The sequence below is a fragment of the Teleopsis dalmanni genome, chromosome X (genome assembly GCF_002237135.1).
Source record: "Teleopsis dalmanni isolate 2A chromosome X, ASM223713v2, whole genome shotgun sequence".
Classification (NCBI taxonomy): Eukaryota; Metazoa; Arthropoda; class Insecta; order Diptera; family Diopsidae; genus Teleopsis; species Teleopsis dalmanni.
In genome coordinates, this window is record NC_051848.1 from 2,844,176 (window position 1) to 2,966,071 (window position 121,896).

Genomic DNA, 121,896 nt, shown 5'->3' on the forward strand with positions numbered 1-121,896 from the left:
AAAAATTATGACTAATAATACTCATAATAGTCAAGTGAGAAATACACCAAATCACAGCATAAAGTGCAGTCTCCTTTTAAGCTCATTGACAATAGTTTATTAAAATGAAGAAGAAGAAAATTGAATGCTTCAAGGCTCATGCTAAGTAGCTGTTAGTATTAGCAGAACTTAAGTACAAGCGTAAAAAACACTTGAAAAGTAACACAATAACAAGAATAACAACAATTCTAACTAACTAACTACCACTACACTACTACAACCACTAACACCAACGACAATAGCTGTACTTTAATATGAAATGCTTAGAAATAAAGCCAAGAAACAAACCAAATGAGCAACACACTTGACGTTATTGCCGTCAATGGTAGTTGTAGTAGTAGTGGCAAGAAATAAACACAAGAACACCACCAACATTAACAACAACTGTTATAAAAATAATGCTAATACCAACAACAACAACACCGACAACTACAAAAACTATAAAGCAATATATTGCAAAAGGTTTTTAACAGCGCGAATACAAGGATTTTAGAACAACAACAGTATATACAGCAGTATGGTAAGTGTGTGTGTATGTGAGTGCCTAATATAATGTGCCAAATGATGCTAACATTCTGTTGTGGGCACTTTACTTAAAACCTCACAAATACTCTTAACACTTAGGAGTGCATACTACACATGGGGTTTGCACACTAATACAAACTCAATTTTATGCTTAAATATTAATGCAAAATACTCATATAAGTGAAATAAGCCAAGTGAAAAGAGACAAAAAAACACAATTAAGCTGCTTTGAATTGACTTGCTGTGGGGGATTGCAGTCTGGTGAGATTAGAATTTAGTTGGTAAATATTTAGGTTAAGAATGTTTCAATTTTGTGTCTTAAATTCACGCAAATACAAGTAAAAAATAATTTATTTCTAAAATGTATATATATTATTTTTTATTTTTGTTAAAAGTAAACCTATAATTATTTCTCTGATGTTAAAACAAGAATTTACTCCTGTATATTAGTGATTTATTTCTATAAATAATGTTTTTTTTTATATTTGTTTTTTTATTAATTATTTATATACGTAGATATTCTCAAATAATAAGGTTGCAAATTATTTTTTTTTTTTTTTGCAAGTAATATTTGAACTTTTTATCTTAAAAGATTAAACAAACCATATATAGTTTATCCACAAAACCTCAAAATAGATTACCTTTTCTCTGATTACTTCTACATATAAACAATTTTATTCACAATTTTTTAAATAATATTTTCAAAATTTACTCATTTTAGTCCTTAAAAGGTTCAGCGAACAATACACAATTGCTCGAAACCTTCCAAATATATTATTTTAATTTTTTAAAGGGTTAGACAAACCATGTGCATACAGTGTATCCAAAGCTTTGTAAGGGAAATGTTATGGAGACAGTCATGGACATATGAGAATCAGATGGAAATGTCAGAATTTGCTCCAATTAGTTGTAAAGATATATATATATTTTATATGGATATCCACTCAAAAATACATATCTCCTAAGTTCAGGCATAAGAAAACGTACCGAAATAGCGGTAAAACTAAAAAATTGACAATTGTGCAACGATTAACAAAGGTATAAAATTGCCGTGACTATCAATCATAGATATTGATTTATAAGTTGGCTTCAACAGGTCTCATCTTTTGTTATTAGTTCTTTATTTAAATCAATATCTTATACTGTCTGTATAAGTTGGCTTCAACAGGTTTCATCTTTTGTTATTAGTTCTTTATTTAAATCAATATCTGTGCAATTGTATGATAGATAAAGTATAAATTGTCGGAAGCTTGATTTGGATAATGCGATAGATAGACACATCTAAAACTTTAATTATTTTAATGGAATTAAGTGAAAATAAAAAATAAAATAAAAATAAAATAAAAAATAAAATAAAAAATAAAATAAAAAATAAAATAAAAAATAAAATAAAAAAAAAATAAAAAAAAAAAAATAAAAAAAAAATAATAAAAAAAAAAATAATAAAATTAAAAAAAAATAAAATAAAAAAAATAATAAAAAATAAAATAAAAAAAATAATAAAAAAAATAAATAAAAAAAATAAAAAAAAAAAATAAAATAAAAAAATTAAATAAAAAAAAATAAAATAAAAATAAATAATAAAAAAAAAAAAAAATAAAATAAAAATAAAATAAAAACAAAAATAAAATAAAAATAAAAAAAAATTCAATAAAATAAAATACAAACAAAAAAAAATACAACTTCTACTTCACACCATCCAAATTTTTAAATAATAACTATCAAGAGAAGTTAATGCTTAATTGCCTTAGAATCGATAAAGATGATCCACTCTTTTAAAAGACTAGAATATGTTATAATATTATATGAATATGACAATTTTGTATTATTTGATTGAACATTTTTATAAATCAATTGAAGTAAACTTAATGAGAATTATAAATCGATTATTCACGTAATTATATATTCTAAGTTTCTTATACTGACATTTAATTGCACTTATAAATATTGAAACCCAATTAATCTCTTGCACAGGACTATTATTCTACTAAATTATATTATTCACTTCATTTTATATTATTTTGTTTTTATTTTATTGTATCATATAGTATTTTATTTTATATCACTTAATTAACTTTAATTAAATTTTTTTTATTTCAGTTTACTTTAAAGAAACTGATATTTATATACGGTTACTATTATTATTAAATAATTTTTATTAAATTCTCATATAAATTTTAAGTAGAAATCTCAACAGTTTTTTCTTATTTCGCTTTTCTTTTATTGTTCAATTGAATCCTTCGTGAAAAGCGGCAAAATCGTGAAAAGCCTGAAAATTGCATAAAAGACAATTCAAAGTTTTAAGAAATTTTAACTGCATTGACTGCGCATTATCATACGTGATTGAATGCATGCATGAGATGTGATGTTGATGCGTTTGTAGCAAACTTAATGCTTCTCAATGCTTCTGCCTGCTTATGTGAATGTTATTGTATGTGACGTTTGCTTTACTGAAATTGTTATTGCGGTGCTATTATACGCTTTTCCCCAGTAACAATTATGTTTTCTTTTTCTTCTTCATTTTCATGCTTCCACTTGTCAGTTGTTGTTGACAATGCATGTATTTGTTTTTGCTATTACGTTGTTGTTGGTGCTTTTGTTGTTTCTCTGACACCTACTTTAGTGCAATGCCTTTGAGCATTTATGTTATTCTTATTTCAGAAGACAATGATTCTAGTAGACTTTGACTATTGGCTGTTTGGCTGTTGTTGTTGTTATTGTTGTTGGTGGTGTTAGTGTTAATGTTTTGCCTCGTCATGTTGATGTCTCGTTTGCTAATGTTGGTGTCATTTATTGTTTTTGCATATGTGTAAAATGTTTCTTATTATTTTGCTTTTTTGCGCTGTAAGAAGCATTCACATACATTGACAAGTTTGCTTGATAAAGAAAGAGATAAATTGCACTTTTCATTTAACGTTTAACTGTTTAACGTTTATATATGCGTGCTCATGCATTAACAAACATACACAGAGGAATGTTAAGCAAAATGTGCTAATGTGTTTGCGTCTGTGTTTATGCCACATTTAAACTATAAGGATTTTCATTTTGAACTTTATTATTTTATGCAGGCTTTTGTGCTTGAGTGCATGTTTTTTATATGAATGAGTGAGTGAAACAGTAGTGTATGTGTGTATGCGTTTGAATGTGAATACGACTATGAAAAGGTGACATTAGACTTAATTTTTATATTTAATTTATTTTTTTTACTTGTCAATCGTATTAGGTGCAGTAAAAATATAAAATGAGTTACAGATAAATACAACAAAAAAAAATATTTATATATATATAATATAAATGATTTATTACTAAATATAAAAACAAATAAATTGAAAAAATATAAAAATAACAAAATAAAAAAAATGACATGAAATAATAAAATAAAATAAAATAAATGCATTAAAACAAACAAGTAAATAAATAAATAAATAAAAAATTTCTTATTATATAAAAGTAGCACATAAAGCTTTTGTCGCTATATATAAAAAAATTATTTTCTTAAATTGTATTTATTTTATTTTAGTTTAATTCAGTTTAGATTAAATTATTTTACTCTATTTTATTTTATCATATTTTATTATATTTTATTTTATTCTATTTAACTTTATTTTATATTGTTTTATTTTATATTATTTTATTTTATATTATTTTGTTTTATCTTATCATATATCATATTATTCTATTCTATTTTATTTTATTTTATTTTATTTTATTTTATTTTATTTTATTTTATATTATTTTATTTTATTTTTATTTTATTTTATTTCATGTTATGTTATTTTATTTTATATTTTTTTCTATTTTTACGGTTCTGTTCAGTTTTCAGTTCCTTACTTTTATCCTTAATCGTTTAAGTTCTTCTTGCACTTATCATTCACTCATTTCGACACTCGTCACTCGTCATTCGTTGGTGGTAAGCACCGACGGTGATTATGTGCCATTCAAGCATTTTCGAGTGCAATTGTACAATTTGTAATCATTTTACTACTTCATTTGTAAGTAATAAAGCTTTTTTTCCATTTTCCCTCTTTTGCATTCTTAATGCTGTTCTACTTCTTTACTACTTTGAGTGCGCGTATGTGCGTGTGTGTATGTGTGTGTATATGCTAACAACACCAACAACAAACACGCTAATGTGCATCACTTGAGTGCAATGCATACTTAAGCTTCGATCGAGCAGTTAAGCGAACACTGATTTCACTTGTGCTTCTTCTTTCTATTAATGTTCATTTCACATTTAAGACGACATTATAATTTCCATACTCCTCACTCTGCTTCAATTTTTTTTCGGCTATTTTTTCTGGTTTCCTATTTAGTATTTTTCTCTTTTTTTTTTTGTAAGTGTGTTTTTGTCTGCAATTGCGCTATAAGTATTTCGCTGCTGCTGCTGCTGTTCAGTCTGCTGTCCAACCACTGTCTTATTTTCTTTCATTCCGCTGCCAATGCTCCTTATTCTCCTTTGTTACCGCAGCGTCTTCGAAGTTCTGCTTGCAAGTACAATCAGCTTAACTTACTGTGTCGCTGCTGCCACCCCTTTGAGGGTGGTGGCTTCACTTGACTTTTTGCGCTTATATGTATTTGGCCGTAGGGTTTCAATACTTACTTACCATGCTGTCTCCTACCACATACCATGGACATTTTAACAGTGAATATTTTACCTGCGTGCTTCTTACCATAAATATTGTATCTGCAGTTTACGTTTTTTCTTTCCCCTGCCTTTTTTCACCCACACTGACATGATGAAAAGCTGTCATTATTGCGATTTATTTCACAGATTTCTGTGGTAATTTATTTTTATTCTCTACGCTATTTTATTGTACATACAGTGAGATATATCACTATATATATACACATTTATCTAGGTTTAAGTGTTTTTACGTTTTTTTTTAACATAAAAAACTCTTCGTTACGATATTTTTTATCCTTGAGGTGCATTTTTCGGATTTGCTGAGGATTTTTAAAGCTCAGCGCTTGTCAGTTGAGATTTAATTCAATTTATTTTCCTGTTAACCGAAAATTGATTTATGACTTATTTTAATGCAAAGGCAAATGGGCTCACCAACGCCGGCTTACTTAACGGATAGGTAGCTCCATGGGTTAGTGATAAAAAGTAAAGTGATACATGGCAAATATATTATTTCAAATTTTTATATTGTTTAAACTATTAAAAGTATGACAGTATAAAACAAGAATAAAATCCCTTAACACGTACACAGATGTGGGATCCATTGTGAGACCATTACTTACATCTTACCTTTTAAATTGTCTTTTGTAAATCATCTGGTTAAAACTATGGACATATTAAATTTTATTAAAGCTAATGTTACAGTTTTTCCAATTCTATAATATTAATGTCTCTATAAAAACTCATCAGAGACACAGAAAACTCTCTAATTGTTCCCTCTTTATCTTCATTTCTTTAAATTATTAATAGGGACCCTACGTCGAAGTAATATCAACGTAGTCCGGAGGTAGAGCAAGATCTTTAAGTATGAGTGAAAGGGTTTCAATCCGTATTAGTGATTCTTTCTGGGCCAGTAACCCTTCCCCTTCTTTTCGCAGCACCAGAAAAAAAGTACATTCATTCTGACAATTTGTCTTCTGAGAAGAAAGCTAGCTCGAGAATTAAGTAATAAACTTGCGATTGTTTTTTCCATAACATTATTCTAAGACATGATAACTATTCGATCATTTTTCTTACAATCTTATTCTCATATCTTTTTCCCAAGAAAAATTTATACTTAGACATAATCATTTTTCAACTGTTTCTTTGATTCCTTCTTGACTTTTTCTATTTGTTGTATTCTACAATTACGCCATCACACCTTTATTTAAGGTATGAGTTAGATACTAACCTAATAATTCTTCAACTCCTCGTTTTGTTTTCTGTAGCTTATTTCCTCTTTTCTTTTAAGAAAAAAATAAAACCCTGGCATAATAACTGTTCAATTGCTCCCTCCATACGTCCAGAATTCTGACAATTCTAAGGATAGAGCCTAACGGACAATATTATGTATAACATCAGAAACCGCAGAAATTGCGGTGTAAGAGAAGAATCAGATCGTGATATAATAACTGTACAATCGTTTTGTTAAATAAACCCATCCACACTCAATCTTTTAAAGATAGTTTTTTTTATTAAAAAAGTTTGAAGAAGATATAGTAGTACTATATTAATTTGTACCTTTGCTAGGTTATTGATTTCTCAATGTCTTTTTATAAAATTTTTTGATCTCTTACTTGGGTTTCACAACATTACTTCTTTTACTTGATGATCTATTTTTTCTATTAAAATTCTTTTAAGAAAAAGTTTTATTATTTGGAAGCTACCTTCTGTTTTAACCACTTTTTTGTATTCAGTCGCATTAACATTCTATCTAAACTGAAAGGTGTCTTGTGCTGGGCTCGTCATATACAGACTTTAATTTCTAGTAAATAATTAAACTTAATGGAAATATTTCTTGAGCACTGAAGTTCATTAATTATGAGCACAATTTGCACAAAGACTAATTACACTGCTAACTGATAATTTAAATTATAGTTCAGAGATTTCCTGTGTCAGGATTTCTAAGATTAATTATTGCAAATAATGTAAAAAAAACTACCTGGTAGAAAAATAAAAATTTACAGTAAAAACTTTTCCGACGGGCACCACTCTTGAGTGGACAATTTCTCTAAAATCAACTTTTTTCTTCTTCTTACTCGTATTTTTTGAAACAATCTTTTCCCTTAAGGACGAGTATTCATCCTGAATGAACAAAAGTTGGCTGACTAAGAGTGTTCGCTTGTAAGTGCTTTCACTGGATTACGTTTAGCTCTGCTTATTTCAGTCTGGAAAGACTTTTGACTTAAAGATGTGCATTTGCCTTAATAGTATCCTTTTTCTTTGAAATATTTCTTGTTTTTTTTTGTTTTTTGATTATTGTAAGAAAAAATAATACTTAAAGTAGTATTTTTGTGATGTTTTCGCAATACTATGGACTTAGGATTACTATGACATCCAAATATAATTTACATACTGAATTAAAAATACTGTGAAATTGTTAAATAATACAGAAAGGAATCATTAAAAAATTAAAATTTATTTCGTTCCCTACTTTAAATTAGATGCTATCCAGTGTATTACAACTAGGTATACCACTTCTAGACTCAATCCTTCACACACATTCCGCTGGCTACTTGTAGGTATGGCTTTCAATTCTTTCCGCTCATTTTTTTTTTTGATGACCTCTAAGTCTTACCTAATGTATTAATTTTATCTTCTGGTGTATAAACAAAATCATATCATATGAAGTAGGACGCCAATGGATGGCTGTTCACATTCTTGGATTTTTTTTTTATCAGAGATTATTGCACTCCCACACAAGCCGAGATATTTTTTTTGTGTCAGCAAACAAGTCCACTAATCCTGTTTAGACCCATGTCACAATATATACTACTGGTAGTTATGCACGCGTTAGCTGATTTGTGGTTTGTTTATCTAGCAATCAGCGTGAGCACCTAGGGATGTCAGTCTAGAGATTCAACGAAAACTTACTTTAACCAACAGATGATACATCAGAACAGTTAGACAATTGAGTAATAAAGCCCTCTCACAGCAAACGAAAATTACGCACTTTTGATCTATTATCAAGCTTGTCTTTCTGTATGTTGACATTAGAAGCATTTAAGAGAAACATTCTTCGCAAGATCTGTGGGGATCATAGATAAAAAAAAAGGTTAAAAATTGAAACAAAAAATGAATAAAATGAAAAAAAAATGTTGAAAAAAATAATAAAAACAAAATTATTAACATAATTATTAAAAAAAAAAGTTAAGAAATATTAAAAATTTAATAAAAAATAAATAAAATAAAATCAAAATCAAAAAAATAAAACAGATAAGCATAAAAAAATGTGTAAATAACTAAAATAAATGTGAAAAATATTATCAATAATTGAAAAAATTAAAAAAATTTTAAAAATGATATGAAAAATAAATAAGAAAAAGCCTTTTAAAAAATAAATAACAAAAAAAATAAAAAAACAAATAAAAAATAAATAAAATAAAAAACAAGAAATAAAAAATTAAGAAAATTGTTTAAAAAAAATATTAAAATATTAGATAAAAAATAAAACAAAATTAAAATCAAAAAAAAAAAAATAAAAAAGTAAAATAAGAATAGAAAAAATGTGTAAAAGAATATAATAAAAATTAAAAAAAAAATTACAAAAAAAAGAAAATAAGCCGAAATAAATATGACAATTTACATAAAACTTAAGTAACTAAAGGACAATGCTGATGACAGTCTCAGCCTCAGCCTCAGAACGGCAACAATAATATTAATAAAATAGAAAGCAGCAACGACAATAGATTTGTAGACACAATGCAAAAAAAAAAATTCCGGCAACAACAACAGTAAAAAAAGCGACCACAACAAGAATAACAATAACAACAATTGTATGCATTAAAGAAAATGGCAACAATACTCGTAAAACCAATGTGCTGAGCAAAAACAATGCCGCGACATAAAAAATGATTTCGGACAAAGTACACAAAAGCAGAAGTAAGATAAAAACAAAAATCAAAAAAAAAAAAAAACAAAAAAAAAGAAGGCAACACACTCATTAAATGCTAATATGAGAGCCTTGAAGCATGTAAATAGGCTTAAAGAAGCAGAAAGCAGAAGAAGGACATGGTGCGCTCCAGTAAAGCGCCATGTTATGGCCGTGTTCTTATTGTTTCTGACAAATTACAAAGTCGATAGTGGGCTCACGCTGCTGTTGGCAACACTGCTGCTAATGATGATACCATTTGCTGGTGATGGCATACTACATACAGTCGCGGTAATAGTACTAGCAAGGATAATGATGTTGCTGGCAATGATGCAAAATATGTCAAGAAGCAGAATTGCTACAAAAAAAAAACATAATAATAATAATAAATATACACTATATTTAATATATAAAAAAAAATATGAAGATAAATAACAAGGCTACTACGTCAACAGCTTTTGTAGACTAATAGCATTAGTGATAATAATACGTAAAAACACTAAATTTAAGGGTATTAGAAAATTTTCTAAAATCTAAAATTTGCAAAATAAAATTAATAAAAATACAATCTTACAAACTTTAAATCAGACCTGAATGAAATCTATTCTTAAGTTAAGTGGCGAATACTTACCTAAAACAACTTTGTGGGAACAAATTGAAGTAAAGATCAAGGAAAGAATATTATAATGCTTAGCTCAAACACTTCATGTAATGCCTCCAATATTGTGAAAATATCACTCAAATACAACCTTCTAAAATCTCACACACCTGGCCTCTCCCGCTCAATATAATTTTCAGATCTCCCGCACTACTATAAGAGATCTGTGCAGTGGCATCATAACTGTTAAGGCCGCTTTTTCATAACCTCAACCTTATTTGCTGCAAAATCTATTTTTAAAAAAAAGAATCATTATAATTGTAGGAGCCGCTCTTTCAGTATTTCAACCTTACAACTTCTTCAGCTAAGAATCCGGAACTGACATAACAACTAATTGATAATTTTATTTATACAAATCTCATAACTTCTATGGATATTTGTATTGAGAATACCAAGTCTTATCGCGTACATTCTACCCATCATACAATCACCTAACTAACCTTACCTTAATGACAGAAATCATTAGATTTGAACTGCTTCTAGTTAAGATTAGTAGAGGGTTTTCGCTTTTGTGACATATTTTCCATCTAGTTGCCTTGTTGCAGGTTTACTCTAACTAGTTTTTTTTTCCACTGGATTTATTTTGTAATTAGTAAAATGCTATTATTCTGTTATCGTATGGACTATTATGAAGGACCACTATACCAGTGTGATTTGGAACTTAAATTAAAAAACCTTAACACAACGGGCCACTATTTGAGCTCAAGTGGGTGTTTGAGCTCAAGTGGGTGTTGAACCATGAAGTCACTACTCCAACCTTACCATCAAAAAATCTTTAGATATTGACTTAAGATATTTAAGCTTAAGATATTGACTGTTTGCGAAAATACAAGCACCACTTTGTCGTATTATATCTTCACAATTTTGAAAATACTAGAATGGTGCGGAATCTGAAGCATATTGAACTGAATCATATTGACAGCTTTCGAGATTATATCACCCTACATATATTTCTAGGGTTTCAATCAACTTTTTCTGTCTTTAATTAATTTAATTGTTTTAAATAATTGTGTTTTATTAGAATTAGAATTAAAATGATTTTTTCTTATTTTGAAGTGAAAATTTTTTACAATTTTATTAGAAATAAACCGCACATCCATTATGAAATTCAACACCAACGAAACAAACTCACAGCACTTGACATTCTTCAAATTTACTCCTTATTTTCCTTAAATTATAATTAATTTTCATTAAATGTCGCACGTGTACTCTGCATTTTGTATGCATTTGACATTTCTTTAATGAAAACTCAGTGTTTCATGTGTCAAGTAAAATATTTTAATGTTAAATTTTTCAACCTTTCACATCAACGAAAAAACGCACATAATATTACTACATATACTTGCCACCCGACACTGACTGTATTACTCCTACCAACAAATACAACAGATTACATAATTTAACGTCTTATTGAACAGTTGGCAACACTGTTGAAAACGACAGAATGCCCCCAAAAACTGTGAAATGCATTCGTTATGTCAGAAATATCACACTCAACGTGTGAAGATAATATTTAACTTACAACAACAACATAATTAAGCACTTGATTACATTTTCATAACACTGTGGCAACACTGTCTCGCACAGTACGTGTTATGCATACACGTATATGTCAATGTCCATGACTACCACTGCCTCAATCACAGGAAGCATTTTTATTTGTTGTTGGTTGACATTTGTAGGAAATATTTATAGGTGGCACTAGGAAACAATGATCGTAAATAGATTTTCAATAAATTTTCAATAAATTTTCCAACTGATAAATTTGGTTATTTGCTATAGGAGAAACGTAAAGCAAAGTGATTTTAATTTAAAAATATTCACCCAATATTTCTAAAATTGATTTGCAAAAGAAAAAAAAAGTACTGAAATGTCAGCAACAGTAACTACTGCCACAGTATCTGCTTTTCCTGTGACATATCATACGATCAGCATTTGCATTTTACGATGTGAACTAAGCAATATTTCTGTCTGGTATAAACACCAATTTTACACACATCCTTGTGAACCGTTCGATGATTGTCAGTTTCCGTCTCTCACACACAGTTCCTTATATTGCTTTTCGCATACTCTGCCCCTACTTCACACAGCAAAGCACTTCATAAGTCAATCAATCAATAGGTCAAACGCTTTGTCATTGAGTTCGTACATGTCAAACGACTTGCATATGCTGTGTATAGCAATTTGTAGGTGTTGCTACTTTTGTAGTTAGTAGTCATCCATGTTTTTATTTTTTTTTTTTCTGCTTCTCTCGTTGTGTTATAGAATTTAAAAAACATTTGCATTCGTTGTTCTCTGGTTAGAAGAGAAGAGAAGAAATATGTGAGGTGTGCACTGTCAACAGCAGACATGTCATACATAGTCAACGTAACATATAATGTAGTCTTGCTTTATAGTGTAACTAGAGCCTAACCACAAGTGGGCAACCCATGTTGCCACCCTACATTCATTTAAATCCCCACATACACTTGATATTGATGCTATTGCCGTGCGATTTGATGCTACTGCTACTGCACTTAATGGCTATACTTTTGTCGTTGTTTGTTTGTTGTACTATTGATGTTGATGTGATGAGTTTGTTGGTGATAAAACCGCACACACGCTCACATAAAGAGAAAGACTAGTTGTAGTTGCAGTTGAAGTAGTATGGGGTAGTGTTGTCAGTTTATGCATCAATGCACTTACAGTTATTTTTGTCAGTGTACACGTTCGCTTGTAAATGTCGAATTCCATCCGTTGCACATGTTTGACACTGATTCCATTTGAGTACCACAATGTGTAGAATTCATATACTCTATATCCTTTCTTTGTAACAATTTTCCTTTATGCTATCTTTTTCCAAGCATCTCTATCTCTTTTTCACTCTTTCTCTATCTCTACCCTTCCTATATTTGTGTGTTAATTGCTATGGATTTTTTTTTATTGACTTTACTGAGTTTACTTCGTTTATTGGAGGTTTATATTTCGTTTTTAGTTGCAGTTTATTGATCTATTAGTGACTTGTTTTAATTAAATTCTTTGCTTTCTGCTACTCTTAGTTTGCACTATTGATTAAATTTTTATCTCTACTCTTTTCACAAAAATGAAACTTTTCACCAAATGAGGTTAGGTTTAGTTGGAGTAGAGTGGAGCGTTGGGCCCAAAGCTCACTTGAGCTTAAATAATGGCCCGTTGTGTTACCACGACTGATTAGTGATATAGTGTTGGAGTGGTTAAGCTAAGCTGATTAACTGTACGTCACACCAGAGCTATTGTTTCTAAACAATTATAAACGAAACTAGACTAGAGTATGTGAATTTGTGGTAATCATTATATATGAACTAAGTGTTTTTAGCATATTTTTGTAGAATTTAATATTGTTTTCCTAAGACTTCCTCCAGATTCCCACGTATGGCCGCTTTTTCAACTTAAACCCCATAAATTTATAGATATTAACCTATTACCCTATCATGAGAGAGTGTACTAGTAATTATAGTGAATTAGTTTATTAAATTGTTGTTTCTTTATTTTAATTCAACTATATATTAAGTTGATTTGTTGCACTGACAGCTTATCAGACATCTCCGTTTTGCTACCACATTCCCCGCAAGAACCCCTAAGATAGAACAATATAGACTAAATCCATCCTATCGAATTAAGATATTTTATAGACTATATCCATACTATCGAATTAAGATAATTTGCTACCACATTATTGCAAGAATCCCTAAGATAGAAGAATATAGACTAAATCCATACTATCGAATTAAGATAATTTGCTACCATATTCCTCGCAAAAACTGTTATGATAGAAGAATATAGATTAAATCCATCCTTTCGAGTTAAGATAATTTGCTACCACATTCCTCGCAAAAACTGTTATGATAGAAGAATATTGATTAAATCCATCCTTTCGAGTTAAGACAATTTGCTACCACATTCCTTGCAAAAATCGCTAGGATAATAGAATATCGACTACATCCATTCTATCCAATTAGGATAATTTGCTACCACATTCCTGGAAAGAACCCCTAAGATAGTAGAATATAGACTACATCCATTCTATCGAATTAAGATAATTTAATAGGTCTTTCGTCCTCCTTACCAATGAACAGTCTGACAAGTTATTAAAGAAATACCTTCCCGAAAATATATTTATTCTGGACGCCAAAGCTTATTAAATGTATTTAATATTTTTAATTATAATAATTTTAATATGCATTACTGTAATTAATGCGCAATCATAAATTCTTACTTCGCTTGCATTATTGACGTGTTCCACTGCTACTGCTTCTTCTCTTGACTAGTTGCCCCACCAACGCTGCTCTTACTCTTGTGAATTATACGCCTAATTTTGTGATTTTGACCTCGAGCAACTCAAATTACAAACCAATTTGTCAAGTTTCAGCAAGGATGAGCATTAAAATTAGCTCAACTGCAGACAAATAAACAAACAAATGGTATAAGCACACACACACACACCCACACCATCATGCATCATGCATACAATGTGTGTGTGCGTGTGTAAATCTCATGTATTTAGACAAATGAGTGAGTGTATTTGATTATGCATGTGGGTAGGCGTACAAAAACAAGCTTGTTTACATAAACATTAATGAAGGCAATATGCAGCAAATAAATTGCAAGAAGAATAGTTGGAGAATAGGAAAAAACGATTTCTACACACTCTGCTCTTCTACACACTCATTAATATGTATTTATGCATATGTGTGTGTGTAGGAGTATAGCGCTAAACATACACAATATGTTTAGCTGTGTGTGTGTGTGTGTATGGTTCAATGTTTACGCATTTCGATACAAATCAAACCAACTGTTATCAACAACAACAAAAGGCTAAAAAGAAAAGAAAAAGATGAGTGAAAAAAAAAATCAGAGCGACATGATTTATTACAGCCAAATAACAAAAAAAAAAAATGTAGCATCAACAAAACAAGGAGGTATATTTGGTATAGAAAAGAGATGAAAATTATATGGCAAGCCATCCTTGTTGTAGCATTAACGTAGGTAATTGACTATAGCAAAATCAACAACAGCAACAGCAATAACAAGAACGGTAACATATCAGCAGTAACATCAACTGGCAGAAAAGCCATTAAAACCATTTTTACTACACCAAAATGCCAAATATCAACAACATCGTCTTATCAAGATGCTGTTCTATGTATAATTGCCGAAAAACCACAATGGATTCAAAGGATACTCCAATGCACTGTTTAACAACAGTACAAGAACAACAACAACAACAACAACAGTAACAACGAAATTATTAACAACAACCGGTAAAAGAATAGCTATTCTATTCTAATAACAACAACACCAACAAAAAGGAGTAGGGAAAAACAACAACAAATGTAGGAAAAGTATAAACACTAAAGTACAATGTCAAAAGTAGGCTAACAATATAAAACCAAGCCATGCCATGCCAAGCCAAGCCACACCGATGTATGCCACGGCATGCCAAGTGAAGTCAAGGCAAAATAAACAAAATAAAAAAAAACACCAAAAGTACAACAAATACAAACGTGTGTAATTCAAACGTAAATATCACAACAACAACAACAACGAAATATAATAATACTAATAAGAAGAAGCATTGTTTATGTTGTTTGTGTGAAATGAAACCACAACGAAAAAAGACGATTAAATATGCAGCCAACAAAATTACCTTGAGATTAACCGCACTCACTACCCTCAACCCCTTTAATTTTCTTACTTTCTTGCTTTCTTCCTTTGTATTTTGTTATATTATTTATTTATTTTTTTTTGAGCTTTTTTTCTGTTGTCGTTGTTGTTGTTGTTTGAATTACTTTTACTTTGATGGTATATATTAGCGTGTCTTTTGTGGCTTTAAGTTTATGCGCTTTTATCTTATTGTTCATACTGTTGTGTTGTTATTGTTGTTGTTGTTTTTGTTTTTGTTGTTGCAGTCATCAAAGCAGCTGAGCCCACCACTATGTTATACCTCTATGTATAGATTTATATTATATTATGTTCTTCTTCTTTATTTTTTTTTTTTTGACTTAAATATTCACGAGTCAAAAACTTGTAAGTGCTATAGTCGGTGCTGTACGGCTGTGAGATTTTTGTTCAGCACTTGTTTTTAAAATTTTTTAATAGTTTTTAATACTTCACTTTAATACTATAACACTGAGTAAAGAATATCTCATATTAAAAATAATTGAATCATTATAAATTGTTAATAATAACGTATCACTTCATAATAATTGATTGTGACTTAGCAAGTATAACATAAGAAACTAAACTAGAAATCAAAGAAACTAGAATTACATTATAAGATATTTATTTATTTATTTGGAATCAAATACAGCACAGAAGTTAAGGTAAAGTAAAATATTAGGGTTTTTGCTTTTAATTTTTTTTTATCAGTCAATGATTTGTTTAATATCTTTACTTCCATTTATCAAGCCAACCAGGTGTTGGCTTGAAATTATCATCACCAAACCATTTAGCAAACATATCTCCTTTAATATTCCTCTCGACATAGAAATATTTTGATCGACATTTTTAAATATTAATTTCCTTACTCTTTTCCTGCATCCAGAAAAAGTACCAGACTCCAATAAAGCGGTAACTAATTCTTTATATTTTAAAACCGTTGAAATTGTAATCTCCAGGATGTTATATTTTTGAGTTATAAAAGTTCGAGTTATGGCATCAGAATTGTATGTAATTTGCTCTCTAAACCCTTGTTCAACTTTTTTCAGTTCGAGTTATAGAAAATTCAAGTTATAGAAATTCGAGTCGTGGAAGTTTGTATATTAATTACTTTTTTTTAAATTTTATATATTCTCGAGTTTCAAAACAAACTAAAAAAGAGTTCATGAAAAAAGTATAGAGTATTTTATATTATTTAAACTTATTTTTATTAATTGTTACGTACTTATTTATTATATACTATTGGTGCAAAATAGATCAAACTGGTCGAAGTGCATAGGGGCCTTAGCCAAACCCGAAACTCCCAAACACCATTACATTACATTACATTATATTCAATTTTTCAATTTTTGTATTTATTTTTAGTGTCTAATTTTAAAATAATTTTTAACAATATTTCAAAAAAAGTATATAGTATAACATAATTTTGGAATAATATATAAAGTATTATATATATACCTATATATATATATTTTCTTTTTAATTGATATTTTTTGTATATATGTTTTTTTTTGTGATTTTATACATAATTATTTCTATAATATGCACACAACTTTACATTACTCAGTGCGTAGCGCACATATCAATTCTTCTAACTTTAACCTATGTGAATATGGTACATTAATACATGTGTGTGTATATGCAGTTTAGCATTTTATGCTATTATTTCATTTTGAACTTTTTCCAGTGTATAAAGGAATTTTTTTTCTTTCCTATTTAATATATTAAAGCTACAACTATTAGGCTAAACACCCCATAAAAATGTGCTCAAGCATATCTTGAATTCATGTTAAATTCATCCTTGGCAGGAACATCAATTATGGTAACGCAATTCCCTCACCGCTGGTATTAAACCCCCATCAACAGCAGTGCGAAGCGAGCTTTGGCAATAATTCTTTTTTTTTTGTGTTTGATGCTCTACCAAACCCACGTATACATATCAACGTATGCTTCACAAAAACGTTTTTATGTGTTCATGTGTAAGTATGTGTGTGTGTATTACACATCGTAAATTCAAGTCGACTTCTTATAACAGCAAATAGAATTAAAAGAAAAGCGTACAAAAGCCAAAAATCTAAGGTGCAGTAAAATACGCCCACCAATAATAGAAACTAAAATTTACTTAACCTTTTTTGCTTTCATTTAAAAACCGGGTTTGTGCTTTTGTTTTCCGTTATGCACACACATACACAAGCAAAAAGATTCACAATCGCACTCGCACTCACACTCACACTTGATATTATGCGTTTTATATTTTGGTTTGCAGTTTTCTTTTGTGTTTTATGCAAAATGTACGTACGCCATTGTGTTTAAACACACACGCACACACATACACATATATGTTACCTCTAAGTGCAGCTGCTACTTTAATATTTAGTTTCTGTTGGAAATTAAATCAAAGGCAACTTTTCACAAACATTTTCTTTGTTTTTGTTTTTGTTTCATTTTTAGTTTTTTGTTGTTGCTTTGAAATGTTCAATTTAACATTACTAAGTTAACATATGCATTTTATACTGCGAGTATAGCACAAAAGACTCAATAATCAGCATTACACTAATTTTTTTTTATTTTAGTTGTACTTAAAGTTATTTAAATTATTATTATTATTATTTTAAACGAAAATAAAATTTAAATTATTTTAAATAAATATATTTTCTTTAGAAAAGTAGAGAAATAATAAACAATAATAATAATTATAATTGTATATTATTTGATTTTTTATTATTTTTTTAATTATTTTTTTTTTTATTTTTATATATTTTATTTTTAAAATTTTTTTTTTTTCTTTCATCTCTTCTTTAACATATATAATCTAATACTTACTTTTATGTACATCACTTATAATAATTGAAATTGATTTACCTCTTATAAAACGTCATTACTTCTACCCTGTCATATATATACATATATATTTTTTTTGTTATTATATACTATATATATGTCCGCATTTTTATTTTTATTTCGATTTCTATCTTCAACTCCTTTTGTTTTTATTTTAAAAATTTTGGTTTAAAGCAAAAACTTTCATTTCCGCTTCACGGAAGTGATTTTAATTTTCTTGTTCTGGTGCCCATAGTTCCATGGCATTCTTCCGCTCTTATTTCATTGTTTCATAAATCTTTTTATTTTTCTTTTTTCATTTATTGTAAAAATTTTTTATTGTAATTATTATTGCTGTTGTTGTTCTTCTTCTTCTTGTTGTTGTTATTGTTTAATATTTAAGCTTTGTAATGTTTTTACTTTTTAATGCGAAAATATATAAAATTGTACTTTAATTGTGAAATGAACGTCGTCCTTTTAAATGAGATTTTCAGTTTATTACAAAAGGATATTGCCTTTTTTTTTAGTATTAAAAGCCACTAAATAAAATTTCTTTTGTAAAGTTTTTATTGAAAGCATTGTTTTATTATTTTCTTAAATTTACAACACTTTAATATTACATTTTAAAGTTTGAAATACTATAATAATTAAGTAACTCATTAAAAATGTCACACTGTAAAGACATATCAATTAGTAAGTGAACCTCTTCTTCTTCAGTCTTTGTTCAATTTATCCAATATGATATGTTTAATAAATTGAATATCTATTATGAAGGGAACTTCTTTCCTGTATGTATGAATGCAGTCCATACTTAACTACATAAGGTCATATAATGAAATAGACAATAAACAGTGATATCTAACAGCACTAAAAACGCACAAAATACGAAGAAAAATAAAAAAAAGTTAATGAAAATTTACAAATAAATGTGCCATTATGCTTAAATTTTCTTTAAAAAAAAACCTTGTTTTGTTTTGTATGTTAATAATTACCAATTATATTAAATTTTATGCACATTTTTCATTTTTATAATAATAATGTCTTGTCCTGAGTAATGCATTTTTAATATCTTAATTCAAATTGAATAAAAATTAATTAATACTCTTATTTTTCTCATTGCAGATTAAATGTTTAATTATTTTTCGCTAATACTAGTGAAAAAGGTGAGTAAAATATTATTTTTGTATGCTAAATTTAAAATTAAATATATTTTTAAGAATAATATTAATGTTAAAAAATATTAAAACTTGGGCAGTAACTTTTTATTGATTTTTGGATATGGACGCAGAGTTGACACCAGTAAAAAAATTAAAGCAGTTTGAAATCGGTCGCAGTTGAATTGGCCACTACTGCGACCTTCCAATTATGTTTTAATAGATTTTTGCACCATTTTTAAATATTTATTTATCAGAATAAATTTTAATAATTTTTTTGTCAACGTTTTTAAGTATTTTTATAATGAACACTACTACATAGTTTTAGTAGTTTGTTATCATAGTTTCTTTTTTAATACTTATTATGAATTTTTCAAAGATATATAAGAGAAATGTTTTATCTAATTAAGTTTCCGTCGCACAAAAATCTTAATCCTGACATTATTTAATCTATAACTGGAAGCTTTCAAATAATTAATGGATATACACAACAATATATATTAGTAGAAATGTGGCATTAATCTTGTATAATGTATATAATATAAAGTATAATGTTTATATATAACTAGATTAATTAATTATTTTATTAATAAATTATGAAATACTAAAAAATTTTTACTTTAAGTTTCGTCTTAATTTTTTAAAAATGTATGTCCTTAATTCCGTTTTTCTCAATTTTTTGTTCTCAAATTTTTTTTTAAATGTTTTATTTTTATTTTTTGGTCTACATTTTTTTATTTTAATTTTTTCTTTATTTCTTTTTCTCAATTCACTTTTCTTTAATTGTTTTTTCTTTATTTTTTTTACATTTTAATTTTTATCAATTATTTATTTTGTTTCTTTTTAATTTATTTCCTAATTTTTTTCTTAATTGTATTTTTTCTTAATTTTTTTCTTAATTATCTTAATTTTTTGTATCCTATTTTTTCAATTTCTTTCTTGATTTTTTTACCTATTTTTTTATCTGAATTCTTTTTTTCTTAATTTTTTTACATAAAGAGGTTTTCGAACAGAAGTGAAACAACAACAAAAATTTATTTTTTAAATTATTTTAATTAATTGAATTTTTGGCTGACCATACAGCTGTTTCGAGTATTGCCAAATACCCTTCATCAGTGGTCTTGGAAATAATTCTTGTATTTAATTATTCGTAAATAATTATTTTTGAGACTGCAAGTACCAGGAATCGAACTCGGGTCCTGCCAAATGTGGATTACTTTTACCTTATTTTGCTTTTCTTAATTTTTATTCTAAATATTTTTTCCTTATTTTTATATTCTTAATTTATTTTTTTTATATCGTTTTTCTTAATTTTTATTTTAAATATTTTTTATAATTTTTATCATGATTTGTTTCCAATTCTTTTATTTCTTAATTTTTTTGTTATATATTTTTCTTAATTTTTTTTCGTATGTATTTTTGTTAATTTTTTATTATATATTTTTCTTAATATTTTTGTTTTATTTTTTTCTATATTATTTTATCTTGAGTGTATTTTTCAATTAATTTTCTTATTGCCAAAAATCTGCTTATCTCAGCATCAAATAGTATTCGAAAATCCACATAAATACAAAATTATATGCTCCTACATGCAAAATTTAATTAATATTTAATACACACAATAACCATACACAAATCTCTTTTGCGGATCTGTATGTGTGTGCTTGTGTTTCTGTATGCGAGCATAATGTTTATTTGTGTAACTAAACCACTAAATTAACACAAAAGTATGAATATGTGTTTTAGTGCGTCGGTTACTTTTAAGTTTGCATTTCGGAAGGGGGAAATATGCAAATATTCTTAAAGTATTTGCAGAAGATTTGTTAAGCATCCGCACACACATTTACACATACACAAGTGCATACATAACAACAGACTACAGACCTTTGTAGTTAGCAGAACATACAAATGTAATAGTTAACATACTGTACATATCTTATGTTACAAACGATGTTGACGCACACAACTATGGTTAACTATAAACTCATGCAAAACTTTTAATCTAATATCAAAAAATTTAAAACCCCAAAAACTTAAGTACACTTTTTGCTTTTATATATCTATACCTATATATATATGCATATATGTATGTGTGCGTGTGTGTATCTTAATGATCTATGCAACATTTTGAAAACTTTGTGGTCTTTTAAATATTTTAGAAATTTTTTATTTTTTTTTTATTGAAAATCTTATTGAGTTAACATTCCAGCAACCGAAGCCAGTGCACATATGTAAATGTAAACATTTTCTTGTAAGCACAAATACACACACGCACATACTCATATAATGTTTTGTTGAGTGCTTTAGGGGTACAGGCAGCGATCGAAGCTGTATTGTTGTTTTGCTTGAGAGTGTATGGGTGAGTGTTTGTTCAGTACAAAAGGTCATAATAGCGACTGTGGCACTATTTAAAATTTGTGTGTAATGCTTTGCGCCATTTATCTTTGGTTTCTCTCCTCTGTTGGTTGGAAGTGCAAGTACAATACATTTGTTGTTGTATGTTGTTGTACATTTTTATATTGAAAAGTATAAAATTATTTTGTGTAAATAAATTTTCAAAAATTCTTTTATTTTTAAAATTTCATAAATTTATTTAAAATAATATTTCAAATAATTTTAATAAGAGCTCTTGATAAGAATATAAAAATATTTACTTAAAAATCTCGGAATTTAATTTCTCGGAGTTTTAATGGGGCGGTTATTGGCACAATATACCGATTCCTGTATTAAGTGCAACCTAGTGTTGCGCCTTCATGACAGATTATTACATAAAATAATTCTGGACTTTTGTCTCTGTCCACTATCTGCGTATGTCCGATTCCATTATTTGGAACAAATAGCGATTTGCTCTTTCAATCTATGCTTTTTTACTTAAAAATTAATGTATAAATAATTTTTTTTGTTTTAAAGTTTATTTTTTAAAATTAATTTTGTGTGATTTATTTTTTAAAATTCATTTTTTAAAAGTTATTTTTTAAAATTCATTTCTTAAAATTCATCAGTTCTTAAACTTTACTTTTTAAAATTCAGTTTTCAAAATTTAGTTTTTCAGTTTTTTAAATTTATATTTAAAAAGTTATTTTTTAAAATTTTTTTATTAAAATTTATTTTTTAAAACTATTGTTTAAAATTTATTTTTTAGAATTAAGTTTTTAAAATTTAGTTTTTTAAATTTATTTTTTAAAATTTATTTCTTAAAAGTTATATTTTAAAATTTTTTTATTAAAATTCAGTTTTTAAAGTTTCCTTTTTTTAATTTATTTAGTAAAAGTAATTTTTACTTTTTATTAAAATTTATTTATTAAAATATATTTTTAACACTTTTTTTTAAATATATATTGAGTTAAATAAACTCAATTTTTAAGATTCAGTTTTTAAAATTTAGTTTTTAAATTTTCTTTTAATTAATTTTTTAAAATTTTTTTTTTAAAGTTATTTTTTTTAAATTTAGTTTTTTTAATTTTATTTTTAAATTTCTTTTTTGAATTAATTTTTTTTTAATTTAAATTTTAAATTTTTTTTAAATTTAATTTTTAAATTTTTTTTTAATTTAATTTTTCTCTTCTCTTCCACTTCTTTTAAGTTTCAGTACCTAATCCTTTTAAAACTTTATTCTCATAATTTTCTCACACATGTGGTTTTTTACTAACATTAAAACACATATTTTAATATACTACATTGTTATGCGTTAACATATTCACACAGCACTAATACATATTTAGCAGCTTTGAAAGAAAGAAACCCCATTAAAAATTTTACACATATTTTAACAAATTCCGCAATCAAGCATTCTCATTTGTTAATTTTAATGCTTTAACTAGAACGATATGTAGTCGTTGTTGTTGTTGTTGTTGTTGCTTCCATTGCTGTTGCCGCTATTGTTGTTCCTAATGTTTTCACTTTACTGAAATACGGAAATGTTTACTCATTCATGCATCTCTTTACGTACGCCACCCCCCTCCCCACATTCCACTTTTTAACTGATTTCGCTTAAATTACTACAATAAAAACAAATAACAACAACACTTAGAGCATAAACATGCCCGAAACTGTCATTAGTTAAAATCACACGTCATCATCACACGTAAAAGCGGCGTACACAGAGCACAACAAAACAAACAGAATGTCAAGAGTATGTGTTTGTGTGTGCATGTGTGTGTATAGCTCACATTTGAAACCTGTCGCACTCATATCGTTAGATCCTTATATAGCCCTAGGTGCTGTCCTTATATTACGTTAAGTGCTGCTTTATTTTTGTATAAATATGTACTTTAAATGTTTATGTGTGAATGTGAGTGCGTGTGCATGTGTACACATGATAAATATATTTTTTTGTATTAATTTATATGTGTGTGTGTCTGTTGATGTTTTTTTGTTTATTTGTTAGTGCATTGTGTTTCATTTCGTTTGCGTTATCTCTGTCTGTATTCTGTTTGTTTTTAACACTTATTTGAATAGTGTTTGCTTGCCCTGCAGTCAAATAAATTGACAAAAAATGATTTTTGCAAGCATTTAGCTGACAGTATATAAAAATCACTGTTGCTTTAAGTGAAAAAAAAATTTTTGTTTAAAAAAAGTGAAGTCTGTAATTCAATTATATATTCAAAATTTAAATTCTGTCAGAGCAAGTCAATTGGAACTTAATGAAATTTTCATGAAACCTATTTATATATGCATACACATGTTATATGTAGAATAAAATAACGTATACGCACTGGTGTCCAAACTTTATGAAAATTACAGTGAATACTAGATAAACTAATTTCAACTGATATAAAGAGAAATGGTATATATATTTATTTCTTATATTTATAATAAGTATATGTATAATATATAAATATATATATACAGGCTGATTTATTTTATAGCTAGAAACTCTTAACAATCCGACGTACGGCTCATCTGAATGCACCAGTTTTGAGTCCATCAAACATCTATTAAATAAATAACTATAGTTTTCCTCAGCCACTATGGCAATACAAAATTAAAACACATTTCAAAGTACCAGTACTTCCCAGGCCGTTTTTTATGGCTCGTACACTTCCCTCAGCGGGAAATTGGTTAGAACGTTTCCCTTTTTACGGTAAGGCATATCTATTTTATAGGCGACTAAAACCCCGTAGGCACCACCCGATATTGTTTATGGTATAAATGGTAGTAAATGAGGAATACACTTGTATTCCTGTAGCATTTTTAATAAAGAGAAATAAATTTTCCACATGTGCTTTGTTATTGTATAAAGTAAACGGATTGATGATTAATTATACCATGAACTCATTTTTTAGAGAATTTATTCTAATTGATTTTTTAAATAATTCTAGCCAATTTCAATACTTTTTTAGGGTTAAAATAAAATTTTGTTATTTTAGAAAATCCAAACTAACCTAAAGGCAATAAAGACATTTCTTTAGATTTTGGTGAAGGATCAAAATATTTTAATAACCCTTCAATATCGGACAATGCACCGATAGTTATAAATATATACTTAGTATTGTCAAAAAAAACAAATTCTAATCAGCGTAAATCATTACTTATGATCTGCAATGATTCCTAAATCTCACGAACTGGGTTTATCCGATAATTAAACTGTTAACTTTGGGCTTATGGCAATAAGGTGGTTCAGAAGCGCCAACTAGACTTATAGATAAGATCACCACTTATACCAACTAATATGAAAAGTTTTCGTATATTTAAAGAATTTTTCAATTATATTAGTTTTCTAAATTACTTGTGTACAAATTTAATTATATATAAACAATTTTTAAGTCATCAAATTATTTATATTAACTTATTTAATGAAAATGCTTTATATTCAATATTTAAATAAAAAATATTTGACTTGATAAAAATATATATTTTAAAAGTAAATAATATTTTTTACTAACGAAATTTCTATAATGCATGAAATTCCTTCATGAAGCCATGAAACCATAAAGTGTGATGCAAAAGTAAATTCTCAACTTGCAATAAATCTCCAAACACCCGCCCCTTAATTCCGTGTCAATACTGAACTTCGTTAGGTTAAGTAAACAGACAGAAAAGTTGCGGTCAGTGGTGCATATCTGAAGCAAACATGTGCTGTACAGTAGCACTACGAACACCAATTTTTGAATATTGAATAGTAAAATACTGAATATAGAGCAACAGAGGAAAAGGTGGACTGCTCATGTATGTGAAAAACTTAATTGAAATTCAGTAAAAAGTTGAAAAATAAATTGAAAATATATTGACTGATTGGCATGTGGCAGCGAACACCACAAAAATGCTTTATTTAACAGAAAATAAATTAAAATTTTTTTTTTTATTTTTTCAATTTATGCACAATTATTAATTACTTTTATTTTAATACTACATATTTTAATTATGTTTTCATAATTTTTTTAATATTATTATTTTTTTTGTCATATTTTTTATTATTCTATTTTCATTTAATTTTATTACTATTATTTGTTTTTTTTTTATATTGTTTTTTCCATATAATTTTTTTTGACATTATTTTTTTTCTATTAATTTTATATTAATATATTTGTTTTATTTTTTTTATTTTTTTTTATTTTATTTGTATAACATATTAATGTGCTTTAATTATTATGTTAGTATGCCTGCAACTGACATAATTAAAGAAGTGTGGCCTGCACAACAAAAATAACAACAAAAGTTGCACACAATTACCTTTACAATAATGAAAATAAATTGAAAATCCTCTGTAAAAACACACTCACACACACACATACTTGCACAAGCAAGTATGTATTTTAATGCAAGCATAAGCATTTAATGCCTTTTCGCGCGCGCTTATGCAAGTGCAGAGCATTATTATTCATTAAGCTTCCTTAAAACCGCAACAGCAATAAACGTACAAACAAATATAAATGCAAAGACACACACACGCACAACCAACTACACTAACTTGTGTGTCGGCACTCTAATACATGCAATCACGTAACTCAGCTAAATTGCATACATTGTAAAAGTCAACTTTTATTGAGCACCACTCACTCAATCGCTTAAGGACAAACAGTCAGGTGAGTGTCGACTAGTGAAGTATGTGTATGTGTACGTATGCATATATGTATGTATATGTACCTTTGCTTTGATTTCTTATAGGAATGATATTGTGCTTGTAATTGTTGTTGTTGTTGCTTTCTTTTTAATTTTTCATGTCTGCATTTGTTGTGATTTTTGTTTTGCTCTTGTTTTTGTTGTTGTTTTAATCATCCTTCATACCACGTGGTGGAAAAATTAAATGCTTGCAGATAAATACCAGTAACCTACAACAAAAAAAAATGCACAAACACACATACATAAGCATACATATACACTTTAGTGGCAAATGTACAATTTTCAAACAACAGTTCGACATTCCCGTCGAAAGTGACTTTACCGTCGATCATATCGGTCATCACATTAAGCATATCGCCAAGCATCCGTCGCAATTTTTTTTATCTTCATAAATGTTTTTTCTTTTTTTTTTTAATTTTTAGTTCCTTTTATTTCCGTTTTTATTTGTGTTTTGTTTTCTATTTTGTTTTCTATTTTTTTTTTAATTCTTTCGTCTTCTAGACAACACTTAGCGGCTTAACAGGTGTTACTGCTGTATGTTAAAAAACTAAATTAATATAAACAATAACATTTATATATATTAGATTAGATTTAAAAACGGGTTGGAAACTCATCATCACGTCACTGCATCCTTTAAGGATTATTGTGACATACCCACTTTAGTTCTATAGACGAGGCACAGTTAAAAACGCCATTATGTTCTCTGAAGAGATGTTGCCTAATTTCGTTATAAGTGCATAGACAGCTATTAAGTACCGAAGTCTGAATCTAGTGAGACTATCACAGTAACACAGATGTTGCACTGCTGTTTCCTCTTCTTCGCAAGTCTGCAGCAATCGTCTCTTGTAATACCTAGCTGCAATAGTTGATTTTTTATTCCGCAATGTCCAGTGAGAAAGTCGTATACCATTTCAGTCAAGCCTTAGGAGCTTCCTAGTTCTGGCTTTTGATCGATACGACATGGATTCTTTAGCTTGTCTGTAGGCTATTACATTATCGTAATCTGTCTGAGCTGCTTCCCCTCCAGCCATTTGTTAATTTTAAGTTTGAATAGGCTCCATTAAGATATGAGGCCTTCTATTTTCTGGCTAGTTCATCTGCTTTCTCATTTTCCTCAAATTCGCTGTGTCTTGGGACTCATATAGAAGTGAACCCTGTTCCTTTTAGCAAGGTTTTTGAGAAATTGAAGGCATTTCCACACTAATTTTGAGGTCACTCGAAGTGAACGCAGTGCTAGGAATGCTGATTTGCTGTTAGAAAAAATATATATATCTTTTCCCTTGATGGATTTCCCTTTGTATTCACTTAGACATAGTTTAATTGCGTGTACTTCGGAGTAAAAAACTGAGTTTTCTTGACTCATTCTCGCAAATATTTCCTCTTTTAGTGTATATATATATATATGTACTATATTTGCATATATCCATAAATTAATTAAATTTTTCTATTTTACCTAAACTCCTTCCATAGTCTAAGAAAATAATTTGAATATTTAAGCTTTTAATCATCTGCACAAATTAAGTTACCTTTTCCTTTCAATCATCGTGGCTACTGTGCAAAAAAAAAAAAAATAAAAGGTTTTTAATGAATTTTTCATCATTAAAATGAAAGTGGAATAAAAATTATGAACATCCACAAAAAAAAAAAAAAAATTAATAAAAATTTGCATATTTTCTTCATCTTCTAAATGAATCTTTTCAAGGCAACAACCCTTTTCCGGTTGTGTGTTGTCAATCCTCAATCTCTAAAATATAAATAAAACCAAAAGAATGTGCTTTTCTTCTAATTAATAAATAATTAAAATTATAAAGAATAAAAAAAGAAGTGGAGAATAAACAAAAGCCTTTCACTTGCTGTCAATACATATTAATTAAGGACCGAAATTCCTACTTAACTTACCATTTTGCACTTTCCAGATAAATAGAATTTCAGCCCACAATTTGTAAGAAATAATTTTAACAATTTTGTAATCTCTTTTAGATACTTTTAGACAAGAACTTAATAAAATATTTTGTGCAAATTAACCCAACAAATTGCAGTAGATCCCGCCAGTCAACCGTACACTTACCTCTCACTCAACTGCACGGTACCGCGAGCTAAGCGCCAAGGCGAATTTCGCGCCTCTGAAGGTGCAAATGCCAGCCATCGTCTAACGCATTGCCATTTTAAGGACCAAAAAAAAAAAGCTACAGAAATGAAAAGAAAGACGAGTGGAAATATACCAGAATTTGCCCAAAAGCAGCAAATAAAATCAAGAGCCAAAATATTTTAAGTTAGCTAACATCGTATAAGTTGTTCCGCATACTTCAGCTCGTATTCATCCTCTTCATCCTCCTCCTCCAGGCGTTATAACGTTTATATGTTCATTTTTGTAGCTGCTGGTGTCTGTCTGTGATTGTGTTCAAGTAGCGACCACTTCTTCTTTTTACTGCTTATTTGCTACTTAAAAGGGTCAACAAGTTTAGTTGATCAACGCTGAAGCTTTCTTGTCTGCTCAACATACCAAAGTCTTGAATTGGAGCTCAAATCCAAAAACCAATTTCACGCCAAAATCCAAACTTGCGTTCTCGTAGTAATCCTACTTCTACTCACATTCCAATTCCAGAAGTAAGAGTTTTCCACATTGAATTAATCAACTCCGGCATATTTACCCTACCATTTGTGTTACTGACTTACCGTTTTGTTCTGGTGGTCCTTCGCTAGAGACTTGACTTGGCCTCGGTGCAATGCTAGTAAATTGAAAATGTTTCTCATTTAATTTTTTATTTGCTGCACTGCGTTACCTTACTTTTCCACACAAATCAGAAATAAAAAACAAAACATCCCAAGTTATAAAAAAAAAAACGAAAGCAAAAAAATTAGCACTTCAATGACAACTGCTCGCTACGTTGTGCTGGTATTCCTAAAGGGCGCTTAGGTTTTCGTTGCTGGCTGAGTACGATGCCATATTTTGGTATTGGTGTGGTGTTTTTAGGCAAAATCGTTGCCCTTTGGTGGCACTGCGATGCTTCAGCACTTTGGAGCTTTTAACAATTACTATTTTTGTTTCCACTGCACAATTAAAAAATTTTTATTAAAACTACGAAAGAAAAGACTTAGTAACTGTGCAAAAAATGTATAGCCTAAGATTATAAAACAAAACTTATTTAGTCAGAATACAACATAAAATCATGTACAAATCATGTACACAACTACAATCTTCATAACTTGTCTTTCTCTGGCTTAAAACCAGATTATTAAATTAAAATAATTTTGAAAACTCAAATCAAAGTGCAATTTAAAGTTCAGCAACCGCTTTAAGTTAATACTTCAATTTCACATCGTTATCGGGATTCTGGACGAGAAATTCTTAAAATCGAATTGAAAATTGTCTACAATACTCTAAAAACTTAAAAACTCTGGGTACAATATAAGATTTAGCAATAGCCTTAATCTACTACTGAACCTTAACCAATAAACTTAAATACTGCGTTTAAACCTTTTAATTTGAAGAAATCAAGTAATTTACGGACATTATGCTAGAAGCTATCAATCGGGCTTTCGGAAAGGACATCATGATTTATTTCAGATTTTTTTTATAATTTCGTCTCAGATCAAAGTTTTGAGAAGAACCAAAAATTCTGACTGGGAATAAAAAGGAGAAAGTGTGTATGGTTTGGACATATGTTTAATACAGTCTTTAATTTAGTCCCAGGGTTACTTATGATTCAAGGTGTGTAGAGTGCAAAATTTTTAAAACTACTTGGCGGATATCCGTAAACAATTCTACGTAGGCTGGAGGTAACTAAAATTTTTCATTTGCCTATATAAGATCAAATAAAATAAAATTTTATTATATAATTAATATAAAATATATCATTTAAAAATAAAAAATTGTAGATGTATAGCTATTTTGTAGGTATATCCCAGTTTTCGATGTGACTATATACAATAAAATTTAATGGTGAAAATGGAATAAAATGAATCTTTATTTAGTAATATTTACAAAATATATAAATTTTTTTTTATTTTTTTTTTTTTGTGGTATTAACATTTATTGTATAATTCTAGAAATTTTTCTATATTTTTTTTTGTTTGTTTACTCGCATATTTTTTTTTTTTGTTGTTTGTCAAATTTTATGTTTGTTATATTTCTTTTTTTTTCCTTTTTGTTCATTTATTTATCCTTAAGGTTTTTTTTTTCAACTTTTACGATTTGGCATTTTATATTTTATATTTAAGACATAACAAATGAAAATGTTTTTTAGCAAATTTACAATCGTAAAATCAGTTGACATTTCCTTATTTATGTGCCAATTTTTTTACGACCACTATTTCTTCTTCCTTTCGCATTCCAAAGGACGAAGGTAGGACTTAACTGGCAACTTGAGATTCCTTTAAAGTTTTACCTTTAATATTTTATGTTCTAGAGAAATTTGTTTCTATTTTTTATTTGTCTATTTTTTCTTTCTACTTTTGCTTGTCTCTCTCGACTGAACTAAGTGTTGCCAGATAAGGATTTGATTCTTGATGTTGAAAAATTGCTTTTTTGTAGGGAATCCTTTTTCCTCGTAGGACACAATATTTTAACATGAAATGCAGCAAAAAGTTTTCTGTTTTAAATTACATAAAACACTGCAATTTGTTGCAATTGATGTGCACAAACAAATCTTATGCAATGTAAGGATTGTAAAGTATTACCAACCCAATAAGATTCCAAATTCGTAATTATGTGATACGTTTACATAATGATTATTGTGCAAGTTTTTCATTGTTCTTCATTATAAGCAATTATATATTCGTTAATATATACATACATATATATATGTATTATATATATATATATAAAAGTTTTGTTATATCTAACACATTGGTCTTTAAAGGGTTAATTACCTTAGCAAAAATATATTGAGTATACCGTATATATCTTTGTTAAGTTTTAGTTAAAATAAATAATTTATCTTAATTTTTATACTGCAAAGGTGATATCACATAACAATTCACACATTTCTTTATACGTTTAAATAAAGTGTAACCTATACATAAAAAAACAACATAGCCACCCTTTGTATAGTACAGAAAAAATTTCCTGGGTAAACCGTGCATCGTTGGAAATCATCAAAAGAGACCGCGTGAACACTGCAGTTCTTTCTAGTCATTTGTGTTTAAGAACTTACGCGGAGAAACAGCCCATTCCTTATATTCATCACTATAAAAGTTGTGGAAATCCGCAGGAATAAGTAACCATAACATATTTTCTCTGTGAATACCAGGCTTTGATATCCAGCAGAAATAGGTTTTTAGGTAGATAATTCTTTAACAGTTTATCAAACTGTTCATCGGTCAAGATTGAAGACCTATTAAATTATCTTAATTCGACGGGATGAATTTATTCTCTACTCTTCTATACTAGGGGTTCTTGCAAGGCGTGCGAAAAATCGCTAATTCAGGTACATGAAAGTTATCTAATGGCCTGCTACTGCAACGAACCAACCAACCAAACTGTGCATCAATAATTTTATTGAATTAACATTAACGACTTATAAAATTCCTTAAACCGCATCAACTAAGTAACTAACCAGACAAAATGGATACAATCTTTCATTTTATCTATGTTTATACTGCTCTTTGAAAATATACGAAAAGTTACCACGGTAAAGCGTGCTTTATTTATCTCGCTGGACGGGGTTTACATTACTGACCTACAAAAATTTTTAAACCCCATGCTTAACCCATTTACTTATAAGCAAATAAACAGTTGGCTACTAGGATATGGCATCACAACTGTACGTAAGCGCTAATCAATCTTTAAAAGTACTACGGTAAATGATCTTGAGGCACTAACATTAACGATTTACAAAGATACTTAAGCCACACGGTTTAAATTTAAGCCGTTTACACATAGCTCATTGCACTCACGAACTGAGTTACCACTTAAACCAAACAAACTGCCCATAAAAAAGTGCCATTTTAAAGCATTTTTCTTCTCCCGCAATTAAGTATTTACTTCATTATTTAACTATAAACATTTAAAAACAATTAATTATCATAAAATTGAGTCTAAAATTACTTAATTTTTTAATTTATTAATTCTTTTTCCTTTTTGACTATCGTTTTTATTAGAATTTTTTTTCTTGTTCATTCTTTTTTTTCTATTTATATAAAATGATTTATTAACTTAAACATGAAGATGCTGAAGAGAACTTGTTAACAAGAAGAAGAAGATGAATTTTATAAAACATTAAAATAAAACAAAAAATTATAATGAAAAGAAAAAAGATAAAAGAAAATGGTTACAAAAAACCTAAAGAAAAACTTCAAAGCAAAATAAAAACAATAACAGTGTAACGGCGAACATATTGTCAGCGAACATTACTAACCGTTGGCGACTAACGCCGTCCATGCATATTTGTCTAATTTCACTTAAAGTCTGGAGACAAACTGTGGACACGTAAATTATTTCACTGTTGCTTATGCTGCCTGCTCGCACGGTTAGTGCTACTGTCAGTGTTGTTGCTGCCGCTGCCGCCGCCACTGCCGCTGTCGCTGCTACAATTTATTAAACAACAAAATGAGCAATTGCACAGCAGGATATTCGCTGTTGCTTTTTTTCTCTGCCAGCTACAGTCATTACAATTTTTATATTATTTTTCTTTAAGCTAATGTTTCTGTCAGTTTGTGTTATGCTCTTCATTTGTTTGTGTATGTATGCATGTGTGTGTATGTTTAGTTCTGTCAGTTCATGTAATGCTATTTATTTTTCGTGTATGTATGTATGTGTGTGCATATTTGTACATTCCTGCAGTATTATCTAAAACCAAAAAAAAAAATTTTTTATATTTATTTTATCTGATACTTCTTGGATTATTATTGCTTAAGTTTTTTATATATTTTTTTCTTCTTCTTCTTCTTATTAACTTAAGTGTTGAATTTAATTAAATAACGACTGCTGTTATAACTACTACCGTATATTGCTGTTATTTTTATATTTTTATATATTTTTTTTTGTTTTTTTTTGTGTGAATACAAATTTACCTTTGTTCAGCTTATGTTCTTACAATAGAAATTTAAGTTTAATACCATTAAATCGCCTCAGACTCTTGTTTAGCAGCGCAACGAATGTACAACAACAATAACAACAACTACGAACAAACAAATGCGTTATGCTGTCGGTGGTGGCTACTGCTGCTGCTACCACCACCTACAACTTGTTGCTGCTACTATTACTAACTGTTGTTGTTACGGCTTTCGGCCATAATAAATGCTGGCGTGCGCTATTTCGCCATGGCTGTGGACAGTGGCAGGCAGCAGCACAATTGAATTTTCTTATCATTTTACGATTGTTGCCTTGTGCGTTAAAGTTTTTTTTTTGTCCTTAATAATGTTGTTGTTGTTTTTGCATTGTATTTGATATTTCTTTATTGTTTCTAAGTTATTTTATTTTTATTTATTTTGTTTTTATTCTTTCTTTAGTATTAAAAGCATTTCATAAATATTTAATTTATCCGTCAACTTTGTCTTAAGCATTTAAACACAAATACGTGCACATATTAAATCAGCAGCAGCAGTGTTAGCAGCGCGGCAGCAGCAAAATGGAGTAGCTTACATTTAAGTGTGGTAGTGTGTAGTAGTAAGCTGCGATTTTAATATTATGACGGAATTGGGCTTCATTTGCAAAAAGTGTTTTTGCTTTTTTTTCGCTTCTTTTTTTTTGCTGTATTAGCACTTTTCATGACAGCACATCATGCAGCTTCTGCTGACGCTGCTTTCATGGCTGCCGCGGCCTAGGCTTTTTGGATTAATTTGTATTCTTACTTATCTTTGCTTTAGTCTTATATGTGTAAATATATGTTAGCATGTACTTGTATGTATATACATCATGTATTTATTTGTATTTAATACACTTTCAATGTTGTGTTGTTGCCTTTTATTTTGTTTCTGTTTTTATGCTTATTGTTGCTATTGTTGTTTTTATTGTTGTTGTTGTTATAGTTGTTTCTTTCCTTTGTTTTTGGAGGTATTACATTTTTTGCTGAGAATTGCAACAGATGTGCTCGCAGCACACAATAAACTCCTCGTATTTGGTCAACTCCTACTCGCTTTGCTTTACTTTACCACCCAACACCACCCTTACCCCTTGCTAAGTGTGGTAGTGAGGTAGTGAGGTAGTGAGGCATGGCTTGAATTAAATATTATTGCGATTGTGTTGGTATTACAATAGACATGAAATTATTACTTGTAAGTTTATATCCTTTGATTTGTTGCTCTTGCTTTGCTACTTTTGTTATTGTTGTTGTTTTTGTTATTGTTTTTATTGTTTGCTTTTGTAAAGTGTATTTATTTGCTGTTGTGCTATTGTGTTTGGCTTTTTGTTTTCTGTTTTTTTTTTGTTTTTATTCACGCATACAACCAACTCAAGTTAATAGAAAAAGTTTTTTATCAACTTTTTTATTAGAAAGATTTATTAAATACTCATTTTTTGCTGATTTAGGCTCCTATATTTTGATGGCACACAATGTGCTAAATATGTGCAGAGCAGCTATTTTCAACTTTGTCTATAAAAATTATATGGGAAAAGATGCTTTCATTCAATATGGAAAAGAAAAAAATAAAGAGAAGAAAACAGAAAAAAAAGAAGTAAAAAAAAATTAAGAAAAAAAGACAGAAATAATTCCACACATAAAATATACTTATTCATAAAAAAGATATTATTTAGTGTTAATAATGTTCGTTGTTTTTTTTTTTTTAATATAACTCTATTTTATTTCAAACAATTTGGCACATTTATTTTCCTTCCTTTATTATAATGAAATTTTATTGCATAAACGTATATGTGCACATAATAACCCATTTAATAACCCATTACCGGGTTTCGACCTCACACAGCACTTTTCTCCAGGCGGGTGCATGCACCCAGTCTCAAGTCTCGTACATCGAGTGCGATTAGTGCTTCCTCAACTTGACACTCCTGCAGATACACAGTGTAAATATTGTGATTGCTGTTTTATTTTCTTTCCCGGCACTTTAACTGTTGTTTATTTGTTAATTGTACATCTTAGAATATTTAGCTAGCATTTTGGTTATTACTGTTTTAAATTTTATTTAATTTATGTATTGAAAAACATTTTTCAAGCGAATGAAAACCACTTCGTAATGAACACATTTTCAATTTCTAATAAAATGGCTTTAATAAATAATATTTAAAATCTTCTTTTTTACAACTTTCTAAATTTTTTCAAGAAGCCAAGTCAAAAATACCAGATTTCATTATCACTCATTTTGAGATTCATCAAAGACAGATTAACACATTTCACGACTAATCTAGTAACTTAATACCGCAAATCGACTTAATTATAAAGTTCAAAGTATATTTTTATCGATGATTAATTCGTTGTAGAGTGATCCTTCCTTAATTATGCGTATCTCATCAATAATTGCAAATCCGTAAAAAGAAAATTCCATTACATTTTGTACACAAAACTTTTCCTTTCCCAAAACAAAGGCGGAACGTGAAAAGTTTTCAACTTAAATGAGCTCATTTAGGCGAATTTATACGTCAACAGTGAAAAGCCCCGCAAGGAAACGTCTTAACCGTTTTTAATTTCCACGACGAAACTGCGTGCAGTTTGTGGTAACTCTAGCGGCTTTACACTGTCAAAAACTTTTGCAGAAGTTTTTTGATTTCAAAATGGTATGAGATGGTGTGAGAGAAACTTTTACCCAAAATACGAAAATCATGAAAACCAAAGGCAAAATTTATGTAAATGCAATTAAATCATTTTGTATACAATAAACATATTCATAAATATATATATATATACTATATACTTATATATTTATAATAAAGTAGATTTAAAGTAAATTAACATTGATGAGATGAGAAATTTATTCTAGCAAATTAAGGTTCTCATACAAGTTTGCTATGAAATTAATATATGTATATTTTTTTTTTTGTTTTGCTAATAAAAGTATATGAAATCGTAATTCTCATTAGAATTTTTGGGATCTTTTGAAATTTTTCCTTTCATTTCTCTCTCCTTTTTTTTGCTTATCATTTCTACTTTATCTAGGCTTTGGTTTCAGTGTGAAACTAACCCAAAAACAATTTGAATAGTTCATCTATTAAGTAAAATTGACAAGATAAAACTGTTTTGCGTATTGAGTCAGCCAACATACTTTGGGTCTTTAACTCTTAGCTTTGTCATTCCATAGGAATTAATGAAGACACAATTTAATACATTTACACAACACTCGCACAACAGAACACACATTGCAACACAAACACTGCTTCATACACGATATGAAAGTGTCTAAATTGTTGTGTGTGGCGTGTATTTGAAGGATTTTAACAGCAGAAACTCTTACAATAAATCGATATTTCAATTTGGTGAAGTTGTTCCGGAAGACATTAACATGACACTCACTTACGAGGGGTATTCGAAAATATTTGCAACTGTTAACTTCAACAAGTTCTCTGATTTTTGTCCGATTGTCATTTCTCGATGTTTTCAGAAATATTGGTTAGGTGATATAAACAGATTTCCAATCAGCCATTCCCGTTTTTAGTAATATTTATGATAGCACTTATGATTAATTTTGTTTAAGTTATTTTTATTATTTTATTATAATTTGTTCTGTTTCCTGTTATTTTATTTGCAGTGGTATGTGGTGTTTTCAGCCAATTAAAAAAGTTTATAAAAATAATTTAAAAAATATAAAAAAGAATGATAATAAAAAATCATAGAAAATAATTTTCAAAAATAATTTTTTTATTAAAATTTGCTGAATAATTTAAAAATTACAGCACATTTGAAAAAATTAACATAATATCAACAAAGAAAAAACATTTTCATTGTACAGCGTATAGTCGAGCGCAAAATTTAGCAAACACCCTACGTACATGTATCGGTTAAAAAAAGGAAACTCTTCCTACAAAATACAAAAGCTACGAAATATGCTGTACCATACGCTCTGCAAGTCACAAAGCACAAGGCACATAGCACAGTGCTTCACATCACAAACGAAAACACACAGGAAAGACAAAGCAAAGTAATTTTTACCGCAGAGCCGAGACAGCGAAACAGCTGTCATATCATTCAGGATCTAAGTGAATGCTTCTTGTTATTTGCTATGTTCTCCACTAAAGGAAACTTTACTTGTAAATATTGTTGCTTGTAGTCCCACAGCCACTGCTACGACTACTGCTGCTGCTGCTACTGTTATTGCCGTTGTGCTCTGGCAACTACTATCACTTGAGCTGTCATTGTTATTGTTGCTTTTTATCGTACTTGTACTTATTCGTCATTTTATTCTTTTTTTATTATGTTTCTTATTGTTTTTTTTTATTTTTTTTTTCATAGTTCTATTGTTGGTAGTTAGTTCCTTGTTTTGTTGTTGTGTTATTGTTGTTGTTATGTTATTGCTTTTGTAAGTGAAGGCTGACAAAAGTACTTTAAATGTGCCACTTGTGCCAGTGAAAGATGAGTGCCGCCGCAACGTTTAAGCATTTCTAATCCCATATATAGATATATATATGTTTGGGTGTGTGTGTGTGTGTGTGTGTATGTGTGAGTGTCAGTGGCTGTGTACCTGCATATGCTGATGCTGATGCTGAATAACGTATACTTGACGTTTGACTGCGTAAGTAGCTTTGAATGTGAACATTTTGACTATCTCCATTAGGATTTTAAGCCGGCTAAGCTTATTAAGTTATTTGGAATGTTTTAAAAGTGGAAAAATGAAATTTTATTAATATATTTATTTTATAATGAAGTTTTTCGAACAGTAGTGAACTATAACAACAAAAATTCATTTTATATTATTTTAATTAATTGAATTTTCGACTGATCATATAGCTATTTCAAGTATTGCTAAATACCTATTATCAGTGTCTTGGAAATAATACTTGTGTATAATTATACGTGAATAATTTTCTTGAGAATGCAAGTACCAGATATTGATTGCGTGCCCTGTCAAATTTGAAGCCAACTGACTAATAAAAAATTTAGAACCAAAAAAATTTATAAAAATAACTATATCCAATATTCTACATATTATTTGTTGATTATCTTTATTCGATATAACAAGTGTCCTATTGAAACGAATGAACGCATCACTAGTTAAATATGTACTTCCACTGTAGTTCACAATTTCGAGCAACCACTGTATTATATTCTACACTTCTAAAGTCTATTCCTCATACAATAAAATTTGAAAAATATCATTAAGCGAAGTCCATCATCCTATTTCTAACAAATTCTCTTTTTATGATTTTCTATTACTGCAAAACCGCTGATGACTTTTAATCCATTTATGCAGTGAAATGTGGTTGCTGCAAACCAAAATGCAATTATACACATAAATCCAAAAAAAAAGTTGACTTTGATTTTGACGTTTACCTGTCATTATCAAATGTTGCTGCTCTGCATACATCAACGTCACCAGACATTGCATGCGCTAAACTGAATCTGCACTGCTTTGTGCTGTGCTGTGCTATCAATCGGCCACCATTTATGCTTTGCTTTCATTTCACATACACAAATATACTTATATATATATGTATATTGTTCTTTTGTTTGTTTGTTTGTTTGGTTACTTGCTTACTTTATACGTTATTACGTTATCTATGCTATGCACTATTGCATATATGAAGCCAAACACACCTTCTCCACTGTTAGCAGCAACGAAAAACGAAGTCTTACGACAGCCAACGAATTGTTTTGCAATAAGGCGGCAGGGAATGACATTAATGATGCCTGCGACGACGACAACAGCAACAACAACAACAATTCAATTAACCTCGACCTTCACTTAGTCGATGGCAGCGACGATCGACGATGGCATGACGTCAGTTTAGCGAGCGCATAATTTTTCTGCTACTATGTCTGCTTTTATTGTGTTGTCTTTAATAAGTATAATAACGAAAAGAAAAAAAAAAGAAGCACAAATAAAAGAAAAAAATAATTTCTATAAAATTCTAATGGTTAAGACAAAAAAGTATTTGAAAGAATAGCAAAGCAAAAGAATAAAAAAAAATTTGCTATGTAATTTTCAAGGTTTTTCCATTTTATTTTTAATTTATATTTTATTAATAGTTTTATTTATATTGTATTTAAATTATATTTCATGTTTGTGTTTATTGTGTGCGCTGCTTTGAACTGTCACAAGTGTTGACATTGTTTAACAATTTTTTATTTATTTATTTATTTATTTATTTGCCAATAAATTAAATATTAATAGGAAAAAAAAATTTTTTTTTTTCTTAAACATGCTGTTAAAAAAAATCTTAAAAATTAAATATATAAATACACACTTACAACATGAGGCAAAACAAACAAAAATTAAAAAGATTAAATTAAAATTCATAATACAAAATACAAAAACATTGACAATTTGGTCAACTTGCTGACCGTCAACAATCCAAAACGCATTCATGCAGCAAATACGGTAATAAAAATTCATAATTTGTACCATCATAAATTCTATAAACGCACAAATGTTCATAACAACAACAACAACAGCGAAAACACAACACACTTTAATATTATTAAAACAAAAAAAAAATGTGTAAAAAAAATTAAGTAAAAAAAACATCAAAAACAAAATATGAAAAACGCCTTCAAATCATAAATTCAATTTAATTGTTGATTTAAATAGAGCTAATATATAATATAAAAATGCAGCCCAAAAAACAAAATCAAAAACAAAAAAATTTTAACTGTAGCACGTAGTGTAGGAAAAGCAACAAAAACATACAAAGTAAAAAATTCACACGCGCATGCGTAACCATTGCCAAGAGCAAAACCAATACAACCAACAACAACAACAGTCAAGAGCAAAAAAAAAAAAAAAAGAAGCTTGAATGAAAATGAGAATATTACACCATACACAGTATTACTCGCACTTTAAACAGCAACAACAACAACAACGACGACGACGACGATAACGATAACGAAACCGAAAACGCCACATGCGACCATGTGACCAACTAACTATTCAAAGCCAAAGCCAAAATAATAGCGTGTAAATAAAAATACAAAAAAAATCAAAGTTACAATTGGCAGCCTTCTTGTTGTTGTTATTGTTCTTGTTACTTTACCACTAACAAGCATTAAAAACCTGTCTTGCCTTAAAAGCAACAAGAACGACAATGCAAAAAAAAATGTATAAAAAGAATAAAGAAAAAAAATGAAATTTGCAAAAAGCGCAAAAAATAAAAACAAAAAAATACTAAATGTAATCATACACAACAGCCAGCCGTAATTGCTGCAAGTCTGGCTTCAAATGAATGCATTACGCGATTATTGTGCAGTTGTGGTAGCACTGTTAACATTATTGTTATTATTATTTATGTTGTTGTTGTTATTGTTGTTGTTGCTGTTGTTGCTGCTGTCATTTCAAGAACTAGGTCAAGGTTAAGCCGTGTGCACACAATTCCTTGGACCAAAGTCGTTCAAACGTTGCCGTCATCGCGTCATCAGTAGCCAATGACGTCGCGTCGCTGTTACCGCAATTACAATATTTTCTTATTGTTGTTGTTGTTTTTGTTGTTGTTTTTCATTTTCTCTGTTTGGTATTTTGGTATTTGAAGTTTGTTCGAATGTATTTAAGTTGCTTTTTTATGTTTAAGCCATGTTTGAGTTGCAAGCAAACATGTTCTGTTCACTGTTACCTTGCCTTGTGTGTGTGTGTGTCTGTGACACTTGCACTCAAATGTTGCTAACATTTACAAAAAGAAAAAAAATTAAACTAGTTTGTTATGGTTTCAGTCGAGTTTATAAGAGAGTTGCGTTTTAATGCAAAGAGTGGCTTACAAGAGTTTGGTAATACGTTGATTTTCCAACATAAAATTTAAGAGTTTGAAAAGTTTTCATACAAAATAGCGTTGTGTTAATCTAGTGTATCTTAGGGAAATTATTTAATGTGAGTGATATTTCATATATAAAATAATAAATTTACAAGTATCGAAAAATTAAATTCACAATTAAAAATAGTAAGAAAAAATAATTACTCAATAATGTGAATAATTAAAAAAATAATTTTTCATCCCAATTAATATGATTAAAAATTTCTAATCTGTTTAAATATTTTGTTGATCCAATACTAAGGAACTAATTTTTTGTACAGAATTTATTTTCTTTGCTTTGAAAATTAGTTCAAGATTTAATAATGTGCAATAAAATGCATAAAACATCGTAAAACCGTCATTTTATGCATGTGTGTAAAGTGAACATCTTATCAGAATAGTCGCCTAGACAATCAACGGACGAACAATCCTATTCGTCTAAGGAAACTGTGGTGGTAGGTGGATAGCATCTGTAAGCAAAAAGTGAGGCTTTAATTTACCAAAATCATCTATTATTAGAACTGAATAGAGAAGACTACCACCCGGCATGGTACAGGGAGAAGAGGGACTGCTGATTTTTTTTGGATTTTTTTTTTGGTGTTGAATGAAAAATATCGACGAATGAATAAAAAAATATTTCCATTACTGCAGTGTGGAAAACTGTATTCAAGCAATTAGAAAGGAGAGTTGAGAGTCGAAGTTTATCTGAACCAAAAGGCATTGACGTGGTAAAGTGTGAAAGTGAATAAGTTGTCGAGAACAAAATATACTTTTTATGAAAAATGATAAGTTAGCACATATAGAGCTATTGTTACTTAAAACAAGCTGTTAGTAAAATATATATACAAACATTAGGATTGATTGCATGGCATACTAAAGAGAATTATCCATTATTAAGAACATCCATTAAACAAAAAATTTCTTCAATATACTTATATTATACAAATCTACAACTTTCTGACACGTTCCAGTTAGAAAAATTTTCATAAACGCCTTGTTCTTATAACTAAGCTTAATAAAGAAATTTAATAGAAATAATAATAAATATAATAACATTAATATTGTATAAATTTATTCAATTTGTTAAAATTTGTGCTCGAATATACAACTTCCTCATTCTATCTAATTAATGAAATTAATACTTTCATTAATTAACAATTAACAGTTTAAACCTGCTCTACTCAGATATATCTACTTTCATTATTAAAAATGTTTTTATTATTTTTTTTTTATGTAAAATATATGCTCTGTTGTAATTTGGAATTACCTCTTAACAACTGTAAAATATATATATTTTAAAAGGGGGGAAAATCCCCCATAATTAATTGTTTTTTCACTTAATTTTCACGCTTTTTACTTGATTGAAATGCATTAAAAATAAATAAACCAGAGTTTACCACAACCCAAAGCCACGCCTCATTATTAACGCCCACTCTACACAATCACTTCAGACTTAACGCTTAACGCTAAGCCAACTTATGTAACTGTGTGTGTGTGTGTGTATGTATGTATGTGTGCGTGTGTGTGTGTATGTATGTGGTTACGTTAATATGCAACGCCACTTTGCAACTGAGCCTCTCGCGCTCAGCGACTTAACCCATCTTGGCCACTGTTTTAAACCGCTTACCGCTTACTTTACTTAAGGCTATAACCACATACACACAAATTCATATATTGATATATTCATATATATAAATATATATATATATATATATATATATATATATATATATATATAAATATATATATATAAATATGTTTATAACATTTTCCCGCTCTCAACAGAAAAGTGCACTTGAAACATTAGCAACGCTCATACGCATAAGTGCACATCTCAGTTTATATTTTTTTGTTTATATAGTTTTCCTCCAATTCATACTGTACTCATACTGTACAGAGCACAGCACACTGGGCTTATATATAACATATGTTGGGTGTGTTTGCGTGTGTGTGTGTTTGTATTATGCCTGCATGCCAAATTGTTGCCGTTTTATGTTGGCTGGCACTCGCTGGCAAGCTTGCCTTGCACTTGAGCTTAATTCTGTATTCAGGCAAAAAAAAAAAAAAATAAAAAAGACAAAAAAAAAATAAATAAAATTTAAATAAGGTAAATAATAGTTTATATGCAAAAGCATTAAAAAATATATGTATGTAAAAAATATTTTTTTTGCATGCATATGAAGGCATCTTAATTAATTACTGCAAAAGTATTAATTTCAGTGTTGTGTTTTTATTTTTTTTATTTTTTTTTTATCTTTTATTCTTCTCTGTCATTTACAGTTCGTTTTTTTATACCATAATTTATAATTATTATATGTTTTTATTCTTACTTTTTTATTAACATTTATTGTGATGGTTCATTATAGTTCTGAATATTTTATTATTATTATTATTATTTTTTTTACCGTTTATAAAAAAGACAATTATATTAATTACAGATTGTAATTTGTTTATATCGAATCAGTTTTTTTCGCACCTGTTCATTCATTTTTCATTTTTTTTATTATTTTAATAATATATTGAATTTTACGTCCATATATTATTATCCAAAAATTGCATGAAATAGTTTTTTCTTGAAAAGTTGAAAAACATTTCACTATACTTAACTCAGAATTTATTAATTTTACCAGAATGAAATACTTACTTACTTACTTAGTTGGCCATTAAAGACGTGAATCGTGCTTGGCCTTGGCCGCATCAAGTAGCCTCCGTCAGCCAGCCCGATTAGTTGCTTGCTGGCGCCAGTTGGTAGTACCGAGCGCACTCAAATCGTTTGTGACTTGATCCTTCTACCGAAGATCCGGACGTCTTTTACCACGTTTTCCACCTGCGAGTACCGAATCAAACACCATTCTAGCCGGAGCACTTTCTTCCACTAGCAGGGCATGATGAAGCCAGCGCAGTCGCTTCATTTTTATGCGCTTAATTATGTCTTGCTGGTTGCAAGACTTCAACTTAGGGTCATATGGTTCATTATAACCTTCACTGTTAAATTGTATTTAATTTTTAAAATACTTTTGTTTTATTTTTTTTTTTATATTATTTCAATTTTTATTTAATTTTTAAAATATTTTTATTTTATTTTTGTTTTTTATATAAATTTTTTTTTTTATTATATTTTATTTGTTTTTCATACATTTTTTTTTATTTAATTTTATACAAATAATTTTGAAAAATTATAGTAAAGTGTTTTGATATAAGTCTAAAAAATTATATAGGTATATTCGTAAAAAATATTTTCTCCTGCTATTTTTAATAAGTTTCTTTATAAAAATTTTTTGTAATAACTTTATCATTATATTAATATATAATATTAAAACTATAATTTTTTATTTATATTCAAACAAATTTTTAGATATATTGAGGATGACTATCGAAGATAGCCGAAATATTGGAATAGTACATCAATAAAATATAATTTGTTTAAATATCAATAATAAATTTAATTTTTTAATAATTTATTATTAGTTAAATAATAATTATTATCTGAAATGATTTATATACTTAAAATAATATACATTTTTAATATATATATTTTTTGACATTCTTTACAGAAAAACAAATGATTTCTCTTAAATTGGTGAGTTCTTTATAAATTGAATTTTAACTATATTAACTTAATTTAAATTTATATTAATATTTATGATATTAAACCAATATTAAATGAAATTAAAAAATTATTTATTTTAAATTTGAACGAAAATGTTCAAAAAATCACTCATACGCCACGTACGATTTTTCTCCGATTGTAAATCATTTTAAATTCCATTTTTTTTTAACAAAGTTATTCATTTATAAATTTTATCAATAAAAATTATTTTGAATGCATATTAATAAAAACTAATAGTTTTGCCAAAGTTGACTATTATTCGATATTCATAATAATAGCAATCGCCTATATTTTTTCGTTTGAAAATGAGATATTATGTTTTTTTTTGCTTAAAGACGCTAGTAAAATGATACTTTGTATAATTATGAAGTTTAATATGCAAATATTAAGGTAATTAATTAAGCTATTAATATTAAATATTAATATTCAGTTTGAAATTGTACTAGTTGGACGAAAGGCTGCACAAAAGATCTTTCAGGTCGCAGTGCATGTACAGCCTATCCGTAATAATAATATTAATAATGAGGCTTAATAGCTGGTGTATTGATTAAAAATTAATTTTATATTACAAGACCCTAATTTTCAAACTTTAATCCGTAATTCGGGGAAACCCAAATTTCTAGAAGAAACTATGTTATGAAACTATGTGTCGTTTATAGTATAATAATTCTTTTTTTCCTTTACAGAGCCAGACACCTCTAGAACTTACTATCTATCTACTGTTTTGTTGGTCATAAATGATTAAAATTTTTCATTTGAAATTTGTTGAGTTCTAATAAATAATTATTTCATGATTATTTATTACAATCGCGAACGTAATCACAATTACAATATCTGTGTTCATCGTCAAGTTGTTAATTAATTAAACAATTAATTTTAGTTACTAATTAAAATAAGTGATTTTCACACTTTTTTGCTGTTTGTAGTGTTGCACTGAAGTTCGCAACATCTCTGCTCCCCCTCCTCTATTCACTATTCACTACCTGTATTAGTGAATACTTTTGGATTTTATGGTTTTGGCTTAATTTGCATTTGCATGCATTTAACATAATTGCAATTCCAACAACAACCGCTGTCATCAACAACATACAATCGCATTACGAACAACAATTGCAATTATTGCAACTCCATTAATAACAACAACAATAAGAATGACAACAACATGTCAAGAGTATAAAATTCGAAAAAAAATCCCACACCTCGTCACATCACATTTGGGAGGCAGACGTTGAGAATATCTTCGTATATATATTGGAATTGCATAATTCTTGGGTTTTCTACGGCGGCTAAGTTTTTCTGTTGTCTCAGTTTTTTTTAGTTTTTTAACTGAAATTCTTTGTATTTCATTGGTTTTGGAAAACCGCATCCACACAAATGACATTGTAAGAAAATGTGGTTGCACTTGATGATTCGCGCACTTGCCTATCTGTCGCTCTATGGCAACCTCCATCATCGCCACTGCGGTATAGTATCTTATTGCTGCTCTACCAACGACTAGCTGTGCTGGCCTCATGGCACCGCATAACTAACCATAACCAATAATAAAACCTCAACTGACTTAAACGGTTCAAATGTTGAAATACAATGTCTGTCCGTTGTTTCTGGGGATGACTTACTAATAAATTGCTAATGCTGAGATGCCGCTGCTGTGTGTTGTAATGTTGTGGTCTCTCAGTCCATCTGACGCTTCATTGCATAAATCATGCGCTTAGTCAATTGAAAATTTAAAAAAAAAAAATAAAAAAATTTTTATAAAAAAAATAAAAAAAAATAAAAAACAAAAACAAAACAAACAAAAAAAACTTATTGCTTATAATGATGATCTCTGCGTTGGATGCTTGATAGGTGCTGCTATTTCTGCTATTTCTGTGCTCTGCTGCTAATATTGTTGTTGTTATTACTATTGTTGTTGTTGTAGCCTCACCACTTGTTGCTGGCTTACATTGCACTGCATTTCATGGTTAGTGCTGAGTTTTTTTTTTGTTTTTTCTATTGACTTTGAAAATTGTTTGCGTGACGTTTCAGAGGCAATTTTTTTTTTCAACATTTTTTCGCATTCTGTGATTTAATTTTCATGAATCTGTTTTTTTTTCTTTTGTTATTTGCTTTTATTACTCTTTTTCATTAGAATTACTACTTTTTTATTATGGTTTTATTTTTATTTTTTTTTTCTGCTCATTGAAACTAGTTTATGTGGTTTTCGATTAATTTTCTTTCGCTCCACAAGCGACCATAAACTGATTTATTGTGTATTTTCCTCTCGGTTTTATGGCATCCGATTAATTTAATTAGTAGTTACTTGGGTTAGTCATTAAAATTTGTTTGATTTGCTTTTTAATTATCTTTTAATAATATTAAAAAATGACTTTGTTTTTTTTTTAACAGATATTCAATCTTTTATTTTTACTCTTTAAAAAAATTTAAATAAAAAAATTCGTCCGAAGTTAGGATGTCCTAAACATTTGCATTTGGACTTCCATTCGAATGAAGAAGTGTATTCTGTTCAATGGGAGTCTGTTCTGTACAATTTCCTTATGAGTGTCTGGCTTTAGTCTGGGCCAAGTGGAGATAGCTAATTCAATAGTTTCTACCCTCGTCCGAAGTTAGCATATCTTCAACAGCTGATGTTTTGGTATTCATTCCAATGGAAAAGTGTCTCGTTTAGTTATTTTTTTATTTTATTATTTTTTATTTATTTTTTTATATATTTTTTTTTATTTTTTTTTTATGTTATTTTATTTTCAATACAGTTACAGTTAGTGTCGGTAAGAGCCAAATAGAAGTTTTATAATTTTTAACTTAAAAAAAATTAAAATTTTTTTTATATACGTTATAAAAGAGTTCTTATTTTGTTATAACTAAAATTTTATAATAAACTTTTATTATAATTTACTAAGTTTCATTAAAAAAAAACAATTTTTCTTATTATTAATTTTATTTTATATATTTACTTTCATTTAATTATTTATTAATTATTATATTTCATTTTATAGAATAATTATTTAATTATATTATAATATTTCTCTTTTTATTTATATAAAAAGAGAAAAAAAATTATATAATTTTTTACATTTATTAGAAATTTTTTTTCTTGTTTGTTTTCACTATATTTTACTATATTTACACCTTCAGTGGTCTTGAAATTATTTTTTTTATTCGTAATTTTGTTTTTATTATTTTAATACATTTTTATTTTTTTATAATGTTTTCTCCTTTGATTAATTTATGTTGGTATTTTTTTTAATAAATTTTTATTTTTGTTATAATTTATTATTATTAGTTTTGAATTTATTAAATTCTTTTTTATGCTTTTATGATATTTTTCATTTTATTTATGCATAAAAAAAAAATTATTTATTATTTATATTTACATTTAAAGACATTTTTTTTTTGCTATAACTTAAAAGGAAATATTTACATTATTAGTATATTTAGCATATATTTTAAGAAACCATATTTTTTATATTATTAATTTATTATTTATAATTTATTAAATTAATTTATAATTTATAATTTTTTTTTTTAACTTTTAATATCTTATTATTAATTTATAATATATTATTATTTATTTTTAATTTCTTATAATTAATTTATCTTTCATTATTATTAATTTATAATGTATTATTATTAATTTATAATTTAGTATCATTCATTAATAATTTATTATTATTAATTTATAATTTATTATTATTAATTTATGATTTATTATAATTAATTTATGATATATTATTATTAATTTTTAATTTATTATTATTAATTTATAATTTATTATTATTAATTTTTAAGTTATTTTTATAAATTTATAATTTATATTTATTAATTTATAGTTTATTATTATTAATTTATAATTTATTTTTATTTATTTATTTTATATTATTATTAATTTAGTAATAATTTATTAATATGACGTAATTAATATGACGAAATTATTAAATTCATCATTATTCTTTTGTATTCGTTTTACTATTATTTATAAAAAAAAAGGAAAAAAAAAATTTTATATATGAAAAACTTTTTTTTCACATTATTTAATGTTGTTTTCTTTTCTTGTGAATTAAAATAATTTTGCTAAAACATTCTAATTAAATAAATTGGCGTACACGTATTCACAAAGCATAAATTAAATCAATGCTTTTATCTATGCCCACAGGTCTGCCTGCATGCGTTTGTTGTCATAATTTTGCATATAATTTATGTCTCAGATAGAATGTATGAGATATACTCTGCACATGCATCACAATATATTAGTACTTTTAGTATATTTATTTATATATATAAATATTATATCTGAAAAGCTAATAGCGCATAATTTTTATTTACTGGCAGCAAAATTTATTGTCAGCAATGCGAGATAATCGTCGACAATCGCTAAAATATGCTGCTGCACGCATACCTCAATGCTAAGATAAACTAAAAAATAATTTATTCACATCTAACTCGTATATGTTATATCTATTTAATATATATTTTAATTTTTTTTTTTCTAAATATAAAATTCAAAGCACATAATCGGTGCTATATTTTACGACACTTGTCATAAATGAAAGAATAAAAACCGATTTCGTTTCTAGATTAGCCGCCGCAGGTAATTGAAGATTTCAGTTCTGTTGCTACTTGTGTTGCTATTGTTAGTATTATTATTATTATTATAGTTGTTGTTGTTGTATTAGTTGTTGTTGTTTTTGGTATTGAAAAACTCAAATAAGATATGAAACAATAATTCAGCCTCAAGTACAAATCAACAAATCGGCCGAAATTGTTTAGAATCACAAATCACAAACCGCATTTGGTAAGCAGCAGCAATTGCTGGCGGTGAGTGAGCAACAAACAAATACGCAGACAAGAACACCTCCGAAGGTGATTTTCGCATCCAAATAAATTTAACAAATATATATATATATATAGAAAATTCAATTTAGAGAAAAAAAACAGAAACAACAACAACAACAGTAGTAGCAGCAATAGCAACAGCAATAGCAAAAAATAAAATATAAACAGAAATGTAAATGAAAATGAAAATGAAAACGACTACTTCGCCTCAGGGACAAGGTTGACATGAACTAATTTCGAAAAAAAGCTAAAGCATAGGCAAAAGTATTGCCAAGTTGTATTTTAGTTAAAATCTCCAAAGAATTTTTACAAACAATAGACGAAGTCGGATTGCCTGCCTGCCTACCCAACCAACAGATGGCAACAATGAAAATACAACAGCTGCTGTTGAAACTCTGCTAAAACGAGAACTGCTCATATGGCCGTAGTTGCCACTGTAATGGAAAAGCAATAACAGCCTCAGTCTCAGCCCCAGCCTCAAAGCCAATAAACAAAATACGCAGCTGATCTTGAACTAATTTGGTATTTGCAATAACACCAATTGCTAATGCATATTTTGTTGCTAACAATTGTTGCTGTTGCTGTTACTGTTGCGACTTGCTAGTTGATTGCTTGCTGATTGTTGGTTATTGGTTGTAACTATTTTATTGCCTTAAGTAATTAGAACACAAGACTCGACATTATTAAGCCACTTATCAACTTAGTAAGTAAGATAAACTATTATAGTAAATATATAGGCTAAGTCACAGTAACTAACAATAAACATACGAGGGCTGTTTGTTAAATCAGTGATTCTGTTTGAAATATTTAACCCAAAAAATTATAAAATATAAAAATTATAATAAATAAAAATTATAAAATATCACAAAATTACATATAAAAATTAAAATAAAAAAAATAAAACAAAAAATAAAAATATAAAAACAAATTTAAAAAAAAAAATAAAAATTAAAAAAAATAAAACTATAAAAAAAAATCAAAAAAAAACAGAAACTGGTAAATGAACAAAAGAAATTAGACTATAGCTGAGTTTTGAATTTATATATTGGCATAATCACTTCATTTGGATCTCTACTAATTGTAGAGTCTAAATTCTTACACTTACATATATGGTAAATACTGATGTGGTGAGATATACCAAAGTGATATCAACAGTTAAATCAAAGCAGATTAAAACAGTAAAACAAATATATCTGCGAACACTTCTGGAAAGTGATTAGATGGGCTTGTCTTCAAAATACTGTAAATACACACAATACACAACTTTCCTATACATCGTTTTTATACAGATAATCGTATAAACTATCATAAGTACAACCACTATATAGTGAGCAGTGATGTGGTGAGATTTGTCAAAATAACATCAAAAGTTATAAATCAATATAGTAAATCTTTTAGTTAACACGCATATATTTCTCAAGACTTCTGGGAACTGATTACATTAATATACTTATAAACCACTGTAACACACCCATTTTTTTTGAAAAAATGCTTCTACAAATTATTAAAAATGCCTTCAATTCAGGAATTAAACTTATAACATTTATATGGTAAACTTTTTATCAAACACAGAGTTATAATTACTTTAATCGAGCGTATTGACCGTAAAACATCTTAAGAAGTTAGATATTTCCATGACAAAGCTCAGTAAATCACTTTTGAATGATCTATTATAATGTGGTGAGTTTTTATTAAAATTTTAACTATCAAATACAGAATTGTTATTATTTTATTAGAGAAAATTGAACCTAAAACATCTGTAGTACGTAGATAAGATAACGACCATAAAATAATGACGATATGCTTTAATTACTTATTTACTTACGAGACTTTGATAGATGTATATATATGAGTTTTGTTTGATGACAGGTGTTTTCTTCACATTCTAACGAAAATAACTTATAACCTGACTTGATTATTTCCTTACGAGATTTAGGTACATATGTGTAACTTGAACTAACCAAGCTGAAATTGTAAAGAAGATGTCCTTACATACGTCATTAGTCACATACTTACAGTCCAACTATGCAACTATGTAACTTAGCGACACAGATATGAGTTTTTGATACATACGAGATGATTTACATAATGCCTTACGAGATTTAGTTACACTTTAGATTAAGGTATGAAACTTTAGTTGATATATATGTAAGATAGTCTTAGAAGACATCTTACTTACATGCTAATAAGATTAACTTGCAGACACGATTTGATTTCCATACTACTTTCTTACGAGATTTGGGTAGATATGGAGATGTGAAGCTTAATTACTTGCAAGATATATACGATATAAGTTGCATGCTTACAACTCGGCTTAGTTACGTAAATGCAAGTCTTGGATACTTACGAGATTATCTTAATAATTCCTTACGAGTTTAGGTACATATGTATATGTTGAACTTACTATATTAGTTATTTGTATACATGTTGGTTTGCTTATACACTTAGAACTCAATTTAGTTATGCAACTGAAATACCGAAATATTAGTCTTAGATGCTTACGAAAAGATTTATTTATTTACGAGACTTAGATAAGTGCATCTGGGGCTTGCTTACATACTTACGAGATAACTGACTTTCATACTAACAAACCAAACGTACTTACTTATTTTATAACTTAATTATCTACATTACTAACTCAGTTACTTGCAGTCTTAATAGAAATCAATGAGAAGAAAAAAAAAATATTTTTCTTTTAAATTGACATTTGTGGTTTTGTTAATGATTTTTTTTTTTCGCTTCTATTTCACAATTGTTTTTCGTTTGTTTTTCTAGCCTTTTTTTTGTAATTTTGTGGCTTTGATTTTTAATTGATTTTGCTTTCGAGGCGTGTTTAATGCATTTTCTGCAGTTCACAGTTTGCAATTTGCAGTTTGTCGCTTGACATTTTGTTAACACTTTTAATTAATTTGCATATTCGAAAATGGTTTCTCGTGATTTTATTATTTGTGTGCGAAATCGTTATTTTTTTTTGTTTTTTTTACGGAAAACACAGTCTAAGTAAAAAACTTTTTTTAGAATTTTCAGACTCTGAATTATGTGTTAAGTTTTATGTGAGGTTGGTTTTTATGAGTTTCGTATGCGGACACACGTATTTCGTGTTTTTTCTTCGCTTTTAACTCTTAGTTACGTTTAATAAATTAGTTCCACAATTTGAATTCTTCACATTTCTGAAGGTTGCAGAAAATGTCCAGTGATTTTGATTTTTACTTTAAGCCAAGTAAATCAGTCTTTTTTAGTTGCAATCCAATTCTAATTAATAAATAAATCAGTCCATTCTAAAATCTATTAAAAGCGTTACCTATCCTTAGTATCGTGACTAGAATAAGCACCATTTGAATGATTTATTTTTTTTTCTAGAATAGGCTGAGAGTAGTCTAAACTGCTTAGTTTAGAAATTAATCTTAACGTAATAATATATATGTGTTAAGAAATATTAGAACACTAGAATAGGCTAACTAGTCTAAACTGCTTAGTTTAAGAACTAAATTTTAACGGAATAATAAATATGTGTTATAAAATATATAGATATACTAGATAACCCGACAAACGTTGTTTTGCCTTATAAATTATTTCTAGTTTCTAGATAAATTTTAGTGTAGACAAAAAGTAACTTACTTATTATAAGTGTGTAAGTATGTGGTATATGCATGAAATAGGCATGGAGCGCTATGAACGAAAAGGCAAATAAGAATAACAAACGCCAAACAATATTATTTTTAAGTTATTATAGTTTATTTATTAAATTATTGATTTAAAATCAATAGATTTGTATGATACCAAGTTCCCTGGCAACAACTGTTGTGTCTTCAAATTTAAATTGTCTTGGATTGACTGTAAATAATAATAATGATAATGGGCCAGTAACATTAACCAACAACAGTCGAAGATAAAAGCACTCAGTGTGTCTTGGATTAACTGTAAATAAGCGTTCGATTTAAATAAATTGAGACCTGCATCAACTGGTGAAACTTGCTTGCGGGGCATCCATTTTTTTGTTTGAGCCCATGTGAAATAGCGTGGTACTTGTGAATAGAGTAATGTTCTTGCAAAGGCACCAAAATCATCCGTACTATTACACAATTTAAAAAATGCAGTGAGTGTAGATTTAGGTGGATTTGTACCACGATCAATCACTGTCTCGTTCGTGAAAAATACACGCTGACCGTTTTCAAGATGGACGGCTAACTGAACAGCTGCTAGATCCCGTTCATGAATTAGAAAACCGAAGATACGCCAAGCAGCTTCATTGGAGCTGATGTACCGACCAATTTGGTAGAGCGTAATTTCACCGTTTTTGTTCATTGGAGGAGCATTTATATTAGTATTTTCTACTCTAAACACAGCCATATCACTGCCTTTATGGACATACTTATATATTTGATGCTCTTCACAGAACTGCAAAACTCAACATTAATAATGAGCATTGTATGTTTAGCTTAGCAGAGGCGAATACGGCACCACCCGCCATTGTCCCCCATTATCGGGATTTCTTCGACGATATATTGGATATCCGTCGGTATTTGTTATAGTATCATTAGTGAAAGCTTTAGATTTCAATTTTTAGTACATTTTCCATCTGCCATGCAAGGCGAAGACGAAGAACGAAGTGTATGTAAATGCTCGATGTACTTGTTGGCGTAGTTACATAAAATATTAAGAAAAAAATTTTTCTTTTTCAAAAATATAAACAAAATTTATGTCAAAAATAAAAAAATTTTTTGTTAAAGCAATAAGGATATTTTTGCTAGGTTGGGACTCCCTAATCACTTTAGCGGTATGAAAAATAGATAGTAGCCGATTCTCAGACCTACTGAATACGCATATAAAATTTGGTAAAAATCGGTAAAGCTGTTTCGGAGGAGTACGGTAACTAACATTGTGACATGGAAATTTTATATATAAGACCGCAAACAGACATCGTTTGGCCTTGTGACTTATTGATGGTCTTTGCAAATGCCAATCTAATAGAAAATTGAACGTGTTTGAATTAAATTGGCTTGTCTGTGAGAATCATTGGAATTCGTGGCAATAAAACTTTTTCGTTTCGGACCTTGCGATTCAAAATGGTGGCTTCGATAATGTTTTTCATCAATTTTTTAATTACCAATCGCGTACTATTGCATAGCCGTGGTGGGTTCAAATTCCGAAGTAAAATAATCGGTGATCCAACTTTCAGTCGTAAAATGTGTGGTGGGATGCCTGGCAAATCCAGTGAGTTTAAAAATTCTGCTGGATAGTTTACAACTTCGTTGGTATCACAAACTGTATCGATCGATTTGTATGATATTAAGTCGCCTGGCAATGTCTGCTTTCTCTTGAAGTTTAATTCATCAACGTCCACGTTTTTTTTTGCTGCTAATGGCTTTTTCTGCCAGCCACCCATGATTTATGTATTGTATGTGTACATCTGGAAATACGCGGTCAATGAGAGCATTTTGGGAATCAACGATAGTGCAAAAATTAGGGGGCAGTTTTATGAATTCAGTATTTTCATAGACAACAACTTTTCATATTATAGCAAGTTTACTTTTTCAAAAATATAAAAAAATTTATGTCAAAAAAATAAAAAAATTTTTGTTAAAGCAATAAAGATATTTTTGCTGGATAGGGACACCCTAATCACTTTAGCGGTATGAAAAATAGATAGTAGCCGATTCCCAGACCTACTGAATACGCATATAAAATTTGGTAAAAATCGGTAAAGCCGTTTCGGAGGAGTACGGTAACTAACATTTTGACAAACTTAATTTTATATATAAGATAGACTATCAACATATATAAGTAGTTTTGTTTTGCAAGTAAAAAATTTTCAACTTCATTTAAATTTGACTTCAAAAATAGTCTCAATATTAAGTGGATACATATATATATATATATATGAAACTAATACTAATAAATACGAATTAATGCTGAACTTTCATTTTCTCATAATTTAACTTAAAAGACTAAAAGAATTCTCTACACACAAAAAACTGCTATATTACACAAGACATCATCGTTGTTATTGCAAATTTGTTTATATCAATTTTAAGTTTTGTGTTTTTACTTTGTTTTTGCATTTGCATGGTGCAATATTTTTAATTCACTTAGTAATATTTACTCGATTCAACAATACCTCTGACTGTTTTCCTTATGCGGAAAACAAAATGGGTCATTAGGCCTAAGTGGATCCCTTTGAAAAGCCGATAAAATCTAACCTAATCCAATGTAATTAATATGCATTAAAAATATTAATTTTATTATATATTAATATTAATAAAAATAGTAATTTTATTTATATTAATAAATTACAAATAATTTAAAAATTTTTACTATTATGTTAAATATTGTTAATTCTTATTTGGTTAATCCCATATTGTTAACGAAAATATTTATTAAAAGATTATTTTTAAGAATTTCTTACCTAACCCTCTTATTTATTTAAAAATATTCAAAATTAATTTTTTTCATATTAAAATACACATTTGGGCGCTGTTAGCTAGCACTTTGCCTCTTACTTATTTTACTTTACTTTACTTATTTTTTTGAGTTAGATGGAAAGTATCGATAACCACTGTGTGAAATTTTAGCAATTTAGCAATTTTTTTTGTAAATTATTTTGTTTTTTATTGAATATGTTATCACTGTTAATTGCAGTAGTATAATAAAGAAAATAGTTAATTAATTGTCCTTAGCCAAAGCTTCGTATAGTTTCATTCGGACGTTGTTCTTCAATACCCGGGTTTGTATAGTTAGTTTTAAGTGGCTGGGTTCCAGTGCTCTGGGTGAGATTACTTCCAAGTTAGTTTAGTGATTCCTAAGTTTGACTGTGTACTTTTTTGTGTTGCCGACAATCACATCCGCGACTATTAAAACAAAACAATAAAAAAATTAATTCTTCTTAGAAATGTTTAAAGTTGAATAAAAAAGATTTCCACCACTGAGCCGAAGGGTAGTGTGAGAAACTCTATGCCAGTAATTAGGCAGAGTACTTAGAAATAAATAACCTTTCTGTAGGCTCAGTCTAAGCCAGAGAGTATGGGTGTGGTATGTGAGAAGTAAAGCATATGGGAGAAGTAGGGTTATTACACAAGTGTGATAAATAGATTAGTTATAGAATCTGCGTGAAAAACTCTATTCCAGTAATTAAGAGATAAATAACCTTAGTGTAGGCTCAGTCTAAGCCAAAGAGCTTGGGTATGGTTTGGGAAAAGCAAAGCATATGGATGAAGTGGGGAAGTAGTGTTATTACACAAGTGTGGTAGATAGATCAGTTATAGACTCTTTTAAAATGGTCACGAAAGCTACAGCTATATAGAGTCCACTAAAGGCATCTGAACTGGGCCTTGTGTCATTTTAAATATATAATTAATTGATTTAAGAAAATTTTGTTAAAAATAATTTTCATCCAAAACTTTTCCCTAACATTTTAAATTCATTAAATTTTTATGTTTTTTATTCAGCATTAAAATGAATTATAAGTCTTCTAATTTGTGTTTATCTAAATCCAACAATTGCATTGCTATGCAAAGTTATAGCAAAAAATCTAGTATTTTCATTTAATATAGAAATTAATAAATGCAATTAAAGAACACAAACTAATGGCAAACGCTGCGTATGAGTAACCTTTCGAACCAAATTCGCAAGCGAAAATGCAAGCGAATTAATCTGTTGTTGATGATTCATGCTGACAATACGTGCGTTCACTGTAGGATTGCGAGGGCAGGGAGTGAGCAGCACAGAGTCAAGCACAACACTGCACAGTGTGCAGTAGTCATTGTCATCCTCCATGCAGGCGCCCGCACTTGTGTACCACACGCTCCTCCTGCTTCTCTTACTTAACCAGCATTTGGCATTACATTGAAATGCATTCGTTGTTTCAGTTTTGCCTTTTTCAGTATGAAATTATATGGCAACGGATTATGTGTGAGTGTATGTATGTGTGTGTGTGTGTTTTTACATGTGTGCCTTTGTGTGGTTATCATGCAGTCAGCTACATTTGTAATGATGCTAGAATTAATGATTAAAATGTTGCTCACCACTTCGACGACGACGGCAAGCTGTGCTCAACAATAAATTGGAGAGAAAAAAAAAACAAAAACAAAAACAAAAAAAAAACTCTTTCTTCTGTTATATTTTATATTTATTAGCAAAATGGCGACACGAAAATAGCGGTGAGTTAGAGCATATGTTTTTTTGCAAATTTAACTGAATTAAGTGAATTATATGAATTACAATATTTTCTATGATAATTTGTACCTAATATCTTTAATGACAAGAAAAAAATAACTTGAAATAATAACTACTAGATATTGTCAAAACATACTCGTGAGGCATTACTAATTAAAACCAGTATAATAGATCCAGCTCAGTTTATTGTGATGAACTTAAGTATCATCTGGGGGAGGAGGCTATTGAATACTATATTACCGTATAAGTCTCAAAGAGCTGAAAGCCTACAGAAACCTTTACTCACAATAAAAGTGATGTTTAAAAAGCGATCGTAGGTTAACTGAAACCCTATGGAATGCAAGTCCCTAACTTATTTAATTTGACAGAAAGACGAGAACGAGACCAGATAGGGACGATAGTAAGAAAAAAAGATCGATACAAAAACAAAAAAGAGGAGAGAAAGAGAAAGAGAGAGCGAGAGAAACAGGAGAGAATCAGGCAAAAAGAAGAGGAGAAAAAATCAAAAGAACCGAAAGAAATTCGAAAGATAGGAATGTGGAGAAAGAAAAGAAGAAAAGGCGTGAGACACACAAGAAATTGGCGAAAAAGACAAAGAGGCGGCAACGTGGCAAGATAGGCGCGATAATATGAAAAAAAGGAGTAGCGATATAAAAACAAAAAAAAAAAAGAGCAAGAGAGAAGCATGTGAGAATCAAGCAAGAGGAAGACGATGCAAACTATATTCAAACGCATAGCTTTAATTGGTATCACTTAAAATTTAAAATGGAGACATTTATTGTTGTTGTGTACTGATACATGTGTTAAGACCACCATGATATTAAGCCTTCATGGCGATTTATAATTTTAAAGTACTATGCTTGGTTGGTTGCAGTGATAGGCTGTTAAATAACTTCCATGTACCTCAATTGGCGATTTTTCGTCATTTTGTTACCACATTCCTCGCAAGAACCTCTAGTATAGAAGAGTCGAGACTAAATCCATCCCGTCGAATTTAGATAATTTAATAGGTCTGTCCTTTTCACCGATGAACAGTCTGATAAACTGAAATATCTTAAGAGAAATATCTTCGTAAAAACCTATTTCTTCTGGATGCCAAAGTCGGACATGCATAGCGAAACTGTTTTATATTTTCTTTTTCCTGTAAGTTGCAACACCTTCTGCAGTAATGATTATTAGCAAGAAATACAGTGAGGCTTGCAGTGTTCACGCAATTTTTTTAAATGAAAAAGTACTATGAGAAAGTACTAAGTAAAACAATACAGAGTTACAAATTGTACTCATCCATTTTTCTCATTTTTAATCATTTTCTTGTTGTCTATATAATGACCTCATTTTGTTAATGTATACAATTAACGCTAAGGTTCTAGAACTCTATACTTTATAATCTTTAGTAACTACTGCATTGTATATATTTTAAGATAAAAAGAACTTTGGATTGGCCATGTGTTTACTCAATTATAAAGATCAAGTATTTCTAAACTTATATCTTTTTAAAGATTAATAAGAGATTAAGTTTATTATAACTATAATAAGTAATAAATATATTTTTCCATAATATAATATTATTATATTATCTATAATTATATTTTTCTAAACATTTGCACTAAGTATTGGCTTTGAAAATGCCTTGATTTTTTTTTCAACTATTATTGACGTAATTAAGTACCAAAGTCATTTCAATGTACATTCATTCCATTGCAAATATATACGAATGTGTAGTAAACATGCATGCGTATAGACTTGTATTATTAATAAGCAGTACTTATAATATATATCTCCAACTAAACAACAATACATTTTTCTACCGATATGCAATATAGCTCGCTTGTAAGTACAACAATCTCACGCAAAATGACCTTCGATTGTGCTAAAATAGGTTTCGCATTGCATGCTCGACTCGGATCGGATCGGATTGGCTGTGCATTGGTCGGTTGCATTGGAAAAGTCAAGCTCACGCAGCACAAATTGACCTTATTCTAGATGTATGTAGCGCTGTAGCTTGAGTAGCTGAGCAAAAACAATACTATCTCAGCAGAAATGAAATTATCTGTGCAAAAACAAAAGTATCTGAGCAAAAACAAGAGTATCTAAACTAAACAAAAACAAAATGTATCTCAGCAGCTAATTGTGTGATCACTCACATAGGAGTAAAAAGCATTTTTGTCATTTTTTGCTTCTTCTTCTAAACTACAATAAATTGATAAAAATTATACTCTACTCTATACATTTGTATGTATATAAATATTTATGTATTTACACATAAATATTATACTGTATATATTATGTGGACGCATTGCTCATTCAGCAGTGCCATGGCACTAAGCATTGTTTATGTTTTTTTTTTTTTAAATTATTTTTTTTCTAATAATTTATTTTTTTTTTTTCATACTAAGTTTGTTAATCAATTATGCGTTCACATTACTCGTCCAAACAAAATGATTACGAATGCCACAAAAAGCACATTAAGTGACCTTAAAACGTTGTAATATTGTGTATAATTTTATTTATTTTTTTTTTTTTGTTTTATTATCACTTATATTCTTTAACAGTTTAAATATAATTAACTTTATGAAATTGCAGTGAAAAAAAAATCTTTTAAAGAGGGTTGAACATACGAGAATACATAGATCCATCATAATATCATGACATGATTTAAAATTTAAATAAATTTCAATTTTTTAAGTCGTTTTACATATATTTACTTTTTTATGCAAACAGAAATAATTTTAATTATAATTAAGAAAAAATATTACTAAAAATATCATATTTTCTCAGCAAACAGGTCAAGAGCTACATTTTTAGCGACCATACAGCTGTTTTGAGTATTACCAAATATCCATCAGCAGTGGTCTTGGAAATGATTTTTGTATTTATTTATTCGTAAATGGTTTTTTTGAGACTGCAAGGACCAGGAATCGAACTCGTAACCTGCCAAATTTGAAGCTCAGAGTCAGCGCTCCTTAACCAACTAACTCAAAGCCGTACTTGGCTTTTATGTTCGCACATTATTCTGAAGTTTTGTTGATTTGTTATGAAAGTTTTTATTAACAAACTCACTTGCTGTGTTTATTTTAGAACGAAATCATAAACCAGTTGTAGAATAATTGAATGATTTAATCATATTTTTATTTTTAATTGTTAAATTTCAATACTATTCTATAAAATATTGATAATATAAAATAATATTTATAAAGTTATTTTTTTCTTGCCTAGAATGACGCGTCTTATGACGAAAGGAAACTATTTAAAATTTAGAAAGGTTCGAATAAAAATGAAAAGCCAACAACAAAAATTTTAGTTAATTTAATGAAATTTGGCTGACCATATAATGCTATTTCAAGTATTCCCAAGTAGTCATCATCAGTGGTTTAAGGAAATATTCGATTTTTTTTAATAAGTTTATAGTCCGTATATAATTTCTTTATTTTGCAAGTGCCAAGCTTATTTATATTTAAGGTTATCAGAGAAAGAAGAGGACGCATTTAGGTGTATATTTTTCCAACAATTTTTCTTAACGTTTCAGAAATTACTTTTAAGTCTTAGTTCATTAAATTATTATTTTAAAGAATAATTTTAACTTATTTAAAATTTTTTTTCTAATAAAAAATAATAATGAACTAATACAAAAAATATATTAAATACTAAAAAGAAAATTATTTATATTTTTTGTAAAATATAGCAATGCAGTCTTTATCTAACGAAAAAAAAAAAATTTACAAAAAAAAAACAAAAAAAGTAGTCACGAATGAATTTTACTTACACAATTTATTAAACCATCAAAATAAATAATAAAATGATATTTATTGCTTCATATGCAAGCAAACAAGCACGCACACACAGATAGAGAAATACACATACTAACTCACACTGCTATTTTACATAAACAAATTCAACTGAAATGTTAAAATAACTCAATTTATTTCGCAAGCATTTTTATTTTCCAATGCAAGGCGGCAGTATTTGTTTTTGCATTTTTAATGTTAAACTCTTAAATTTACAAATGATTTGAATTTGACGCAATTGTTGTTGTTGTTATTATTATTATTATTATTATTGCTGTTATTGTTGTTATTGTCACTGCAACAGTTGTTGTCCATTAAATTCTGTTATTTGTTGACGTCTAGTATTCGGTTTCATATGCACGAGTATAAAATTCTAGTTGTGTGTGTGTGTGTGTGTGCTGCTGTTATTTTTGTTGTATTGTTGTTTTGTTATTATAAACTGCGTGCTAAGGATTTTTATATTTGTTTTTGTATGTGTATTTGATATCGTACATTTTTTTCCTTTTGCTCTTATAACTAACTCATGCATACGTAATTATTCCTGTTGATGTTGTTGTTGTTTTGTTGTTGTTGTTGTTATAGCAATTGTCTTCCTGTTGATATTGTTTTTTCTTTTTTTTCATTGCATTTAATATAAACTGAATTTATTTTTGTTTTTTTTTTGTTGTTGTTGTTAGTTTTGTTACTTCAATTGCCTTCCTGAAAATCTTTCGTTCGGTTTTTTTTCAATGCATTTAATTTGATAGCTTAAGGCTTAGCGCCTTGTCTTGTTGCGCAGTCTATAAAGTTGTTATTGTTTTTATAATAAATTTTTTGATTTTTTAATGTATTTAATTTAATGCATTTAATTTTTTTTTATTGATAGTTTCATTTCTTCAGACAATTGTTGTTGTTTTTGTTGTTGTTTTATTTTTATTGCTTAGCCTTTTCTCTTGCTGTGCAATCAATAAGTTCATTATTGTCTTCTAATAGTTCCTTTTTTCTCATAGTAGCCAAAAAGTGTTGTTGTCATTGTAAGTATAATTTTCCCACGCAGTTGTTGTTGATTATTACTCACTTTTGTTGTTTATTTTTTTTGGAATAAACAATTATTGGGTTTTTTCAAAATCATAAGAATGCATTCTTTTTGTCACTGTCATTCATTGAATGTTATTGTTGTTGTAGTTACTCGTTACTTTAATTGCAATTGCTGAGGCTGCGATAAATAAGATTTTCGTTTTGTGACGATGTTTCCTTCACCGACGTGTATGATCCGTGGGAGATATTTCATTTCTCCCCTACCACCCATATCTGAGAGGCTTTCCCCTATCCGCCACCTGGGGACGCGTTATCTAGGGATCTTGGGCTTCCCCCGAAGGACGAAGCGTGTTGATAGTGGCTTATAATGACAGGTGAGCAGTTAACTTACTGTTGACTTTCAAACAACTACCACATTACTCGCCAGGAACTTTGAGATATAAAAAGACTAAGTCCATCCCGTTGAATTTAGATAATTCAATGAATCTTTACCGACGAATAATTTGAAAAACTGTCAAAAGGTACTTTCCCAATGGCCTATTTCTTCTGCAGCCCAGAATCAGGCATTCAGATAGAAAATATTTAATTGTTTTCTTTTTCTATAAGTTTCTATAATTTCTACATTCTATTATTTAATTTTTTATTATTTATTATTATTTTCTAACGAAAACACATCTCTATTTGGCTTTACCATCTTAAATAAATCTTATACATGTAAATCAACTGTTTTATTTCACAAAACAACATTGTTGTTCTTGCAAATTTACCTTCTTTTAATATTTTATTCATGTTTACTCTTTGCATTTGACAACGAGAGAAGAAAAATAAAGTGATTAGTAAATATTATCTAGTTTGGTTGGAATATTTCTGGAGAAAGACTGTAAAAGTAGATATATCCATATATGCTATGCAAACATAATTATGTGTGTGTTAGTAATATTATAGGTTCTGTAAAATCAAAACTACTGAAATTTTTATGATTATTTTAACGAAAGTAAAGTGATTTTTTTTCTTTTTCTTATATGATTTTCTTGATTACAATTTTCCAAGTATTGCAGTTGTGAATTTTTCATACAATAAAATCTGTATAGCACTTTTTTCTACATAATTTGATATGCATATTTTTTTATAATTTTACTGCACTTTTTTTATATATCTGAAAAAAATATAATTTCCATTTCAGTTTTCATTTTCAGTTGAAATTCTGTAATGAAAATTCTCTTAGAAATCTTTTCAATAATAAATTGAATATTTTTTATTTAATTGTTTAAGCTGTTTCACGTAAGGGAACTATTTTAATGTACCAGAAAACACTTTTAGCGAAATTGTAATGTTTTTAATGAGTTTATATATATTAAAATCACATTAAACTATTTTTTAATATTAAAGTGTTGAGTGCAAGTAATTTTAAATTTAATTTCTCAAAAGAAAATAAAAAACTCAGTTTTATATTCTACGAAACGCACGTGCATTTTTTGGAATGAATTATCTCATTCTAAAAAATGCTATAATTTTTTATATATCCATAATATTTTCGTTGAAAAGGAAATTGATTCATATTTATGAAGAACACTCTTAGAACATTAGAACACTCGGTTCTAATGTTTCAATTTGAAAAAACGTCAGTTTATAACAGCTTAACTAATTTATGTAGCTGTGATTTATGCTACAGAAAGAAATTCTGATAAATACGTTCATAAATATATATATTTATTATTAAAATATCACTTGCCGTACTGGGGGTATGCAGATCTTAGATCAATCATCGAATAATCCGCAAAGCTTGTGAGGAATATATAAATTAGTCAAGCGAGGGAAGGAAGTAGGGCCTCTGTAGAAACCCCCCCAGCTGAGGAAGAGTAAAAGTGCCAAGTTGCACTAACCCGAAAAAAACCTCAACATAAGACGTGACTGTTTATAAAGACCAAAATTTTTTTTATTTAACACAAATTATTTTAGAGTTTATGCCGCTAGATGCGCAAATTTCTAACTAAGGGTGTTCTTATGACATATATCTAATCAGATGCATTAGAAACAGGTTTTCTTTTCAAAAATATGTTTCTTTTCATAGGACATAGAGTTCTTAACATATAAATATTTTACGAAAGACGAAAGAAACGAGAAAAAAAATATTTGAAAGTTATTTGAAGAATTCGAATAGACAATAAAAAGACAACAACAAAAGTTTTAGTTAATTTATTGAAAAAATTCTTGTATTTAATTATACGTTAATAATTATTTAAAACTGCAAGTACCAGGAATCGAACTCGTGCCCAGCCAAATTTAAAACTCATAGTCAGTGCTCATAACCAAACTGAACCAAAGCCGTACTTGACTTTATGTTCGCATATTTTTTCGGAGTTTTGTTAATTTGTTGTGAAAGTTTTTATTAACAAATTCATTTGCTGTGTTTATTTTAGAAAGAAATCAAAAACTAGCTGTAGAATAGTTGAATTAATTAATTATATTTTTGATTTTTATTTGGTAAATTTCAATAGAGGCATTGCTTGTAGAGGCATGATTTATATTATTCTTTCTTATGTTATATTCTTTCTTTCTGGGAACATAATACTGAGAAAACCATGCTAATGTTATTCCACGATTCGCACTGGCAAGATCTAAATTTTGTGAATATAAGTTATAATTTAACTTCAAATTTTTCAGGCGGAACTTTCTATTATATTTAATAGAAACTAGTATATTTCATTAAGAGGTTTTTCGAGGAGTAGTGAACTTTTTTTGTTAATTTTATTTCTATGCTTTTTTTTATTATTTTCAACTTTAGATTTTTTTCTATTTTTTTTCATTAATATTCTAGATAGTTATTCTTTCATATATTATTTTCAATTTTAATTTAAATAAAATTACTTAATTTTTTTTTTTGTTAATATTATTAAATCTATATTATTTATTCATTTTATTTCTATGTTATTTTTTTTATATTATTTTTAATTTTAGTTTTATTTTTCTGTTTTATTTTATTGATGTTATAAATAGTTTTTTTTCTTGTATTATTTTCAATTTTATTTTCAATAAAATTACAGTGGTCGTCCAGTATAACGAACGCTCGATATTACGAATTTTCGATATAACGAACACCCAAAATATTTACATTGATTGTTCTATATAACGAACGAAAAAAAAAATTCTGCTCCATATTACGAACAAAAAATTTTTTGTTTCTTATTCGTTTTTGTTTTATACAAATTATGTTTTTGAATATAATTTTACTATAAAACTAGCATTATTCAGCTTAGAATATGCATGTAATTGTCCGTTTTTTTTTTTTCTGAGAAAAATGCCTATATATGGCAAAATGCATATATGCAGGCGCCACTGATCTGTTGTTCACAAATTCAGTTTATCATATACGAAATACTATCCAATACTATCTAACTATTTATTGTTAGTGTGACATTAGTACATACGAAGTTAATAAATGGAATAATTGTGATAATACCATCGATGTCTCGGACGAGGATGATGGATCTGATGACGAAAATATAGAAGAAAATAATTTAGAAATTATTAAACATAAAGATGCCATAAATCATTTCGAAAAATGCATAAAGTGGGCGATTAACAATAATGAAACTTCAAAATTAGCTGTACTAAGAGAACTACAAGAAAAAGCTGTTCAGAAAAGTCTTGAGTGTATTAAAAAACAAACAAAAATTAATGATTTTTTTTACTCTACACTATGATTGAATGCGTCCTTTCTTATAAATAATTTTTGTAACAACCGAATAAAAAATACTTTCAAATAAATATATACTCGTACGTGTTTATAAGTTAATTTATTAACTCAAATATATGAAATCTCCTAAAAATAACCATATTGGTAGGTAAATGTATAACATTCGATATTACGAATTTTTCGATATAACGAACAAGGGGTGCAACATAAAATTCGTTATATTGGACGTCCACTGTACTTAGTTTTTTTGTTGTTAATATTATTTTAGTGTTTTTCTTGTTTTTTTTTTTTGTTTTTTGAGTTGAAACAAAAAACCCGTGTAAATAAGCAAAAACTATAAAAGTTAAATTTATGTTAAAAGGAAAACGCTTGTGGTACGTGCCTCTTTATGTGTGCAACATGGCGCACATGTTTCCGCTTCCGATGATGCTCCTCGTCATTTATTATTACGTACCCTCGTACACTCGTATACTCGTACCCTCGTATGATTTGAGTGCTTAGTGCTTTTTACATCATTTACGTGCAATTGTAGATTTTCTTGGCAGATTTTTTATGTGGTTTAGTTTTGATGCTATTCTGCTTATCTGAGGAAAAATTAAATTGAATTGAAAATGCTTTTTTTCTTCGTGCTCTATTTTCTGCTTCTTCTTTCTTATTCATCGTTTTATTCCATTCAGTACATCTGCATGATTTTATTATTGCCACTCTCGAACGCTACGCCATTTGATTTTGACTACAAAATGGTTCGGAGCCATGTATGCCATAAAAAAGTCACAATTTTACAACTGACAACGGCACTTAGTTAAGGAATCAGCAATTGCAGTTTGGCTCTGGCTCTGGCTTATTCGGAAAATATGGTTATGCCCTTGAGTGTGTCAGCGGAGCTCTAAAGCTCTAGAGCTGTAGAGCTGTAGAGCTGTACAGCAGTAGCGCTGTAGAGATAGTCTCATTCATATCATATAATTAGATAAGCACCGTTAAAAATGATTTCGCAAATTCTTTTTTTTGTTTTTTTTTTTTTGTCATTTTAGTTATATGAAAAGTCACTTTGATATTTCTTCAAGTTTTTTGCAATATTTTTTATTATCTGTAATTTTCTCTTATTAGACAAATAATGTCTTTATATTTTTAATATAAAATTTTTTTTTTGTTATTTGAAATTTTTCTAACCATTAATTTTTATTTCCAACTACTAGTAAAAAATCGCATAAAACTTAGTTGGGAAAAAAAAAGTAACCTTTCTTAGGTGAATTCTCACGAAGTGGCTTTCGTCATGTCATCCGGACATGATCGTAAACTTTTTTATTTGACTTACAACACAGCGAGGTTTTAGATACTAGATACAGAAGTAATCTCTTGATTACTGCTAGTATTTGTGGGCGTGGTAAACTTTTGCTGTAAACTCAACAAAATTTTGAACTATAAAAAAACTTTTTATTTGATCATTTTCTTTTGAGATAAAAACTAAAGTTTATATGTTGTTTGTTCAGTGTTCTTAGTGTTCTTTTACTGCTTATCTTTATAGTCCAAGTGTCAGTTAGTTTGTTGGTTTATCTTCAGTTTGTGTATATTTAAGTTTTTGAAATGGTTTCAATGATTAGGTAACGAAATTGGATTTTTTTTATTGTAAATTAAAAGAGTGCAGATAAAGCTACTTCACGACAACGGTTCACAAATTGTGTTAAAGTTTGGAAAAATAAAAAATATATTTAGAAATAAAAATGTTCGTTTTTTTGTCGCTCTATACTTCAACTATACTATTTTCTTGTATTATTTTTTTCTATAAAACAATAAAGCCGCTTTCTTTAATAAATTTCTGATTTTTTAGAGTAAGGCTCTTCTATTATATATCCCCAAAAACAATGAACACAGTTACATTGACCAAATACTAGTTTTTTGATATTAGATTCTTCAATAATGAAGCTTTACAAACAATTAATCCACCTTCTTTGACAATTTCCTAATTTTTTGGAATGAAACTCTTATATTATGAGCCTATAAAATCATTAGAGCCACTTTCTTTGATAATTGGTTCATTGTTTGTAATTAGACTCTCATATTATGAGCCTTCAAAAACAATGAAGCCTTTTTTTTGACAAATACTTGATTTTTTGGAATCAGGTTTTAGTATTATAAGCCCTCAAAAATAATAAACACAAATTCATCAAGTAAGCTCTTCAATTAAAAGCCCATAAAACCAATAAAACCACTTGCATTGACCAAGTACTAGTTTTTTGAAATCAGATTCTTCAATAAAGAGGTTTTATCAACAATAAAGTCACCTTTTTTGACAATTTGCTAATTTTTGGTAAATAGACTCTTTTAATATGAGCCTTCAAAAACGATAAAACCTATCCTTCACAAATTACAAGTTTTTTGAAATAAGGCTCTTGTATTGTGGGTCTTAAAAACATTAACGCCACCCCTTCCATTAATAAATTACTAGATTTTTGGAATTATACTTTTTTATTATGAGTTTTCAATAGAGCCACTTTCTTTGATAAATTCCTAGTTTTTTGGAATTAAGCTTTTAGATTATGAGTCTTCAAAAATAATAAAAACAATTCCAATGATAAATTATTTGTGGAAATTCGCTTTTTTGTTTTTGAAAATTTTCTCTTGTATATTGGAAAATACGAAAATTTTGTATATTTTATGCGTGCCACAAATTGCCGACCTGGTCTGGAATGGCAGAACTGGGCACAAAATGGATTTGAGGCACTAGAGAATAGTGTAAATTCTCGTTTTATCCCTATTGTAAGGTCTAAATTGAGACGCATTTCATACAAACCAATTTCAAAGCAATATTTACTAGGGTTGGAGGCACTCTCACTGATTTTTGGGAATATTGGTGGGAATATCAGTGTGTCTATATGGCAGAGTCTAACTTAAGATTCGCTTAATATGAGCACCCAGTGAGAGTGCTTCAGATCTACTTTGTGCCTATATTGCTGGATCTGACTTAAGATTTGTTTGATATGAAACAATCTGAATACGACATCTACTAGCTAAAATATAAGTTAATTAGTGCGAAGAAAGTGTTATCAAATTGGAAAAGAGAAGTATGCTTGCGTATAAAAAAATGACTTAGCTGTCATTCTGCTTGTATTAGAGAACCTTTTCAACTACTTATTTTTTTGTGAAATAATTCTATTTTTTTTTTTGCTGCTACCATTTTAAGTCTTTCACTTTTTACATTTATAACTGCTATTTTCTTTTTAAAACAAGCAATTTTCTGCATCATAATGAACTGCTTTAACTCAACTTTTGCATCATACATTGTAGTTAGAATTGTGAATATTTCTGGTATTTCATTTGAAATCAATTAAAAAGTTTTAACCTAACCAAAGTTAAAGTTCTAACTGCAAATGAGCGCCTTTTGTATTTGACCTGCATAAGGTCCTTTAAACGTTCTCAACTTGGAACATTCATTTGCATATAAATGGCAGGGAAACGAACTCATATACTGAAAGTATCTAACCTTGTGCATATACAGTAATTGATGATTAAATATCTTTCATTTATTTACATTCATATAAACATTCTACACTACCAATGTTAGTATGTATGGCGAATAATTTTGAGTCAAATATACTCTAATTGCCTTCTAATTCCTGCAAAATGTTAAATTTGTGTTTGTAAACCTGTTAATTAGTTTGTATTTAACTGATTTATGTGCAATTATTTAAATTTATGGTCAGGCAATCGATCAGTCCTATTGTTTGCATTACAATTATATAGTTATTGCCTACTTAAGCTGAATGATTCACACAGCACCTCTTTAATTACATGGAACATCATACTATATTGTTATGGATAATATGTTAAATAATACATAATACAAAATATAAATATTAATTGATTATTGGAAATCAAAGAATATAATAATCAAGTATATGAATTATGCAAATGGTTTTGGCTTTTATTTCAATAATAAATACTTTGTAAAGACTATTTCTTATATATTTAATGACGATTATTAAGTTTATTGGAAGCACAATAGTTTATAACATTCGCTAGCTATAATAAGTGCATACATGTATAATTATTATAAATACAGTAGAATCACGAAAATATGAAAAATATTAAGTTGAGGCTTCTATTATTTTAGTTGAGGCCTTTTATATATAAGACTTACACTATTGTGGATTCCTATGGGCGTTCGTTAAATTAGATATTTATTAAATCTTATCCTAATCTTATTATCCTATTATAATATATTAGTATAATTTGCTTAAGGTTAATGATAAATAAATAAACAAATAAGTAATTCATTTATTATGAAATATATAAAATTTTTAATGCAAATCAAATTCAAAATTTGCAAATTTTTATAGCATACATTTAGGCGACTGCAGCATATGTGTATCTGCATGTAACTTTGCATTTATTGTATAAAATATCTCAAAATTTCAACATTAATAACCGCAAATGTGTGGTAAAATATTTAGTGAAGTGTAAAAATATTTTAAATAACACAATTATATACTTCCGTTGATATTAAATACAAATATTTATTATTTTGTTTGTCGAGTGTAAATTTTTAATGAGAAATTATGTTAAGCATACGCCCTGTTGAACGGAGAATGAACTAAATAATCAAATTAATTATATTTAACTGTACGTATATAATACTGTCATTTTGTAATGGAATATATCTTATAATAAAACAAAATAAAATAAATAAGTCTCATAAAAAAAAATATATAAATTAACAATACAAAAATTCCATAATTATGATACTGTTATTTAGAATTTTAATATAACTTATAATATTATAAAACTAAAAAAATAAGTTAAAAAAAAAGTAATATTTACAATAAAAAAACCAAAATTAAAACAAAAATTGCATAATTTTCATACTAACATTTAGAAATTTAGTCTTATATCTTATAATGAAATTAACAAACTCAAGAACTCAAGAAAAATGTGCGAACATAAAAGTCAGTTGGTTAAGGAGCGCTGACTCTGAGCTTCAAATTTGGCAGTGCACGACTTCAATCCTTAGTAGTTGCAGTCTTAAAAAATTATCTACTTATAATTAAATACAAGAAATAATTTCGACACCACTGGCTGACCATACAGTTGTTTCGAATATTGCCAAATACCCATCATCAGTGCTCTTGGAAATAATTCTTGTATTTAATGATTCGTAAATAATTATTTTTGAGACTGCAAGTACCAGGAATCGAACTAAGGTCCTGCCAAATGTAAAGCTCAGCACACCTTAACCAACTGATCCAAAGCCGTACTTGGCTTTTTATGTTCGCATGTTTTTCATAGAGTTTTTTGTTACTTTTGCTATGAAAATTTTTTTCAAATGCTGTGTTTATATTAGAACGAAATCATAAACCAGCTGTAGAATAATTAAATTAATTAATTAATTATATTTTTATTTTTAATTGTTAAATTTCAATACTGTTCTGTTCGTAGAGGCATTAACTAATTATTAAAAATAAAATTAAACAAATTTAAACAATGCAAAAAAATGTTATAAAACGAAAATTAATTATGCAAAAAAAAAAATAAAAATCAAAGATGGCAGCAAAAAATAAAAAGTAAAAATTAGAAGCTATAGGAAAAATATTTCAAATAACTTTTTTTTTAAACAGAACGATTTTCCAAGCAATTTGAGCTTCTTTTAACAAGCACTTAATCCCATCATCATCCATCACAAACCCTAAGTGACACTAACACACGCTCAACATGCATACATGTGGCAATGTGGCATACATATCCAAAAACAACAAAAAAAACCAGATAAACTGATATTATTTTAAGCGATAAATAAAAGTTTTAAAGGCAAGTGTAAAATAAAAAAATAAGAAATGAAGAAAAAATATGTTTGAGTGCAACTGCTGTTTAAAAGGTCACTTCACAAATATACACACAAACAGAGAACAGAAAACAGAACTCAACTCAACTCAAATGTATATGTACTAAGTGTTGGCTTTTCATGTTTGCTTATACAAATACACAAATACACAAAAACAACAAGAACACTACGAGCAATAACAACGATAACGCCAAACTAAATAAACATTCAATAACAATGCTCACACACACACTCATATACTAACATATAGCAGCACACTCTATGCACACTCACTTATGTGCTGCCACACCTACACTATTTCCCACCGCACTTAACAAACATAACAAAAATTCAGCAACCAAAGGCAATGTCCCTTTTTTTTTATTTTGTATTTTATTTGTTTTTTTTCTCATACATAATTTTTTTTTTGTTATTTGTATTTTATTTTATTGCTTTTTATTTGCCTATGAGCCTATGTCAACTCTTTAAGTTTATGTGCTTCTTCATATTTTTCTAGTAGTTTTTTCGTAATTATCTCATGTGGCTGTTGTTTCTGTAAACTGCGGATAACGCACTCTGCATGTTTTCTTATTTATTTTATTTCTTTTAATGCATTATTCATTTTTTTTTTCAATTATTTTTTTTGTTTTTTTTTTGTGTGTTCCTTTGTTTTTGTCTGCGTTGTTAGGTTTCGGCACAAAAAATTATTTCGCTTTTTTATATTTTGGTTTTTTTAATGTTATTTTATTTTTTTTTTTTTTTTTTTTTTTTTTTTGGCATTGTCAAATACATGCCCATATTGTTATGTCTGTCAGTTGTTTTCCTTTTCCTTTCCTTTGCCTTTTTTGTTATTGTTGTTTTTGTTGTTATCCCTGCTGTTACTGTGTTGCTGTGTTATTCTTGTTGTTGTTGATGTTGTTGTTGTTGGTTTCGGTGTATTTGCTTTGGTTGCTTTTCTCCTGGTTGTTATTATTATTATTATTTATACAGAGGGTACGCTTTTTAAATTCCCATATGACATTTAAAAACCTATTTTTATGCTTGAATTTTTTACTTTTAAAAAATTTAATACTTTGAGCACACACATGCAAGTGTGTGTGTGTGTGTGTGTGTGTGTGTGTGTGTGTGTGTGTGTGTGTGTTTGTATTTGTGTGTTTGCCTTATGGTGCACATATATTTCTAAGTTTGCGTATTGTTTTGCTGTGCCGCCTTATAATATTTCAAGTCTGTCTGTCCTCTTGAAAGTGACATCATTTCAAATGCTTACAAAAGTTTTTTTCCTTTTTTTCTTTTTTTTCCTTCAGTGATAATTTTTTTTATTTTGTTTTAATTTCCTTATTCCCATTTTTTTTTGTTTTGTTTATTTTATTTTATTTGTATGGAAACCGCAGTAAGCAAGAAAGCCATGGCGTCAAAAAGGATAAAAATTTTCTAGTGCATTGAAATGTTAAATGATTATGCGAGAAATAAATATAAAAAGATTATACATTGATGCCTATGATTATTTATATTGCCTTTGTATGTGTGTGTGTGTATGTGTGTGTGAGTATAATTTTTTTTTATATTATATTCTTATTAAAACACCCAGCAAACATTTGGAAATGATAGCATTCATCATATAAAGAAAGCTTAAGCTCTTTAAGAATAATGGTTTAATTTGAAATTCTTTCTTAATTTAAATTCTTTAGATCCTATAATAAGAACTCTACTTCAAATAGTAGAGATTATAGGTTTAGAGTTCAATTACAGAATCCATCTGTTCATATGTTATAGAACTAAAGAGCTCGGCGTGCTCCTCTAATTTTAAGAAAATACAGTGAGTAGAAAATAAGCTATTAGACAAATTACCAGGTACTACGTGGTATCCTAAAAATGTACATATCATCCACAACGATATTGGAATTATAAAAATTATTAATAAGATAGCTATATACTGCCATAAAGTTATTTACTTAGAATAACAACCCGATTACCGGGTAACTCAATAACTTGAGTTAGTGCATCCCAGTTACTGGTGAGATAACTGGAGAAGGCACACTCTCCATGCGTCCCAGTTACTGCTGAGATAGCTATATACTGCCAAAACTTACTTACTTTTTTTGCTATAAAAACCCGTTATTTGGTTTCTGCCTGACGCAACATACCTCTAAACCCTCTAACTTTTAAAAATAGCTTCTTTGTCATTATAAGAAAGCGTAGCTTTTTCGGCAACGCTAATTGAAAATAATAATTATTTCGATTATTATTACAACAAAAAAAATTATTAACTAATCACTTTAAATGTATCAAATCTTTAAGTAGTTTTCTTTCTGTCATTTATCCGCCAATTTTTAATACCAGACCTCAATGCAATTTTAATATTTTGCCTGCTGGGATTACTTTTTTTTCACTGAAATGGCAATTTTTATGGCTTTAAGTCTAAAAGCCGCTTTTTGTATGAACTTTCAATTAATTTCGGATTTATTGCCGGAAAAGCGTTTAATGTATAAAACAGCAGAAATTGCTTTTAATTCAATAAAAATATTAATAAATTATGTGCTCGCATAATTTGCTTATATCCTTATGGTAACATATTGAATACGCAATTTTTTTTTTTTTTTTATTATTTTATTTCATTTTTCAAATCAAATTTAATTTTTTTATTAAATTTCGTTTTCGTTTTTTTGTTTTTGTTTTTTTTTTTGTTTTTTTTTTTTTTTTTTTTTTTTTTTTGTTTTTTTTTTTTGGTACATGCTGCTTTATATTTACTTACAGTGTCAGTCAGTTTGGATGGGAGAAAGTATGTTGTGTGTTGTAAATAATATCATTAAATGGATTTTAATCACATATTTAATAGGTTAGGTTAGGTATCAAATAACAAGGCAAAAATATTTTTGCCTTATTATTAAAACATCTGTTGAACTAAGGTCTTACAGACTTTGCCATTCTATGTCACTGTGATAGTCTTGTTAGACTCATACTTTGGTACTTATTAACTACATAGATCCACTTATAACCGAATAAGGCAACATCTTTCAAAAGGACGTAATGGCATTTTTAACTGCTACGCACCTATAGAACTAAAGTGGGTTTGTCACAATAATCTTCAAAAGATGCAGTGACGAGTTGACATAGTGCCCAAACCTTTCAAAATTCATTCATCAATCTATTTCAAGAAAAGTTCTCCGAACAGTAGTTTATAAATTTTAAGCGATATGCCATTCTGGAGAGGCATTTTAAATTGATTCTAGCCATAAGAAAATCGCTTAAGAGTTTGAACTAGATAGAACTCTAGCACTTTACTAGTTATATATAGAAGATTAGGTCAAGCTTTGGTTTTACAACTATGCTAACCGTGCAACCATGCGTTGGTTGGAGTCTTCTTTTAAAGAAGACTCAAATAAATTATGTTAGATTGTTAATTTTTCTGTGTATATGATTTGTTGATTCCGAATACTTTGTAGATTGAATAAGAACTCACTCTATACTCTTAATATACTAATACATTTGCATTTGTTTTTGACTCCTATTAAGTGTAGACAAATTCAACAATAGATTAAACTAAGGAGTCCCCTAATTGTGGTATTCAATATGAAAAATGTTTATTTACCCGAGAAAATAAATTTAGCAATATTTTGCACATATGAAGAACTACAACACTTCCAATTTGCACCCTTCATAATTTTCTCATAATACCACCCTCTATCCACTATAGCCACTATCCACCACTACTGAAGTCACTGAATACGCCAAGCGTATTCAAAAATATGTACATAATTTAATAACAAGAAATAGTAAAATACTCAACATTACAGCTGAAATAAAATGGAGTAATAAGTTAAGCACAAGGACACATACGCCAGCACTCAGTCTCTGGGTTTAGTCTCAGGACTCGCAGGAAATAAGTGTCCTGCTGCGTATGAGTGTTGTGTGGATATGTGAATATGTGGATGTGCCGTTCATTGTTTGTTATTTTGTATGTTTATGTTTATGTTTTGTTAAATTTTGTTGATTTTTATATTTAAAATGTTTTCCTTCCTTCCCTTCCTGTATGCTTTACTTCACTTACTTTACATACCAGTGCACATTTATCCTTAATGTGTTTATATTTGCGCTGTAAACTGTCAATCTTTCGCACTTTCCTTGCCGATTTCTGCTTCTATTAACTTTCTGTTTATTGTTATTATTATTAGTGAGCAAAAAATTCTTTAATATATTCTACTATATTATTAAAAATACCTAAGAGAATAAAGATAAAAACTTTTTTATGCGTTGTTGCTTATTATTTAAATTATTCACTTTTTCTGGAATTTTTTTTATTTATTTTCGTAGACATGTGAATTTGTTGGTAACACTAAAGTAATTTGGGAAATAGGAAAGTAATTTTTCATTTATGTTTATATTATATTTTATTTTTATTTAAATTTAAATTTAAGACATAATTTTTCTGCACACTACTTTCAAATTTATTAATATACTTATGTTTTATTGAATTGCTATCAAAACATATCGATCGGTATTTGACTTCATCAAATCGATAAATAAAAATAGACGTGTCGCTGTAATTTTTTAAATTAAATAGAGTTTTTGTTGTTATCTTTTCATTTTTATTCAAACCCTTCTAACTTTTAAATAGTTTATTTTCATCATAAAAAAAAATAACATTAATAAAGTAAATTTATTTTTCATGTTATTTTTTTCTTGCCGATAGTGACACGTCTTTATGACGAAAATGAACTATGTAAAAGTTCGACGGATTCGAATAGCAAAGAAAATACAAGAACAAAAAGTTAATTTATTGAAATTTGGCTGACGATACAACGCTATTTCGAGTATTGCCAAGTACTCATCATCAGTGGTCTTAGGAAATATTCGAAATTATTTTTAATTAGTTTATAATCCATATATAATTTCTTTGGACTGCAAGTGCCACGCTTAGAACTTTTTTTTTTTCTTTCGACAAACTAATGAAAATTATCAGCTCTTTGAACTCTTTGTTGAACAGTTTGAGCTCTTACCAATTACGGAATTCTAATTTATGTTTATTTATCATAATATTTTAATAAAAATTCAACAAATCTTAATACAGTAGCTAAGTCAAAGACGACAGGACCTACTTAAAACAAATCTAGTACTTCACACTTACTGCAGATGAAAGAGGGAAGCATCTACAATAATATACCATATTTTCTCGTGAGATACTGAATTTTAAGAATTCAGCTGTACTGAAGTAGTCTCATCGCAATCTTTTGTAGATAGCGTTTGATATTATTTAAAAAAAAAACCTTCGAACTTCTGTTGTATCACAGTTTATATTTATTCCGATCCAGATTATAATCATACAGATGAAATTTCAACTTCAACCTACTCACTCACTCAATATATTCAAAATAGAAATCAAATATATACTTGAGTTCATAAAAATGTTCACCGGGTTATAAACTACTCAGCCCTTTCTATGAAACAGTTTTTCTTATAAAATTTTGTTATTTTAGTAATTGAAAAAATAAATTGTAATATATTAGTTCTAGAATATATATACGTGATCCAAAGCAAAAATTTGTATTATTTTTTGAAAAGGATATATTTTCTCTTTTACAAAAACAATGCTCTTATTTTACATACTCTTTTATTTTAATTTTCTACTCAAAGGAATTTGACTCAAATTTTATGTTATTAACAGTTATCGTAACAGTGCGCAAGAGTGCTTAAGGCAATTATTAAAAATATCCACCAGTTGATAGTTTGTCTTATATTCTTAAAATTAAAAAATAAATTTATAAAAAATTAATATTTTAAACAGTATTTTGAGGAGAATTTTAAGTAAATTATTTATAAATAGTTTTTAATAAAGTTTCATTTTAATTTTTAATAAATTTTGTCTTCAACAAAAAATTTTTTAACTTGTTTTAAATTTTATTATTTGAAAATGTTTTTATTTATTTTATTTAAATAATTTTTTAAATTATTAATAAGTGATAATTTGTGTAACTTTCATTTCGATTTTTTATGAATTTAGTCTGTAAGAAATAATTATTGAATTTTTATTATTTAAAAATAATTTTATTTAATTTATTTTAATTAAATAATTAAATAAATAAACAAATAATTTATTTAAAATAATTATAAAATAAGTAAATAACTTAATTAATTTTATTAAATAAATAATTTATTATTTTTGTTTCGACAAAAAAATTTTTATTTTAATTATTTAAATACATTTTTATTTATCTTATTTTAAATAATTTATTCAATTATTAATAAATAATAATTTATATAAATTTATATATAAATTTTGTCTTCAACAAATTTTTGTGTCAATTTTCAATAACATATTTAATATAATAATTTATAACAATTCAATAATAATATATACAACAACAACAAAATTGCTTAAACACGATTTTAGGTGCGTGACAGAGCCACATTTTATCACTTTATTTATTTCTTAAATTAAGTTTCTTTAATTTTTAGCCGAAATAATGTTTTCATTATTATTTGCTTTTTTTAATTTATTTTTTCCATGTTTATATTTTAGCAATAAAAATTACAGTTACGCATTAACCAAAATTAAATAATAAACAACAGCGCAACTTTAACACACTGCACATATCCTTACGCTTTAACATTTTGATATTACTGCATTTAACAGCATAACTGTTAATAACTGTTAATAACTAAAATACTAAACGTCTTGCGCAAAATTTCACAACTCACCACCAATAACAATTCAAACCAGCAGACATCAATACCACACGCAGAGTCGACCTTAACACAGACAGGACACAACATTTAACAGTAGTAAGAATGCTGCGTACAAGAATTTTAACAGTTCAATTAACAGCATCAACAGCAGCAGCAACAGTCAGCAACGATAGCAGCAGCATATACATGTAGTTATGAATATTACCACGGAGGCACTTCTTCAGCATCAATGTTGATGCCGCAAACTCAGTTGTTGTTGGACTGCAAGAGTGTAAAGTTTATATCTTTGTAAAGTACGCAATAAAAACCAAAACAAAAAAGTACTGAAATATAAGTTTCAGCTTAAGCCAAAGAACAGCCGAAACTAAAGTGAAACATTCACAAAACCGAAGTTGTATTGTTTGAGCCAAGTGAGTTTTTTTTTTTTTTGGTTTTTTTTTTGTGAGCGCCAAATGTGAGTGTATGATTGGTGGTTGCGCTGTTGTTGATGGTAATGATGGTGGTGGTGGTAGTGTTGGTGTTGGTGGTAGTGACAGAGTGTTGCTTCTGTAAGTGTGTTAAGTGAATAAGAAGCAAAACAGACAATAGCAGAGCATTAACCGTACGGTACGGCAGGAACAGCACCAAACATAACAAAGCATTTGCATTGTGTGTAGTGTAGTGTAATGTAGTATAGTGTATAGTATGTAGTGTGTGCAGTATGCAGTGTGTGTAGTTATTTCTTGGGATGGGTAATTATAGTAATTTGAACGGGTAGTAATATAAACATTGCATATGCGGCATTTAACAAACATGTCACAGAATGTTTGTTTCATGTGATAATTTTTTTAGTTTTTTTTTAATTATTTTACTTTATTTTATTATTACTATTATTTTTATTATAATTATTTTTATTATTATTATTGTTATTATTATTATTAGTATTGCAATACTTTTATTTTTTTTTTGTTTTTTGTATATTTACTACTACATTATATTTGTATGAAAGTTATATTTGCTACATAATTGGGGACACACATAAGGAGTTAACATTGCAGAGTATCATGAAAGTCCTTACTTCTGTGACTGTTAATTAGAATGTTATTCGTATAATTTTTTTTTCTTTTATTCCTCATTTATTTTTTAATTATCACACATAATATTAGTTGGCTTATATATGTGTGTGTGTGTGTGTGTGTGTGTATGGGCTATGTCCACTTTTATAGTATAATTGTCAGTCGCTCGGACACACATATACATTCGTTTGAGTATTGGGAACATGTATGCATGTGTTGCATGTGTAATTATGCGTGCATATGTGTTTATATTGCACTTTCTACTTAAGCAATCACACAAAGAAAATCCCATATAAACACAGTGACAAGTTGGTTAATGCAGATAGGCGTAATTTATCAGGCGTTGCCAACTGTTTGATGTGTTACACATATTTAAATTTTCTTTTAAATATTTTAATATTATAATTATAGCATTAAAGAAAAATCTATATAATCACGTAATAACAAATTATTTATTATATATAAAATATATTCAAAAAAAAATATAGCCTCGCCCGTGCGAATCGTGGAGTAACATTAGCATGACTTTCTCCGTATTAGGTTACTAGATTAGGTTCTATAAAGTACAAAATAAGACATGCAACAAATAATGCCTCTACAAACAATGCCTTTATTGAAATTTAATAATCAAAAATTAAAAATATAATTATTGAATTCAATAATTCTTTAGCTGATTTATGATTTCATTCTAATATAAACACAGCAAGTGAAATTGTTAATAAAACTTTCACAACAAATTAATAAGACTCTAGAAAAAAGTGCGAACATAAAGTCAAGTACGGCTTTGGGTCAGTTGGTTAAGGAGCGCTGACTCTGAGCTTCAAATATGGCAGAGCACGAGTTAAATTCCGGGTACTTACAATCTCAAGAAAATTATTTTTGATTAATTAAATACAAAAATTATTTCCAAGACCACTGATGATGGATATTTGGTAATATTTGAGACAGCCAAAAATTTAATTAATTAGAATAATAGTTCTAATATTAGTGTTTTTATAGATCACTACTTGTCGAAAAATCTTTACAATTTCTTTATAATATAATCACAAGCTCATATTTTAATATTATTAAAAATATTTAAATACAAAAATTAGTACAATTATTAAAAAACAATATTAATTATTATAATAATTTTATTTTTTTCATACTTATAACTACTATTCATAGAAGCTCTCCATTAAAAAAATAGTTTCTATTAAGAAAATAGTTTCTTTTGTCCAAATGGATTTTAAAATCAGATTTAATAATTATAGTTATATACAAACAAAAAAAAACAATAATTTATATTATTATTTCATTGTTTTAACAAAAAAATAAGTTATTATAGTTTATAAAAATCAATTGAATGGTACAGAAAACCTCTTAAAACCTCTTAAAACTAAAGACCTAAGGTAACATAATGACTTGTGCACAGTAAAGGCGTTCTATAATCAAATCACAACCGAAACCTATGACGTACATATAAGTAAATAAAAAAATTTATTTTGGTTTTATTTAACATAATTTATTACTGCTTACATTATATTTACTTTATTCTAATTTTTTTTTTGTATTACAAATTTTCCCTCGTACAATACAAATCCTCATACATTACACTTCTTCGTCATCATCTAACATATGCCGCTGATTTTTGTGCTTTAATATCCTTTTTAAGAATTTTGCCTTTTATTTTTCTTTTATTATCTCTGCCTCTATATATCTTCTTTGTGTTACATTTTATTTTTATTTTCTTCCGAATATTTTATAGTTTATTAGCCCATTCACAAGTTTTTTATGAAATTTTCTTTTTATTTATTTTTTTTTTTTTTGTCGGTGACAGTATAAATCCTGTTGTGTGTATTACATGTCAGAATTTTTGGAACATATTTTATATTTATAAATTATTTGTATGCATTTTTAATATAAAATAAAATATAGATATTTAATTTGAACATATTTTATTCATAGAAAATAAAATTACGTTCCCTTCGAATTTTTTTTATAAATTTTCTTGTCACAAATTTAAGTTTTAGTTTACATTTAATAAATATTTTTTAAATAAGTCATATTATTAAATATATTATCATATTTTTATAATAATTTTTATACTATTTTTTTACTATTTTTATACTATTTTAACATTAAGAAAATTTTATCTCTTCTACGTAAGTAATTTTTATATAGTACTAGATTCCTGGCTTAATTAATTCTTATAGCGTGTTAGCACTGAAATAAAAAAAAAGTGTTTTAATACTATCTATATAGTATTAGATTGAATTTGTATTATCATTTTTGAATTATTGACGATATCTATGGAGAAAAGGTTTCGAAACCATGTGAGTTGACTTTTGGTCAAAAAAATATTATGAGAGTATAAATCTAAATGTATATTTAAGAACACTTTAAACGAAATTATATAAATATATTAATAACAAACAAAAAGAAAAGTTCGCCCAATATATCTACTTATGCCTTTATAATTATTAGAAAACGGAAGTTTGAAGATATGAGACCTTGAACCAAGATATAGTATTAGATGTTACAATAACAAATTATTGTTAGATTCGCAAAATAAATTGTTATTATTATCTTATCATAGTTTTCCAATACTCATTTTTGTTTTCATATAAACATTAATTGCCATCAAACCCATATAAAAAGAGTGCTACAATAGTATCTTACACCTATCAACCCAATATCAACCTAATATGATGCCATATAAAGATTTTATAGCACTCTCAATGAATTCAAAAACTTTCTGCTTAGGATTACATCTACTTTCAACCGGCAAGCAAATTTGTTGCTGTTATGAAGCATGTTCTAGCACTTTTTAATATTATTTATAATTTCAAATATTTTCTGAGTTACTGACATTTTTTTTTTGGATTTTAACTTCTTTATATAATTTTTATTTTTATTTATTATTTACAATATTTTTTTTTAAATATTTATTTTGCATTATTCTTATATATTTTTAATATTTTTTATTTTGTTTACCTATAATTGTTATGGAAATTAAATATATTTTTATTAAGAAAATCTTGATTTAATTAATTTTGGGTGCCACCTTTTAATATTCTGCATATTTTCTTTAACAAGGACACAACAATAATATAGTTCCTAGCTTAATCCTACAGAAAAGTTTTTCATAGTAAGGACATTTTTTATTTTTTTTTGTGTTTCGTTGAAGATTTTGTAACAAAAGAAAGCTTTATTTAAGATCTACGAATACATATAATTCTGAATCCCTCTTGCACTTTGCCTTTATTAAAACACGACGAAGGAGCAACTTTTTCACTTTTGTGCTGATTTTCTTAATTAAGTTTCTTTTCACTTTGTGTATCTTTAAGAAAAGATTTTCAATGCATCTGTCACTAAAAGGATAAAAAATATTTAACATCGGTTTTGTATAAAATGATTATACTTCACAGTGATAATAGTGATATACTTACTTTGTGCCTGTCATAAGAATAAAAAGCGTCAGCCTAAAGTCAAAATATGTATAAAAAATTCCTTTAAAAATATAAAGAGCGTAAAAAAGTGCTTCTAGACAGCATATTAATTTTCTTTAAAAATTGATTTTATGAAATTTAAAAGCGATTATTATAATATATACAATAAAGTATTAATTTACGTAAGTAATTTTGAAATGTAGTAACACAAAACAAAACACATATTTTTTTTTTTAGTTTTAATTATTATAAAATACTTTACAATAAAAAGCACGATATAGCAAAGTTTTTAATAAGATATATATGCTTACAGATGTACTAAGTACTCTACCTCGATTGGTTTGCTTATAAAGCTCCTCTTTTATATATTATAGAAGAAACAATATTTTTGTTTCCTCCGCCGCGGTAACATTTAACATAAAAAATTTTATTGCATATTTATAGGAGCAAAAAAACTGTTTGTTTTATTTTGCAGTAAAGTTATAAGTCAGGGAGAGGGCAATATTTGTGAGATATATAAATTGTAATAAAAAGTCAGTTTAAGTTTGCTACAAAAAACTGAAATTAACTCTCTATGAAATAATTTTTATATATATTATCGTATTATTAAATCTCTTTGAGTTTTAAAAAAAATATTATAAATCAGACACAAAAAATATTATTGAATTGAATTGAATTAAACATTATTGTTATATATTGCATTATATTATTATATAGCATTATAATAATAATTATTATTATTATTACATCACTCAGGATTATTGTGCATTTAAAATGGTCTACGAAGTAGACCGAAATATCTGTAATACAAATAGTTTTTCATAAATATTAATATAAAATTAAATATTTAACACAAATTTATAAGTGTAATTTTTATGTAAAAAAACATTTTTAATTTTTATGTGTTAAATTAACGATCTAAGCGCTGTAGTAGTTTGAGAAAACGTTTTATTACATTACATTATAGTATTTTTTTTTTTTTTTGGATTTAAGTCGTAGAGAAAGTATAAATATTTATTTATAGTAATTTTATTAAGTTCTGATTTAATTCAAAATATTTTTTCTAGTTATATAAAAATAAAAATAGTGTAAAAGAATAACTTAAAAAATAATTTTGAGCCACAAGTTGATTTAACTTTTTTTTAATGTTCTAAAAAGTAAGGAAGGTTTAAAGAAATTAACTGAAAATTTTTTTTTCAAACTACAATTTGTCTTCTCCGAGATCGATAAGATCGATGAAGAAGATCGATAAATAGGGAAACTAACAAATCATTCAGCGAGTTTAGAGCTTAGAGTGTCTAGAAAGGATAATATGTCTAGAAAGGATATAATTAGTAGAACAATCATAATATAATACAATTTTTCTGAAATATGTTGTCCCAGTTAAAAAGCAAAAATAATACCGAAGAATTGTTTAAAAATATTTTTTCTCATAACATTAGATTTTTAATATTTTATTCTATAATTTTATCAATATTTTTTATATATTGTATATTACCATTTTCATATATCAGCTTTATTTTATGAAAGATTTTTTAGTACATCAAATTAACCAAAATGAGTTAATTTATTAGTGGCTTTTTGGCGGCCTTTCAAGGCACTTAACCAGGTATTTTTCTCAGGCGTTATTATAAACTGACTATGAATTTTGACCCCATTTCAAGGTTTACGTTTTTACATCTGTTCCTTTTAAAATAATACAAATAATTATTATTTTTTTACTTCCTATTTTTTTTTATTTTTTTTATTATTGTTGAAGGAAAGTATATTGCCTTTAAATAAGTGTAATTACTAAGAAAAACAACGATTTTTGTAGTTTTAACAGAAATCCTTGATTAAAAACTTTTCTTTTCAACAATGTTAAGCGGTAACATTTGTTTTTTATTTACCACATTTACTGCAGTAAAAAACTTTTAACAGTTTTAACTGGCAATGCTGTGCATTCAAATTTTTGGGGCACATTTATTGTACATTTTCATAGATACATATATACTTACTTTTTAGTTATTTCCTACAAGAGTATACCAGGGTAATGTACAAACAGTTAAGCTAAAAATAATGAATGTAGTAAATAATTTTATAAACATTAAAATAATAAGAAATTAAAAAAATAAAAAGATTAGTGGGATGTAAAATGAAACTTTTATCTCTTTTATCTTTTTTATCTCTTCTTAGCAGTGATAACTTATGATAGCTAAAATATGACTTCCATTGAACCGAAGGGATTCCGGGATTTAAAAGCCAAACCCATTGTTAGGTACATCGATAGTCATTCTCTGCAAGAATATTCCAATGCATTTTGTATGCCGCAGTGTGCTACCATTTATGCATCATCCTTTTAAATAATTATTATATTTATAATTTATATATATAAACTTTAGCAGTAATGATAATAATTTACTTTTTTAATTCACTTAAAACTTATTCAGTAAACCACCTATGTATATATCTTCTATAGAATTTAAACTTCAATATTAAGTTAATAACTATTTTTAAATATATTTTTAATAAAAATTTTTTTTTCTATTTTATTTCAGTTAACTTACGTGCAAAAATAATTTTGTAAGTAAATATTTAATTTTAAATTTTTCTATACTAAAATTTATTTATTTTAAAGTTGTTCATAACATATCAGAAAATAGTCCCTGACATTAATGGATAGAAAAAAAAATTAATAAAATTCACTATTTATTTAAATAAAAATAAATAAAGAAATTTTTTGAAAAGTAGTGAACGACAACAACTAAAATTATTTTTATATTATTTTAATTAATTGAATTTTTGGCTGACCATACAGCTCTTTCAAGTATTATCAAATACCCATCATCAGTGATCTTGGAAATAATTCTTGTATTTAATTATTCGTAAATAATTTTTTGAGACTGCAAGTACTAGCGATTGAAGTCTTGCCCTGCAAAATTTAAGCTCAGAGTCAGCACTTCTTACCCAATTGGAGCGTTCATTTTTCGCACATTTTTCTGGAGTTTTGTTAATTTGCTGTGATAGTTTTTATTAACAAATCAGCTGTAGAATAATTGAATTAAATAATTATGCACTTTATTTTTAAATGTTAAATTTCAATACTATTTTGTTTGTATAAATTATAAATAAACTATAAATTATTTGTAGAAACTTAGCTAAATATAATAAATTTCAAAACGAAAACAAACATACACGCCCACTAAACCTGCCTACCAACTTTTAGCGTTTGCTCTTTCATAATTTAATTTGGCAAATTTAAGGTTGCGTATACGTCACGTGGTACCAGAAAAATATTATTTAAATTAAAATTGAAACCATTTTAAAGAACTAAATGAATAAAAATTTGCAAACAGCAATTTTTCAGTGTCGAATTATAGCAAAAATAATTGACTGCGTTAATTTCGTGTTTATTCATTTATATTCTGCAGATATCAACAGCATATCTAGATACATTTTTTGTATCTGCACATAAATATTAATTACGTACGTTGCTGTAGTTATTACTTATCGGTTTCTGTCGTTGCAATTAAATTTCATGTTTCAATAATTGATACCAGGACTCCGCACATTACTCCAGTTATGGAGCAGTGAGTAGTGGGAACCAGTGCAAAATCATCGCTAAAATTTAAGTTTCAATGGTCAAAATTTAAATTTTATGTATTTTGCTGTGAAATGCATTTTTTATTTGTTATGTGCATTTAGTTTTTTCCCGCCTTAACTGCAATTTAGTGCAGCACATTTTGTTGACATTCATATTTATTTATTAATTTTGTTGTTTTAGTTTATTTAAAACAAATTATATATATGCATATATACTTTTTTATATTTATTATGCATAGATTAATGCGTAGATTAATTCAGTATGCCTAGGATCATTTGCGAGAAATACAAACAGAATTTACATTCTGTTAAAATAGGCCTTGTATGGACACGAGTAAAAGTTTCTATAGTTATTTTAAAACTGCAAAAAAACAAGATATTTAATATTTAATAAACTCATATTAGTTAATCTAAGATGACCTCATATGCTTCCAATTCAATCTTTGAAAATAATACAAAAGAGTTAAGTGCTACTTTATCGCTATTCCGCTATTTATTAATCATTCAATATCTATCTATCTATTTGTATATATTTATATCTATCAACGAGTATATATCTAACTGAATTTATCTATTTATATCATTCTATGTATTTATATTTATATTTATATTTATATTTATATTTATATTTATATTTATATTTATATTTTTTATATTTTTATATTTATATATTTATATTTATATATTTATATTTAAATTTATATTTATATTTATATTTATATTTATATTTATATTTATATTTATATTTATATTTATATTGATATTAAAACATAATAACCCAATAAATGAGACAACTGTCTATAAATTATATATTCATGTTTTTTTGTTATTTTTTTTTGTAATAAATTGACTTCAAACTATTATAATTTCTTTTAGAAAGTTCTATATAAAATTCTTTAATAACAATTTATGTATTAATGAAAATTTATTAATTACATTTTGTACGGTACATCCTTTTATATTATTTTAACATCATTTTTATTTCGACTTTCCTTATTTTACAATTTGCACGCTTAGCTCTTAATTAGCGCCATTTTAACTTTCACACTTCTGCTTCATTCCATTTCTTTTCGTTTTCTTTTTATTCTACATATATTTTTTTCCCTTGTTTTTTTTTTTTGTTTTTTTTTTTACATTCTTAAACTGTTACTATAGTAGTTCTTATTTTATTAATTATTTCATATCTTCATTTTTTTTTAGTTTCTTTTATTTTTTTGTTTTCACTTTATTTTTTTTTCATATATATTTTTTTTCTTTTTTTTTTTCATTTTGATTTTTTTTTTATTCTTTTTTCCATTATAACTAAGAATCTCTTAATAATTTTTTTTTTGTTATTCTTATTTTGCTAATGCCTGCAGTCGTGTCAAGTAACCGACACTTCCTTCCTTCCTTTGGCCTTATTCCGGTTTTCAACTCCACTCATAGTGCGCACTGGCAACACTTAATCCTTTTTAACCTTTTCTCTTGAATAAATTTTATTTGCATTTTTTTATGAGTTTTTTATGCAATTCATTGCAGTTTTTGTAGTTTAGCTTCTTTTTTTTGTAGTCGTAGTTGCTACCATTTAACACCAATTGCTGCTGCTTTCATTGCCGTTGGTGTTAATTTTTCTATTACTTTTTAGTAGAGCTTAAATTGTAAAAAAAAAACTCTCTTTCTCTACTGCAAATAAAAATTAAAAAGTATTAAAATTCTTTATATTACTATATTTTAAATATTAAAAAACTTTTTATATAGCAGTGATATACATCTAACCGGCAAATACCTTAGCATCTAAAGTACTTCAGTTCAGACATTTTTTCTATTGAAATATACTTTCCTGTTGCTTTAACACTACTCCGCATCCGCTGTTATTGCCCTGTTCTGTTAAGTTAAATTTATTAAATAAAATTTTTAACTTTGCCAACGATTTTTATTTGAACTTTACTTTTACTGCCTATTCGCCAGCATTGCATTGCTTTCAATTTATTCGATTTCAATTCTGATTTAGCCATAGATCCAGTAGAGTTTTCTGCTCTATTGGCGTTGGTACTGCGCTATTTTTAATTCAATATACTGCGACAAACTATTCATTTCAGTGCCCATTCAATAAATATCTTTTTTGTGTTGTTGGCACTGTGCTACTTTTTATTTTGATATCTAAAAATTTTATTTAAAAGTCAGTGTTTATATAGAGGTAATGCTTAAGATGAGTTTCACAATGAAATGAAATTGTGAATTGTGCTCTTATTTTAAAAGAGCAATTTTTAAATAAATTTTAATAATTACTATTATTAAAATAGTACATATAACTATATCAGCAAATGTATCTGAGACAATTGGTTTTTCCTAACAATACTACTTTTATATGCAATCCATAGTCTCTTATCTTTTATGAATACAACAATATAAAGGCATTAAAAAATTATTTCATATTTTATTTTAACTATAATATTTTAATATTTCTGCAATTAAAAAATGAAATAAAAAATAATTAATATTCCCAATAACACCTTAAGCATTGACACTTGTCATCTTTTCAAATATATTTTACATTGAAATTAAATCACTCATACGCCGTGGTGCGCCATATTTTCTCTTGAAAAAATTCAGTCTTTATAATTTATTTTATATCATTTTCTTCCGTTGAAAATAAAAACATTAAATAATGTAATTAAAATATTTACAATTTATAATATAAGTTTAAAATAAAATAAAGTGTGTTTGTGAAAAAAATGTTAATTCGATTTAATCTTTTGTTGACCTCGCACTTTACTTAAATAATTTCAACTTCACAATGACACACAAAGTAAGGCAGAAAATGTTGCCGTAAAAATCGAAATGTTCTCAGCTGCTACAACGGAAGCGGAAATGCTGGAAATGCTAGCGGAGGCTGGGGTAGACGTGAGTTTAAAAATTAAATTATTATAAAGCAACAGGAAAGAAATGAATTAAGCTGCTTGTAAATACAAGCTAAGCTAAATGCCAGTCTGTTAAATCAATTAGATGAACTAAAAACGTGGCAACAACAATTTCATATCCTGTTGTGTTTCCTTTAATTAATTTTTTTTTTGTTTTTGTTTTTTTTTTCCTTACAGAAAGTAATTAATCTTAAAGATATAAGCTTTTGTGGATGAAACTATATTTTGCGTCTGAAAGTTGTGGAGTTGAAATTGTTTCACAGTAGTAATTTTTATTATAATACACAGTTAGTTGAATAGTAATAATAATAGGAATTAAAATATAGAATGTTAATAAAAAATAAAAAATCTGATATATAAAAAAATAATTAAAATAGGATTTATATATAATAACAGTAAAAAACATTAAATGTTAATAAAAAAATAAAAAGCACTAATGTTTAATTAAATTGTTTTTTAAAATTATTAAAATAACATTAATATATAATAAAAGTAAAAAACATTTAATGTTAATAAAAAATAAAAAAATCTGATATATAATAAAATTGTTTTTTAAAATAATTAAATAAAATTAAATAAATAATAATAGTAAAAAACATTAACCAATAATAAGAAATAAAAAATTCTGATATATAATAAAATTGTTTTTAAAAATAATTAAAATAGCATTTATTTATAATAATAGTAAAAAACATTAAATGATTATTAGAAATAACAGAATCTAATATATTTTAAAATTGTTTTTTGAAATTTAACAATTAAAAATAAAAAATGTGATTGATTAATTTAATTATTCCACAGCTGGTTTATGATTTCATTTTAATATAAACACAGCAAATGAATTTGTTAATAAAAACTTTCATAATAAATTAACAAAACTCCAGAAAAATATGCGAACATAAAAGTGAAGTACGGCTTTGGGTCAATTGTGTTATGAGCACTGACCCTGAGCTTTAAATTTGGCACGCTTTCGATTCCTGGTACTTGTAGTCTCAAAAAATCATTCGCGAATAATTAAATACAAGAATTAATTCTAAGACCACTGATGATGGATATTTGGCAATAATCGAAACAACTATATGGTCAGTCAAAAATGCAATTAATTAAAATAATATAAAAATAATTTTTGTTGTTGTAGCTTACTACTGTTCGAAACTTCTTTATTAAATACCACAATTTCTATTAAAGTAAAAATAATAACTTCTGTCATATTAACGTTAAAATTAAATTTAATATAGAATTACAATGGAAATAATATTAATAAAAAATATATTCAATATCCAGTCTCTGTATTACGTTCCTAGATTAGACTCTATGCACAAAGAAAGAAATAAACTCATGCAATAAATAATGCCTCTACAGAAGAGTTTCTCCAAGTCAAATAAAACACAGTATAGAGTCTATATTTCCTAGTCTTGAATCCTTATGTTCCATAAAATACCGTCCTGAGTGTTTCTTCCGCTTTCGCATCAGTGCCGGGTAATCCACTAGCACATGGTATACGGTTTCTATCGCTTCTCTACAGTATCTGCAGTCTGAGTTGGATTCAATTCCTTATTTTGTTAAGTGATTATTTAATCTGTAACAACCTGTTAGTATTTCAATAATAATTCTCAGGTTATTCTTTGTTATAAGTAGCCCTAAAAGCATTTTATATTGCAATAGTCTATATTCCTCCCGATATAGTTCTCCTTCATTTTTCTTTGTGCCGTTCATAAGAAGTGACATAGTTCCCTTGCCTAGACGACAGAAAGGTTCTGGGCCTATCATTATTGTAACCGCGCCTCTTCTTGCGATTCCAGTGTGCTCTTGAATCCATATTAAGTGCACCTTATAATTCCAGTTAAGCATGTTCAGCTTGTCAATGCACTCCAGTACCAATTTGGATATTATCTGATAAGACTGATTGCTATTATAGGTGCCTGTAATTGAATTGTAACTTAAGCGCATTTAACACATCAGGTTTGGTCGTACAACCTAACTATTGAAATGTGAAATTTGTGCCAAATCGGATGTGTAATAGCAATATGGTCTGATGGTCTGACAACATGCTGAATGGAAATTAAAATATTTTGATTTTTTGAAAGGATGAAAGGATTTTTTATTTTTATTTTGTAGTATATTTGTTGTTTTCTTTGCTGAGACATATTCAAAATAATGTATACTGTGTCGGATGTGTAAGAACAAGCGACGTCAGACAAGTTGTACGACCAAATCTGATGTGTAATACGCGCTTAATAAAAAACTAACGAGCACTGGAACCCATAGGTTTTAATGATCATTAATTAAAAAAAAAATACTACAATGCTTACATTATAAGATATTTTTTATTCTTCATAAATGTATAATGTCAGCTAACTTAATGTAGCGCCATTGTTGAAATAAAATTTTACTCGTGCTTCAAGTGCCTCACAACTTTTTTACTCTTCTTACTTTCTTACCCTTCTTCTTCTGAAGACGGCTTTAAAATGAGGTTACTTATACGTTAGCGTGACCTGTGTTCTGTCGCAGCAATGCAGCAACGCAGAACTAACAACAACAGTAGAATAGCAGCCGTGGAAGCGACAGCGACAGCGGCAGCGGCAGCGTCATCATCGTTAACACAGCTTAACTGCAAACAAATCGCAAAGGAATAAAAGCAATGCGCGATTAACTCAAGCATAGCGGGTGTCGAGGGCAGTTCATAATGCAAAGTGTAGCAAGAAATAAAATAATTAAAAAACAAAAAACAAACAAAAAAAAATAATAATAAAGGCAATGTTAAAAGGCGAAATATGCTACGTACAGGGTACAGCCTAATGAGCTTTTTAAACAAATTGTTGTTAGTGGCATTAAAACCGAAAGAAGACAAAAAAAAAAAAACAAAGCACCAGTCACGTTTGTTTATGTAGGCAACAAAAATTGTTGCGGTTGTTTTATTGTTACAGCATTTCCCATTTATGCATACATACATATGTTTATAAACATGCTTATGTTCAGGTATGCTTCAATCACACACACGCACACACATAACTAGCATTCATTGCGGTGTTATGTTGGCATTACGAAACAGCAAAAAGACAACATAGCGGTAAGGCTATGTTGCAACAACAACACAGCAACACCGTGAAAATACGTGTTGAATGTCAGAACGCTTACATGTTCCGTAATTAATTTGGTTAAATGCAGGATGAAGGATTTGTGTTGCATGAAAGTAGCGAACCACCACCACAGCACCACCGCGCTAATACTTTTTACTTTAAAGTTCACATGTGTGTATGTGTGTGCAAGCGTGTAGGCATTTACTTGCATGTTTATTGTGTGTATGTGTGTGTGTGTGTGTAAATAATGTACACACTTTCTAGGCAGCTTCATTAGTGTTTAGACACAATAAAAACGAAAATTATGTGCTTAGGCGGCAATGCTGCTAACTTGTGGCTTATGTGAACTTATGTGAGAACGAGCGTGTGTGTATACATGTATATATACATGTGTATCTGTTATATGAGTTTATTTGGTTGATTTGGAGTGTTGATAAGCAAGCTAAAAATTCTTACGGAAATCAATGTTCTTCGCATAAAGTTACTTGGGAAATTTGTTAATTATAAACTTAATTATGGTTAATAACGAACTTGTGGTTTTTAGAAATTGGAAAACCAAATAAGCTGCTTAAGCTGCTTTGTTGTGGCTTAAGCAACAGTTACTTTTTAAGTTACGATAATAACTTTAAAATTTATTATTATTAAGTTCTCCATTGAAAGACATTTTAAAAAAGGAAATATTTAATTTTAAACGGATTGAAATAACAAAAAAAAACCTGAAACTTGAACATTGAATGTTTGTGTAGCCTTGGCTCCTTGTGGAAAAACACGCCTAGACATCCCTTCTAACTTGACAGGCATGAGTTTCCAGCCTAGCATTTGCAGTCCAAATAAATTATAACTATAAACCAATTAAATAAAAATTCGAATATTTCCTAAGACCATCGATGATGAATACTTGACAATATTCGAAACAGCGTTGTATGGTCAGCCAAATTTCAATAAATTAACTAAATGTTTGTTCTTGTCTTATCTTTGCTATTCAAATCCGTTCAACTTTTAAATGGTTTCTTTTCGTCATTAAGACGCGTCATTCTCAACAAGAAAAAATTAACATTAAGTATTTAATTTTGTATTTTTTTTAATTAAAAAAAGAAATAGATTTTTCTTTTATTTCTCTTATTTATTTAATAGTTAAAATTAATTACCAACTATTACCTACGGTACGTCCAGGTACTTGCAACTCGGAATAAGGGAAGTCTTTATTAAGTTTTACAGACCCTTATCCCTTTTTTGTGTTAAACTGGGACAGAAAAAAACAAATACTCACGGAGAGGAAGAATCGAAACTGAACTCAAACAAAGCATAGCACAAATCAAACCATTATTATTGTTCTTATTCCTAATGGAATATGGAATTAATTATTCCATTATTTTCAATTTAGATTTTAAGTATAATTCTGTAATTTTTTGTAAGTACTTTACGACTTTCTTTGAATCAATAAATAAAAAATAAAATAATTAAAAACTCTTCTCCAGATTTAGTTCTGGACTTTTTTCCCAAATCTTTAAAGCGCTTTATGTAATTAAAAATAAATTTGCTGCAATAGGTCCCTTTTGGTCGCAGTATCGACTATTCTTTATATCCTTTGTTTGTGACTTGGAATAATAAGACCAGCTGTGATCAATGGTCAGGTCAAAAAACTCAACTAAATAAAATGAATTATTGTAGTCAACTTTTCCGCATGAAATCACTAAGTGATTTTATTAACTTTCCATTTAAATCACCTTTTAATCCTGTTTAATACAACAACACATGAGAACATTTACAAACAAAAGCAATTAAAATACGAGTACTTAACATTCATTGCCTTACGCTCATCACTTCTAATCCAGTAACACAAATCCCAAGTATTTTTGTGTTTACACTGGTGCACTTTATAATCACAACATTTAAATGGAACACTTTTAAGCCACAAACAATTCATAAAGGATTTTATGTTTCAAAAGAAAAAAAGCAAAAAAGGAGAAAAAATCTTTTACAAATGAATCAAATTACCCAAAGTGTCAAAATCAACATATAACAAAAGACGACGAGTCGAGCTCGATCCGAAACGACAGGACCAAAAGGAGCATGCAAAGAAATTTTTTGAAATTCATGGTGCGTTTTATTCAATTTAGTCGTTCCAGAGAATATCTACCAGAAGAGGAGGAAAATTTCAATCGGAAATGAAAATTAAATATAATTCACATATATATGCGCATATATCCTTGCTCCTGTGTGTTTATGTGTTTATATACCCATATTCGTATGTATGCTAATTTAACAAAGTGTGAAGCAGGCCTGAAGAGCAACGCGAGACCCAACAAAGGAAATAAACGTTACTGTAAAGTGTACAAAAAGGAATTTTTAAAAATACACAAAAAAATTCATGAAATATGTAAATTGCCACGTTTGACACAGAAACGACACCCAAAGGATAACGTAACATAACCATTCATAAAGAGGGAAGACACAGCTCCACGCATGGTTACACGTAACTGCCTGGTATTTCTGTGTAATTGTAAACATCGCTGTACGCTTTGACCTTCATTCATTAATTTATGCCATTTACCGAAAATCAGAGCCACAAAAAAAATATTAAATTTTCTTTTGATTTTTTCTGTACAGGAAATTTAATAAAAAAAGTGGGTACCTACAGACGTATATCTCTCAGCTATGAGTTACTTATATTATAGCAATATATATTAAATTTGTTTTTAACGTTCATTTTCATCAAAAAAACTTAATTCTTATTATATAGAATTATATTCTATATTATTAGAGATGAATTATCTCTATTGTTCTAAATAGCGAGGTTTTTATCGAATAGTAGTGAATTGCAACAACAATTTTTTTTATTATTTTTTAAAAGTTATTGACTGACCATACAATTGTTTCGAGTATTACCAAATACCCGAAACTAACTATATCACTAGCATTATATAGTGATAATCTTTATTATTATTATTATTATTGAAAGAAAGGATCGTGCACTGCGACCTAAAACCCCTTACTCGGTTTAGAGTGTTTCTCTAAGTCCGATTTCTTTAATGAAAGACAGTATAGAACCTATGTGTTCTAGTCTTCTAGTGTTTCTTCCGCTTGTGCATCAGTGCTGGGCATTCCCGAAGCACATGGTATGCAGTTTCTCTCTTTTCTCTATAGTATCTGCAGTCTGAGTTGGATTGAATTCCTAACTTCTTAGGTAATTATTCAATCTGCAGTGACCGGTCAATAATTCCGTAATAACTATTTTTTGATTGTGCTATGCAATCTTTGAAGCGTTTTATGTTATAAGTTCCTAAAAGCATTTCAGATTGTGAGAGTCTTGGTGACCCTTCCCAATATAGTTGTCCTTTTTTTTTTATTTTTTGGTTCTGCTATGCAATCTTTGAAACGTTCTTGAAGAACGCTTTGAAGCGCGATCTTTGAAGAAATAGTTAAAAGCTATTTATATCAATTTAGTTAGATTATATTAATTTATAGTTAATGTATAGAGTTAAATTTGTATATTTAAATAATATCTAAAAATCAGGGCTTTGAAGCGGAATTTTTTCGGTAACAATTTTCGAATTGGATTAAAAGAAATAAAATATATCGGTTCGAAGCCGGTTTTCGTTCCTGTAAAAATATCAGTTTTTTTACGATTTTCAGTTCGGTTTCGGTTCGAAGCCCTGGTAAAAATAAAGAATACTACTACTACTACTACTACTACTACTACTATTGGTACAAAATGTAGCGAAACAAAATTATTTAAAATAAGTGATGTTATCAAAATCACTAATCAATTTCCGGCATCGAAGTAACTATAATCGTGCTTAAAAAGCATTTTCACTTCGCTATTATCCTTGTTAAATCGATTACCAGGACTGCTTATTATTTACTTTCATATGCAAAAGTATGTTCTTTCAAATGTTCAGCAAAGCATATTAAAAGTATACAAACCCGTGGTAACATTCCATTGAAAGTACCAGACATATTTAACTCTTAATATTAGTACTATACTTCTATTATCCTTTATGACCAATACAAAGTACTCAGTTCCTTCTTACAACCATTGACATTAGCAATTTTCTTCGCCATTTCGAAAAAAAAAATATTTTTTGACACATTTTTATTTTTTCTCTACAAGTTTCTAGTGTGACATTTTCCATTTTTTTTTTGAATATATATAAATACATATGTATGCATTTTATACACATATATATACATAACGTATATATAAATTTTTTTATTTTTTTTTTTTTCTTCAATCCCATTTTTTTTCTCCCCCATTTATTTTATTTTATTTTTCTATTTATTTTCTTTTTTCTCATTAAATTTGTCCTAAGGACATTTTTCGTATGTAAATGTCTTATTATGAGTTGCTGGTATGTATTGTACAAAATTAACATTGTCAGCACAATAAGGACTGCCTAACCTTGTACTTAGCATATGGAGTGACAGGATATGTAGCATATGTGGCCACATAAAACCCCTTTGGAGTAATCTTTACTGATAAATTTTAACGGGTACCGTATTTCGTTTACCGTTTAATTCCTCCCTTTTTGGACAACTTGGACATCGCAGTGACTTTTGATTGCTGTCATGTTTTGGTTTTCTACAGCTAAGGGTTAATCCCAAACTATGGAATATTTTATAGAAATTACATTACTCCAGAGAGGCAAGTACAATTATCCTGTAAGTTGTTGTGTAATTTACCAGTTCTTTTCACGTTTAGTTGTGGTTTTAGTTTTGGACAGACATTATAATTATACCAAATGTAGTCACGTTAGTTCTAAATGTATCTGTGGGTGCAACTGCAATTGATCTGGAAATTGGTTTAATATTTTTATATTAATCTATAATATATTAATTTTAATCTTAATTAATACAATTTTATAATATATTTTTAATTAATTATTTTAATACATTAATATGTTTTAATATATATCTATTTACTTTATAATATTAAAACTACTCCAACCTTACTTTGTAAAAAAATATATTAACCGAATGCTTGACTAACGTCGTGCCATTGCAATGCATTACTCGACATGCATTTTGTCGTTGCTGAGTTGCACTTTTAATACGTTACTCGCTTATATATACCGAGCACGTTACTCGAACTCATGAACAACCCAATTATACAGTAAATTAATCTGAAAAGCAGATAACATGTTGGGATTACAAGACGTATGCATGGGTAGGGTAGTGGATGGGTGGGGTCAGAGTTAAGGGGATAATTGAAATTAACCACTTTAATACTACATGTTAATATTTTTTTTTTAAATAGCAGCATAGTCTGCCATTTGTTGTTCCATAACTTATATAGCGACGGCATAACACCATCTCGATGGTAAAACCTTTCCATTAATAAAGATCTTTCCCTAAGCTTTTGACATACATTTCACAAAATCGAAAACTATCAGAACTCAGAACCAATTAAGTGCAAATGGTATAGCCAGAATTATGCCATTAATACTGGCGGTGTTTTTGTAATATTTAAAATTAATTATAAAAAGATTTAACAGTAAACTGTATATATTTATCCCCTAATCACTTGCCTAAAATACATCCAAGTATTACAGTACTTGCGATCTCTAATATTTTAAGGATATTTATGTAAACATCTATAATTTTCTAGATAATCGCTACAGAGGAAGATGAGCATATCTATTCCCTAATCACTTTATCTCGGATATGTCAATGCCTAGGGCATATTCCAATACTACAGTACTTAAGTTCTCTAACGCTTTGAGAAATTTTAAGCTAACACATATTATTTTCTGTATAACCCTTACAGATGGATGGGATCATATCTATCCCCTTATAACTTCCTTCTGTATATGCCAATGCCAAAGATGCATCCTAATACTGCATTACTTAAGTTCTCCAACGCCCTTAATGTCATTTAACTCTCTCACAGTATGTGAAGTTGGGTTATTTTCATCTTTCTTGAAACATATTATCTTACATATATTTCAGTTCCATATATTTTGACCTGAAAAATTGTTAAGAAGGCACACAAGGTATTTAAGATTTTAAATCTTACGTCTTTTATTCTCTTTTTCGCAATTTTTTTATTTAACTTATCTCTGAGGTAGAATATTCTCCCAACCATATATCAAAAGTCCTACATTAAACATAATTAATCATGTGTGCGGATTAGTTTAAATCAATATTAACCGAAGTGTGGGGTGTTGAAACACGGTCTTTATTAGTTCCTTAAAATGGTGTCACTTTTCAGGGCTTACCATATATCTTGTTCTTCATAGCACCTCAAACTTCCATTTTTCGGTTGGGTTATTCTTGTCAACAAAATCCATTCTCATTTTCTTAAATGCCGCTGTGATATAAAAGTCGTATATCAATAAGGGGTTTTCTTTGACATTATGTATCTTCAAGCCCTATGCTCCACTAGGAGAAAAGAACAGTATTAAGTAAGTAATTTATCTTCAATATCTGAAGGAAATAAATACCTCTTTATGTTTTAGACGTCTTTATGTTTTAGAACATAAAACCTTTTTTGTGTAATTAGGTAAGACAATACTAATTATAAACTGGAAAAAATATATAAATTATATTGTAAAGCAATTATAACACGAAATAGGAAAAATATAGATAAAGAGGTCTTCAGTAAACTGTTTTATCACCAGCGGTGACGTCACATGACGTCTATTTTCAAGAACTTTATATATCAACTTTTTGTCATAAAATTTATTTAATTTAAAGATACTTTAATTTTTTTCATAATTTTATTTATTTATAATAAACCATTTGAAACATTTTTTTACATTTATTTCGTCTATAATTTAACATGAAATTAATTCTCATAACAATCCTTGCCTTCAGTCATTTGCAGTTATCGTTTTTATTATACAAAGAATTCAGACGTTTTTCCTTTTAAAATGAAATATTTCCTTAAGGATATTTGCTTTAAAAAGTATGTAATCACATCTCGTTGATGTACTCAAACGTCAATATGTAACATGATATATTTATTTAAATTTCGTTATTTTTTATTGTCTAAGCCTTTGACTTAAAAAGCATATCTTTTATTCCTAAAGGCAAATAAGAATTTCTTTTATTTACAAATAAAAAATTTCATCTCAGGTCATATGTGGAAGCACAACATTTTGATGAGATATTTAAATAAGAAATGGATTACTTCAGTCATTACGGCACTATGTTCCACCTAGAAATAAAAGGATTAAATATATATTCAAGTCATAGAGCAGATCGAGAAGAATCTTCAAATTTAAATAAAATTGACGGGATATTTTTTGTGGTCTTGATTTTTCTAGTAACTTCCATTTAGACGATTGAATATAGTAGCCAATGTCATAATCGTTAATGCACATTTTAATCTCCAGTTGGAATACGTTTAAGCAAGTCTATATCATCAGAGATACGACAATATTTTTGTTAAATGTTTCATAGTTTCGGAAGAAAAATGTGTTACCACTCCTTTCATTATTTCAAACGAACGTTGAGATCGCTTCACATGAACTCTATAGTAATTCTTTCACGCTAACAACGCCTCTAATGTCGATTACTTTATTGGTAAGCACAGCTCTTCAACTCTTCATCATTGGTAAATAAGTAAGGATTCCTAGACCATGGATCAATTAAACGTGTTCTCGACCTTTTTGAAGGAGCCTTTGTCTTATAATTCATTACCTATGTTGACTATTGTGTAACAAACAATATCTTAGCAAAATTATGGAATCATATGGTTGTAATATGAACTGTGCCCATATGGAATGGATTACATAGGCAATACCAAATTAACTAGCTGATTGTTACTGCATACAGGCAAAGCAAAAAAAGATAGTGCTACAGACATGAACCAACGTCCAATCAGTGTCCAAATAGACATTACTGAATGATTTGTATTGAACCTACTCATTATCCATAAAATGTTCCACTCATTTAAAATTAGTTAAGATCTTAAACAATATATATGGAACGTGATACTTGTTAGAACATATCTATCTATATTCAAACTTAAACTGATTAATTAAATTTTTTTACTATTTTATTCCAATTTGTACCACAAACTCGTACCACGTATAAAATTGTAGTAGTTTTTATCAGCTATTTAAGCTATATAACAATGCAAGTTTAGAGAAGGACTGATAATTGGACTGGTGCTATGACTTTACATCAGGTTATTATAACCAGAATTTATATTAAATTCAGTTCGCTTAATGTACGCCACATATCCTTTAAGTACGATGTGCTTATATAGAAATCAAAATATAATTGAGTGAGAATAATAAAAAAATAAGCATTATAATGCTATATATAGAAAATATAGTGCTTTTACTTCGCCCAATGTTCCTATTACATTTGTTGACGAATGAGTGTGTACTTTATCATGGTGAGAGGAAGTGTTGGAACGATGGCATTATTTGGGGTCTCACCATCATTTCATCACTTTTTCTTGCATAATATTATTATTTTATTATTTTATTGAAATATGTGAAAAGGCTGATATATTCTTTTCAAAAAAGAAAAACCATATCTCTTTTAATTCGTAGTATATATGTTGTTTTCTTTTTTTCTTGCTGGGGCGTGTTCAACATAGCGACGTCGCACCAAGTATGATGTGTAATACCCGCTTAATGCACAATTCGAATGCACCCATTGTGTTAACTGTGACGAATTAAGTATATTGACATCATTTTCAATACTTCATTCCCATTCTTATAAATATTATAGTCGTATACAAGAAACAGCTGTGACAATCACATTGCAGCTGTTCAAATAAAGTCAGTTACAACCCTGGATTTTAAACAAAATGTTCAAAAGTTCTAAGTTTTATTATCAACGACTTTCGATGTTATACACAGTAAATATATCTAATATCGAAAGCCTCTGTAATTTTGAATATAATTATCTTTACCACGTCTTATTATTAATCAATTTTCATTGATAAATAATAAAATAACGCTCAAGCAAAATGGGATGAATTTCGTTTAATGGGTAATATTCAGTGATCGTGTCAATCAATTTACACTAGATTTTTAAATATTATATATTTAGTAAATAGTTATCAATTTTATAATAAAAAAATTTATTTATTTTCTTTCAGTTGGCCGTTGTGTCATTCAATCTGAAACCAATTCAAAATTGAACTTTTGCTAAATATAAAATGGAGTTACCTTCGATGGTACAGCGCTCCGGCGATACATTAATTGTACGTAGCGTTGTCAGTGGTAATCAATTGTATATGGAACAAGGGGTTAGTTCTAGAAATAACAACAAAACCAACACAACAGATACTAACGCGTCCTCAGCGACTAACAGTCAAACACAAAATGACAGCGGCGTTATTAGCATGGGAGATGCTTTTGCCAGTATAACATCACCAACGACGATGTCAACCCTAGAGCAACGTCTGGAACGTTTATGTGCTGTAACTGCACAACAACAGCAACAAATGCTGCAACAGCAGCAGCAACAACAACACCAACAGCACCAGCAACAGTTACAAACAGCAGTTGCAGTTGCTGCAGCTGTTGAGCAGCAACACGCACTTGAGCTAAAAGATGAAGGCTTGCCACAGTGCAAAATAAAACGCAATTACAGTTGTAGTCATTGCAATTACTTCACACAAAATCCACGTTGTCACCTGACACATTTACGTGATGTACACGGTGAAAAGATTGTCATCAACAAATGCAAGCTCTGCCTCTATGCATCACGTCATTACCAAAAGCTCGTACGCCACATGAAAATGGTGCACGGCTGCACAGATGGCATAACTAGCGCGCATGGACAGGCGCGTGGTAAGCGCGGCATGAACAAAGAGGCCCGCAAACGTAAATTAGAACAAAGTGTCAATAACGCAGTAGCAGCTGGCAGTGCCATTAAAGAGATGTCAACACTGGAACAGGTAAGTTTATTTGCAAATGATATGCCTCACCTTTGTTGATGTAAAATTCTTTTAGGTTCAGCGAGAATTAGAGAAACAAGAACAAAAATTACGCGACATACAAGCTTTTAATAAGAAACAGGAAGAACAAATGAAACATCAGCAGCAATTGGCCAACAACGCAGCCGAGGCGATATTTGCCGCCGCCTACGAACACCAATTGAAGGCACAGCGTGAACGTGAATTGGATGCGCAGCAAGGACGTGCTGGTTACGAAATCGATCGACGTCAAACACCAACAAATCTTAACAATAACAATACAAATGCCGTCTTCCAAATTCCGCCCATACAACAAACATCAAATATGACCAATTTAAGCCACGAACTCACACCGTCACCCGCTAGTTCCGCATCTCCAACAGCAGCTGTCGCAGCTGCCGGATCTCCAGCTTCCATATCACTGACTTATGTCGAGGAACCAGTACAGAATCGTTTGCTGAAATGCAGTGTCTGTGAGTTTACAACACTCTATCGCGCACAACTGCTCGAGCACGAACTGGAAGAACATTGCAAAACCAAATTTTTCCGTTGCGAAAAATGCTCCTACGTTACGCACATCAAGGCACGCTTCAGTAAGCATGTTAAGTACCACTCCATGCCAATGATTAAATGTGTAACATGTGATTTTCGTACTCCTTACAAATGGAATTTAGATCGTCATATGAAAAATCACGGTGGAGCAGGTCCATTCAAGTGTGCTGCTTGTGATTTCACCGCGGATATCAAACAATCGTTAACAGTACACGAGATGAATCATCATGTGCCACCAGTTGGACATGCTACTGGTATTGCATTGGGTCGGCGTCGTAATAAGGTGGGTGGCACAGACTTAAGTGATGATGACTCCGCTGAATTACTAGAAGATCAGTACAACAATAACAATTTAGATGATTTCGATGAGGCTTTAGCCGCCGGCGTTGAGACTTTTGCTAAAAAATGTAAATACGATGAAGATGAACCAACCGATCTATCGCAGAAAGGTGGCTCCTCCGACACATCCTCAGTACACAATCAGACTGTCACTGTTTTGGCGCCTAAAACTAAAAAACCAATACCGAATCTCATTCCAATACCGAAAATGGGTAATAAGTAAGTAAAAAAAAATTTAACAAATATTTTCTATTTTTCTATAGAATTTTTGACTTAGTATCGACAAAGTGAAAATTTTTTCTCGCTGGCTAAAAAGACTTCTTTCTGAATATGTCCCGTTCTATTCCTTTCATAAAGTTCATATTCAGAAGAAAATACGCTTTGCTATTATTTCGAGCGAGCAAAATGTTCGCTTGGTGAATACAGGGATTACTTTATAATATAATAAGTGTATAAAAAATAATTATTTTATTTTACAGCAAAGTCAACTTGTTAATTTATAAAAATAATCAACTATTCATACATTTTTGTTTTTAAATTTTTATATTACAAAAACTTTTAAATCAAAAAATAGTTTTTATTAAACAAAAAAAAATTTAAATTACAACCAATTTTTTTCCCACAGTGCATTGAATCTCTCAAAACCTTTACAAACGCGTAGTTCACTGACAGAAATCGCGTCCATGTTTTTTAATCCAAAACAATTAACTGAGATTTTACAATCCGAAGCTGCACAATTATCACCGACAACAACAGTTACCTCCACTTCCAGTCAAAACTCACGTACCTTAGTAAATAAAAAGTCTATGGTTGGTGGTAGCTTCTTTGATAAACTTAAGTCATCAGCCTTAACCAGTGGCGGTCCAAATGAGAATCTCATCTGCCCTTGTGGACACTTAGCTAAATGTCTATCCGAATCTATTATACATCGTAAAACCTGCAATTTGGCTGCTATTGAAGAAGATGATATGGATATGATCGAAGAACACGACGATGCCGATGATCGCTTGAAGATCGATATTGGCGATGACGATGACAAGCAATCACATTCCGCACTTAATTTAAGTGTTACCGGCTCAACACGCTGTAAACATTGTCGTCATCGCTGTAAATCTTCAGTGGATCTCTTCAATCATCTAAAGCAATGCACCGAAGCTGGACGTTGCGGTAATGAGTCATACGATTCCATGTCTGGTGAGAGTAGCGCTGGACGTGGTGGTGGCACCGATTCTGCTGGCGAACATCCAATGGAAAATCGTGTTTTTGTTTGGAATAAAATCCCCAGAAGTGGTCAGAGCAATGATGATAATAACTTTGGAGCAGATACACAACTAACAAATGCAGGTGGTATAAAAAATGCTTCAAATGTGCCTAGTGCTAGCATGGCTAACAGTGAGGAAAATAGTTATTACGGTGTCGAAACAGCACCAGGTTATGGTGAGGTAAGCAAATCCAGCAAAGTAGTTGTTAATATATGTGATATCTGATATGGTATAATAATTAAACTTAACCTAATTAAAATAATTATTTTAGAGTTATTAAAAACTTGACAAGACAATAGTTGGCACTAGTTTATTGCATGTTATTCAAGTAGAAAAATGTATAAAATGAAATTTGAAACTTTCACTCTCTGCAGGTAACAAAAAAGATGACACCTGAGGAAGAAGCAGCCAACTCTTCACTTAAAAAGGTTTACAAATGTCCACATTGCTCATTCTGGGCATCAACTGCATCACGCTTTCACGTACACATCGTTGGTCATCTCAACAAGAAACCATTTGAATGTTCACTCTGCTCATATCGTTCAAATTGGCGCTGGGATATAACCAAACATATACGTCTAAAGACCATACGTGATCCATCGCACAAGAATGCGCGCGTACTAATGAATGATGAAACCGGACGTCGTAATTACACCAAATATAATAAATACATAACTCTTATGAAAGTTACCGAAGAAGATGGTGATCCCAAATTAATGAAATCTGGTGAAATGACACCAAATCAAGTAGCTTCACTAGCTTTCCTAAATGGTATGCCAGCTAATGCACAACTTAATGGCATGAAAGAGGACATCACGTTGGAACCTATCGGTATTAAAGCTGCTAGCACAGCAACAACCTCGGCCACAACAGCCGATGGCGGAGAAAATCAATTGTCAGATAATTATATTAGCATACCATACTTAGCTATGATGAATGCCGCTATAGCACAACAACAACACCAAAAAGATCAACAGGAACTACACAATGCCACACTGATCACACCATCTGTGACTATATCGGCGATTAAACGCACACCCACCCCAGCTTTAACATTGATCAAACCCAGCGATGATGTGATCGTTGATGTTAAAATCGAAGGCAACGAGAAGAAAACATATTACAAATGTCGTAAATGCACTTTCAGGTAAAAATAAAAAGACTTTTAGCAATAATTGTTTATATATATATATGTATATATCTATAGCTGATACCAGGATTCGAACTATTCTTTTTCTTGTCATATCTCATATTGCCTTTGTGAAAATACATCTATTTAATATTTTTATTCCAATATAACTTACAGACACTCTAATCGCGATGCGGTTTTGGCGCACGTAAGAGTTCATTATCAGGATCCTAATTATCCTATTGTAACTGCAACCGCAAATCCTGGACCAAAGTCAACAGCAATGCAGCAACAACAACAGCAGGCAACTTCGCCACTACAAGTTGCTGTCAATCCGAATCTCCTTATGAACAATGTCATTGCTATGTGCCTTTCTCAGCAGCAGCAGCAACAGCGTGGTGGTGGTCAATCGAATAACAATCAGCAGCAAACACAACAGCACCAGCAACATTCCATACTACCGGCAGGTCTTTTACAACAAGCCATTCAATCAAATCCATCACTAAGCGGTCTTGCTTTGGCCTTAGCAGGCAAGGCACCAAACAGCAAGGCCACATCCATTTTAGAGCACGGTGAGCAGAAAGCGAGTCAAAACGAGGCAAGTGCCCAGACCCAGACACAGACCCCAACGCCATCGCCTACTATATCACAGACTTGCTTTGCGTCGTCCTTATCAACGGGTGCGGGTGCTGGTAATAATGTTAGTGGAGCAAGTGGTGTTAGTGTTAGTCTGTGTAATGGCATTGGTAATGGCAATGGCAATAATAGCGATGGCAATTGTATTGACAATGCTATTGTTACTATTGCACCACCATCTCTCCAGCATTTACTGACGACTGCACAACGTAGTAGTGGCGCATTATCATCTATGAATGCTTATCAATTATCATCATCCAATATTGATAGTGGTGCAGGTACTGGTGTTGGTTATTTTATTTCATTAATAGTTCATTAATAATTTATTTTATCATAACAATTATTTGGTAATGGGTAAATCATTAGGTACAAACTCAACTGAAATTGATGCAGCCGGAATATCAGCGAAAGGACTAACCACGGCAGCAGTGAAAAATATTTCAACAGGAAAGAACACAACAAATGCGCAATTGACGGCACAGCATTTATTGCTATCATCATCCTCATCATTATTATCGACAACAACAACAACAATAACAACCATAACAGGAACAAATCAAACAATTGTAACTAGTTTTTCTACTACTAGCACAAGTACTCGTCCAACAGCTACTGTCACTCATACCCCAATACCATCTCCTTCATCTGCTAATGTCTCGTCAAAAGCGACGACAACAAACAATACTAACCAACATCAAAATACAAATCAAAAGAATCAAATAATGCAAAAAATTCTCATTGGTACTTCATCCAAGACACCTAACGGTGTCAACATCATCAACTTGCCGCGTGTGTTGGCAAATGTTGTTGGTATCATTGGTGATGTTTACGGTTTAAGTGGTGGTAGTATTGTCGATTTAAGTAACATTGGTGACGCTAATCTAAATCATAATAATAGTTCTAATTCTAATAACACAACCGATATCGAAGACAACTCCCATGATCATGTGCAATTGCTACATGAGCCAAATGATAATAACTTAAATATCTACGATGCTGATATATCATTGACACCAAATTCGAAAGCAACAACTACTTTGACGTGTCCCTCTCAATTTACCACCGCGTCTGGCACCACAAATTCGACATTATTATTCCCTCTAAAAGTGAGTGGCGATGCTAGTTCTCCACCAAATACCATAAGTTCAGTCGGTTGTCGTAGCGTTGGCACAAGTACTGGTAATGGTCTATCCGGTTTCTCTGCTAAGCGTGCATCTAATACAAATGCCACGTCTATGCCGCCTTCTCTTAATTTACTACTCAAATCCACACCATTGAATAAAAACACTACTCAAAGTGTCACAACTGCAACTATAACAAAACCAACAACAACAATGACCAATTTAACAGTGAAAACCTTTAATCCCTCCTCTTCGTCGACGATTTCTTCTACGTCATCGTCACCAACTGCACTCGGTCTGACATCCAATAACACTCATTTTATTTTGAATCATAATGAAAAAAGCAACATGAATTATATACATAATCATCACACGATATTCGGTAACAACAACAACAACAACAATAGTAATATCAATACAAATAACAGTAATAGTAACAATACCAATAACAATAACAACAACAATAATAATAATAATAATAATGCTAATAATAATTTGTTAATGAATGAACGCGATCGACGTGAACCGTCGCCGTATCGTTGTGGTCACTGTCATCAATTGTCGAATTGGAAGCACGTCATTCAGGTATTTCAATAACTACAACAAAATCCCAAACCCAAAGAATTAACGCCATAAAATAGTTCCTTTGATTTATGTTTATATAGCCTAGCCGTCTGCCTTTTGCCAATTTTCGAGTTAATTTTTCTTATTTTTTCTTATAATTTTTGCACCATTTCTTTTTCGTTTGCCGAAAATTTTTTCACGCAATATTTAATATAAATTTTTTCACTGAATATTTTCTATAATCTAAATTGAGCAGAAGAGTAATAGAGAAAGACAGAGAGAGAGAACCTGAAGTTATGAGCAGATAGATAACAAGAAAGGTCTCATATTTTTCACTTGCATTGTCGATGAATGGTCTATTTCACTTGGTATACCGCAATAATGAAACGCATCTCACACCTTTCGCAATTTGCTTCTTTTCAGCACTTTGTTGCTCTCACTGCGAAAAAGTGCTTCAAATTAGCACTTTCGATGCACATACCTTGCAATGCGTACTTAAAGTTCTGATTTGAAGCACACTTGAAGTGTTCTAAGCACGTCGACAGTGAAGTACTTACTCCCATTGACATGTGATAAGATGTGCTATCCGCAAATCGAGTGTTAAGTCTCATTGCTTTATCGAAACTCTTTAATAGATTTATTAAAGCTGTGTATTAAAATTGAAACAATTTTTTAAAACATTATCATATAGTATTTAATTTTTATATATTTATTTTTATTTTTTATTAATATCAATATTTAATATGGTAAATATTTGTTAATATTTTTGTATTTATTTTTTGTCTATTTCTTAATTTATATATTTTATTTTTCAATATTAATTATTTTATGACTAAACAATTTTAATAAAATGTTTTTTTCAAGCTTATTGGTCAAAATTTTTTTATTGTTGTTAAAAAATATAAATCAAGAAAAAGAAATCACAATTTAATTTTACAATAATTTTAATTTTTAATTTTTTAATTTTTTAATTTTTATTAAATTCCTTAGTGTCCTAATAATGACTTTAGACTAAAGTTAAATTAAATTTTTTATTTTTTATTCTTACCTATTTTACTTTTTTGTTATTTATTTTTCTATATAATTTTTTTTTCTAATTATTCATTTTTTTTCCTTATTGTTTATTTTTACCTATTTTTTTGTTTTCTTTTAAATTTTTATTTTTCTGTATATTTTATATTTATATAATTATTTTTTTTTTATATTATTGATTTTTAACTTTTTTTTTTTTTAATTATTTTTTAAGAAAATAATTCTTATAATTATAACTTATAATTTTTATATATTATGGTTTTATTTATTCATTTTGTTTTTTAACACATTTCTTTTTTGCGTACTATTTATTTTTTTCTTTTTATTTGCGTTTTTTTCTTACTTCTTACTTTTTTTTTTTTCTTTTACTATTTATTTTTTTTTTCTTACTTTTTTGTATTATTTCTTTTCTTTCTTTTTAATATTATTATTTTTTTTTTCTTACTTTTTTGTATTATTTCTTTTCTTTCTTTTTAATATTATTATTTTTTTTTCTCACTTTTTGTATTTTTTTTTTCTTGCTTTTTAATATTATTATAATTTTTCTTACTTTTTTGTATTATTTTTTTTTTCATTTTAATATTATTTTTTTTTCTTATTTTTTTATAGAATTTTTTTTTTATTTTTTTTATAGAATTTTTTTTATATTTTTTTTTATAGAATTTTTTTTTTATTATTTTTTTTCGTAACATATTTTTTTGCTGCTGTTGATGCTATTGTCGTCACAGACATGTTGCCTGTTTATATATAGGGTCATATGTGAACACACGTTTATATCGCAGTTCCACAATTGGAATTGCAAAAGTAACAATTTATTTCTCTCTTTTCCTCTTCAGTATTTATGCCAGTTGAAAGTTTTTACTGCTTCCCGCTCTTTCTGTCTCAATCCCTCTCTCTCTCTCCATTACTTTTATGTTTTTAAGTCATTCGAAGTATATAACTTCTTTCTCATTTCGAAGAATTTAAAAACTTTTACCCAACCATGACCAAAAGTATTAAATATTGCTGAAATGAACCTTAATTAAGTGAATACATAAGTCCAAGATAAATGCACCGAATCCAAAATCGTGCCCTATACGCTGAATGTCGCTAAGCCCAAATCACAAACCAAAATAATTTTTTTTATTATTTTATAAAAATAAAAATAAACAAATTTTAAAATATTTAAGTTTGAACTTTTTAAATATTTAAGGAAATATTTTAAACAGTTTTTATATAGTGAAGTCTCGCTGGTAAATACTAAAAAAATAAAAAATATTTATTTGGAAACGGTTATAGTTTGTACATACATTAAATTGGTGTTTGGCTTTTCATACTTTAAAATTTATATATATTTAAATGAATAAATTTAATTGTTATATATCCTCTCAGATTGGTTCATTTGGGTGTGATTTGTGTTTATGTATTTTTTAAAATGAAACCATTAAACATTTATATTAAATTTTATTTATACCATTTATAAAAATATGTGTACTTATTTTAATTAATTTATTATATATTATATATATACTATATGTTATCGGAATTGATAAGGAATATATCCGTTTGCTTTGCCTGTCCACATATTTTATTTGCATTACTACATTTTTATTAAGAAAAGCATTGATCATTAAAATGGGTCTTGGTAATCTGGCATTTATTTCTTAAGACATTACTAGTTCAAAATAATCCCAAATATGCTGTGCGTCGCTTTTAGTTGTGTGTCTATAAATTTATTTTCTTTATATTTATTTTATTTTGTTTGCTGAAGCATTCAATATTAAGTGTTAATTCCATTAAATTTTAAAAGTTATTTAAGCTATTCTGAAGCAACTTATTTATACGTTTAGCAAGCGTTTAAAATCGCCACAGAATCGCTTCAAAATCGCTTAATGGCTTGTCTATATATTTACAATAAAAATTAAATTTATTTATAAAATTTATATATACATTTTTATTCAATTTCATTCTTATTTTATTTTTCTTATTTTCATATAAACAGCGGCACTGTCGCTTGAAACACGGTGGCGATATATGCATCGAAACCCTTGATCGCAGTCCGAAGAATGAGCAAAACTCAGCGCCTATATACCGTCCACTTACAAATGGCAGTACACTGAATGACACAAATTTTGGACTCACTTTAAAAGCATTGCAAAAACAACAACAAACAAATGTTAATAATAATAATAATAACAACAACAATAATAATAATACTACAAATAATAACAACAACAACTTGAAACTAAACAACAATTCTGTACTTATGAACAACAGCAATGAACATCTACTGTTATCACCACATGCTGGCAATGCTGGAACCGGTGCTACACCAGCCGATATACAAGCAGTGACCGCTTATATTGAAGCTGCCTATAAAGCAGCAGCCGCCACTTCAACTGCAAATAATAATAACAGTAGCAACAACAACAATGATGATCTCTTGCACCTACAACAAAATGATCAAATCGAAATAACACGTCTACCTGCTACAACAAATTCCACAGCTACAAACGCTGCAGCAGCAGCAAATTTCACACAATTCTTGGAGCACAACAATTCTATCGCTGGCACCACAAATGCACAACAGAACTCGAAATGCAAACAACAAAAATGTCCTCTCTGTCCTTATATATCTGAGAGCAAATCACAGATGAATTATCACATTTCGCTGCACAAACCAACACAACATGAGTGCCGCCTCTGCACCTTTGTCTGCGCAAAGAAGCAACATCTCAGCAATCATATGCGCAATATTCATCACCAACAGCTTAACAGCGCCAACAACAGCAGCAACAGTATTGGCGTGGCTGCGACAAATACCGCCGGACTCAACTTGGACTTCAGTGTTGCTTTGCAATTGGCCGCTGCAGCTCGTGCACAACAGGTAGGAATAGTATTAAGAAAGTGAAAATCCCTATAAAAGTATTAGGGTTGACGAAGCGGCTAGGTTGACATCCCGAGTTAACAAATCTTATCACATAACAAGAAATGAAAAATAGAAAAATCAGATCTTTTCGGGCTAAAGCCACAACTATAACCTAAAGATACTACAGATTGTAACTGTTTGGTGGCTGACATTAGAAGATTCATTCTTTTATAATATATGCTTCCTAACAGTAACATTATAATTAGATTTGATATAATTCAATTATATATAGGTCATGTAAGGTACTTTAATCTTTTAAGTTGTTACACATATTTATTGCTTTTATCTCTCTTGTAACCTTCTTACAGAAGAGACTAATAAGAGACTATAAGAGGGTCTTATACCCATTTCACAACAAGCGAGTTAATATTTATCTTAAGGTGTTACTTGTTATTGTTTTCAAACTCTCTTATAATCTTCTCACGCAAAGACTAGGTGAACTCTTCTTCTTCACTTAAAAGCTTTCGTTTTCCTTCTTTGTAATCATACGGATTATATGCAATATGTCTTGTTACTGATATGTTATATATATTATCATATAGCAATCTATATATCTTTTTGCGTCAGTTGTGTCAGAGATTAAAAGCACAACTACAATAACAACAATATAAATTTATATATATATATTCTCAAAGGTAGATAGGTAGATAGATAGATTGCTTCAGAAACATATGCCTACTTTATGCTACGTGAATCAGCGTTCATTAACTGTTTAACTATATATATATAAATATATATATAGATTACTTCAGAAACACATGCCTACTTTGGGCTACGTGAGTCAGCGTTCATTAACTATTTAAATATCTAAAGTTGTTATTGTAGTTGTGGTTTTAATCTCTGACGCAACTGACGCAAGAAGGCAAGAAGAAGCCTTTTATATTTTTATTCAAACATTTTTTCTAGAGTTTTTTTGATGATATGTTTATTCCTGATCCAAGAGATATCTGTTTCATTTTAATGAACTTATTTTCTTTGAGAATTTTGCAAAGCTTCCGATATCAGTTTCTGACAATTCATCGGGGTCTTCAAAAAAGAATTGTAGACCTACTCCTTGCCGAATCTAAAGTTATGCATTATAGGCGAGAGTTTGCTAATTCTTCCTCTTAAGAAGGATGGTAGGAAACATCAATTAGAACTTCAAGTCTATGTGGATTTCTTTTGATAATAAGCGATTACAGGGGGTATAATGTTGCCGATGTCAATTCTATTTAAGTAAATGAGTATAAATGAACCTTACACAATGGTAGTCTTAATCTTTGTTGTTGTTGTTATCCTACAGTGTTATATTGTTAATCTAACGAATCTATAATAATAATAATTATATTAAAAAATTATAGGAGAATATTAATCGTAGATCTTGAAGTAGATCCATTTCCATTTATAGATTTTGGTACTATAAAGTATATATTAATAAGTTCAGTATTGAAATTATTATTTATTATTAGCATTGCCTAATGAAGTTAATCACGTGTTATTCTGTTTATTACTAAAATCTATAAACAGATATGTCTATTATATATATATTATAGCAAGGTTTTTTTTTAATAAGCTTCTTGACTCATATTGATGCACCTGTTTTCTTTGTAATATAGTATATAACGATAATGCACATATGTTTTGTTTTTTGCTTATATAATTCCAATGGAGTTAATTGTGAAATGCATTTAATAAAAATATTTTCCATATATATAAACATTTTCAATTTTTTTAATCGATCTTATAAGGCTATTGCATCCCATACACAAACAGACAAACAACTATATATTATTTTTAACAGCTAAAGCTTTAATGAAATCATCTATCCGATCTTATAAAAATTTCTGTAATATAACAGATTTCATACCTTAGTATGATTCCTAAGTCTAATTATATCAATTATATTGTAATGTCGAACTCACTTCAAAGTCTAATTTCTTCTTCCGATATTTATAGCCCATTTAAATATCTTTTTCGTGTCTGGCGATCGCATTCTCTTCCTTACAAAACTTACAAGTTCCATTATAGCAAATTTCTAGTTTTGTAATTTTATCTCTGCTTGAGATTGAATATGAATGTGAAGTGGAATAGCTACAAGTTCTAAGAACACCTCAATATATGCCAATGAACATATCCCTATACCTTCCATAATACTTACACACACTAGTCTTTACGTACATTTATTGTTTTAAAAATTTTTCTACTAATTTTAGAATTATATTTACAGTCAATGGGTTCAAGATCCTCACCTATTCAAGGTTCTTTACGACTCGAATATGTTACTCAAATTTATTACGATCATACCGTGGAAGTTTTTTTTTATACTCTGTGTTTATTTGCTAGCTAATCACACAATGAAGTTTACACTGCCACTCCCTTTAAAAATTTTAGAACTATACCTATATATATAGTTCTTGGCATTGTTGTGTCAATCTCTACAGGTGCAATCTGTTTGATCATGAATATGGCCAACTGACTTTGGACGTACTATCATACTTCAAGTAATGGCTTTTCAATTTTTAAGTGTTATTAATCAAAAATGTTTAGCATATCTTGAAAATATATTGTCATTTACCAAACCGATCAAATGAAATATTAAATATTGTTTTTAAATTCTCTTATTAAATTTAATCACTCAAGTATCCAGTCAGCGCTGAACTAAGGTCATATATATATTCATTAGAACTACCAAATAAGCTTAGCTCCATATCTATGTTAAGAAACCACTCTTATGCTCATTAGACCAAGTATTGCTCGCTGCTACTAAGAGCTTTCTCTTACTAGCAGGACCTTTTAGGCTGCTACAATAACAACTACCAAAGTCTATTTGTTGGGAATACTTGCTCTTCACAGTGCACTATATACTTACTTTAAACATCCCAGTAAGTTGTAAAAAAAAGCGTAAGGAAACTAAGAATAGCCAACATATAAGAATAAATTTATAGTTCTAGAAAAATCCTTTACAAAAAGTTCTTCAATGTCCTAAACTAATCATATGGTCTAAGTAATCCAAGTAGATAACTAAATACTAAGTGCTTTCTTTATAAATGGCAAACAATTATTATTGTTTATTATTATTTATTGCCTTTTCTTCTTCAAAATACGACAATAAACAAATCATAATATTGCCAATATTTATTGTATATACCACAGCCATGCATTTCATATAAATTGTCACATATGCTGAACATACCATGGTGTAGAGTGTTTTATGTCTAAATATCGTTACGATTTCTTATAACATCGGCTTAGAATACTCTGTTAACGAAAGTCAGTTTGCAATCGACCGTCAACAATGTTGGATCCCTTAGTAAATGATCGAAATAAAATATAAATTTATTATTTATTTCTTACTCTTATACATACTTACTTACTTATACTTACTTCTATTTTCTATTGCAGGAAACATCACCGATGAAAACACCACTTGCCATGGATTTAACGGCTCTGAAGAGTACGTTAGGTTCAACGCACAGCAAGCAAAAGCTGGGTGCCCCGCACTCACCGGAATTTCATTTCACCATTTCTTATTGCTCCAAATGTCCAGCTCGTTTTGCCCAAAAGCATGCGGATACTCGCAATGCCAAGTCAGATATTATGGAGCATCTTAAATCGCACAATAATAGCGATTCTAGCATGTATAAATGTGAATTTTGTGACTTCCATGCTGCGCATGAAACTCTCATACAAACGCATCGTTTCGTACATACTAAACATTATTTGGAAAAATTCAATGAAATCTACGCAAACTGCATCGAAGATTCCGAACATAAAGCACCAAAACTCTTGGCCATTGCCCTGACTAAGCATGCAGCACAGGGAATGGAAACAATTTTAGTCGTGGACAATGAGTACAGTTTGCAAATAAAGAAACAACATGAACTTAAGCAACAACAAAATTCGAATATATCTTCATCCACAAATGCTAATTTTGATACTTCTAACTCATTGCTTAAGAAGCAATTGGAGTCTGGTACTATACCACCACAACAAGTCGGCGCCACTATGCACAGCTCACCATCACCCAAAGCTAACGATGGTGATGAGCCGTCATTCAATGTCAATGCCAATGCCAATGCCAATGCCAATATCATGAACAATGACCTAGTAACTGGCGGCACTAGCACTTTTGATTGTTTGGGTGGTGATGGCAGCGATAATAATTCACATGTCGCGACTTCTCCACCACCAGTTGAGAAGTGTCTACATTGTCCATATGAAACCACTAATGTGTCCTATTACAAATTGCATATACAACATCACATCTGTATTTCGAATCGTCGTGAAGCTTACGTCTGCGATCATTGCGACTACACTGACGCTCAATTGAAAAATATAGAGGAACATACACGTCTACATTTCAATGCTATGGAGAAACTCAAGAGCGTTGCATTCTTTACTTGCTACAAAAATTTGGAATTGAGCGTTGAAGTGGAAGATAAAGCCGCTGAGGAGGATGCAGTTGAGCAACCACATTATGAGCCCGACAATGAGCAGATGCCGCTTCCAGGTGAATCAGCTACATTCGAAAAACCAATGAATATAAAACAAGAACAAAATAATAATAGCGAAGATTTTGTTTGTAATGAGAATAATGCCTACAAACGTCAACATCAACAAATATTCGCTGCCGATGAAGAACAACAATTACAGCAGGACTATTATGATGGAAATGACGGCCCAGCCGTCACTCAACAACCTGCAACCAAAAAACTCTGCAAAAAAATTATTCTCTACAAAAATGATGGTGGACTCAGTATTAAGAATGACCCCACCAACACAGATAGCACTGAAGTGGAGCAAAATATAAGCTCTCGCCTTAGACGTAATGCAAGTCGCAGTGTTTATCCTGCCAACAGTGAACAACAAACAACCACTGAAGAACCACAGGAACAATTAAGCCAACAAAAACCTATTATTGTCGATGCCAAAACTGGTCAAATAATTAGCAGAAACTAAGCATAATCTTTAATATTAATACTATATATATACGTCATATGTTTATATCTACATTCATACATATATACGTAAATGTATAAGATATGTAAGTATGTATATAAATATACATATATATGTATATATGTATGTATATAAATACAGGGATAGATTTAAATATATATTTATAAATATGTCCATAAATATATATCTAAATTTATACCTATATCTTTATATTATAAATATAATACATAAACATATAATAAAACATATTTAATTGTTTTTGTTGTAATAATTTTATATTATACTATATGAGTAAATTTATATTAATTAATAATTCCATTTGAAGCATTTTCATTTTATCACGGTCCTATTGAACCCAAACCCAAACGTCCTTCATTTGGGTGCTTCCACTTCAAATGGAACTAATTTTATTTAATAATTGAATCAATTGCACAATATTGTGAAATACAATTAGTATAAATATATTACTAATTTTTAATGATGGAGTACACATATTTATATATATGCAGATCGTTGTAGATGTATATATACCATATACATATATAAATGACTAAACACGCAGAATTTTATTACCAACCTTTCGTAAACAATTTCGAGAACAATTATAAATAACTTCTTCTTAATAGTAACAGTAGAAACATATTAGAATGTATGTAAGAGTCAATTTGTTTAAATCTTTATATTTTTCCTAAAACAACAACTATATAAATATACATATATAAATAATATTATTTATATCTGATTTCTATACACTAAACATTTACATACTTATATATGTATATTTATATTTACAATTAAATAAATATATATACAAATATATTTGTACTTAAAAATGCTTACACACAAACAGATGCTTAGACACAGAAATTAAATGATTATGACAACACAATATAAAGTGAATTTATATATATATATATATATATATATATATATTAGAATTAGCATATTCTATCAATATACATACATAATATATTTTCATACACAATTTACTATACATGATATAACATTCTATTTACTAAATAATTTACTATATAGAATATGAAATAAATTTTCTAACTACAGATTCGTTGTAATTAAATTAGATATATCTTTATATTTAAATATATTCAACTGTTAATGATTTATGACATATCTCACACAATTTTATGATACACAGATAACATTTCTATACGAATATAATATAATTTTATAAATATAAATGTATATCCATATATTTGTTATACGTTATGGTATTAAATTGTTTTTATATAAACATACAATTCTATATACATAAATATATAGAAATATAAAAGTATTATACTTTTATATATTGCGATTATATACCATTATTATACACATTACTACTGTATACTGTTATTAATATATTGTACTATATATTATTATAAATATATATTATTTAATACTATTAATAATATATACCATGAAATGTTATAAATAATAATGTATATTATCAAATAATATTAATAATATATACTATTAAATATTATTAATAATATATATTATTAAATATTATTAATAATATATATTATTATTAAAATATACTATTATATATTATCATTAATATATGCTATAATATATTTTTATTATCCTATACTATTGCATATTATTAATATGTATTATTATATATTACTAATATATAATAAAACAATATTTATAATATAAAAATAATTATAATAGAATAAAAAAACAATAATTATAATGTATAATAATAATTATAATATATAATAATGTAATAACAAAACATGATTATTATAATTATATTATATATTATTATAATTATTTTAAAATTATATTATAATTATTATTATAATAATTATATTACATATTATTATAATTATATTATATACTGATAATTATATAATATATTTTGATAATTATGTTATATATTATTATAATTATATTATATATTATTATATTTATATTATATATTATTATAATTATATAATATATTTTTATGATTATGTTATACATTATAATTTTTTTATATATGTTCTAATTGCATTATATATTATTTTAGTTATATTATGTATTATCATAAATAAACAATATATTTTTATGATTATATTATATATTATTATAATTATAAAATATATATTTTTTTAATTAAATTACATATTATTATAACTATATAGAATATTATTGCAATTTAATTATGTATTATTATAATTACATTATATGTTATAGTTATATATTATTATAATTACATTATATGTTATAGTTATATATTATTATAATTACATTATATGTTATAGTTATATATTATTATAATTATATTATATATTATTATAACTATATTATACATTATTATAATTATATTTAACAATGGTGTTCGTAATATCTGAAAACCTAGAAAAATGCCACTAATGGTGATATGTTATGCAGGAGCTTAAAAAAGGAGTCATCCCAGGTTCATATGACCGCATAATTGGAGTCGATAGGAAATATGATAACATCAGTAAAAATACGTTAATAATAGTATTCACATGTAGTGATATAATAAAAATGGTGATAATAATATAAATTTATTTATGCAAATAATATAAATAACAATACAATAGTAGTAGTAGTAGTAGTAGTAGTAATGTATGGTAATATAATATAAATCTATATTATTATTTATTTATGAATAATATTATTTGTGTTATTTACGTGGCTAATCAGTACTGTAAAGAATACATTCATATGTTAAATAATTACATATAAGTTTTTTTATTTCGTTAATTTTTATTTAATTATAGGTGCATATATACATACATAGTATTTTCATTGTTATATATTTTAATGCCTATTTATTTATTTTTATTTAACGTTTATGTTTAAATTATGTACACACTATTTTATTTAGTTTTTCATATATATTGTTATATAAATATTTATATATATTTTTTGTATAATTATGTTACACACAAATTATAAATTGAAATAATTTAATATACATACACATTTGAGCATGTTTACATATATTTTAATATGTTCAAATATGTGGATATATATATATATATTTATTTAAAGACAAACATGATTGTTTCGAAATATTTTTCTGCGTATTCAACCATACGTATATATATATGTATATATATATATGCGCCTATATATATACATATATATATATATATATATGGCTTTAAAAATATATTTAATATATAAATATGTGTAAGTGAAATCTATTGATTCAAAACTAAAATATTCAAAATGTAACAATATTTACGCACTATTGTTTAAAGAAAAGAAAGTTAATTTAATTGTAATATATAGTTAATAAGTGGGATTTAAATTTTTGTTTTTTAGTTTTTATGTTGTTAATTAAGTTAATGCTACTATTGTATTTACACTCTTTACCTTTTAAAATGGAAAAGGGATATAATTTAGATTTAAAATAAAATTAATATTATAAATGAATGTATCAATCTAGTTATAAGCTTTATATGCACACACACACACACACCCACATATAAACACAGTGACGGATTTCTATTTTTATAATGCGCCCTAGGCACTTTTATAAAAATTGCCATCATAATTAAGTTACTATTTTTAATAATTTAACAAGGCGCTAATATTATTATTGTTGGCCATTGCTAATATTACTTATAATAAAATTCGTTACTGTGTTAAATTAACATATATACAAATATATATAAATATATAATAAAAACTATTTTTACTTTAATTAATGTTATATTATTTATATATAATAAATAAATTGAGCACTTAAAAAAAGATTATTTATAATTTTTTCTATAAATTTTACTAACCATTTTTACATTTTATATACATTTCAAGCATTTTGCAAAAATACAATTCAATCGAATTTTTACTATATAAAAATAAAATAATTTTATTCTGAAGATATTAAAAAAAAAATATTTTTTTCTTAATATAATTAAAGTTGAATTAAATTAGTAATTTTTTGTTTTGTTTTTTATGGTGCACAGTGCAGCTATTGGTTAATTTTATTATATAGTTTTTTTGTCTTTAAAATTGGCTGTTTATGAAATTTAATTAATTTACTAAACAAAATAAAAATCATATATTATATATAAGGGAGCTGTGATTATGAATTAAATCGATACATAGAAAATACAAACAAAAAATTTAAAAGTAACTACAAAATATTGAAAATAAAATTCATGAAATATATATTAGAAAACCAAATAATTATGTTTAAAAAAAACAAAAAACTTAAAAACATATACGTTTAACAATTTAACAATTCTTATAATAAAAACAAAAATTATATATTACTTTGCTGCACATTTTAGTTTAGTCTCTATTAAAATTACAATGTTATAATTTTTATTTTCATTATTATAACATAATTATATTGCATATTATTAATATTCGAACTTTTTGTTAGTTTTATTAAGTTTACTTATATTAATATATATATATATATATTATTGTTTAATGTTTTTGTTGTTTTTTTTTCTTTCTCTTTCTATGAAGAAAAAAGAGAGTTTTGAAATCAAAATATTTGAAATAAAATGTTATTATAAAATATTATGTCTTAAGTGAAAAAGGAAATAAAATAAAAAATAAAAATTTATTTTAACAAAAAAAAAAACCACAACTACAAAAATATTTA

The 121,896-nt window shown here is 28.3% G+C and overlaps 1 protein-coding gene across 4 annotated transcripts; it reads left to right on the plus strand.

The window, feature by feature from the left end:
• Positions 1-44,850: 44,850 nt before the first annotated feature.
• Positions 44,851-117,364, plus strand: LOC119662049. 4 transcript variants are annotated; one of them, XM_038071591.1, is made up of 11 exons: positions 44,851-44,869; positions 85,923-85,947; positions 102,009-102,812; positions 102,868-103,423; positions 103,505-103,940; positions 104,347-105,163; positions 105,358-106,130; positions 106,290-107,026; positions 107,115-107,314; positions 111,447-112,331; positions 115,755-117,364. In XM_038071591.1, exons 3-11 carry the CDS (start codon positions 102,069-102,071, stop codon positions 117,309-117,311), a joined length of 6,705 nt encoding a protein of 2,234 aa, XP_037927519.1. In that variant the 5' UTR covers positions 44,851-44,869; positions 85,923-85,947; positions 102,009-102,068; the 3' UTR covers positions 117,312-117,364. The 4 variants fall into 4 exon arrangements, with proteins under 4 accessions (XP_037927519.1, XP_037927516.1, XP_037927517.1 ...); XM_038071588.1 differs by having other exon boundaries at positions 102,868-103,940; XM_038071589.1 differs by having other exon boundaries at positions 102,868-103,940; positions 105,370-106,130.
• Positions 117,365-121,896: the final 4,532 nt, after the last annotated feature.

Coding starts and splice junctions, on each gene's coding strand:
- LOC119662049 (XM_038071588.1), top strand. CDS start 102,069: ATGGAGTTACCTTCGATGGTACAGCGCTCCGGCGATACATTAATTGTA. Junction 105,164..105,357: donor CAGCACCAGGTTATGGTGAG/GTAAGCAAATCC, acceptor CACTCTCTGCAG/GTAACAAAAAAGATGACACC. Junction 107,027..107,114: donor CAATATTGATAGTGGTGCAG/GTACTGGTGTTG, acceptor GTAAATCATTAG/GTACAAACTCAACTGAAATT.